At 39.2% G+C, this 110,044-nt stretch overlaps 1 protein-coding gene and 1 non-coding gene across 5 annotated transcripts; one reads left to right on the top strand and one right to left on the bottom strand.

Moving 5' to 3' along the window:
- Positions 1–25,535: 25,535 nt before the first annotated feature.
- Positions 25,536–91,129, bottom strand: cfap46 (cilia and flagella associated protein 46). Of its 4 annotated transcripts, none has more exons than XM_023155618.3 (59): positions 90,917–91,129; positions 90,722–90,843; positions 88,401–88,532; positions 88,018–88,082; positions 86,967–87,131; positions 84,469–84,592; positions 83,732–83,826; positions 82,730–82,885; positions 82,445–82,544; positions 81,132–81,230; positions 80,516–80,706; positions 78,538–78,763; positions 78,152–78,269; positions 76,183–76,312; positions 75,513–75,631; positions 75,193–75,308; positions 73,512–73,624; positions 69,657–69,869; positions 67,506–67,707; positions 65,290–65,442; positions 63,667–63,777; positions 62,755–62,936; positions 61,410–61,541; positions 61,106–61,268; positions 59,921–59,993; positions 59,076–59,211; positions 58,814–58,997; positions 58,365–58,518; positions 57,492–57,715; positions 57,254–57,376; positions 56,220–56,381; positions 55,617–55,765; positions 54,155–54,253; positions 54,019–54,079; positions 53,341–53,460; positions 51,290–51,490; positions 51,096–51,202; positions 50,229–50,411; positions 48,879–49,017; positions 47,261–47,458; positions 45,142–45,330; positions 44,680–44,796; positions 42,380–42,559; positions 42,053–42,226; positions 39,994–40,091; positions 39,615–39,682; positions 38,182–38,348; positions 37,858–37,958; positions 37,465–37,535; positions 36,663–36,830; positions 32,428–32,507; positions 31,984–32,044; positions 31,828–31,860; positions 31,536–31,632; positions 31,277–31,389; positions 27,634–27,715; positions 27,324–27,460; positions 26,996–27,100; positions 25,536–26,722 (listed from the first exon to the last, which is right to left on the bottom strand). In XM_023155618.3, exons 1-59 carry the CDS (start codon positions 90,963–90,965, stop codon positions 26,601–26,603), a joined length of 7,752 nt encoding a protein of 2,583 aa, XP_023011386.2. In that variant the 5' UTR covers positions 90,966–91,129; the 3' UTR covers positions 25,536–26,600. The 4 variants fall into 4 exon arrangements, 3 of the variants coding, with proteins under 3 accessions (XP_023011386.2, XP_014269850.2, XP_004554617.2); XM_014414364.3 differs by having other exon boundaries at positions 59,921–59,990; XM_004554560.3 differs by having other exon boundaries at positions 25,557–26,722; positions 27,023–27,100.
- trnai-uau (transfer RNA isoleucine (anticodon UAU)) lies at positions 51,739–51,832 on the top strand. Its single transcript has 2 exons — positions 51,739–51,776; positions 51,797–51,832. It is a non-coding gene; the product is annotated as a tRNA-Ile (tRNA).
- Positions 91,130–110,044: the final 18,915 nt, after the last annotated feature.

The raw sequence follows: 110,044 nt of genomic DNA, 5'->3' as shown, positions 1-110,044 counted from the left end.
GACATATTGAAATCGCGTTTGAATTTGGGCTTGTTTTTTGCTTTCACTTTGCAATCGCGGGAACTGTGTATAGAGAGCGACAGCACTGATTGGTGAGTGATGATAATTTGTGCACCAATTCCTCTGACATCGTCTTATCAATCGTTAGCTTACACTGCAAACATGACAAGTGAAATCTCCCGCAGCAAGCTTAAACATGTGAGAGGTTGATCGCGCAGAGAATCGCTGACCGTTATGTGTGTGTGTGTAAAAGCAGCAGGATATATATTTTAGTTCTGCTGAGCCAAATAAGACAGGTCAGGGTGAAGAAGTGACAGCCAAAGAAAAGCTTACCACAAAACGGAAAAGTTATGACAAATCAGACTATAAGGCAAAAAGAAAGTGCAGCTTTATGGTTTCATGGACAAAAGAATTTCTGTGGCTGCAATATGACGAGCTAAATAACCAGGGCTGCACACAAGTGGTCCGCAGGTGCGCATTCGCTGTCAAAAAAAAAAAAAAAAAACGCGCACAAGATATGAAGTTGCAACGCGTGTTTGCATACATAAGATTTTCTGGAGGAGGACAGACATTTGTTTAAAACTCACTCAAAAAAAAGTAACATATCACAGATTACTTGTTACTTTTTGTAAAAGTAACACAGTAGAAAATAATTTGTTACACTACTCACTAATTTACTTTCGTGTTGCTACACAAGGTTTACAATGTAAACCTTAGGCTGCAGTACCACACACTGACAAAAATCCATATCCTAATGGGGACAAACATACATCTTTTAGGGTTTATGTAATAACAGCGGGAAAGCCTGGTTTGAGACCAGGGGCTATTATAAGGGGGTGGGGGACCCCGTGTCTTTGACGTGATTGGTCTCTCTTGGACAGACTTGGTGCTAGTGGAGCTTCCATGACTGGTCCTCGCAGACAGTCGCACAGTGACATACCGTGTTAGGTTTAAAATAGAACCAACAACACAAGGCAAAGTTGAAAACTAGTCCAAAGAGACTTCAGAGTGATCGCCACAGTGATTCCATTGTAGAAACAACAAGCATCAACAGTTACAAAAGTATAAATTCATAAAACTAAATAAAGGCAATCTTGGACCGGTGGGTCTTTTTAAAGGTATCAAAAGTGTTCATAGATGTTGAATCTGATACGTCACGGAAGTGGGGAGGACTCAGGTGCAGACCGGGTTTCTCAGTTCAGTACAGGTTTTAGTTACAACAGGTGTAATATATATACACATGGTGGGGGGAAATCCAAAGATCCAAAAGGGAAATCTGGGAAAAGGGAAGGCTCTCTCATACTCGGCTCCACTTCACGATTCCACACACCAATTCACTCATTCACGAACTTGGGAACGCGCAGTTTTCTGTTGTCTTTAGCTTAGACGTGGCCTGATCTGCAGGTAATAAAAAACAACTCTGTACGAGATAGCCAGTATACTTATCAAAACTGAATGCACCCAATTTTCTCACTGTGGAGAGAACTGAAGATGAAATGGGTCCAAGACTTTCAATTACCAGGACAGATGAATTGCCTATACTCTGAGAGAAATGTACATTTGAGTATTATCTGTTAGAGAGAGTTAAAACCTCTGTAATCACGCTTCTTTAAATTTTAAGAAATCAAAGGCAATCAAGTTTGAAATTGGTCTAAAATTCTGAGGGAGGGAAAATTTGGCTTTTTTTTTTTTTTTTTTTTTTTTTACAAGAGGTTGGCAAACTAACTGCCTGTTTAAAATAGGAAGGGACAAAAGCCAGAAGTTCAAGACTTATTCTTTACAGCCCAGTAGTGCAAATGATCTTTTTGAACAGTGAGGTTGGTAAAATGTTGAAAACAATGCTACCATGCAAGCCTGACTGCTTATCACTGCATATACTTTTGAACATCTAAAATGAAGATAACACTGTAAATATTGTTTTTGTTTTTTTACCTTTATGCTTTGTGTGAACTAAAGTGTGTTGCTTATGAAATCCATGAAGTGCTACAGAGAAAATTACATTTTATTTATGTAATTAACACATTTTGAACTCTTAAAGAAATATAACAAAAGGAAAGACACCCAGTTGAACTAAAATGATCCAGCAAACAAAAACTGTTGTGAGCCGCCACCCTTATATCGCCTTATATCGGGCTTTTGGAGCCTTGATCGGACTTTTAAAAAACAACTGGAAAAAAAAGCACTATGCTGCTAAAAAATGAAAAATGGATATTTGCAAAATTCTGCCTAAATATGTATTTTACCTCGTTAATGTGTGTGGCGGGGCGTGGTCTGCAGTGCCGCTGTATGGGAGTCGGACGCACCTGAGCGGCACCCGCAATCACACCTCGCCGCCTTAAAGTCTGTGCTCTCTCTGCTGTTGTGTTGTCGGACTCGTCCGAATACGAGTCAGATAAAGATATTTATTTACAATGAACAATCTTACAGAAGAAGCCCCAGTCGTCTTCTGCTTCTTCTTCTACTTCTTCTTTTTATCTCCAGAAACCAGGACTGTGATTGTGTGGTTAGTTTGGAAAATCCCCTGAAACAACCTCTTGAAAAACAACCTCTTCTTCTTCTTAAAAAACTGGTGAGTAAGCCCATAGAGTACAAAGTTTTAGTTAGGTATCCGAGCAAGAGAGCTAAGGACCTTTTTTCATAAACTTCTATACAGCTGAAAGTCTTTCTGCAAGTACAGCCATTGTTACCTGTTACCAGAGGTGTAGTTCTTTGTGTTTAAGTATCTTAATTTTTTTTTTTACAACCATACAGTCTGTGTTTGCATGTTGGAATGACTAAACAAGGAGAAACACAGTGACCGTAATGATCAATCTGTAACAGAGCTCGGGGCCTGACTAATAAACCCTAAAGGGAGTAATATTGATAAACCCCTTTAATTATAAGACGTTGTTCTACAACAATACAGCCATGGCTCCAGTGCTCCTGTATTGTTACATCTATATTTGAGCCTTGTTGTAAATAATGACAGTGTATATTTCTCTTGAGATCTCAGAGCATGTGATTCAGAGTTTGTGAATGACAACTCTCTTACTCTCCATACTGACTCTGAGGAGTAGAAGTAACAGGCCTTCATGCTGTCTTATAATACTTGAATCGATCCTACCTTAGGTTTCAAGCATTCTGCTTTGCTTAAAAAGCAATAATGTAAATATGTTTAATGTTCTGGCTTATTAAACGCAAACATCTGTTGTAGTTTCTTTGTAATAAGCAGGAGAACAGAGCTGCAAAATGCAAATGAACTTTGTCACTGATTGGCCTCTAACCAGCCAAAGATTCAGCCTCTCCTGCAGTAAGTAGCACCAAGCAGCTCACTTGGATACAGAAGAATTCGAAGTTTGGAAAGAAGAACAATTTTAAAGCAAGCATGATGTAATTAGCACTTCTTTGAGCAACAATTCCACAGATCTGGACTGTTTTCACTTCCAAGAAAAAAAAAAAAAAAAAAAAAAAAAAAAAAGATCTGGACTGTTTTATAAAAAAAAACAAAAAAACCCACACCATTATAATTTGTTATACAGTAAAATTAATTCATCTTTTTTTATTTTTTTTATCCCAAAATAACATGTTGGAACATACTGGAATATTTAATGCCTATCATTAGAAATAAACCACTACAAAATTCCCTGGGGGTGGATACCTACATTCTGAGTACTTCAAACTAGGGGTGGGTTTTTATAATCGATTCATCGATTAAAATCGATTCTGGCTTGAATAATGTAAAATCGATTCATTAAAATCCTGAATCGATTTTTTTAATATAAATTTATTTTGCCCGAAATGCCAGAATCTCTGGTGACATCTCACAAAATTTCAAGAACCACCAAACAGTTAAGACAGTAAATGAGAGCAGGTACATGGATTCTGCACATAGACTTAAACACACAGCGCCCCGCGGATCAGAATCAGATGTCGCCTTTCTCACAGTCGGGGCTGAAAGCCGACAGCTCGCTGATTCTGATCTGTCGGCGGGTCCGCGCTTTGTGTTCACGCCCTTAATGAGCCGATTCTAAAGCTGTTAGTTTGATCTCTCTCCAAACAATATTGACCGAACCAGCAGCAGAAGAAGATCCAAACGCTTCACATAAACATCGTCATGAATTCCCTCTGACTTTTACTGTTTTGCTTCCACCGCGATGCACAGCTCTCTCTCTCTCTCTCTCTCTGTACTTCAAGAACAGTTTCCCTTTCTTCATTATTCGCTTGCTTGTTATGCACAAGTCTACTGTTGTTTACAGCGCTGTCAGCCGCTGTTTTTTTCCCTTTTACATTCTTCCGAAAAGAAAACCTCATTTCTGCTGCTGAACAAATTTAAACTTTTTAAAATTATTCAAAATGCAAAACGCTTAGCCGTGTCTCTAATAAAACCGCTGTAACGTCAGAGGTAATGTTCATATGTTGATTAATGGTTTTCTTTCGTTTTTGATGTACTGCAGAATATTTTTAAAAAATCCCAGGCCAGGAAAATCACCTTCATGTTTTTCTGTGTTTTATCTTCAGCTACTTTGACACAAAAGCATCTGCTGTGACGCTCACACCTTTGATAAAGTCTTGCGTGTGTCAGCTTCCTTTTTATTGATACAAAAATATGTAAATGTACTGATCTGAATTATAATATTTCTGACTGTCAAAATTTCCCAGATTTAAATCGAATTAAATCGAATTAAATCGAATCGTGGATCGAATCGATTCGGGACCTTGTGAATCGGAATTGAATCGATTCTAGAAATCAGTGACGATACCCAGCCCTACTTCAAACCTCTAACCAGCTCACCTACACTGTTGATACTGGACTGCTTAATTTTGTCGACTGTGTCAACACAGTGTTTTCAGTTTTGGACCTGTTGTCGTTGTTTAGTTTTCCCATATGTTTCCTGTTTTATTGTTTTAGTCTTTTGTACATGTGCACTAGATTTAGCTTAATTACTCTGTGTCATTACTTAGATTTATTCCAGCTGTGTTCTTACCTGTTTCCAATCCTCTTCACCATCCAGTCTGTTTAAGCCCTCAGTTTCTCTCAGTTTCTTGTCTCCTCCCTGTTTGTGTTTCCTGTCATTCAGTCATTTATGTTCAGCTCTCTCAGTTCAGTCCATCCAGTCTTTATAATAAACATAGCACACTTTCTCAGCTGTCCTGCATTTGGGTGACAATTTTTAGAGTGAATACTCTAAATAACATTAGCCACAATGTATCAGTATTACCTAAAAGTACAACTAATCACATCTAGTTCTCTATGCATTTGTACAATAATAATGGTCAGCTTATTTCAAGACAACCTTAGTTTTATGCAGTGTTATCTTTTAGTAGTACTTAAAGTTCTAAAGTTAGCTGCTGAGCTACTGTTAGCTACTCTGTCAGAAAACATCACTTTGTTACACTCCTTTTTCTGCCTTGTTACCCAACTCTTACCATTTTAATACACAGCTGCAATAGAAAGTGCGACCAAGAGTTCAAACTTTTATCAGGGCCTTAGACCCCATGTATGTTCTCCTTAGTAGTAGTAAATAAGTAAAAATAAAGCTTTTACACTGTAAAATCTAATTAGTTCCCATAACTTGAAAAAATTATCCAAACTCGTTGCATCAAAAAACGAATAAAGCTCACTTAAGAGAGGTAAGTTAGGGCAAGTTATTCATTCCGAAAATCCTAAATAAAAAATTGATTCCCAGCACACAAACTTCGTATTTGCTAAATTAGGCTAAGCTGGAAGGCTCTTCAAAGGGAGCGGAGCCAAAAGAGGTGAATCGTTGAAAAGAGTTGGACTTCCCATCACTAACACATAGTCAGTCCAGCAAACTGAGGAGAAGTGGTTTGAAAATGAAATCAACATTTAAAGGTGAATATTTATTTTCCCAGTGTTTCAGTTTTAAATGTAATTATTTACCAGTTTCTTTGATTACAAACAGAGCATTAGAAAAATCTGATGAGATGACTTAAAAGTAAAAAAAGGTTTTACTAGTCACTGCTGTAAAAAGATGCTGTCAAAAGAAGAAAACTTACAGTCTAAAAAAAATTAGATGTCAAACTCTGACAGTCTTAGCTGGGTGGCCACAGTGGGGGGGCGTGGCCTTTCTTCTGATGTAGGAGTCTTGGCTGAGGCTCCCTCCTTGTGTGGAATATACACCCGAAACCTTACTATGTTTGCGCTTCCTTCACTGCTGCCTTATAAAAGTCGAGCTGCACTGCGTGATGCAGGTAAATGTCTGTCAGACTTTCTTTATAAATCACAGTTAATTTGTATTTTTATGACCAGTCTAGCGTGCACCCTGCAGGTAAGCATCTGTAGAACATTACAGAAGGGAAAAAAAAAAGCCCTAATGCCACTCTGATGAATGGAAAGCAGCACAGAGATACACATGGCACATATGGTGTCTCATCAGCAAGAATATTCCTACAACCATTAAGATTTACACGCTTACACCAGCAATCAAGGGATCAAATGGATAAAAAGGGAGGGAGACACACAGTGGAGTACTGGAGTTGGTGGGGAATACTTAACAAAATGAGGAAGCAATCGTCCCACTGGGCGCAGAAGCCCACTTCCAGTAAATGAAATTCTTCTACTTGACTAAGTAGCTATTTTACTATGCTAATGAGAGTCCAGGACATTCTGTTAAACTCAGCCTTCTCAATCAGAAACATAATTTCCTAAACACAACCACAGTGAAGTGTGAAAACACAAGGTGAGCAATCAGAAGGTTGCTGATGGAAGCAATCAGACCACAGATGAACTTATCTAATGTGACTGCATGGGACGATAGCCCATAGCATACAGTATCAGATACGGGTCTGCAGAAAGAACATAAAGAAGTTTATGAATATAAAAGCTATGCCACAGTCTTTATTGCTAGATTGCATCTCTGTAGTATATAAAACCTCCCCTGTGCTCATGCATAGTAGGAACTGTTTCCAATTTTGTTTAATGTTTGATTGTGATTATAGACTGGAAATGCTCTTTTCCCATGAAATGAAATTCTCTGACTCACTTGTGTATGAGCACTCCTGACTCCTAACACTAATTCCAGGTCTTTCAAGTCTCCTGACTGCTTTAGACGGTTCTGGTTGAGACATGATAGATGTGACAGCGATAATGTGTTATGTTTCTCTCCTTGTTTGTCATTTTGCACTTTCCGACTTTAATTTGGCACCTGTGCGTAGATCAGGAACAAACAGCATGTAGAACAATTCCACCGGTCCTGCACAACAAAGATCAACTTTGCCACATAATCAGTGTCCCTACTAAGACATGAAAATGAGTGTGTGTGTGGTGAGCACCAACAGGAGGCATATTCTCTCACCTGCTCCAGCTCTGGCTGGCATCGGCTCATCCTCCCCATGGCTACAGTGCAACTACCCCCTCTTCATCAGGTCGTCAGCTACATTAGTGGTAAATAGTGCATGGTTCTGTGTGTTATTTGATTATTACACATGCACTTATCATACACCTCCTCTCTCATCTTAGATCACATCCGGTGTGTCCGCCTTCCTCCTTTCCAGCTATTCTCTGTTGAACATTCCCACTGGTCTGGAAAACTCCCCAGCAAAGATGCTCATGTCCCGACACCTCTGCCCTGTGCCTCCATTCACCTGCCCAACATATTCTTGGGTTTTGTAATAAACACCGTGAAATTTTCTTGCTTGCTCTCAAGATTAAAGCATCTGTCTCAGCAGTTCTGTTTCGGTCCACTATTTCTGGCGAAAATCATGAAACAGGGTGAGGTGCTGAATTATCAGCTAATGCACCAAGAAAGCTTGGTTAGAAATGTTATTATAAGCTGGTCAACAGTTTAACATTTTTGCATGGGGACACATGAGGATTTACTCACTTTTCAAACCAGCCTCAAGCGACCACTTGATAAATTACAGGGCAGTTCTTTTGCTCTTGTTGCACTGGCTTAATTTTTGAGTTTGTTTATTCTACCTAACACCCTGAAACTCTAAGTCATCATCACCAATGACTCTAACCCTAACCCTGTGCAATAAGAATATGCAATTCTTAGCAATCAGGAAACAAATTAAATGATAATTTTAATGGACACATATCAAAAACTAATCCCCAAAGACTCTGTTTTGCCTTTCTTCAAAGTGCAGAATTACACTGTGGTCAGGGTTATCACTTTTGATGACTGAGAACTCAGAGGATTAAAGAAGATTTCATTTGGAATAAAAGAGCAAAATGTATCACAAAAATGTGTGGTGGGGCTGAGGGAGTACAGTAAGCAGATGGCTGATGTAGACAGCCTGGGTGGACAGGAGATGGACAGCCTGGATAAGATGAAGATGTTGAGGAGGAGGGAAGCACGATGGGTGGCTTGAAAGTCACAGTGACAGATGATTATGAATTTAAAGGACAGGGGGTAGGGGCCTGATTGGTTCAGAGAACGTGGGAAGACAGATTATTGGATAAAAATAGTTACACTGACATTTTGAATGAGGTGAATTTGACAGCGAGGAAAAACAGAAGCGATGAAGAAAAACAGAGTGTTAATAATGGACCATTTCACTGAGAAGAACAGAAACCGAACATGAGAGATCTACCTTTATTGAACTCATAGAGAAACTTTAAATTAACTCATTTCCTTATGTTATAATATTACATAAATATTATACTTTTTAAAATGGAAAGCAGATGTATAATACAACAACATCGATGGTTAGCATTTTTAGAGGGTTAGGGTTACCCTCAGGTTTTGAATAAGAGCTAAATCTTGCCTAATTTTCCATAAAATTTAAAGGAGCATAAAGGTGAATAAATAAACCGATTACACTAGAAAATATAAAGGGTGGTTAGTACTGTTGCCTCCCAGCAAGAAGGTCCTGAGTTTGACTCCACCATCCGGTTTAGGGTCTTTCTGTGTGGAGTTTGCTCTGGGTTTGTTCTCTGGGTATCTGGATATTATCGTAGGGACATCACATGGAATTCAGAGATTTGCTGATTGTAAACTGTGTTAGCTGTGGTAAAAAACAGGCTTCTGCCATAACAAACACCCCACTCTCCTTTATTAATATTAAATGTGATGCTGTTTTATCACAATCTGCACCTAGCTCGTGAGCCACAATGCTAAACATTTTATGAAAGGGTTCAGATCCCTTTTGCATGATTCTCTTTGAACACAATTTTAGGAATGGAGCTTGAATCTTTATGAGTAATGTTGTAACCCTAACCTCTTTAAAAATAAACCATGCCATTTTAATGAGTACATAACCTATTTTTCAAAATATAGGGATGGAAACAATGGAGCTTGGCAACTTGGCAAAAATATGGATCTTTTGGTTACGTTATCATCACATGACACATCAATATTGCAAACAAGGGACTCTGTAAATATAGGACAGTCACCATGGCACAGCACATAGATGATAAAACTACCTGTGGCGAGGAGTGGAACAGCAAGTGAACTCCTTTTTGTTGTTTGGACATTGTTGCTTATTTAACCTTGAGCTCAAACTGGGCTCTGACAGCCTTGAAAGTATCAAAGAAGGCTATCAGTTGTTTCCTTGAATATTGAGTAAGACAACGCAGGGTCTTAGTCACATCGTCCATGAATCGACTTGCTCAGTGAAGTTAATTCACTTTATTATTTTTAGAATCACACTAGTGATTGGCTGAGATATGGAGCAGCAGTTGTTGATTAGTTATCAGACAGGCCTGTCAATGGAAATGTCAACAAATGTCTCCACAAAAAAGTGCAGATATTCAGGATGTCTAGAGGAGAGTTGGAGCATTAAAATGACATCTTAAATGACCTTTAGTGCAGCGGTCCCCAACCCCCGGGCCTCGGACCGGTACCGGTCCGTGAGTTGTTTGGTACCGGGCCGCGAGAGTTGAGGCTCAGGTGTGAAATGTATGGTTTTCAGGGTTTTTAATCGGTTTTCAGCGTTATTTTGTTATCGTTTTTATCATTAACTCTGTTTTCCTGGGTCTTTTCACGTGTGTTATGAATAAATCTTCTTTTTTTCGGTACGGGTACTAGTTTTATTTTGTTGTATTTATCCGCGACACCTTAAAGGCCGGTCCGTGAAAATATTGTCGGGCATGAACTGGTCCGTCGCGCAAAAAAGGTTGGGGACCGCTGCTTTAGTGTATTCAGTGGTCTAATCCCAACAGCTCCAGGATGTAGTTTGGAGGGTCACAAAGAAAAATAGATTTTATTATTATGCTGTGACAATAAAACAATGTCCCCCATAACTTTCAGCGCTGTTATGGAGAATGTAAATTCTGCACGTATTTAATTAATTTTTAGTATATTCAAAATGATAGTGTGTTTAATAAGGACAGTTAAAAAACTGGAAAAGGGAAGAGGAAGGTGAGATCAAAACGGGACAAAGGATACTAATATGAGAAAGAATAAGATCATTTCAGTAAGTATATACATTTTTCTTATCTTTAGCATCCAACCTTTTCTGCTCCCCCCTGTCTATCCTTTGAAAACAGCTAATATATCTCAGATGTGTTATAGCAGACTGCAGACAAAAGGTCAAAGAAAGTCAGGTCTGCTCTGCATGGCAGGAGCAATAAAAGACTGGAAAAATGGTGTAACTCTAAAGAAAAGCACCTGGTGGAACATCCTACATCTAATTAATTTAATTTACAACACGTCAGTAACTGACCGTGTATGAAAAGAGCCTCCCAGAGAGGCTGAGTCTTTCAGACATACTGATGTGGAGGGATTAACTACCAAAAATACTGAACTATTTACCCACTAAACCTTTTGCAAAGAACAAAAATATCACTAAAAGATTGAGAAATCTCTACATGCAAGGACACTGAAAGACTCACTACAAGGCTGCATGGGGTGAGGGTCATTTCAGAAACAAAACACTGTCATTTGTTTAAAGTCTAATGTGCAAATAGAAATATTCAAATGCAGGAATATCCTGTGGTCTGTCAAAATCTGATATTACTTCTAGAAATCATACAAAGGTAAAGAGGAAGGAGCCATCAGTACGGTGTACATTTTAGGACATCGTCAGGTCCCAAGAAAAAAGTTGTCAGGTATCAGACAAAAAATTGTCAGGTCTCAGTTCTCAAGAAAAAAGTTGTCAGGTATCAGACAAAAAAATGTCAGGTTGTCAGGTATCAGACAAAAAATTGTCAGGTCTCAGTTGTCAAGAAAAAAGTTGTCAGGTATCAGACAAAAAATTGTCAGGTCTCAGTTGTCAAGAAAAAAGTTGTCAGGTATCAGACAAAAAAATGTCAGGTCTCAGTTCTCAAGAAAAAAGTTGTCAGGTATCAGCCAAAAAATTGTCTGGTCACAGTTCTCAAGAAAAAAGTTGTCAGGTATCAGCCAAAAAATTGTCAGGTCTCAGTTCTCAAGAAAAAAGTTGTCAGTTATCAGCCAAAAAATTGTCAGGTCTCAGTTCTCAAGAAAAAAGTTGTCAGGTATCAGACAAAAAATCGTCAGGTCTCAGTTCTCAAGAAAAAAGTTGTCAGGTATCAGAGAAAAAAATGTCAGGTCTCAGTTCTCAAGAAAAAAGTTGTCAGGTATCAGACAAAAAATCGTCAGGTCTCAGTTCTCAAGAAAAAAGTTGTCAGGTATCAGACCAAAAAATTGTCTGGTCACAGTTCTCAAGAAAAAAGTTGTCAGGTATCAGAGAAAAAAATGTCAGGTCTCAGTTCTCAAGAAAAAAGTTGTCAGGTATCAGACAAAAAAATGTCAGGTCTCAGTTCTCAAGAAAAAAGTTGTCAGGTATCAGACAAAAAATGTCAGGTCTCAGTTGTCAAGAAAAAAGTTGTCAGGTATCAGACAAAAAAATGTCAGGTCTCAGTTGTCAAGAAAAAAGTTGTCAGGTATCAGACAAAAAAATGTCAGGTCTCAGTTGTCAGGTATCAGACAAAAAATGTCAGGTCTCAGTTGTCAGGAAAAAAGTTGTCAGGTATCAGACAAAAAAATGTCAGGTCTCAGTTGTCAGGAAAAAAGTTGTCAGGTATCAGACAAAAAATGTCAGGTCTCAGTTGTCAAGAAAAAAGTTGTCAGGTATCAGCCAAAAAATTGTCAGGTCTCAGTTCTCAAGAAAAAAGTTGTCAGTTATCAGACAAAAATTGTCTGGTCACAGTTCTCAAGAAAAAAGTTGTCAGGTATCAGCCAAAAAATTGTCAGGTCTCAGTTCTCAAGAAAAAAGTTGTCAGGTATCAGAACACAAGGTACCAGAGAGAAAATCTTCCTGCAGGTGGCGGTGTTGTCATGTCCCACCCTGTGTTGCCAACTTAGCGAATTTGTCGCTATATTTAGCGAGTTTTCAGACCACCTTAGCGACTTTTTTTCTGAAACGCGACTAGCGACAAATCTGGCGACTTTTTCTGGCGTTATTAGAGACTTATTTATGACGACTTTTTGACGTGAAAGCGCGTATCGCTCTTACTCTCAATAAGCAGCAGGTGCTGCGGTGGGCACCTCGCCCGTGCCAAAGCGCTCACAGGCGGAGGATAGTCCTCCCCCAGCTGCTATCGGGGCAGGGCTCCCGCACTGACTGTAACACAGTCAGTTCTTCTTTTACTGTTATGTTGTTTTGTGGACCACAAAGTTTAAAACTACACACACACACACACACACACACACACACACACACACACACAATAACTCCACCAGAGTGCCTGTTTCGGGTCGCTTTTGGCGGTCCAAGCCCGGATAAAGGAGCAGGGTTGGAATTGTGACATTAAAAAAAACAATAATTGCTAAAAGAAATTTAATTTGTAGTTCTAAATAAATTCTAAATGCATTTAAGACGTTTTTTACTGACTTTATGTCTCTTCCACGATGTTACATTACATTAGCATGACCAATTATGCAAATTAGGCGATGACATCATTTAGCGACTTCTAGCGACTTTTAGGACAACCAATAGCGATTTTCCTTACTGAGGAGTTGGCAACACTGGTCCCACCCGAATTGATTTCCAAATACGTCATCAACGTGTGACAGTGGGAGAGCGTAAGGTCATTGACCTCACCGGAGTTTTACTGCGGTTCAGGCTCCTAACGACACAAGGGCTGTATCCCAATTCAGGGTCTGCAGCCTTAAAGTGCGCAGCCTTAACGGTCCACAAGGGCCGCGTACTTAAAGGCCGGAGGTGAGAGGCTTGTGAAATGGGACGGTCTAGCCTCCGTCGCGCTGCCCTGGATGCCTATTAACCATGACACTAACAGCTGGAAACGTTTCATACAGCTTTGTTTGACAGAAATGAAGGAGAAAATCTTTTGTTCATTTGTTTGTTTGTTTGTTTGTACATGAGCTTTGATTTGATAAGTATCTGAGGCTGACTGTGAAATCATGATTATTGGGCTTCACTTCTGTACTGAACAGTCATTTAAGATTAGCTAGTAAATAACAATTAGCTAATGTTGTTCATGAGACTAAAGTCATCTCACTTTGGTAATGTAAATATAATATGGCCAATATTAAAGTTATAATTTCAATCATTATTAGTTACTTCAGCAGTGAATGAACTCTGTTTCAAATACTGAGCTTCAGTAAAGATTCAAGCTGCATTTATTTATATTATTTATATTTCCTGTCACCTTAAATCTTCACTCAAAGACAGGTTTCCTTGACACAGTATATATAACTGTGTTATATATATGAGAGACATACATTTGGTTGACATTTGGCCAACAGTAATGTTTTAATGTTCTTCGTTATTAAACATTCGCACATAAATAAGTAACATAATATTCAGTACTTACTTTTAAAAGTTTACTCTTCGGCCGCCCCTCTTTGGCCGTTTTTTTCCCCGGCAAAATTATCCAAACCCACCGCCGCGCTATGCATTCTGGGATATTTTGGGCCACGAAGTATACACCGCCACATCTTTAAAATTCAATGAAATGAAGGACGCATTTGAGGACCGCATTTCGAGCAGCCTTTGAATTGGGACAGCCTTCGTCGTGTCGCTGTGACGTAATTGGCCTTAAAATGCGACCTTTAAGGCTGCAGATGCTGAATTGGGATACAGCCAAGGTAAGTTTAACTTTGGTCGTCCCCTGAGCAAAGTGAGACTCATTTTTTAGGGTTCGTGGAGATGAGTGTGAAGATCCAAACAATCCCTGTCAGTGATGGAGAAGCTTTGATGAAAATATTTGGTAAAAAGTTCACCAGCATGAAGGAAATGAAGTTTCAAACTTTCCTTAGGAGGAGCCCAGCACGCCTGCTAAAAGAATAGTAAGTGTGGCGATGTGGATGCTTGCAGCGACTGCTGTATAGAGGCCATCCTGCTACACATGAAACACATCAGAGTCATAATTGTTATTTTAGTCACGTGTTTGTTTATTATTCTTATTGTTTGATCTGGGACTGTTTGCAGACATCTCAGAGAGAGGAGACACCAGCATCTGAACAGAGACTCAAACCAGCAACCTGCAGCTCCTTGCTTGGCTGCTCCAGTTTTCTCCTCACTCATGTTGCCCACCAGTGATTTCTAGCTGCCCACCCACACAGCAGGCTAGAATATGCGCTGAGCCTAAGCACCCGATACTTGGACGTGTTTTCTTTATTAAATAATGAACCAGACCCCAAAAAGTAAACAGCTGTTATTGCTAGGCAACGGGAGCAGCATTTGGCGATGTAGCACCTGACATTCCTGACCATGTGGGCGGAGCATGCATGAAATGGAATGTTTAGTAGAACTGTGCAACACAAGCACTTAGTTACAGCATGTTTCATTGTATCCAGACACAGCTAGAGACACATCTACAGCAGCATCTCTGTGCAGGACAAACGACAGTTGACGAAGAAAACATCGAAAACTTCACTTCACTCCTCTACAATGCGTTGGTTCCTTTGTTTAAAAGGCCAAAATGAATCGAGGGAGAACAAGAAGAGGATCGGCGAGTGCTTCACCATACAATTCAGTACAGCTGATTAACCTGCAAGAAGAATTTCAAATGATACAGGCTGAAAATGTCAAATTAAAAGAAGAGGCAGAAAAATCAAGAGGAGAAGCTAAAAATTCAAAGTTTGAAACTGAAGTAGTATTGCAGGAATTACTGCATGTGGGTCTCAAACTTAAAGGAGAGAAAATGGGAAAACAACAGGCAGAAAACGAGAATGAAAACATGAAGAAAGAACTGTTGGAAGCTCAAAAAGCATTGGAGGAAGAGAAAAGCACAACACAAGAAGCCAAAAATAAATATCAAACTGCAAAGAAGGAGGCAGGAAATGTGATACAGGAATTACAGGAGGTGCAGGAAGCTTTTGAAGAGGGAAAAAGGAAAATGCAGTTGGAAACACAAGAAGCTGCAAATGTAATGGCTGAAGCTGAAACACTAAGGAAGGAATTACTGTATGTAAAGCAACAACTTGAAGAAGAGAAAAAACGTAAACATGAGGCAGAAAATGAGATTGAAAATTTGAAGAAAGAATTGTTGGAAGCTCAAAAAGTGTTGGAGGAAGAGAAAATTAAAATACAGGAAGCAAAGAAAGAAATGGAAGATACAAAGAGTTACACTCAAAACATGAAGAAGGAACTGATGAAAGTGCAAGAAGAACTTGCAGAAGAGAAAATTGAGGTGAAGGTATTCAAGGAAGAAATGACGGTGACCACGAAAGACTGCAAAGACGCACTTAAAGAAATACGAAAGCACAAAAAGGAAGCTAAAGAGCTCCTCAAACAGAAAGTGAAACTGGCCAAACAGCAGCTAAAAGAAAAATTTAAAGATGCCGAGGAGCAGCTCAACAAAACCTTAAAAGAACTGAAGGCAAAAGAAAAAGAAAAGAAAGCCGAGGACAGGAGGGGATTCTGGAGCAGACTGCTGAGAAAGAACTGACCCAGCAGCATCAATAGTTTCTTCCTCCTTCCCCCTCTCTCCACCTTTCTTTCACCCCATCCTTCTTCTTGGGACGTTTGTTTGTTTTTTAAAAACTCTAATCTAAATACATGTACTGAAATACACAAATAAAATTGCCATAACTTGACCTCATGTTGCCTGCTTCTTTTCTTGTGTGTCTGTGGATGTCAAACAGTAACACACTTTCTGCTCTGTGTCTTTAATTGTAAATAAATGCAATATGTTTTCATTTTAAAATGCATTGCAAAAAACTTCTGCTCTAAATCTTTTTTTTTGGCAAAAAGCTTTTTTTTTTGCCTGTTGTGGACGTTTCCCATTTAAATAAAGCCTGCAGACGAGCGGTGAGCGGTAGCTAACATTCTTTAATCAAATTCAAATTCAAATTCAAATTCAAATTTTATTTGTCACACACACACAACCATACACAGTATGACATGGGGGTGAAATGCTTGTAGCTGTACAATGCCCGACCATTAAATGACAGAAGAAACGTTTTACAATATTTACAATTTACTACAAAAATTTACAAATTAATTTAGGAATTTACAGTAAAGAATGTGCAAATAGCAGAAGAGATTATAAAGATAAGGATTATAAATTATAGGAATTATAGGATTATAGGAAATGTGTGGTGGTGCGTGTGGTGACGTGTGTGAGAGTCCAGTCTTATAGTGACGTGTTTGGGAGAGTCCAGTCCTACACCTGGTTCAGGCCCCGAATAGCCTGGGGGAAGAAGCTCCTCTTCATTCTCTCTGTTTTGGTCTTAAGGGAGCGGAAGCGCTTCCCAGACCTCAACAGTGAGAAGAGTCCATTGTTGGGATGGGAGAGGTCCATCATAATCTTCCTAGCTTTGGACTTGCACCGCTTGGTGTAGATGGACAGCAGGTCAGGGAGCTCTGATTGAATGATGCGTTCTGCCGAGCGCACCACCCTTTGCAGATCTCGTCTGTCCTGCTTGGTGCTGTTCCCAAACCAGGTGCAGATGTTTGACATCAGGACGCTCTCGATGGTGCAGGAGTAGAAGTTCTTGAGCACCTTCAGTGGCAGATGGAAGTCTCTAAGTCTTCTGAGGAAGAAGAGACGCTGACGGGCTTTCTTAACCAGGGTGTTGATGTGACAGGACCATGACAGGTCCTGAGTGATGTGGACACCCAGGTATCGGAAACTGTCCACTCTCTCCACTGGCGTGCCACTGATGATGAGGGGTTTGTAATTCCTCGCCTGCTTTGTAGTGAAGTCCACGATCAGCTCCTTAGTCTTGCTGATGTTTAGGAGGAGGTTATTCTCCTGGCACCAGGTCTCCAGGTTCCTAACCTCGTCTCGATGTTGTCGGAGATCAGGCCCACAACAGCAGTGTCGTCAGCAAACTTGACAATGGAGGTGGTGTCGGATGTGGCTACACAGTCATAAGTGTACAGTGAGTACAGCAGGGGGCTTAAAACACAGCCCTGAGGCACTCCAGTGCTGAGTGAGATGGAGGGGGAGACTTGTTTTCCCACCCTCACTGATTGGGGTCTGTCTGTGAGGAAGTTGAGGATCCACTGACACAGTGATGAGCTGAGTCCTAGATCCGTCAACTTGGTGAAAAGCTTAGAGGGAATTATTGTGTTGAATGCTGAACTGTAGTCCACGAACAGCATCCTAACATAATTCCCTCTGCCAGTGTCCAGGTGACTCAGGGATGTGTGGAGCAGGTGAGATATGGCATCGTCTGTGGAACGATTAGTCCGGTAAGCAAACTGAAGTGAGTCGAAACACACAAAGAACAGACAACCAGGCTTGATGAAGTCCCTGCATGACCGCGGGACAGACGGTCAGCAGAGTCTCCCTGAGCCTAGCATGGCTCTCAGTTAAATACCTTCTCCAGGAACAAAAGGCAGTACACAGCTGTTTCACACCTTAACACTAGAATTACTGAGCCTTTTTTTCCCTGGTGCGAGTCCCTACTACTAGATTTACTAGCCCTGCGTAAATTTGCGTAAATTCCACTGGCACTACGTTGTCTTTACAGTCCCTGGCACAGCAGCTGCAGCAGCTTCAGCAGCCTGCGTCTGTGCTAATATTTCCTTGTGCTACATGAATCGGCAACGAAGTTCCTGAGCTAGAAGACTCAGAAACAATCTTCTTTTGCCTGTCCACCCTGTACATGCCTTGTACAAAATGTAGGCATTCACCGCCGCCAGGTCCAGCATATTGTAGAAAACCGCTACTGACCACCTGCGTGCTGCTGCTCTTATGGAATACATCCGCACAAGTTGAGTAAGTTCACGCCAGACTTTATTCACCGTGCCCCATAACGGCGTTTTGCGCTGCAGCAGTCTGTGCGACAGTGACAGTGAAGTAAAGAAATTGTCTGTTGTGACGTTTCTCCCATCATCCAAAAACGGCTCCATCAGTTTCATGACCACGTTCTCTGCCAGCCTCTCTCCCTTCTGACGACTGGGGTCTTTTCCCAAGTAAGGAGATGCACTGCAGACATATTTGGTGTCCAAGGCCGTGGCCATCCAGAACTTGATCCCAAATTTGTCTGGCTTGGTTGCGATATACTGTGTGAATGGACAACGAACCTCTGTAGGGAACAGCTGTTCATCTATGGTCATGTGTTCTCCTGGAGTGAAACTCTTAGCACAGTTCTTGTTGAAGCGTGTCCAGATGTCGGAGATCACCGCAAAATTGTTTTCACCCGTTCTGCCCGCGTGTCCTTGTCATCAAATCGAAGGTGTTGCATAATTGAAATGAATCTATCTCGGGGCATTGTCTCTTTGATTACTGGCACCAGAAATCTTTCTGACCAGCAATCCACAATGGCACCAACAGGACACATGATTGTTCTTACAAACAGGATTGAAATGAATGCCATCAGTTCATGAACTGACAAATTCCAGTCCAGCTCTGTTCTGTGGGCTTGATGGACCGTACACTCCCTGATGGTCTGCAGCATTCCCACGTCTAACAGGCAAAGGAAGCTTTGGAGCACACTTGTAATCTTACGCTGTCAGAAGATAAACAAATAGAGAATGGTAAATTTACATGGACCTCACTCTAAATGGGTTTATATAAATATCATATGTAATATGGCAGTGACAAACCTTAGCAGACTCTGTGGGTCCAGCTTGTGCAGTGAAGCACGAGCGATTTGCTACTGCACTGGGCATTCCAATGTCCAATGTTTTTTCTTGAGAACTGAGACCTGACAATTTTTTGTCTGATACCTGACAACTTTTTTCTTGAGAACTGAGACCTGACAATTTTTTGTCTGATACCTGACAACTTTTTTCTTGAGAACTGAGACCTGACAATTTTTTGTCTGATACCTGAAAATTTTTTTCTTGAGACCTGACAATGTCCTAAAATGTACACCGTACATCAGGCTTTTCAGTACCCTACCTCAAAAGCCAGCATTGTTTGCTAAAGCATATAGTTAGGGCTCGATCAGGTGACCCTGAATTCAATTCAATTTTATTTATATAGCGCCAAATCACAACAAAAGTCGCCTCAAGGCGCTTCATCCTCCCTTAGTTATGCTGCAAAAGGTTTAGGCTGCTGGAGGATTCCCATGATGCACTGAGTGTTTCTTCTTCACTCACCTTTGTCACTCACTATTTGTTTACACACCTCTCTGCATTGAATCAGTACTTAATATTAATCTCTGCTTTTGTCTTTTGTCCTGTCTTCCTCTCTTCACCCCAGCAGATGGCCCTTCCCTGAGCCTAGTTCTGCTGGAGGGTTCTTCCAGTTAAAAGGGAGTTTTTCTTTCCCACTGTCGCCAAAGTGCTCGTTCATAGGCGGCCATGTAATTGTTGGGGTTTTTTATTTTATTTTTGTATGGCCTTCGCCTTACAATATAAAGCGCCTTGAGGCAACTGTTGTTTGGTGTTGAAAATCAGTAAAATGTGAGCAAGAAAGTGAAAGTAATTCAGTAAGTAAATAGGTAGGTACTTCACTGGTCCCACATGTGTTACAGCAGGATAAAGAGTAAACATATTTCATGAAGCGCCTATCTATATATATATATATATATATATATATATATATATATATATATACATATATATATATATATATATATATACACATATATATATATATATATATATATATATATATATATATATACATAAATAAAAGAATAAAAATAGGAATAAGAACAAAAAAGAACTGAACTTTTGACCCCAATTGAGGTAAAAAGACCAAATGAGATGTTACACTGCAGCATGTCATACATGTCATGTCCCTGACATCCTGCTTGTCTTGCTGGCATCAAATTTAAAGTGAGGATATACATTTTTAAGCAAACAAACAAAAAATCTTAATAAAGGAATGTGGAAAACAGCTTAAATTGCAGTGTGCTTTTTTTTGCATTTCACACCCGACTCTTGCATTTAGTTTTGTGTTGAGTAAAGGTGTGCCATTTCCATGCTTATCATGCAATATGGAATATGGAATACTGCCTCAGCAGTTCTACTCATTCAAGGTGAAGATAATCTGAGAAAATGTCACAGAATAGAAAACTGTCACTGCTGCCAGGGCGTGCTCCCTTTTTCTCTCCATCTGCAAATCTGAATTATTTAAATACTGTCATCATATTCTACTTTATTATTTTAGTTACTGGAAACATGAGCTTTTAATTACAGCCTTACTTGACACCTTATAATGAAATCAATTACAATTATAACACATATTCTCTACAGTATGCATAACAGATAAATTATCTATACTATTATCATTTTCTACTTAAATTTGGCTTTCTCTTTCCATCTCACTTACATTTCATCAAGTCCCCGTGGATCTGCACTTTCTGAGGCGTGATATGAGGCTCGTCACGTAACCTTCTACTCACCCCCTCTTCAGATGCCAAGCTGTTATTGAATCCGTAGCACAGCAATGTCCTTGAAATGTAATCTCACACATAAAGAAGAAGAGCTTATTCAGCCACATCTGAAACTCGACCTACTGTGCACCGCATCTCAACATTAAACTGGTGGAACTCACAGAGAACACGAGTGCTCAGTGAGCAAGCTTCAATCCTGGCTTCCTTGATATGATTACAACATCTAATCACATTTTTTTTAGACAGGATAATATGATTATTTCTATGGAGCCAAATGTAGTGGGGGATTATTGGTAATAAAATGATGCTGGATTACCGGGTGCGTTTTGCCTCCCTGTTGAAATAGCAACAAATCTGCAGTCTCTTGTTCTGGATGGAATTTAGATAAAGAGCGCCTGAAAACTTCAAAGCCAAGATCAAACAAAAACTTTTACTTATGTGTTCCAAGGATCATAGAGAGGAACGGTCCACAATATTAAATTCTCTAAGGCTTACTTTGAGTCAGCAGGCAGGAAACCTTAGTGCTCAACTCCACAGGTTTCTGAGGCAGGGCCACTGAAGCTGTTTTGTTATGTGGAAAACTATAACTATGTAGCTATAGCACTAATGGTGGACTATTTGGATTAAACCCCCAAACTACCAGTGAGTCAGCTTTCTGAAGTTAGTTTTGAGATTTTAGTCCATAAAACTGTGTTAGACTTTTATGGTTATCACTCATTTTATTCTAGACCTGAGCACTGTATGCCTCTGTCCACATCCATGCTTTGGCTATGCCAGAGGCCATTAATGAAATGCAGATTCAAACTAGAATTAATTTACATCATGCAATTTGCCTCATTTCAGCCACCAAGCACTTTTGGAAAAACTTCCCAGAGAATGTCTGGGTTTTTTTTGGTTTTTTTGCAGTTCTGTGTCGAATCACAATACAATTTTGTCTTTATTTCGAAGGCAACTGCGTCTTTTTTTTTAAACATCTATGCATCTGCAAGCGAATGCAGCTTCTCTTTAAATGTGTTGGTATTGGTGTTTACAAGAGATGTGAGTCTGCTAACCTCGAAAGATGTCAGCTCACACTAAGAAAAAAAGACAAATTGATGGCAAATGTGAGTTTTGATCAGGAGATGGAGTTCTACATAAGTGTTGTTTACTGAAGTCACAGTTAAAGCTGCATTTATTTGTGGAGAGCAGATTTCTGTGTTCAATTTGAATCGCTATTACCAGACTAAACACATAGATAAATGCGCGGAAGAGAAGAACTTGACTGATACAGAGCAGTGACCAACATCTGATTCTCTGATGTGGATTTTAAAGAGTATTTGGTGCGCTAACATACCCTGAAAAAATGTCACAACATAACTGAGCTGTGATGTCCATGACCCAGCCCAATTACTCATCTTTGCACATGGGACAATTCAAGAGTGGGACAAACTGGTCGGCATTACAAATGTGACAGGGAAAAATGTTGGATTTCTGAAGTGGATGCAAGATAAAGTGCTACAGTATTTCTGAGTCTCAGTCAGCTCAAAATTGTGAGATGTACTGTAACTCAAAATAACTAATCTACAGATGCAGTCTGACTGAAGCGCCAAAAAAGATGAACAGAAACAGATAAATGATGCAGGAAGGACTGCAACCATCGGCAGTTCAAGCTTACTTGTTGATAAGTGGATGCCGTTTTACTCTCTGTCCATGACCTTGTACCAACTGCCAGACACAGAACATCTTTCAACTAGCCCACGGTTAAACAAACATGTGCACCTCATTCCTCCACATCTGTGCACCTTCCTCACATACAGTGGGGCAAGAACCTGGGAGGCAGCAGTTCACTTCTTGCTCTCACTTATTTTTAGAAAAGTTCTGAAGAAATTAAATAGCAAGTATATATACAGTTTTTCAGCAGCACCATTACTACTACTACTACTACTACTATTGCTGTAGGGATGGCAGTCATCCTTTTGTTTGATGTAAGGCTGGAAACACACAATGATAGTCCTTAGGGGATCATTCTTATGCATTTACAGCAGCCTTCATCAACCCTCACCTGCTGGTTTATGTTATTCTCTAATTAACCTGCAAAGCTTGTGTTATCCCTGCTCATCGAAGCTGTTCGGTCTATTTTATGCTAAGTTGCACATAATAAATATGCTAAAGCAAGATGCATATGGTAAACATCATAATGTTGGCATTTAACTAAAAGCATTACAGTGCCTATCATAAACAGATACAGATTTGACATTGTTGATGGGCTAAGTGTTGCGCTACGAGTTGATAAAAATATAAAAATTATTTCATAAGCATGTTGTGTTCTAAATGTTAATTTAGAAATACATTGACAGTTATTATTATAGATGGCAGATATGAGGTTTATTTTAATATAACAGCAGTGAGGACAGTGTTTAATGGATATAATGGTTATACACAGTTATATAACAATCCCAGCAGCTCCAGGGTGTACTAATTTTCATTTTCAATAAATTATATTTAAAATCATTAAGCATAATATCATGTCTTGGGTAAATATTGATATTGTGTGATAGCTTCTCCAAAACCAAGTGCTGTAAAATCTAATACTCTCCCTCCTGCCTGAAACATTAATTAAAGACTAAAATGCATTCATTAATATCAGAAAGGCTATTTACACATTTTAAATACAGCTGTAATTCAAACTTCAGCATAAACACATATAAGTGAATTGATCTGATTTTCTGACTATTTGGGAGCTACTTTATAGGTTTGAATGCTACCCGTAAATAGGTAAATGCAGCAGTTTATCTAAATAATTACATGTTTTTCTTTGATGTAATTGCTTTTGCCAAATCAAGAAATGCAACTACTGTTTGACTGAGTTTGGTTTCTCTATGGAGAGGTGAAGGCCATTTAAGGGCCTTATTTAACAGGACATATTTCATAAAATATTCAGAACCCTTCACTTCAGATCAAGGTTTAAATTGTATTCTTGCTGTTCAATCTACAGTCGACAACTGATAATGACTAATTTGTTAAACACAAACACGTCTGTAAATTACAAAAGCTTCGTTACAATTCCAGCTTTATCTGATTATGAGCATTCAACCTGACTGCAGTCTAGTCCAGTTTTGACAGGACGTTATTTTGAAAGACATAAATTTACAATATAAGGTCCTCCAATACACATTATATGGTAGGACAAAACAAAACGCCAAACAGAACACATTACAACACAAGTAACTGTAAATCTGCCGCCTCCTCTTACATACTCAGGAAAACCAAACTTCTTCCCCTTCATCAACCCTGATCCAGCCAGTTTTCACCCCAGCAGAGACTCACAGGGCAGCAGACACACTGCTCCCATTACAATTAGTAATGCAGCAGTACTTACAGCAGCGTGCTTTCTTCCCATCCTTGTATCTCGCCTCCCTCTATTGTGTTACAAATCCACTGCCCAGTGAAGACCTCTGTCTGACCTAGTTACATATATACAGCAAATAAAGGTCAAACGACAGACTTAGGAAGAGCATTTTCTGGCTGGTGTGTGTGTATATTCATAATGCTTAACTGGGTTAGAAATGAGTGTAAAGCTGTCTTCTTAAAGCTCTTAGAGATTGACATGTTAGTGTCCGTGTGTATATGCACATGTGCACTGAGGGAGACATCTGTTTTTCTGCCCTGAGGGGTGAAAACGAAAGAAAAAGGCAGCAGTGACAGACAGTAAGCAGTAGTTATTTATCAGAATGTGAGGAAGAAGAAAAGTCTAATCCTGGCAAATTACTCTGAATGTCATCAGCAAAATAACACGCTGTCTAGACTTTGGCAACACATGATCTGAAACAATAACTTCTTAAACGTTGTGTAAAAATCAGCATTTTGTTCTAACAGTATTGTGTTTATCACAACTCACACAGCACTACAATCCCGCTGTGTCTTCACAGAAGAAATGCTCTAATCTTATAATCGATATCTGATTGAGGACATCATGAAGCAACATTTGGGCTTGACACAAATCAGCTAAATCAGTCTGAATGCTGCTAAGGGCAAAGTGTCAGAGACTGGCCACATCTACATAAATTTGTCATCTGATAAGGCAGTGAGATAACACTTGGGCCCTTCACACTTTTCTTATTCAGTGTCTATGAAAGAAAGCTGTGGTTTTTTGCACAGTTGATCATTGCTCATGATCAATAAACAACAGAGAGGGAGAAACAGTTATGTGTACAAGGTAAGAAGAAATAATTCAGTCACAGAAATACCAAGAAAACAGATATATTTCTACTAAAGTCAGACCCAAAAGCTGTGTCCCGGCCTAGATATTTAATCATCTGAAAATGTTAAATGAGTACTGCTAGTGACAAGCAGAGATAGGCAGTAAAGCGTTACTATAATCTTTCACGGGAACGTGAAATTCACAGAGAAAACCCCGTATCCCCCCACTGACATGACCGCTGTGGCACCGCGCCTCCAACAGCCTCACTCCTGCTACACAGGTGAAAAAAGACTTAGTGGGAAAGGACTTAGTGCAGAGAAAACCAGCAAGACTCTGCCACAAAATAATCCACTTGTGTATCATCAGCACAAGGCTAACTTGACTGATTAAATTCTCTTCTCTATTGAATTCATACAAAAACAGACACATATGGCGTTATAAACGACTATTTCTTGGTAGAAATTCTCTTTTGTACGAAAACTTCGGCAACGGAGTAGCAAAATAAGGTGTCTTAATTAATAAGCTTTAGAAATGCTGAAAAGATGATTTTGTAACCTTGGTACATGTGCAGGTTAGGTGTTTTTTATCTGCATGTGAGGAGAAAGCTAAGACTTCTTTTCTCTTTGCTAATTTCAGCTTTGGCTGAGCTGAATCTCAGTCAGTTACAATAAAATAGAGTCACATTTAAACCTCTGAGTATAATGTTCTTACAGTGAGAATATGTTTTTTCTCAAGGCTTAAATTTAGGACATTTATTAAACTAAAATGTAGAGTACTGGAATGTCTGATAAAGACACTCTTTAAACTAAAATGAGTGTACGCATTTACAGTTATTTTATGCTTCACTGTATGCTTCTGTAAGAATCAAATAAACTGACAGCCTGACATGGGAAAACAAAAGAACTCTGGTAGATGCTGTGTAGAAGAGACTAAATCAGCATCGACTGGTTATACTGTATAGGTGAGATTCTGAGAAAAGGCAATAACAGAACTGTAGTGAAGCTACTTAACTACAGTCAAGACTAAGCCACACTATCAGCCACTGTTTTCAGGCTCCGTTCTCAAATTCATCTACCCATTTATTTTCTTAATCACTCATCCAGTTTAGGGTTGTAGGGGTGCTGGAGCTTATCCCAGCTTTCACAGGGAGAAAGGCAGACTATACCCTGGACAGTTCACCAGTCTACTGCAGGGCCATCACATAGTGAAAGACAATCATTCACAATTTAAAATGACCAATTAAGCTAATATTCACGCCTTTGGACCGTGAGAGGCAGCCACAGCACCTGGAGTGAACAGCCGTTACATTTGATCCAGGACCTTTTCTTGTTATGATGTAACAATATTAGCCACTACACCACCCAATCTCACATTAATATGCAGGTTCTGTATGCCATTGCAAAGACGAGGCAAAGACATTAATGATACTTTGGTAGTTTGCAACTGCTGCAAAAAATAAACTAAAGCTAGATGTAGCACAGTAAAACCTGTAACACCCACCTGCACACTTCGGGTACCTCTGCTAGAAACAGCGGATCATTCTTTCAAACTTCTAAATTTATTTTATTTCCGTGGTCCCACAGGTACAGACATCAATCATAAAGAGGATAAATCACTGGAAGGTATCAACTCCCCAAGCACTAAAAGCTTTTATTTTTTGTTTGCTGTGAAGTAACATTTTTATTTTATAGAGTTGGGCACTACCATGAGTAGTAAAATCACTACTGAGACCAAAAATGTCTAAGTAAGTGACGGATCAACAATCTTTTTCTTAAATAAAGAAGCTTCAGTTAAGGATATCCAGATTATCACATGACAATCAAGTTGGGAAGGCCATAAAGAACGCAGTTGAAGGCAGATGGTGGGAGAGCCATTTCATGCTGATCATCACCTTCCTTTCTGTCTTGTGAGACAGCGAGGAGCTCTTGATCTACAGAGAAAGCAGTTAGCTGTAAGTTTTATTGAATTTTGCTCCTTTTGTGCAGTATTACCAGTTCTATATTTAGTTATGTAACAATTCTGCTCAATATAGATCAAACAGAATTTATAGACAGTGATTTTTTGTACTCAAAGAGAAACATAAGCATGCAAATTGAATGCATTAATAATAAATAGAATGCAAAAGTGAAGCTACATATATGTATATATATATATATATATATATATATATATATATATATATATATATATATATTTATAGTACCATTTGATCCTTTGACCTTGTGAATACCTTGTGGTATCTCTGAACTGTCCCCTTTTCTGAGGGCATGTACGGCCTGGCCAGAGGTTTGTTGAATCCTTAGTATATCTGCAAGTGGTGGCACGCACACACACACACACACACACACACACACACACACACACACACACACACACACACACACACACACACACACACACACACACACACACACACAGTGCTAATGTAACGTCTAATAATACCCACAGGTGCAAAGTAAATATTTACACATACTAATTTACAATCTCAGCTTGCAGTAATGTAACGTTTTAAATACACGCCCAGAACCTACTGTCTAAAATAGCGGTCACATTATGTGTGTTCTGTTGAAAGCTGCTGTGCCACTGATTCAGGACTATACAGCCAGCACCACTCAAACTGAGCAGCAGAGCAGTCTCCACGGGATTCTGCAGGGCAAACGTTCCTGCACTGGAGAGAAGCAAAGTAAAGACACAAAGGGAGTAAATGTTGTCTACAAACCTTTACCAAGCAAACAGTCAAAAATACTGCCAAGAAAACAAAAACTTGGAAAATGCTTTAGGAAGGCAAAACAGAAATGGAAAATTTAGTTAGTATTTCATTCATTCTAACTTCTTTGATACCTCCTTTGCCTGCCAAGTTTGGACTGACGGAGAACACTGGCCTTGTTGTGAACCTGGTCAAAGAGCAGAGCCATGTGGCACTCTAAGGAAAAAAACATTATTGCCATCATTCAATACTTTGGGTAATTTTAAGAAAAGTCTCTTGCTAAACAAAAGGATAAGATATATGCTAAATGCATGGCATCTTTTTACTTTTATTTTAATTACGCTGTTAAGCACAATGAATGACCAAGGTTGTGCTTAAAATGTTTACATTTTTGAAATAAAGTTGAGGGGTGTATGATGTATTTGAGAGATAACTGATTAAAGCTGCTGTGAATAACAGAGGGACAGTGCGTGTTAATTAACTAAAACATGACATTTTAGCCTCGGACCCACATCTGACCAACTCTCAATCTGATTTACAAAAACAGAAACATGAGATGAAATATGGAAAAGTTATGACAGAAGGTTAGTTTAAGAGCCAAAGAGGCTTTTAGCAGGATTCTCCTGCACATGTTCGTTGGACACTCCATTTACGTAGAAGCACACAGGCACTCGACCTGTGGCTGTGAAAAACTGGTGCTTTTGTCTGCTACATTTACTCCAGCTGACAGAGACAGTAATGTTGGTTTCCAAACCCTTTGGCTTTGTAGCTGTTTCATTTTTAGTATGGCAGTAAATGCATTCAACTCTGAGGTTGTTGTCAAAGCAACATTAAAGTAGTTTTGTTCTTTAAAGAGTCTTATTTTGTATGAAGTACTGTTTTGTCAGGATGACTGCAGTCCAGGACATGTTGTTTCCGTGTGGAGTAAATTATATTTTGCCATATGAGCACACCTCCCTGACCTTTTCATAGGTAAAAATGGAAAGCCAAAGGTGGTGAGAGCAGAAGCAACCCTCATACAAAGGGTACACCCTCATAGATTTTATGGCAGCTTCTCAAGGCTGGCTCATTTAAGTTGGACATTCAAAATTGACAATTCTTTCTGAAAACCACGGATACAGTCACCACTGTATCAGCCTGTATCTGGTTTTAATCAGCATACAGTTCAAATGTCAGCATCCACATGCACACGGCACCTCCGCGAGGACCCCTCTTGATGCTCAGTTTTATGTAAAGCTACTGGAACAGCACACTGGGACTTCTAGAGAATGCCTTTTATAGAGAAGACCTTGCTTATTTAGATAGTAAATATTACAACAGCATAGCTCCGTGATTGCCAGTGATACCCCTCAGCCAGTGTTGGGAAGGTTACTTTTAAAATGTATTCCACTACAGATTACAGAATACATGCCCCAAAATGTATTTTGTAACGTATTCCGTTACGTTACTCAATGAGAGTAACGTATTCTGAATACTTTGGATTACTTAATATATTATCATGCTTTTTACAACTACATGAATGTACTATTGCTGTGTGATTTATTACTATTACTGAAGTTTATTCGACATAGCAATACCAACTAGATTTTTAAATCTTAATATAAAATGAGTAACAGTAGGGTGGACATTAGGTAAGGCAGCACTGTTTGCAACGATCTCGTATAGAAAACTATCCTGCGTGTATATAAAAAAGGTCTGCTGCTCCGAACCGTAGCAAAGGGACCTCTGGTTAATATGTCGGGTTCGTGTCGGGCTCGTAGCTGAAAACTAGCTTTACTTTGTTGTCTGGGTCAACTTTGCTAGCGAGAGACAGAGAGAGGCGTTGAAAGGCTGCTCCAACGGAACTTATTGTTTCGGAGGAAAACATGAACACAGTGTACAGTCGAGTCTTAATAGCTTACTTACAACTGGGCTACACTGCCCATGAGGCTACATTCCTTAGGGCTATGCCTGTAACACTCTGCCTATTGCCCTCATATTAAATAATTTTTTGAACAACAATTTAAAAAAATATTTCGTCACATCATTATGCGCAAGTAGAGGTGAAATGGGCCACGAGATTGAGACCCAGAAATTAGAGCCTCTTAATGCGTTTTGTTTGGGTTTCCACCAGCGTGGAATGACCAAAAATAGAGAGGGGACAGCCTAACATACGAAACAGGAAAAGACCGCTGTGTAATCCATTTATTTTAACAAAGTAACTGTATTCTGAATACCACCTTTTTAAATGGTAACTGTAACGGAATGACCACACACACACCGCCCGATAGAGTGATGAGAATACCCCGTCAGCCTTTTACAACTGAGGGATAAAAACATACAAGCAGCAGATGGTGCTACATGTCCTCAATGACACCACTTTCCCCGAAAAACATAAATTGAACAAAACCTAATCATATCATGTTGGCCAGTTAAGCAGTAACAATCGACTGTGTTGTGAAGTAACAGCTGCAATTCAGACCACTGTGTCATTCACACTATAGTTAGCAGCACTAATGTCGGTCTAGTGGGTGCCACATATGTCCGGCCTGGGGCAGGACATATGAGGCACACTGCCAATCACATCTCAGATTACCTTTGCTTGCTGGTGAAGGAGATGAAAGGGGACGTGAAGGTGAAGCACAGTTGTTTTTTAAAAAATATCTTTTGAAAGTGTAAAAAGCATTTTTAGTGCCAGTTATCATTTATTTAAAAACTGCTGAAAGGGAGGAGTGAAGAAACTTTCTATAATCACTCAGAATGTCTCCTCACAGTAAACAGATTACGACAGGCAAAAGTTCCTGGGATTAGACTACCCTTCTTCTACAGTTTCAACTTCTGAAGAAGAAAGTGTAAATGACCCTTGTTAAATTTATTTTTACAAAACATTATTTCCATACAGTCAATTAACAGCAGCCTTCCCAGTGAGCATGGCCCAGTATTAAAGTCAAAATCATTAATCCTCATTATGTTTTTGATATTACTTTATTTATTACAGGCACTCAGTGAAGTTGAGGAAATGTTATTCCAAGTATTAGCTAGTAAAACCTCATTGATTTCTCACTGCAGTGCAAGGATGTTTATATTTATACTCACTCAGGGAATGAAACATTGACAGAGTTAAGGAGATTAAGCCCACTGCTCCATTTACTGTTTACATAATCTACAAAGCTGCTTCAAATTTTAATCATTCATTCATTCGTTTGTTCATTCATTCCAGTATTTTGCCTGTTGTTTTCACCCCAGTCTAGCACCTAAAACACGTCAGGAAACTCAAAGCTTTGTGTGATTTCATGAACTGATACATATAAGAGAACAAATGACTGTTGTTTTCTGCCGTGTCTTTGTTGTTGGTATTCTCTTATTGCTCTCGAATCTCTTCCTCTTCCATGTGTCAACTTCACTCCTCTGTTCCTTCTCGTTTCCCAAACCCGTCATTGGTGCCTTATTAACACAGTATTACCTTATCAAACATCTTCCAAGTATGCCAACCATGTCACAAATTATTTAGGTTATCATTTCATGTATATAATTAAAATACCATTTTTCTTTGCTTTGTCTGTACTAAGAACAACCTTATGAAGTTCATGTCAGTGTGACAATGACATTGGCTGGTTCTGTGTCATTCCACTCATTACAGTCTTCGTATTTTTTAATGCTCACATGCAGTAGTAGCCATAACAAAGTGATGAATGTACTGTGAGTTATTAAATTATGAGATGGAAGCAGTAAATGCATTGTCTTTACATTCCTTTATAAATACTACAATCACAGACGGGAAAATGAGTGTAAACGTACCAGACAAATTGAGGGATGCTAGTTTGTCAGGTGGTATGTTTTCCATGAAGTGTTCCACCCCCAGGTAAATAAAGCCACTGCATCTGCACAACATTTGCTCCATTTCTGACAGGCTTAACAAATATGAAGATATGTTAGCAAAGCAGAAGTGACTGGTCGTGTGTTGAATATAACAGATACAGTTGGCTGTTGCTGTGCTCAAAGAGCCAAGAGGGAAAAAATGGTGTATAACTTTGATTTGCTGCACTCTAAGACTCACCTGGGTGTCTGTTTGCTGCCCATGAAGCCCTCCCACAGATGAGTTACATGCTGGGTTTCCAAAATCTCCTTCATCTTCATGCTCAAACTGGTCCCTTCTGTGTGATATAGTGTATATTATTCTAGACATCTTAAACACTTTATCTAACCTACAATGACCAGTTGCATGTCTTTGAATATATCCATCCATCCATCCATCCATCCATCCATCCATCCATCCATCCATCCATCCATCCATCCATCCATCCATCCATCCATCCATTCTCTTCCAATAATATTAACAAATTACTTACCAAAGTGGCCATCATTGTAAGGATCAACGAGATCTTTAAAAGGCATGTTAAGAAGTATAACGGACCTGAATTAAATGAACTGAATTAAATACCCAATCTTATATGTGAAATTACATATTTCTGTTTAACAAAAGTAATTCTGAAAACAAAAGATACATTTGAAGTTACGCATGTCCACTGGAAAGGTGTTAGAAGGCAGCACATGACTGGCAGGTACCTGGGTAAACAAATTTTAGTTTTTACAGCTCAAAGCAGCTAAAAATGTATACAAAGTGGAAATAAATAAATGACATATCACATAAATGTGCAAACATGCAAATATTATTTTGTACACACTTATATGTGCCAACTAATGTATATCACGACTGAGAAAACAGAAGCAGAAAAGAGGGTTTGATGAAAAAACAGAAGTGATGCACAACAGGGGATAAATACCCAGAAGCTTGAACTAGGATCTTTATGAAAACATTATGTAATTGATTGAAAACCACACTTAAAAGAGACGCGGGGAGCAACTTAAATAATTGCCAGTGCTGACAGGAGGTAAAAGGAATATTGCTTTCTGTATCTGGCAGGCCCAGATTAATTTACTGAACTCACCGCTTTGATGACTTGGCTTTGATCTCCCCTCGTTTTAGTTCCCTTGCCACCTTTGGTCTCCTTTTTGTTGTCACTTTCAACTGCCACAAACAGGAAGCAGAATTAATACATACACTTGTCTGCAGGGCAGACTACACAGCTTTTGGACTGGTAAATAATTTTTATTTTTTTAAAACAACTTTCTCAGAGACAGCAAAGTCATTGGCACTTATTGGTGACAGAAGAACCAAAGGTTTCCTCCTGGCTGCAACGCCTTTGCAAAGGAAAACACTTGCTATTAGCATGTGTTATCATTTTCAGTGCATTACTCAAAACTGATGCTTTATACGTTATAAATAAGGTAGAAAACATTAAGTTTATTTTTATTATTCTGTTGTTCCATTTTTAGTGTCAGGCCATTAGCAGGCTGTAGAAGAAGGCTCCATCTGTTGGCTGACCAGTCCAACACTATTCCAAAGTGAAATCTGTTCAAATGTTGCAAAGATACTGAATGCAACAATTCAACTAATTTGGCATATCCCAAACTTCCATTTTATCTTTTAGGAAAAAACAATTTTGAGTAAAATAACAAAGAGAATAAAAAATAAAACCGTAACATCTCTTAAAACGAAAGTAGTTAAACTACCTATGAACATCCATTCTGATATACGCATTTTAATAACCCAACCGCCTTGATAACAAATGTCCTACTATAGCATGTACTCAAACATGTCATTAAAGTCAGATCTTTGCATAATGCACATCTCAGAAAAACGCAAAGTTACTTTTCATTTTTTTTAACGATTATAAACATGCATCCTCATCAGGTTACGCCCTTTAACCCGAACATCATTTACTAAAACTTATTTATTTAATCTATTCATAAATATCCAAAACTAGTTCATGCATTATAGTCCTTACAATCCTTTATTATCAGGCTAAGGCTCCATGAAGAGCCATCAGCTGAACCGAAAAGCCAAAATAAGAGTATTAAGAGAGACTAACAGAGAGACATATTTCTCCCATATCAGCTTGTCTCCAATCCTGAATGTAGAATTCTTCTTTTTACATACAATGTCCTGAATAATCAGGCTCTGTCGTCTCTTAAAGAACTCTTAATAGCTCATAATAATCATTCCGATAAGCTCTTGTGTCATTTATGGTCCCTTGAGTTTCCAAAAGTAGACAGTATTGGTTCCCCCTCATGTGGAACATGGACAGGATCTGCCGTTTAAAAGTTTGCTTCAAACTTTTCTTTTTGATAAACCTTGTACAGTGGTCCCTCGTTTATTGTGGGTGTTACATTCCAAAAATAACCCACGATAGGTGAAATCCACGAAGTAGCCAACTTTATTTTTTACAATTAATATAGATGTTTTAAGGCTGTAAACCCTTAACTTACACACTTTATACACTTTTCTCAGACAGGCATCAACATTTTCACACGTTTCTCTCTTGTTTAAACACTCTCAAAGTTCAAACCTTCGTAGAAAAATAAGTCCAGTATTATAGAATGAACCAAAGATCAAACCCTGTTTTCAGGTCCAGAACATGGGAATAGAGCAGCTGCCAGAGAATCAATGGTACAGACGTAGAGGAAGCAAGAAGAATGAGTAGAGTAAAGTTTGACTAATCTGACTGTTTGGTTTCACCTTCTAATCCTTTGACATTGACACTGTTATGCTTGTTGTCTTCTGCTAGCGAAGATCTATGTAGATTTGACAAGCTGAACGCATTCTGTACTGTACAGGAGGCACGACACGAGATTGATTGAAAATGGTCTACAGCTGATCAGGATGCAAACCACAATGTAAAAAAAACCAAACAAAAAAACCATGCAAAACTGCACCCCCCCCCAAAATATCCGCAAAATAGTGAGGCTGTGAAAAGTGAACCGTGATATAGTGAGGGACCACTGTAGTTAGGAATGAATAACATGATCCTGAACCTTAGTTATACTGTTGTGGGCTCTGGCGTGTTGGTCATTATGCACTGGAGAATTTTTAAGCACTCACTCTTTTCACTTTTGTATTTACAATCTATTGCATGTCATTACATTTTCTTTTCTCTTTCTACGGTTCATCGTTTCTTGGCCTTGTTGTTTGTTGTTGCCTCTCCTCTTTTCTCCCATTTCTTTATTCTCACCCTCCCAAGGATTGAAAGTAGATGTAGTAGCACTTTATCAACCCCACAATAGTAGTAGTAGCTGTCTCTCCCTGACCCTGGTTCTGCCCCAGGTCTTGTCCTGTTAGAAGGAAGTCCTTCCTTCCTAACATCACCAAGTACCTGCACATAGGAGACCATTGCCTTAACACAACTGCACCTCATCTTATAATTACTTCAGTATGATTGAATAAAAATGCCTTTACTCTGTTTCAAATGTTATGTTAATATTTTGACTGCATACCTTTCATATCAGGATGTTTTTAAAGATCACACAGCATCACTGACTACATGCTATCAGTATGTTCTACCTTAATCTAGACCACCCACCGCAGTTTGCTGTGACTCCCATAGTTAATTATAAATCTTTCTGGCAATAAAAAATAATTCTAATATAGAAAACTGCTTAGCACCATGGTTTTTTTCCTAAGTGAAAATTAAATGTAAAATCTGACTGTACAGTTAAAATCACACAACCTGATCACTCAGTAACACACACACAGTAAAATCTGAAGAAGCAGTAAGAACAGACACGCGTGCAAAAGCATGTGTTTACCCCCCTGAGGGCAATCTTTTTATAGTTTGTGCTAATTTGTCCTGTGTGTACTTCATGCAAAGTGGTTTCAGGCGCTACATCTTCTTGACACAATGGTAAACTGTAGATGTCAAAATTATGGTAATCATGGTCTGGGGGAAAAAAAGCAAACACTAATTTTTTCTGTGGTCTGATCGTCACCCGTGTGTTTGATCCAGACATCAAAAGATGTATTAAGAAAAGCTTGTTGTAATATTTTCCCATCTGTGGCATACAAGTCTCAAGGGATACACAGACACACACATACATAAATAGTAGTTTAACAGTAACCTTTGAACAGTGACTCAAACGATGCAAATGATTCAACCTTTAAAAAGGTACAGATGTCTGCAGGATCCCATTCAGTGCTCTTTTTACCTCCTTTCTATTCACCTATTCCTTTCCAAAATAGTAAAGCACTGAAACACCATCAACCCCCCAAAAAAGAGAAAGGAAACAACTGGACCGGGCACGATATGTGTAATAAAGTTGATTAAAATGATGCTCATTTGTTTCTGTTTTTACTGTATCAAAAATAAAAACACAATGTGAATACTGTCCTAGGCTTCATTTATTTGCCTTATAGCTTTGCAGCCATGTTGGTTGATTTATCTGAAACAAAAACCTATCCTTAATAAATGTGGATACAATTTCGAAGGGCGAAAGAGAAAAAAACGACAGTGTGTCAGTTTCGGTTAAGGTTCTTTCTTTTTTCTGCCTCTAAACCCTGCAATCAGTTCATCTTCTGGCACGCTGAGCAAGTCAAGACAGTAAGTGTGCAACAGTTTACGAAAAACTTGACGTGGTGCCTTTTTGCGGACCATTGTGGACCATTGACTGTGTCTGCTGATTACAAGCAGGAGACACAGTTAATGGACATCTATTTAAAAAAAGAAAAAAAAAAAGGTTGTGGTGTTCACTTCACAGACGTCTTCATGAAATTCTGCATGACAGCAAGATGTGAAATGACCTTTCTCTCCTGAACAGATTTCTATGGATGGCTGCTTGCAGTCTACATCCTGATGTCAAGATACCTCTGCAAATGTAAGCTATTTTTCACTCAGATAACGAGGAATTATGTGATGTGAGGCAAAGGTCCGATCGTACACCTATGTATGGGTGGGTTTAGGCAACCCAGAAAGGGCTTCCTTCATTTATAGACCTCCGCTTCAAATATATATGAATGTGTGTGTGCGTGAGTGTGTTTGAGTGTGTGTGTGGGGTGTTTGTGTCCTCGACTATAACAAAGTCAAACTTAGGACCTTTTTAATAGTCCATTAATTTAAATTAAGGTCCATGGTTTAGCAATGCCTCACAGTCACATTGAATGGCTGGAGTATTGCAAATATTTAGCTGTAGTCTATAAATGTCAGATATAAATTCTTTATTGGGCTACATATAAATACAATCAATTTTCACATGGCTACTGGTCTTAAAGTTGCAGGTCCCTTGGAAAGGGTAAGAGATTTAGTTCGTGCTTACAAATATTTTAGAGTATATACATGTGTGAATGTATTACCTTTTTCTTTTCTCTTTAGGCGACTGTAAAAAAGCTGAAGGGAAAAGTCCCGAGTCACAGAACTCAGGCTATCTTCTTTCAGGATAGACATGGATTCCAGAGGCAGCTCCAGCAACCTCTTGTCTGCCAGTACCACCACATACTCCCCTGGTTCAGTTGGCATTTTAACTGTATATATCATATACATAAAAGTACAAGTTTCACATGCATCACATATTTTGTGACAGTGTAAATGTCATAGAGCAATATACTCCCAACTGTACAGACATTATAAGGCATCAACCTGTACAGTTTTTAACCATATGTGCAGAACTAAAAGTATTTAAAAAGAAAACTGTAGATGGCTTGATAATTCCAACAATGTGCAGTAGAAAAATCCCACCAAATTTTGGAATAATGGTTCATATGATACAGAGGAATCATGCCTTCAACAAACAGCACAGTTTGCAGGCTGGCTAGTAAGGCTGCATTCCTCTTTCTTTCCTAATCATCGGGATTCCCATGAGTGTACTGCAACCTAGCCACATTAATAGCCTTAAACAATATGGATCTTTATGCTTTTAAAAAAGGCATAGGCTTCAGTCACTTTGCATACTCTAAATGTGCAGAGGAGGTAAAATTGGTGTCATGCTTTGAATATTCTTCCTATGACATGACTAAAGGTAATTACAACCCATTCAATCTGGATTTATGACAATTTAATGCTTTTTAAAATCCTTATTCGATGCAAAAATAACCATAACAACCTTAGGCTGTCAGAGACACAGGCAAGCGTATGTTCAACAGCTCACTGCTCCTTTACCTGAGCTCTCTTTCTCTTCTTTATCTTTGGTTTTGGCCATTTCAGGGGTTGGCAGAGATGCAGCATCTGGCCTGAAGATAAGACCAGGTGAGGATCAGCAAAACTACACTTATGTAGAGGCATTTAAAGTATAAACCATTCATATTATCAGAATTGGTCAGACATTTGTTCCATAACTAAAACCCTGTGTACATAAACCATGGCATAAACAATACAAAAGATTCACATACACTTGAATTGTACACCATTCAAACACTCCATTCAATAGCTCCTTTTATAATTGAGTTCAGATTTCTGAGCATTAAAAAAGTGTTAAAGCCTCCTTCCCTGGGTTAAAAAAAAACATGTAGGGAATATGTAGTTGTTAGGAATTAAAGTGTCTGACATATTCACCTTAAGCAAGAGAAGTCAAACTGTTTGAGGAGTGGATTTAAATATTCTTCCATGTCTTTTACAAGTTCTCTGAAACGACATGCTAACTCTCCTGATAGTTTCTGTATAGAGAAACAAGAGAGAAAGCAGGGTGAGGGGTTTTAGACCACTGATCAGTTTCACACGTACATTTCTTTCAGTTAGATGTTGCTTGGGAATAAAAGTTTTCCCAGTAAGTAAGAAATAGACATGACGTAAAATTAAGTGCAGCGTAGTGAGTGCATTCGTCGAGTAATAGAGTGAAAGGCAAGTCGTGGCTTTAACAGGACAGACATGGAGAAAAACCTGATACTCCTCAGAGGCCTCCAGCCTGTCCTCAACGCTGCGCAAAGAGTCTTTATTGAGGAGGGCATGTCTTGTCTCCTGGCAAAAAGCCCGAGTCTGTTCCCTCAGTGCCAGTAGAGCCTGCGGGCAGACTGAAACCTTGGCCATCCCAGAGCACGTCAAGCTACCTGGAACCACAGAATGACACACAATCAGACATGCATACTCACAGACGCTGAGTACTTACTGGCTTTGTAATTGGTCCCCGTGAGCATCTCCCACACCCTCCTCTTCTTGGTCTTTTCATCTATCCTTTTCTTTTCCTCACTGCTTGTTGTTTAATGAATTTTCTCACATTCTCAGGCAGTGCATCCAGCCCTTTGCACCACTCTTACCACTTCTTATGTCAATCAAATCCAAGAAAAGGTCATGAGTAAAGTAAGTAAAGCTATATGCTAATATCACGACTTATGAACTTATTATGACTTATGAAAGCTGGTGTTTCATGCCCCCCCCCCACCACCACCACCACCACCACACACACACACACACACACTCTTCTTGATTTTATCCCCTCTTTTTGTTCTCATTGAATCTGAACTTTTCATTTGCCTTTCAGACAAATGTTACGTGGGAATATTAAATTCGCCTTGTTATGTATAAATGCAGACAACAATGATGCATGTGTGAGATAAAGACCACATTCCTCAGATGCAGATGCAAATCAGATGCAGTGTAAAGATACAGAGAAAAAGAAAGTACACATTCTTTCATTTCTAAGTTTTTATATATTAGGGTGTAATAAAATATCATCTGTTTCCCATAGCAGCTCATAAAATTTGGTTAATGCAACCTTAGGCCAACAACAACATATGAAATGTCACAAAAAAGTAAAGCAAAATGCAGAAGCAATGTGTGAAAAACTAAATACACCATTCTAGCTTCTAGAACCATGTAATTGCTTTCTGTATAATTATCATGCTCTCACATTATTGTGGAGAAAGTCTGAGGCTCTTCTTTGTGACATTCCTTCAGTTCATTGATGTTTGTGGGGATTCCTTTATGCACAACTGCCTTAAGGTCCCGCTACATCATTTTAGCCATGTCAAAATCTGAATTTGACAGAACCATTACAACACACTGGTTCTTTTCTTTTTCAGCCATCCTGTTGTAGATTTGCTGCTGTACTTGGGATCATGTCCTGTTGCTTGACCCAATGTGGGTCAAGCTCTGGTTCTCGAATAGATTGCCTCATATTTGACTCTAGAATCAACAGCATTTGATTAGCAGTACCTAGCTGTTACTTACCGTCTAAATTCATATGGAAGCAGTGAATGTATTTAAATTTGTTTTTTATACACTGCTTCTGCATTTTGGCTTAGTTTTTTGGCTTAGACACAGTGCCCACCTAAAGATCTATCTCAACAGTATTAGTTTAAAAATATGTATCACACCTGTAACTTGTGGTGTCCTTCCCTTCTGAGCTTTAGTTGCCTCATAGAAACCACCATAGAGTTGTGACCTAAAAAAAAACAACACAAAAAGGAAAATAATTTCTACTCTTTAACTATAAACCCTTAAAATATGTGGTGCATCACCTTTACTTAGAACATACTTAATTGAAAAGAACATAGAATTCTCTAGTCACGTTAAATGCTACTCTCAACATGAATCATTGGGCTCATTCAGCTCCTCCAAACAGGACTACAACTAGTGTGACTTGTGACCTGTGATTATTCACTCAGTTGCTTTAATACTATTGAGATAGGGGACAAAAGTTACACAAAAGAGACAACAAAGATATAAAATGGAAAATGAAAAAACATAAAGTACCAATCTTCAGAGTGCTGAAGCAGCAAGATCTTAAGAGTGGGGGGGAGTTCTCCCAGAATGCTCGGGTGGTTGGGGATGATTGTCAGGTGGCTGAAGGTCTGCAAATCAGATAGTAAAGATCACAAATGTATATATAGTCATAGCAACTGCTTTTTGTTTCTCTCTCTCAAATGAAAGATCTTACTGAGCAAAATTCTCATTTGAATTCCACAACCCCAATCCCAAAAAAGTTGGAACACTGTAACATTTAGATATCAAAATGTCCAAACTGAGACATTTTAAGATTGTGTTAAAAATCATAGTTCATTTTGAATGTGATGACAGCAATACATCTGACAACTCGGGAGAGGGGCAACAAAAAGCTGCAAAAGTGAATGACACAAAAAAGAAACAGCTGGAGGCACATTTTATAAATAATTAGGTTAGAATTCTGAGATTAAAGTCAGAATTCTGAGAAAAAAATAATTCTGATGAAAAAGTCAGAATTCTGAGAAAAAAGTCAGAATTGTGACTTAAATCTCAGAATTGTGACTTTAATCACAGAATTCTGACTTTTTTCTCAGAATTCTGAGATAAAGTCACAATTCTGAGAAAAACGTCAGAATTGTGACTTTATCTCAGAATTCCGACTTTAATCTCAGAATTTTGAAAAAGAAGAAAAAAAAAGACGTGCCCACTTTTTTTCCCCCAGTGGCCCTAATCCTCTTCCATACATTTAAAATGGATTAAGCTGTTTAAGCCTTTTTTGGAAAACATGAACGCCATGTGCTCTGGACTAAAGAATTGAGAACTTGTTTTCAGGTCTCTGTTTAAAAGCCTGCGTCTCTGATGGTATGGATGTACATCAGTGCCTTCCTTGGAATGGCAATGGTTGGGGAAGATGTAATAAAATGATAAAATACAAATAGAAATGCACAATGTATTGCCAACTGCTGCACCTGTAAGAAAAACAAACTTACAACACTGGGAACATAAACATTCGAAAATGCACAGGTACATAAATCAATCTTCTTGTGGTTTGAGTGTGAGAGAGAGAATGAGAGAGACCGTTGGGGCGCACATGGTCATCTGGGACTCTATTGGGTGGGAGTCCCAGATGACCAGGGGCGATGGGCAGCCAACCCCACTAGAGGCTGGTGCGAGCCGGGATCAGCATCCCAGGGCTCCAGGGACCCAAGAATAACCCAGTACCTGGGAGAGCCTTAATATCAAAATTGAGGGGCAGATAGCAGTGAAGGGGTGAATGGGGCCAATACAGCAGCCCCACCCACCAACTGCTGGTTAGCCCACCTGTCCCCCAAAGCCCTATGTGTTTGATGATGTTGTGAACCTTAATGACTATAGTGTAGAGGGGCAGGTCGCTGCGCAGTACAGCGAGCAGAGCCAGATGAATGGCTCTACCCGCTGTGACCTACGAGACCCACAACCCTCCATCAAGACTCTACCCTAGAGGCTACCCCTGGAAGGATACAGCCGGGAAACAACTGGTTCAGTAGGCAAATTGGTATGTTCTGAAAACAACATCTTTCTCTGACATTACAAATGACAGAAATTACAAATTCTCTCATTCCTATTACCGTTTCCTAAATATTCTTCTCGTCCATAAATGCTGATTTAAATATTCTCCTTTAATATTCTCCTTTATTCTCCTTTGTGTCAATGCCTGTCTGTCATCAGTTTTTCAATGCATATGTTTAGGAGGTCTCAGCAGCAGTTTTCTAAAGCTATAAACAGCTGTTTAACTCTTTCATTTCATTTTATAGCCAATATCAAAACATTGAACTGTTTCTGATAAAATTTGTTGGCTGCCCAGAATGCTCACAGGGCTGCAAATACTACAGAGACGTCAGACACTGGACTTGCTGCTTTGACATAAAACCCTTTAAAGCCCCAAAAAATGTTTCCAGCTCCACTGCTCTGTGTGACTTTGGAACCCTACAGTGCAATTGAAGCAAAGGGCATAACAGCACCACTATTATGCTCCCCATCAAGGGAATTTACTGAGCTGGGTATGACAGAATCCATAAATCATGAGCATGGGTGTTTGGTGACCTGCTACCTTGGAGAGGCTGCTAAGGGAGTCCTCCACTTCCCTTATCATGCTGCTGGGTCTCTCCTCGAGAGAAAGAAGCAGATTCCTGCGGATGCTGAGCAGAGCTGAGAGCTGGGATGCACTGGTGTCGGCACAAGCAGAATTTAGGACCTCAGCCATCACAGCAACAGTGCGGCAGCTCTGGGAATAAAGGAGACGGGTGGACGAAAGAGCGGTTAATCTTAAGAAATTACCATAAGTGTTCTTAAAGAACATCATAAGCAAGCAAAGACAAAATCTGAGCACACACACATCATCTTTGCAAAACACAATAGGAATGTGTTTTGCATGTACCTGAAGCAGGGCAAGATATTGACCTGCCACTGCAGGGTCAGACTGGCCATGACACTCCAACATGTTCAGAGATGCACCGGCCAAGATGGAGGAGGATAAATTGTGTTGGAGACATAGGCTGATGGACTCAGCCAGTGCTTTGCTGGCTTGTGCCAACAGTTGCTGAGCTTTCTGGCTTTTCTGTAGCAGAATAAAGAAACATAAGAAGCACACATGTACACATCATGGTCATGCAGTTGTAAATATATGTTTACATGCATGTTAAAATAGGACTTCTGGAGCCAAAGTAACAAAAATGTATACTTCTCTTTAATGAAAGTTACCCCTGCATATGGCTTAAAATCAAATTCTACAACTGTGATTGTATACATATGCAAATTAGTCTCTGCCTCACCCCTCTGTTGCTTGTCTACATAGCATCCCTGTAGTTGCTCTGTATCAGTGAACCCCATACACTCACAGTTAAGTTCTTGCTATATGGTGTAAGTGTTTTAGACGAGATATGAAAATCCAGTGAGTAATATGTAAATCTAAAGGTCCTGTCACACAGAGAAGGAGGCTGTTCCAGCACGTCAAGGGAGCGATAAAGTCACAGAAACAATGAAAAAATACACTGTGTCCAGAGCACACTGGAACATACCTATGTGCTAGCAGTTAAAACTAAACACAACTGTCAAAGCTTTTTTGCACATGCAGTATTTAAGTTAGAGTAACTTAACATGTTGTTGTCAACTAAGGTAATGCAATCTTCACTGTACCTCACTTGTGTCTGCTCAAGTTCGCTTCATGTGTGTCTGTTTTCACCGTGAAAAACACACAACAGAGAACAGGAGGAGAACGAGGAGACGCACACACACCTGATGTTTTCAGCCAGCTAAAAATGATACACCAAGTTGCCAGCTCTGACAGCCTCACCCCACGTTACAAGTTTCTTGCCTTTGGAAACTTTTTTTGGCTTCACAGACAATATATGTTTTATGTAAAAAGGTATTTTCCTAGGGTTATAATGCTATATCACAGGTGTGTAGAAATGTGTAACTACATTGGCAACAGTGTAAGTGTGATTTGTTAAAGCGAGCACTTTTTCCAAAACAGTGGTTGTGGAGCAAAACGAGCTCAAGGCTTTTTACGTCAAGGGTTCGACCGCTTTTTTCCTTAGAACACAGACAGTGGAATGCAATTTGTCAGAAATTTCAAATCATAGTTTTTCCTGTCAGCATGTGGAGCATAATCCATTTGAATATGATGTGCAGGTATTTCTGTATTTATACTACATTGGAGGTGACGTTTATCAGGTAAACAGTTATCTAGATGCCAAAAATACTGTTGACATCTAAAGTAAAAAGCAAATCATTGCAGAGAATAAAGAGTTCAACATTTTTACAATAAGTGTAAACAGATTTGGTGTTAAATGTATTTTCTGCCCCCCAAGAACTCAGCAATATTAAGGGTTTAATTATGAATAATAATATTTAAGGATGCGCTTTAAAATCTGGTCTATAAAATAGTTTGCAAGTGGTTTCTCCGATGGCTCATTTTAAAGATATTATGTAAATAATAAATACTTTCTACATGCTTACATGCTCTTACATGTTCCAGTTTCACTGTACAAAGCATACGTACAGCAACAATAACAGCATCTTGATCTATCTTTACATAGGGTGTGGAGCATGTAGACCACGATGATCACTTCTGTGAACACTACTTATTTCATAAGGTTTCAGTTAATAGATAACAGTCCTAAATGGTGCTTTAATTCCTCATATTTCTTTAACTACAAGTGTTATTAAGTAAACTTAAGCAAGTCAAAAGAAGGAACAACAACAACAACAACAAAAAACCTCATCTTACCCCACCATGCTCTCTAACAGAGAATTAGCTTAACAGGCAAAGCACAGTCCCCAACCTCCCCAAATAAAACTGCATAATAGAGAAACTGGTTAAAGCTGTCTGTGCAGGTGATTATCTCATTTTGATAAAATTCAAATGGCGCCGGGATTTTAGGAATAATACATTTCGTGACAATATCATTAATCTCAAAGCAGACAGGCACGTCAAAACCGAATCTTACTTAACATTCCAAAATGTTGCCACATAAATAATACACTTCCTCTCCTTTTTTCTTCTGCAAGTTTGATGTTTACAGGAGATCTTTCTGTGCTCACTTTCAATATGAGAACTATGCAGGATGCCTGGAAAGTTCCCTCCGAGGGATTTGAGAAGTGGGGAAAACCTTAATATAAAACCACAGATTAGAGATGAGTCTAGGGTGCAGGGATCACTTGTCAGAGGGTATGTACCTGCAGCTCAGAACTTTTGGCAGAGGTCGTTCGCAGCTTTTTTCTGCTCGATCCTCTGTCTTTCTGTGAATCCCCTTCCTCTGTGGAAACGGCTTTAGAACCGGCCCAGGCTTCCTTCTGCACAAAGTTGTTTCAAGATCATGATTAGTATAAAATCGCATCATGATCACAAACCTTGAAGTTCTAAGCTTCTCTGTCTTAAATTATGTAAAAGAATATCCATCTCTCTAATCACTATAAGCTTGTAACCCCGTGTTAGGTCATCTGTGCACCGGTGCATGCATGTGTGTATCTGGGCCTGCATCCAAAAAGGCCTGATTGTTCTCCAAGATTTCTGACTTCCACAGATAAAGAGAAATTATATGAATGATAAAGTTTCTACAGTTTTCCTTTCTATGGCCCATAGGGCTGCAGACATATACATTACCTGTAAAGCTATAGCTGAACTTTTGGGTTATGCACCTGCTTATGTGTGTCCCACAGAGAACACAGATAAATGGGATCCTCCTGCACAGCCAGCAGTCTCATGTACTTTCCCAATAGGCTCATGCAGTGAGCTCTGGTCTCCATACTGTCCAGGGACTGAGAGCTGACTGCAGCCAGCTGGCCTAGAGCAATCTGCCCCAAGGTTGTTCCCACACTCATCCATTCCTGGACAAGACACAACAAAATTAAGGTCAGATGAGGAGATGGATCACAAACAAAGTGCTTACTTGCACTGACAAACAACTAGCTGAATTCACAGACTCTAAATTTGATTGGATACATTCATTCATTGATGTTTGGGAGTTGGCTGTAGAGAAATTTGCTTTGGAAGCAAATGCAAGCCCAGGTTTGATCTGTTTTTAGCTGATCAAATTTGAGTTGATCTGCTTTTCTCTTGTAATGGGAAAAGATTTTATGAAAGCCGCTAAGAAGAGGCAGAATCGGCCTGTGTGGAGGCAACATGAAGTACTCTAGCTACAAAATGTGTGTATTTCTCAAAAAATAATTTCCTATATGTGGAGAAAGTGATGAAGAGAAAAGCAAAAGAAGATAAGACAGAAAGATCGGAAACAAAGAACTGGGATTTTACAAAAATAACACACACTGTCTGATAGAAGGGCAAAGATTGATAGTATTTGTCATGCTAGTAGAACTGCGAGCTCTCAGACTCATAATTTAAATGATCGATATTAAATTAATAATTTCCACTTCAGACTTCTGGATGATGCAGTTGCTAACGTCTTATTGGACTTTCCAAGCATGCATCAACTGTCAGACAGGACACTGAGAATGGATACAACTCTAAAGTAGTTGTCAACAGAGTTGAGGCTAAGAGCAGCCTTTGTAAATGTGGATCTTAACAGAAGAAATACATGCTAGTACTGAGTGCAATATGAGGCTCTCTCTCACCTGAGGAGCATTCTACAGCAGAGAGGAGTAAGTGCATACCAGCCCATGAACGCTGGCAGCTATTCAAACATCTCTTGCACATTGCATTACTAGAAATCCCACAGACGACTCTCATAACAGTGCACACACGATGGCTCCTAGTACTTTGCATGTTAGCACCCCCAAGTGGCAGCTAACCTGCACACACCTCTGAACTAAATTTTAAGGAAACATTAGGAAAAAATGGATCTTGGACATAATCAACTGTCTTAAAAACTGTACATAGGAAACATGACAAATGAACTAAGGGTTTATAGGAGGATGGGGTGTTTTTCATTTATTTAATAGCTGGTTTATTTTCTATCCTTAAAATATGTTTTAGATTCTAAGAGTATTTTCTTAGAAAAGATCATTTCAGCTAAACTGCAGTATGGTGGCAAAGTTTTAAGTCAAGCCTTGTTTTGTTGTGCTTTGTTACAGATACATGCAAACATACATGGAAATCCTGTAATGAGCTTGTGAATATTTGGTATGACCACCTTCATTTTTAAACTTAGCCTGAAATCTCTTTGGCAGCGTTCCTGTCATTTCTTTAAATAGTCTTAAGCAATAGTTCTCCAGGCTTCCTGAAGGACATTCAAAGCTCTTCTTTGGATGTTGTCTGCTTCTTGTTCTGTTCTCTGTCGAGATAATCCCACACTGCTTCAAAAATAATTTTGAAGTCTGGGCTCTGGGGAGGCCAATCAACTGACTGATAATGTTCCACTGGGCATGGAAAGTATTTGTGCCCAAATACTTTTAGATTAAATAACATTGAAAGAATACACATTTAAATAAATAAAAATCTACAGGAAATGTTTCCAGTTGTTATCTTTGTTAGTTTGTAAAAAAAAGTTTTAACATAACCATCCTGTAAAGGTTTATTATTATAACTGAGGCTAAGATTCCTACATGACTGTGAGTCTACTGTTTTGTATTATTATATTGTAAAAAAAAAAAAAAAAAAAAGAAGGAATAAAATAAAGCTATAATAATAATTCAAATGTGTAGAATGCAGAACGCCGGTGTATAGCAGAATCTAAAAATGTATCATATCAACTCATGTCAAATGAGGGGTCTGTGTTGTGCTAGGCATGATCGACTACATCTGAATCCAACAAAAAGATCTCACATTTGTACCACGATGTCAAAGTGTTTGCAGTCTAACCTCTTCTTTGGAGTTAGGCTCAGGTGTGCAGCGTGAATATTCCTCCAGTGCTATTTCAGCTAAGGTCATCTTCTCGCAGGCCAAAGCCTGCAGCGTCTCCTCGGCACAGCGCTCCTCTAGCATGGACAGGCAGAATTCAACCAGGGCCAGCCGCAGGCCAAGCAGCCTCCGCGCGGCTGCCAGTGACAGTCCATGTCTCTGGCAGGGATGAAAACAGCACCAGTGTAAATACACATGATACAAATACAAGAAGCAGATTATAACAGAACTCTAACATACACAAACATATTCTTCATATGTTGTTGTGTATGAGGCAGAACTCAAGAAATGTTATACTTCAAGAAAGTGTTATAGTAAGCGTAAGTGGGCAGTCTATGGTTTTTAAGATAAAACTCCAAACAACCTAGTGACATCACATGCTGTGTTCACACAAGAACACTAACTTCTTAAATCCAGCTTGACAGACAGTGTTAAATAGATGACAGCTTTTTAGAGAAGGGCTCCATGATGTAAATTAGCCTTAATGCAATTAGTGTTTCATTTCCACGTATCAGCTGACAAATATTCTCTCTGGTCTGTTTGGGTATACGAGTGGGCTGTGCTGATGAGTTCAGAGAAGATCCTAGATACAAAGTTGGATCAGATATTCTGAGATGTGGATATCAAGAAACTCGGGCAGCAGTTTGAAGGTGAAAACCCAGATTTAAATAGCACAGAATTAAAAAACGGGTGTACCCAGATTATAAATATGAATAAATGAGCATGACTTCAGAGGTTACAACTATTTTCAATGTAGGGTGGCAAAACTCATCCAGTATTGGGCAGCAGCACCACCTACTGAAAGCACAGTGCTACGGCATAGCTTTCAGCCTCCAACAGCTAAGTCAAACATCCATAGCAGATTTAATCAAAAAACGAATTGAACAAGGATTTGTGGCAGGTGTGGGAACTGTTGGATCGATCTCTCTTTTGTGATTCTATCAGAGCTGCATCCATCGTTATGCCAGTTCATCTCTGCCCCTGAAGCCCTCATATAACTTCATCTGTATGAGAGTGTGAGGGCTACACTGAGGCCCAGTAGCAGGTTAAAAAATGATTATGTTTAACTGTGAACTACTTAAGAAGATTTACATGAATGAATATGGAGGTATATAAAGAAAACATAGATACACTAATAATTAGCTATCATACAACAAGGAAGCCCAGAATATGACAGTGACACAGTAATACAAGCTTTATTGTGATTCGGTCAAGCAAAGAGCACAAACAAAGCCTGTTACTTAGATGTTCCAGAGTAAATTCCCTTCCTCATTCCAAATAAGCTCAAAACTTCTCTAAATAAAAACAAAAATTGAAAGAACTTCACCATCTGCACAACAATCTCAGCCAGAGTGCTTGGCTGTTAAACTCTGACTGTTATAACCAAACAAATGTACTATCACAGCTGCTCAAAGTCCTTTTTCAGCCTTATTTTCTGCTGCTTCAAACATGAGCAGACTTTCTGTGACTGGCTGAAAGCACAGATAGGAAAAGAAGTTTCTAAGAACATGTAAGAGATTAAAAAGCTCACAATGTTTTTTGCAGAAAACATCATGACAATGACAGATGACAGATTTACCTCTTCCTGTGGGGGGAGCAGACTCTCAGCATTCTGTACTGCATGTTCCTGCACCGTGACAGCAAGCTGCAGCTGAGAGAGCCCATTCATCAGGAAGCTCTGTTTCGACTCTCTTTCCGTAGTATGATTGGCTAGGATTCTGTAATAGTTGTAATAGGATAAAAAACGAATGATAGTAGAAGATAAAAAGCACACCAAGACAGAAAAAAAAGGTGTAATTCCAATCTGTCCCCTACATCCTCCCACTCGGTAATGAGTCTAACTCTGTGTGGGATCACACTTGCAGCTCCTGAAGGGCTTCTTAAATAAAACAAATTCGGGTGTATGCTTTTTTCAACATAAACTTTAACTACCAATCAGCAGCTGCAGCATTGTACACTCTAATGGATGGAAAATGCACCTACAGTTAGAGCATTTCATTTGTTGAATAAAGACAGTTTTTGTTTAGCCTCTGTTTGTTGGTTTGTATTTAATACTTGGATGAAAATACTTGGATGAAGTCAGTGACTGAAGTCTAGAACCCACAAGCATTACTTGAATTAAAGCTGAAAGTCCCCATTTCAATCACATCTTTGTAGTTTGATTTAAAATACACTGCAGCAGTGTACAGAGGCAAAACTACAAAAAATGGTCCAACAATAATGGGCCTCACGTGATTCCATTTTATGATACACTTCTTATGATTATTTTCTTCTTTATTGTTTGTTATTCTTATAACCTTCAAAACTATAAATATTTTTTATCAAAAATTTAAAACATTAAAGTCCATCCATCCACTTATCAGGGTCGTGGAGGGGGGGAGCTGGAGCCTATCCCAGTTATTACAGGGCAAGAGGTAAGGTACACCCTGGACAAGTCACCAGTCTGTCATAGGGCTGAAATTCACATAGGCAATTTTGAATCATCACTTAACCACATGTCTTTGGACATGTAGGAAGAAGCTAGAGTACCCAGAGAAAACATGCAAACTCCAAATCAGACTTGATGGTGGAGCTGAACTCAGAACCTTCTTGATTGTTAGTCACAGTGCTAACGATTACACCACTGTACTGCATTGTCACCACCAAATTCTTTTCTTTTGTTTTGGATTTTTAGAAAGACAAAGTTTTGAACAGTACCCAAGTAGAAAACTATTTGAGTGTGCGCAGGGAGAGAGTGTACCAGCTGGATTTGGGCAAAAGTTTGTCTGTGTGAGAAAACAAGACTGAATGAAAACAAGCACGGGGAAACAGAGTTACACTTTAATTTGCTGTAGTGAAAACTGCACTTCCATACTGCACATAGCATGGTTTAAAACTGTTCCAATTTTAAATACTGTTCAATTTAGGCCTGGTGTAACTGTTGACTAACCTCAAACCATGCGCACATTCTCCATGTGCCTCTGCTGCCTGTTGTCTATAGCCGAGTTTAGTAAAGCCACTGGCGCTCTCTCTGAGTGTATCACAGGCAGTCATTAGCCTCTGGAAAGCCTCAGTGTGGAGTGTCTCCATAGGTTCCCCACTACCAATGGCACGTATACATTCCAAGGCTCCTCTGAAAAGCAACACATCACACTGAGTTAGATAAAGATTACATCAAATACATAATTGATGTAGACATTGCTACATAATCAGTGTTGTCAGTTTCTTTAAACATTTATAACATAATTTGAAACAGATGTTCAAATGAATTACACTGAATGCACATCATGTAAAGCAACTAGAATAGTTTCCAACATGCAAAGTAGATCTTATTTCTTAAAGTTTAAGCCAAAGTCTGTAGTGAAGGCACATTGCGACATTCTGTAAATGGCTTAAACAGTACTTAAAAATACAATATATATTATACAGCTAAATAAACCTTAGACTTAAAACAATACAATAGTTGTTTGGGACAAAGCATCAGTGTGTTCCAGATATATCTGCAAATGGTAGATAAATGGTAAATAAACTGTTAATTATATAGTGCTTTTCTACTCTGAGTACTCAAATCACTTCTTTAATGCTTAGCACTATTCAAATCTGTATAAGATATTTATAAAAATATTCAACTGTGGTTAAATATAAAATTGATCTAAAATATTCATTGAGTGTGAGTGTTTCATTTTCACTTAAGATCAAAAGTAAAGTTCAGAAATGAAAACAAATCTTAAGAAAACAACAAACATTTATAATATAGTCAGCTTAACTAAGAAAAACCAAACACTATTAACATCTAAGTAGAAAGCTTCATGTTTACCTCATCTCTAATGAGGTGATCAAGAATGTGAGCGCTGGGGCTTGGTTTACCCGCTGCTCAAGTACTAGCTTCAGAGCTCTACAGCCTTGTTTTATAGTCTGATCAACCTATAAAAGAAAAAAAAAAGCCTTGAGGGAAAATTTCTACAAACACAACACTGTGCAAAGACTTATCAGAAGGTTGTAATTCGATACCTTTGTTTGAAAATCGTTGTCTCTCTGGCCTACCACAGCTGTGACTTTGGTAAGGGTAAGCTGGTACCAGAAGTCCTCATCCCCACCCAGGGTTTGGGCTTTGTCCAGCAGAGTCAGAGCCTGGGCATAGTTCTGCTCTTTACAAGCCAAACTGGCCAGATAGATCAAACTTCTTGATATAACACTTTGGTCTCCAAGCACCTCAACAGAAACAGTTTGAATCAGAAATTAAATCAATTATAGAAGAGTCAAAGCAACCAAATGCAATTTGGCTCTGAAGTAATTCTAGTCTAGACATCATCATAATTTTTGTAATTCAGTTTGTATAGTGTTAAAGACCACATATCATTTCCAAACTGTAATCAGAATACATCTTTCTGCAGCAAATTTCAGTAATCTTATTACGTGTTACACAATTAAGATGATACTTGAATTGCAACATAGCACAGGCTCCAGTGGCGCAATCGGTTAGCGCGCGGTACTTATATGACAGTACGCTGTAGAGCAATGCCGAGGTTGTGAGTTCGAGCCTCACCTGGAGCACCCTTTTAAATTCCTGTTGTCAACCATACAAAGCAACAGAGGGTGAAGTAGAGAGATGATAGCACCGGAAAAAAGAAGAAGTGAAAGATCCTAAGCCTTTAGTTAACATGCAGCGACCAGGCAAGGCGGAATTAGAAGATGATGGAGCCACCAGGGAAGAGGAAGGACGACATGCTGAGGGTTAGTGTGACAGACAAAGATGCCAGGGATAGGGTGAGATTGAGTCCACTGTAGTGACTCCTAAATTGAGCAACTCAAAGAAGTAGAACATTCACGTTGCCATCAGCTGCCTTCAGTTTCTGAGGCAAGAGGGGAAAAACAGTGAAGCAGTCTATAACTATAACTATGAGGGGACAAATATCTAATGATAAAGTTAGAAGCCCACTGCTTCTAACAAGGGATCGACTCTTTCAAAGACAGGATTAAAAGATAGAGACAGCAGTGAAGAATCCCGGTCGATGTGATATTAGAGATAAATGTCAGGCAGCCAAAGGTAATGTACAACAGGCCATAACCAGGTGTTACAGTGGGATTTAGAAGGTTGGGGAAACCTAATGTCCAAACCTAAAATCACTTTGAAATAAAACTTGTGAAAATATGTATCGTGAGCTCCAGTAAATTTGTCTTCTTTGAGTTATCAGTTGATCTTTACTGCTGCTGCTCTAAACATTAGAGATGCAGCAGTTTTTTAACTGAATTTAACAAAATAAAAGGAGACAGAGCTGTTTAAACTGATGACTGCTACTCTTGATGTAACCCAACACTGACCATGAACACCACAGTCTGCCCTGCACTAGTCCAGCATAGTGCATTACTGTGAACTTCATCAGAAGATTGAAAACTATCCAGTTTAGCCTGCACTCATCTGCCAAGCATTCTTATGCAACCTCTAACTAATACAAACTATTATACTTTAATTGGGTTTTCAAGTCTTTCACAATGAGAAAAAACATAACCTCTGAAGATGAAAATCTGTGATCAGCGAATTTTTTAAACTTATATATAACTTATTATTAAAAGCTATTATTAAATGCTTCAGCATTGTTCCAGATTGCTGTGGCCCATGCTAACCCCTGGCAGTACAGCAGAATTGCTGCGTCAATATCATTTTTCTGTGAAGTGTTATTTAGCCTGGTTTCCAAAAACACTGCTATCAACTTCAATACTAAAAGAAAATCCTCTCTATGTCCTCCTTAGTAGTTTATGGATTTGTGCCAGCATGTTAGCATGTAGCCTGTAGTTTTATTGTTGTGCCAGTGCATATTAGGCTATGCTGCAGGGTAATGGGTAGTGAAATACTTTACTTAGAATATCCTGGATGTAAAGTAACTTCATAGCTTGAATACTGTGTCTCGTGTTAGTTGAGGGTATTTTCTTGTCATAGTTGAGTCTATTAGAATAAATGTTCTTTCTGATAGTGGCGACAAAGAGTAGATCAGCAATATGTTTGTTAGAATGATAAATAAAGCTTAGGGTAATATTTTCAAATATTTCCTTCCTAACCTTACCATAGACACCATGTGGGCCTCAGCCAGGAGTTGTCTGGCTGACTCATAGAGTCCCACACTGAGACAAACCTCAGCTTTGTCCAGCCAAATGTCCGGCGCACTCTCACCCATCTCTCCTTTCTGCCAAAGTATTCACCAAAGTATAAGACGATAACGTTTTTTTTAATAAACTGAATCAAACTCTTTCTCAAGCTTTCAGTTGACAACATGTTGCATACACATGAGATATCAAGAAGAAAATTACACATTACACATAGCACATCAAGTGTATGTGTAATATTTAATGTGGATGTAACATTACGTAACTAAATGTATGTAACATGTAAAAATCATTACATGTCCTGCTGGGATCAGAGTCTTATAGTGTTTATCAGCTGTGATTACATAATCAACATTATTAACAAGCTGAGATTATAGAGAATAACAGAGTTGGAAGAATGGGAAAAAAGTGATAACTATTTATAATTCTAGCCACAAAAATCATCATCTTAAACATCCAATATTAATCTGCCATAACTCTGTGCTATATTATAAAAGTACTAATTTAAATACCACAACTACTGGGGCTGTTGTCAATCATCCTCTGAAAAGCAATACAATGAATGCTAATTAAAGTATAATTTCTTTAACATGTAAACCATAAGCACAGATGCATCTGTTTTGTGAGAAGAAGCTGACCTGGTTGCGAGCTTTGCGGAGGCTGCTCCTCTCCTGCGAAAGCACTACGGCTCTGCGGCACCTGCAGTCATGAATATGATATCATAGGTTATTAAAGATGCACAAACATTAAATCTTTATAGCCCAGTTCACGTACCCCATTTGTTCTCGTTCTGGGACTGCACTCAGAGGCAGAAGCTTCTTCTGATATGGTGAGTGTGCCTCCAAACCCAGCTCAACACAGGTTCTGGCAATTCTAATAAGGTGAAAACAGGAAGAGGAACATGACATTCAATGATGGAGTAACTTATGGGACCGCAGGCTGACGCTCCTCAGTCAGTCAGTTAAGTCAAGTAATTATTTTACTCTGGGACACAATTTAAATGAGATGAAACGTGTGCTGGAAACAGCCACACTTACTGTATACAAAACTGACATAATATTTATTAATATTTGGAAACAGTAAGTATTCACTGATTGAGCCACACACAATTTTATCACTGCGTATCTTCAAGCTATGATCCAAAAGTTTTGGGAACAAGCCTAATAGGTAAAATGAAAACGCTCACCGGATTTAAATTTATCCAGTTTTTCATTCAAGATCTCTCAGTAGAAGTCTGTCGTGAGTGAAGAAAAGTGGGGAAAGTGGAAAACTTGGCAAGCAGGAAATGAACAAAAAACTGTGTGTATTTGCTTTTTAAGAAGATGATAAAATTTATAAGAGAAACTGATATTTATTATATTGAATTTCTTTCTCACTGGAGAAACTGCTCCACAGTGATAGTGGTCAGAATGGGCCTTTTGAGAAGTCATCTGAAAACAAAAACTGCACTGGAAGCCTTTTCAACAAATCTCATCAGATTTTAGCAGGAGATTTATTGACCAGTTCCCTGAACTTTTCAATCACACCTTGTACCTTAACAGTGATACAAGTGGTTAGAGAAGGTGGCGTGCAGCGCTTTTAAACATAGATCAGGATAAAGTAAGCTCCCCTGTAGCTGAGTCCATCCTACATGTTCTGACCCAATCAATTCTGTTTCATGAGCCCTGAGACATCACACAGCGCCTCCTTTAGCCATAAAGCTTTATACAACTTTTTTAAAATATATAGCATTACCTGAATACCTGTAAACTGACAGAATGTTGAAAAATTGATAGGCACACTAAACATGATGTAAATCGTAGCTTTATAGATAAAGTCAAAGGTTTATTTATTCAAATATTTAATTATTAGGAAAAAATGCTTGGTGTAAACTTGCTCTATACCAATAAAGTAAATCTGATGTAACCCGATTCCAGTAAACTATCAATTTAATTTGAACAAATGAAATTTGATGTTTTACATTGCACTCATGTAGCAAAAATTCCACGGAAAATTTACATGTTATCCAGTGATTTAAAGTCAGCAATTTGGGCGTAAATATTTTTTGAGTGCAGCTTTTTTTTTTTTTTACCAAGAGAATATTATCTTGTATTTAGTGAATAAAGTTCATCACTGAGCAAGTTATCTGATTTTTGTACCACCCTCTGAACCTCAAACGCTTTAAACAACATTCTTCTCATATACAGTAGGACTACCTAAGACCTGAGTGTGAGGTGTAGGTCACCCTGGTTTTTACCTAAGCCTGTAGAGGTCAGAGAGGCTTGTCATATCCAAAAGCTCATGAGCAATGGTCTCAGCTAGATGCACTGCAGGAAGGGTCAGGTGGCCGAGTGACAGTGAGTTCAGTTCTCTTTCCAGCAGGTTGAGATAAAACAGGCTTTGTTTCTACAGCCAAACACAAAGAGAAACATAAAGGTTTAAAGACTTTCACTAACAAGTATACATCAAGACTTTTCAGTGTTTTATCAGAATAGAAAATGGCTCTTTGCTCCTTTTTCTAACCAATTAGATGAAGTCTTGTTACATATTGCCATCCCACTGAGGCTGTAGATCCATGAATGGATCACAGTACATGTTTCATTTAGAATACCAGGGCTTTATCGTCTTCTGACAGCTTAACTTGATCCCCAAAGATCAGTAAGTGTGCTTTCTTGTCAACAAAACTTTGCAGCAACACTGACTTTAAGTTACCGCTTCGCTTTTATATAGCCAAGTCTTTGATTCTATATAGCTGGGAGATACAACCTCTGCTAAATAAAAAGTGAAGTCTGAGACAATACCACAGATGGTACACCTTATAATGCAGAGAGAAATGTATGAGAGAAGTTTGTAGTCTTGCCTGCTTTGTAATGCTGTGAGTGTTGATACAGTGGGGGTTGCTGCTGGTTCTGAATATCTGCCTGGCCTGGTCGGGACAGACAAAGGAGGCCCAGTCCCTCGTGGTGGAAGGAGGTGTCTGATCCAAGACAACAGCTTTAGGTCTTTCATCAGCAGATGTAGGCTGGTCAAACAGATGAGACACAGTACTGACTTTTGTTAGGTTTTGTATTGTTGATTGTCATTTATGCTTAGAAATATTTAACCATATATGCTTAGAGGTGTATAATCAATTGTGTAGTGATAGGATGTGTGATCTTTAGCAGGCTGCAAAGGCTTGGTGTGTATTCCACACTGGAATGCACACCTACATCCTGGGAGCATGGGAAGTGGTCGTACCTTGTCTTATTGTCTTATGGTAGGATAAACGTATCTATATCTGTTTTAGGCTAAGTGCCTTTTGTTTAGATGAACTGTTGGACTTCCAGACCAGCAGGTTTAGGGAAGTCATTTATGGGGTCACACTCTGACCCCACACACACACACACACACACACACACACACACACACACACACACACACACACACACACACACACACACACACACACACACACACACACACTCAGTATTCTTTGTTCACATGTATACCTATGTAAGATGTTATGTGTTAATGACCCTATGCATATTCATGTAACCACAATAAAAGGAGTGCTATGGGGAACCTGGCTGAGAGTCTGACGGAGGTCAAGTGGTGGAACGACACTTGACTCCAGGCAGGCCTCCCTTATGCATGAGTAACACGAAGAACTTTGCCTACTTGGTGTTCAATGCTTTTGCTGTGTAATTATATTGTCTTCAACGTTCCAGCGAATAGGTTCAAGCTACAAACCTATCAACTTTTTGTTTTTAACACCGGTGTGCAGTCAACACGTAACTTGTGAAACGTGAAATCAAACAGGCAGAGTGGATGAACATAACTGGCATAACTTTACATTAAGTCAAGTAACTGAGTTAAATTTCAAAGCAAGCAAAGGCACAAATATGAGAAACTTACCTGTTTGGCTTTTTTGTCTTTGCCCTTGTCTTTGCCTTTTTTGGATTCAGCAGAGGCAGGAGGTTGGAGTGCCTCACTCTTTGCCGTCTCCCTGGAAATCTCACACGCTGCTGCCATAGAAACCTGTAGTGAAATACGGTGCACACGTCATGGCACATACTGCACTCAGCTTGAGCCCAATTTGCATCTGAAGCCGCTGTCAAAGTTGTCAAGAGCAGTGGAGTTGAAGATGCACTACCTGCCATATCTGGAGCACAAAAGTGTAGGCTCTGAGCAGGTTAAGTTGGTGCTCAGGCGAAGTCTTGTCCTCCATGATGGCAAGCAGAGTGTGTGCTTGTATCAAGTAGTCCAGACGACGCACTTCCTTTAGACCGGACACATTTTGTGTAAATGACAACCCCTGGACTCCGAGCACGTACTCACTTTTCACAGGGCCCAAATCCCTCTCTACAGATTCATCCTCTGGAGAAAAAAGAGACATAAAAGATGTTAAACGAGAAACATATCTAGGATAATCTATCAGAATGACTGAAACACAGTTACAACTTAAGAGAATAATAAAGAGGTTTTATTGAAGAGGGCAGTTTATCTCTGAGGGAATATTAATGGTACTCGCAGCAGGAGGCTATAAAGACTTCTTACAACTCTCTTTAAAGCGGTGCTATCTTATTCTCAGTGGGTACCCACGTGGGATCTTGACAAATCTGTTTCCTCGAGTGGTCAGTTTGTTTTCCTCTGATCCAGTCTGGGTTTTTTTTGTTTTGTTTGCACAGGGGAACACATGACTTTAATGTTGAAGCAATTACACATAAGCAGTGGCAATGCTCATTTTAGGATCAGACTGATCAGATGTTAACCTAACACAGTGTAAAACATCAGGGATGGTTAAAAAAAAAAGCATGTAGACACATGTGCTAATGTGTAATCGCACACATGCAGACTTAATCCAAGTGGAAAAGCACTCCTGAGATGTGAACCTCAGGGGAATTCTCAGAATGTGTTACCTTCCCCCCCAGAGATTTTCAGAGTGCACAGTAGCAGAACTGGCAAAACTAGTCAGTGACACTTGTTTGACATAATACAATGAGCGAGACGAGACAGGGAGTCCTACCTACTCCATCTGCCTTCCCAGGTTCCATGTGTAGAAGGATATCTATTACCCATTGAACCTGAAGTTTGGCATCCTCTTTGGGGAAGTTGTGATTGTACAGCCACTGTCCAAAACTTAACAGAATGCTGACTTTCTGCCATTTAGTCTCTGCGCTCTGTTCAGAGATGACATTAAAAACACAAAAGTTAAAAAAAAAAATCATAAACATGAAAAATTCAAGCCCGATCATATGGAACTCTTCACACCATATAAAAGGTATTTGAAGTGGGTTGTAATGGCACGTCAGCACCACATGATGGTACTAAAACCATTGCTACAAATATTGCACTACCTCCATGCACAGTCAAAACACAGGGATTAATATTATGCACTTTATGACAGTTTTTTTTAATATGAAAAGTTTATAAATCATCCGCATGCATTATGTTTTCCATTTCGAGGTATATTACTGTGAGAGAGACGATGGCTTTCTGGTGGCAAGTCAGTTGTTTGGCTACCGTGTCAGCACACAGTGCCACCTGATGCCACATGAACGAATGGCACTGCTCCCCTTCATCTTCTAATTTCTGCATGTCTGGCACTATGTTCTCTCCCAGCCGTGCTTTCACCAGCACACCATATTTGAGCAGAGACCTGGGTTAACACAACAAAGAGTCAAATGTCTATGTTTTTAAGCTCCTCTCATCTCTTCATGTTCATGATTTCACTCACAACCGGTGTCTACTGCGAGGCATGTCTCTCATAGCTTTGGCCAGCAGCTGCAGGGCGCTTTCAAAGTCTTCCTCATCGATGTAGATTTGGAGCAACAAACGGTAAATAGCTGCTCTCAGGGTTAGGACCTCTTCTTCTTTCAAAGACGCAAATATACAGACACAGAAACATATAGAGTTTAAATGTTCGCCTCTAATGGAAAAGCAAACAAGTGTGTGTTCACCATTTTGTTATCAATTTGTTATCGGTAGCCAGCAAAAGCCACTAATGCTAACATAGCATGCATGTATTTAGACTGTGGGAGGAAAGCAAAGCATCCAGAAAAAAACACAGCCAAGCACAGGAAAACAGAGGTTTGAACCCAGAGCCAAACCATACCACCAATATACAAAACAGATACAGAATAAAACTCATTGCAGTTTTGGGAGAAAGTTCTATATGTGTTTCATTTAAATACATGGAGTGGACTGGTATTTATCTATTTATTAACACTGGATCTCAAAGCACTGTAAACTCAGCTGGACAGTAGGAAGAAGCCAAAGTACGGATGTACAGGGAGAAGATGCAAACTTCACACAGAAAGGCTCCAGCCAGGGTATGAACCTGAATCTGTGAGGCGAGACAGTAAACCACTGCACTACTGTGCATCACCGTCATGAGGACAACCAAGAGTAATTATGATTTATGATTTTATGACTTTCACTGCTTGGGAATTCACAGGTATGTTATTGTCCATCAAAAAGGAGCACATAGCTATACTGAGGTCAAATAATTAGCTGTAGGGTACATTTGTGTAGATTGTATCAAAGTATGTATTATATTTTGAGGCTCTTTTTGGTGCTTACTTGTTGCTCTGTGTTTTGATCTCCTTAGAGGCTGTGCTGCCAAGGTCAGCGGCCTTTTCACTTTGCTCTGCTGCTGAAATACAACAGGAAAAGGATTAATGCTTTATTTTAACTCTCTTGGGAAATCGAGCATTTGCCGTAGGTAGTCGGTCATAGTTAGAGCTCACTGATAACACATAGGAGCAAAGGCTGTGTGACCTTTCCTTATATATATCCCTGTCTCAATATCTGTAAATTCTCTTCCAGACTCACTGGTTAGCAATTTGGGAATACTATACAAAAAAAGTCCATCATCTGTATATAAGCTAGATCATGTTTACCCCCACTTACAACATGTTGCTTAAGAACAGTGTTGAGAAGAGAAGAGCACGACAGATAAACATCATTCTGAATTCTCACATAAGTGCTCTTTAATTATAGATTTTGCAGTTGAACTGCTGTTTATCCCCGTGGCTGGATTGCTGTTCACAGGCAGAGATGGGCAGATGTTTTGCACAATTGCCACACCCACAAGCTTTTCCCCTTTAGGACCAAAAGAAAAAAAAACTGCACTGATTTTCAGAGGATGTTAAGACACCTTAGTCACCTTGATAGCAACAAAAATCAAGCGTTCAAAAAGATATAATTAAAAAATGGCATGAAAGAAATAGAGATTTTTTTTATTTTTAATGCTTTGCTCATTAGTGGCTCTTTTTGTTGTTGACTTTTTAGGCTGACGTTTTGTCTTTTCGGCTGTTGATATAGCAGAAAATGTTATAAATGATCCGGGAGAGGCTGTCTGTCTGTGTCTAAACCATTTCCCATAACATGGAGGCTCAGTGTCTGTTTTCGTTACTGCTGAGCTCTGTGTTAGTGCTGTACCACCACATTGTTAAACATCACAGAAATCTAGCATTGTAGTTGTGGAAAAAATGTCTTCCCACATATGTATTTTGGCCAGGTGCAGACAAAGAACAGTAGGGAATACCTGCAGTCTGGAGATTGTCTACATATGGGAAATACTTCTATGTTAAGATATTTAATTTATATGTGCAATGTATCTATTTCTACTAAAGCTGGATAACGAATTATTTTGATTTACGTAGATATGGAGGGTCATCTATGTAAAATTCTTGCTCTGAATCGTTGGATAAATTGATATGGATGAATATGAGAATAGCTCATTAAATAACAAACGATTTATACATTTTCTTGTTTAGTGGTATGAACCAGGGCATTCAGGATCATCTTTAGGTTCTCCCGGAGCTGCTGCCTTTCCTCAGTGCTCCCTGTCAGAGGTAGACAAGTATTCCAGTAATGCCCGGCAGCAGTGACACACAATGTTGGACTGACAGCTTTCTCTGCGAAACTATGGACGAGAGAAAGGAGAACTCTGATTTAAGGGCAGAAATTTAAAATGCCTGAAAGTGCAGACTTAGAGACTAAAAAAAAAAAAAAACATTTTCAGCCTAAAGCATTAATCAATAAATCAGTTTACTCTAAACAGTACCTAACACTTGACAGGAGCACTTCCATTGCCTCCCTATAAGAGTGTAGATCTCCCCTGGACTCATGGACTAAGCTCAAACCTCTCAGGCAGGTTGCGATGCTCAGCATTTCATTCACTGCAGTTGGGCCATACCTACACATGTGAGATCATCTATCAGGCATTATCAATCAACAAACCAAACTGTAAAAGTGAAATATGTTAGCAACCTATGGGCTGAACATGTTTGCTAGGTTAATTGGTAATTCTAAATTGGCTGTCGGTGTTGAGTGTGAATGGTTGTCTGTCTTTAAGTGTTATTCCTGCGAGAGGTTGGAGACCTGTCAAGGGTGTGAAGTAGCTGTTAGGTGGACAGCATTTACCCGCTATTTGTGTGAATGTACCTGATCAGAAAGTGGCTGCACACAGTAAGCAGATTTGGTGTTGTAGCTTTAACGCTAGTGAATGCACTCACATAGACAGCCAAACAAGAACGCCTGGGTGAGTGAAGAGCACTGGAAAACTAAACTGACAAACATATCTCACAGTCTGTTAAACCTAATAACTTAGAGGAGAAATAAGAGAACATTTTGCAGTATCTGTCAGTCCTGAAGGCCTGAATTTCTATTGAAAAAAACAAAAATAAAACAAACAAACCCCAAGACATGTTTTTTTGACTTTTTATAACTTGCTATATTTGTGTATAGTTTTGATTCAAAAACGAACTAAATGCTGTGCAAAAAGACTTTTTTAGACTAATTTGTGTAACTGTAACTTTAAGATCTTCACAGTACAGAACTGCATCTCTACATGTAACAGATATTAGACATTTAAAAACCGTACTGTCTATTTGAATAACGAATCATTAAGGGTGGCAATCATAAGTGGTGCGCCCTCTGTTGGAATCAAACACTCATTTAAGTTAGTCACCTTAAGATTCATTAATACAGTTTTCTTTTTTTTTCAGAGGCAGGATTCACATGGTTCACAGGCTGGTTCTGGCCCTCAGGCCATACTCTGCCCATGTAAGCTCTAGGTGAAATACTGGTAACACAGAACAAAAATATATGAGAATATCTCAATCAAACGAGATCAAACTTGGCACCGGACTTACTCGGGACGAAAGCAATACATCTGCCAAATCTGAAGCGGACTGGCTGCATAGTTGTCAAAGCCAAACAGAGCAGGCAAATAGACAGGTAGCTTAATACGCATCGATTTCTTGAATTATCAGTGGGTTATGGACAAGATGTCAACTGAGCCTCAAAGTCTTAACTACTTTGCCTGAAATGCTTTCTATAAGGAATCCCCATTTTTAAAAATGACCCTGGTACTTATTTTACAGTTGAAATAAACCAACCACACTTACAAAACACACGGCATGGTGTTGAGACTTTTTGTGGCTGCTTCCTCCAGCAGCAGAGCCCTCTTGGTGCAGCTGCACACTAAGCTGTAGTCCTTGACATCGTGGCAGAAGGCAGCCAGCTGGCACCACACCTGCAACTCCACCACGGCGTCGGACCATCTGCATTCCGACGCCATGCTCACCAGCTTTAGGTGAAGAGTGAAGAGAGGGGAGGGAATGAAAATGATGGTGGTGGCAGTGGTGGTCAGGGAAGAGGAAATGATGAGAGGGTTGTGGGAATACAAGGAAGGAGGACTGGAATTTGGAAGGGAACAAAATTAAGGGAAGGTAGGGGCAGACAGGGGAGGGTTGGGGCAGGGCCAGAAAAGTGATTGAATGGAGGCAGAAAAAGAAAGGTGAGAAATAAGGAAAGGAGTGGTGAGTGAAAAGGCAAGAGAAGAAAGTGAATGCATGGGTGTAAAGGATGAAGCAGGAGGAAGAAAAAGAAGGACAAGGACCGAAAAGAATGAATGGACATATGCAGACAAGAAAAAAATGGCAGAAAAAGCAGGAGCGGGATCGTAAAAAGTGAATGGAAAAAGCAGAAACATTGAGGATCTGTCTTTACTGATAAAAGAATAAGAGGAAGAGTGAAAGCAGATAGAGGGGTGGAATAAAGCCAAACTGTCTAAATGAGCAATTTTCAATAGGAAACTAAAATAAAATAAATGCACACGTGCTAATCATATCAGAGGAGTGACAACCATAATCCTAGTAAAGCTGGATGATCAAGGTTGGCACAGTACTTTTTTCATTTACTGACACTACTGACAAATGATGAGATGCAGACAGGCTGCAAGGGCTCAATGGGTCATGTTGACATCTGTTGTTGCAATCTGGGCATCAGCTACTGTAGGAAAACAGAGAAATACATACTGTGGAGAGACTGGGAACAGAGAACTCCATATGCCTCGGGTTCCTATTGCACTGGAGCATCTCCACTCCAACCAGCACACACGCCATCACAGACATGTCCTCATTCTCACTCTGCAAACACAGTGGAAAACAACTCATACTCAGCTGAAATCTACTCAATATATACATACAGTTTAATTAACTGAAACTCATATACATATACATTTGTGTATAAATTACACATAAAGATGTAGTATAATTAAGATATCGCATGTGTTCCAAATGCTGCGGAGATGCTCTTGTTGATAATGTATGACTTCCCATTGTGTGGAAAATGAGTCGATGAATGATTTATTGATTGCAATTAGAGATGAGCCGCTGTTATATTAACAGTGCAATTCCTAATTTGCATGGCAAGAAGCGAACCTCATCTAGCTGTGAGTCAAAAACACATCAGGCCAAAGGAACTAATGTAGGGCAGGAGATTCTCGGCTGAGGAGATTACAGTGACTAATTGAACGGTCTGCTCGAATGACAAATCACACTTGTGTTTTCCCCGTGTTTTTGTCCCCCTCTGAAGCCGCACAATCATACGACACCTGGAGACAAACAAATACACTAGCAGATACAAAGCTTGAATATGAAAAGGGCGGATGCAACACCTACAGCATCACAGAGCATATCAGCAGTCATCACAGTATCATAAGCACATTAATACTTTATAATAATGACATTATTATGTTATGACACTGAGCCACACAGATGACTCAGCAACAATCCATCCTATGTTACATTTGACGTATTTTGTCATGTAACAAGAGGCTTCCAAAATGACTGTTTTAGGCTTATCATAAACTATAGAAGGAGCATTAGTCTTAAAGTGACCCTCAAAGTGAAAATTAAAATAATGCATGCACAGGAGGGTAGAAAAATAGCTTTGTTCTTCTTAATCATTCTTGTCACATGAGGAAAATTGAATTGCTTGAGGGCTTACATCACTGAAGTTTACTTTTTTATTTCTTTATTTTTTTATCCACTTATGTCAACTCCATTGGAAAACTGCAAACGCGGCGAAATATAAAAAACACAACCTCCGAAGCATTAACCTAACCTAATTTGATTCTGTCAGGATTAATTTAGTCAAAACAGACTTGTTATTCCGTCCTGGCTCTGTTCTAGGACCAACCCTTCTGTACATATGTATATGCGCAAAGTCTAAAATGAGGAAAGCCTACATCTCTGTCCCCTTCATGTCTATACTTGAGAAGCCAGTGAGAACAGTGGCGGGAGCTGATTGAATCAGAAATAGCACGACATGGAAGCGCTGCAGGAGAGGTGGGTATGCAAGCAGCTTGCAGATGTAGAGAAAGGTCAAACATAAATGGACACAGAGCTGGTTTAAGTTATGTTGCCACAAACACTATTTATACCCAGTGACTCCTAGTTTAACAGTTGTTTGTCTGAACTTGTATTTGATATAGTGTTGTAATAAATCTTCGAGACTGTAAATTACACAAACTCTAAATTAACTCTAAAATGCTAACTAATTTTCAATGGTGATACTTGGTTTCGTGTGAATGATTAGGCCCTAGACATGAACTAGCACCCTTAAATGAACCTAAAGAGAACTGCTAAGAATAGTACCTCTTCTTTCAGCATATTCATCTTTGAACCCGTTTGCTGTTGCAAGAGCCCATGGATCTGCACCCATGTAGCCAACACCCGTTTTCTTGCTGAGATGGGGACAGTCTCCCCTGGGATGGTAGCATTTGATATGCGAAGGGCGTGCTCGCATAGCTAGGAGGAGAAGCAGAAAACAATAATGAGCTATCTGAGACACTTAACAGGTGTCAGTCAGTTATTATACATCATGATGCATAATTATACTTCCCTAATGCAAGCTACAAAGGAGTCAAAATTCAGTAAGACTTTGTTCAAGTTGGACACTGGATCTGACCCTGCTATACCATTAATAAAACATACACAGCAAAGGATAGTTTTTTCTTCTTTTCTTTAAAATGGAAATAGACACAATGAAATTTAGTGAATAATTCACTGATAACGTGTCTTTTATCTGAAGTTACAGCTGGATTTCATGGCTGACCATCAGAATACATCAGGAGAAAGGAAACAAGGTTTAATTGTCAGGCGAGAGAACAAAGAAATCAGTCTTCAACAAAGACGTAGTCTTGAAAGCAACATGTGATCGTGTCCGCACGTGTGTGCGTGCGAGTGTGTGTATAAATGGGTGGATGTGCAGAATAAGAAAATACATTTCCTGTTTTAAGAGTTGTGTGATGCTTCATCATATGTCATATATATCCAATAGAGAAAGATCTGATATTCCCCTGTTGGTGGTCACACTATCTGTGTTTGTCCAGTTATTGCCCTGAATTTTTTTGCATTCGGTGAGCGGTTGCAATTGTAATAGATGCAGTGACCGGCTGTTTCTTGAGCGGTTGAGCATGTAGTCCCCTTGTCCTGTAGGCGACTTGAAGTGACTGCAATCACTGTTAGACAGGGAAGGTTTACAAATAATTGCCACATAGTTAATAAATGCAGACAGAATGCCTTTATGCTGCAATAAATCTGAGTCAGTCTGCGCTGGTTAGGACAACTCATCTTTTTGCAATCAGGGACTTGACCCAAATGTGTTGCCAGCTCGTTTTTTCTCATTAAATTTGCCTATATAAGCAAGGCTGCCAAACACCTTATATCATTTTGCTGTTATGTTACTGTCCTGCAGCAACTACACTGCTATTTAGGGAGGTTCTGACTTGACTTTGAATGTGGATGGCAACAAATTTACAATTGTCACCAATTTATTTCAGCTAATTGCCAAACTATTACAAGCAGATATAATGGACAACTTGACCCCCGCCAATCACAAACTAATATCAGATTGACTCCATCTATGTCCCCTTTTATTGCTGTCTTGAACAACCAAAGGGCAAGTGACTGAGCAGTCACAGACCACTAAAAAAGCACCCATTTTAAAGCTGAGAAAGCTGAACTACAATTCAGTGCTCAGTGGCCAAATCAAGAGAGCATGAAGGCTGCTCTCTATACAAACAGACCATTGTTTGCATAAAGTAGAATCATATATACAGCTGGGGAGCATTTCAAAGGTTTCTAGTAAGTCCTGATGGTTTAGACTCTGATTTGGAAAGTGACAATTTAGATTTGAAAGTCTAAAACTTTTTTTTCTTTTTAAAGATGTCAGTCTGTAAATGTTAAATTCACACTGTTAGCTGTGTAATATCTGCACAAAGAGATTAACGCTTGACTTTCTGAACACGTCTTGCAAACATTCAGCAAACTGCATTCAGAGATTGTACACACTGTGCGCTAAACTCTTTTCACAGATTCCAATCAGTTCTTAAGCTTTCAGCGCTGGGATTTTAGACATTGTTTTCACAGTGAAAAGATAAAAACTGAACAAAAACAAACTCAAAACACTCCAATCAGTCAGACACAAGGAAGATTCTGTGTTCTTCCACAACATCCATCCAAGAAGTTAGCAGGTTTCTAACTAAATATGCTTTGGTTAGTTAGAATGTACCATACATATACACCCTGTTAGTCATAATTACATGTTACATAACCTTTCTGAACACGTCCCTGTAGAGACAGTGGTCTAATTATATCTTATCGTCTCCACAAGTATCAGCCAAAATCAGCTCCAATCATCAGTGGCCCTGGAGATAGCTTTGCTTTAAAGAAATCCCAAGATAAACATATTTAATCTTGATGAAAATATCTCTATGACCTAACAAACTGCTTCAGAAAATCCTAGGTCAGGAAGTTTTAATATAACTTGTGTGATATAAAGAAAAGCACAGCCACATTAAGAGACTCACCTCTAATGCCTTGTGGACATCCTGGAGGCCAGCAGGATCTAAGAAACCCCCACAGGTGCTGGCAGCCTTTGCTATGCCCTTCTCAGCTCTTTTTTTGCCCTTGTCTTCTGCTGGAGCTGGCACAACGCTGTCTGGCCCAAACAGAGGCTGAATCAACCCTTGGGCCACAGCATCACACAGCAGCACAAAAAGAACATGGTTCCTGAGAAACACAAACAAATAATGTTCCCCTCACCACAGATTTGGCTACGAAAAAACTAAGTGTTCCTTGGGTCACATGTCACATGAGAATGCCAGTGTATTCTAACATTTGCACAATTATTGTTATGCCCAAGGAGAGTTTGGTCTGTTCTCATGAACGCTTCACTGCTTCTTTCTATAGCCAAAAATAAGAGCAGTGCTTAAATGGTCTCCTCTGCTGTCAGGAGCAACAAAAGAAATAAGCTTCAGATACGTTTCTGAGGATGAACGCACATTTTGTAAGTTTTACTTGAACTGAAGGACTTTGTATTCACTTTATTCCACAGAGAGTAGATAAAGAAATGTCTGGCCTGATGAAAGTCTTTCAGAACGCACAGAATAAGATAAAATGTGTGTGATCATCAGTCTAAAAACATTTTCATTTCTAAGAAATGCGGAACAATGTACTGATGAATAGAGACAGTGTATCACCAAAAACAAAGAAACACACACAAATGCAGAAAACTATTAATTAATTGTTGGTTAAGCAGCTCTAACATATAAAACAAATAAAAACAAGAAGCACTCCATCAAGGCAGCTCATTCTCTGGGCAGTATTTACTTTTAAGGGAAAGGTATTGTATGTTATAGACATACAATAGCTCCATAATCATATAGCTCTCTATGTATCAACCTATTGAGCTTGAATAAGTGGTCAGAGGTTTTAAATTGCTACATGTTATTTCCTATGTGTTGACAATACACACCACACATGTAAGAATCAGAGTTTATACGTTATAAGGCTTTTTTTTTTTTTGCCAATTTTAGACCAATAAGTCGTTAAGCTGACCTTAGTGGATGTAAAACAAATTTTAATGGATTGTTAACAAGAACTGAATCTGCACCAAGTTTCATTCAAAATGTTTCAAGCTATTGTATTTACAGACAGAACAATACACATTCAAAGGCTACCAAAAAAACATAACCACCTTGGGGGAGGTAGAGAATAATCAAAATAAAATGTAAATAATAATGTAAATAAAATGGATGAAAACCAAAATGTGTTTTGTCATTTAGAGGTTGCTCTTATTTGCTCAACACACAATGTATTTACAAAACATATTTATGTGATTTCATCTAACTTTTTTAGTTACACCAGCAAGACATAATATCCTGTGTAATTTTCTCTGTTTCAGCTAAACTACAAAGTGCGAGGAGCTGCAGGTGTCATGCTGATGAGGAAAGATCCAAAGCAGACAGAAAACTAGCTTGGGCTTGCAGGGACTCAAAAGGCACTATAATAACCAACTAAAAAAAAGAGTGCTGCATAATGATAGCATTTCAAAAGGGTAAAAAATAAGAACACAGACTGGTATGAAATGAAAACAACCTCACACAGACAGAGACAAAGACACAGACTAAGAAGAAACATATGAACTTAATCAGAATCTAAGGGAGCATCGAATAACTCATTTTTGCAACCACTTATCCTTGACCTTAGTGGAAAATGTCATGAAGTCGAGGAAAGGTGAGAAGAAGAATTTATAAGACCACAGAAAATGCATTATGCTCTGAGAATCCAGCTGAACATAGAATATACTCACTAAATTAACAATGTGATGTCTCCTGGATGTCTGCTGTGTTGAAACTACCAAATACATATCTTGGAGCCTATCCCAGCTGCCCTGAAGCAAAAACTAATTTAATGATAATCCTAAGTGCTGGCAAAAACAACAACGGGTATAACTAACGTAGCTCATGACCTTGATTTAGAGAAGTAATGAGTAAGAACTTAACAACTTGATAAGAGGCAGATTTCATCTAGAATGTCATGGATTTTGTTTCATAATGAGTTTTTCTGTGGTGCTTTTACAGTTCAGATTCTCAGGGTGTGTTTTAATTATCTTTATGTTAGATTAGTGAAGCTGTGACACCGCAGGTAAGGTATAATTTTCTAAAAAAAAAGCCTACCCAGTGTACCCCGTCTTCTGGAGCATGTCCACAAGACTCTGGAAGGTGGGAAGCAGGCGTGTGTATTCCCTAGCTGCCAGCAAGTGGCTATTGTAATTCCACAGGTAAATGGCTGCATTAGCTACCACCCACGACTCTCCGATCTCTGCTCCGAGCTCCCCTGCCCGCAAGAAGTTGGAGGTGGTGTAGGCACATAGAGCCTGGATCCAGTCCCTGGGTGAGAGAAGCACAGAAATATAGAAGAGAGTGAAAAAAGGATAGAAAAAGTACTCTTTGTGCGTGTTTGTGTGCAGTACAATATTTTCAATTTCATCTTTAAACTTGTTTTAGCATGAACACGTTCATCTACTGAAGGAAAATTACTCAATCAAGTTTTTACAGAATTTGCAAATTCTACTTAAGAAGGTATTCATCTTATTTCACAGTAACAGCTCGCAGCCCTTGTAATTCTACAATATGCCAGAAATAGATTTCAGGCAGGTCTCAGGCACAGCACATCAGTACAGTGATTTCAATGGTGAATGCCATGTGTCAAGTCTTGTCAAGTCAATAAAGAAAATAGGCTGCTGTTTTATCTAATACAACGATGGCTGGAATCCAAGAAAGAAGACAAGATGGAAAACACTCTGGAAAAATAGAAAATAAAAAATATCAGATTCTGGATGCACATGTCCATTTATCCAGTTTGCCCATTTTCCAGTCCCAAAATATATTAAACAAATGATAAATAATAATATACTATAGTGACCCTGACCACCATAATGCTGATCTCACTATAACAAGCAATGAGGAGTATCTGATCCTTACCCTTTAACTACATTACACAAGATATCTGAACCCTTCTTCCATAACATCTGATTGCTTTAGAAATGTTCCCAGATCAGGTTTGAACTCTTAGTTTGACAAATAAGGAAATTAAGCTCATTTAATTAGTAGGTGCAAAGCAGAGTACTCGATTACTGTTTAATTGTAAGAGTTAATGTAACTGTTTAGTTTCAATTAATCAGGTATTTAGATGCTTTTTCAAAGAAGCAAACAATTTCTGGTAAATATGACGGTATTTCTCTGTTACTTTTATTTTGATGGAAGAAAAAGAACAAGACAAAAACTCATGACCTTCCCAATGTTTGTGTCTCCCCCCCCAACTCTTTGGCACACAGATGTGTACAAGTGGAATGTACAGTGGGGCAAAAAAGTATTTAGTCAGCCACCGATTGTGCAAGTTCCCCCACCTAAAATGATGACAGAGGTCAGTAATTTGCACCAGAGGTACACTTCAACTGTGAGAGACAGAATGTGAAAAAAAATCCATGAATCCACATGGTAGGATTTGTAAAGAATTTATTCGTAAATCAGGGTGGAAAATAAGTATTTGGTCAATAACAAAAATACAACTCAATACTTTGTAACATAACCTTTGTTGGCAATAACAGAGGTCAAACGTTTACTATAGGTCTTTACCAGGTTTGCACACACAGTAGCTGGTATTTTGGCCCATTCCTCCATGCAGATCTTCTCGAGAGCAGTGATGTTTTGGGGCTGTCGCCGAGCAACACGGACTTTCAACTCCCGCCACAGATTTTCTATGGGGTTGAGGTCTGGAGACTGGCTAGGCCACTCCAGGACTTTCAAATGCTTCTTACGGAGCCACTCCTTTGTTGCCCGGGCGGTGTGTTTTGGATCATTGTCATGTTGGAAGACCCAGCCTCGTTTCATCTTCAAAGTTCTCACTGATGGAAGGAGGTTTTGGCTCAAAATCTCACGATACATGGCCCCATTCATTCTGTCCTTAACACGGATCAGTCGTCCTGTCCCCTTGGCAGAAAAACAGCCCCATAGCATGATGTTTCCATCCCCATGCTTCACAGTAGGTATGGTGTTCTTGGGATGCAACTCAGTATTCTTCTTCCTCCAAACACGACGAGTTGAGTTTATACCAAAAAGTTCTACTTTGGTTTCATCTGACCACATGACATTCTCCCAATCCTCTGCTGTATCATCCATGTGCTCTCTGGCAAACTTCAGACGGGCCTGGACATGCACTGGCTTCAGCAGCGGAACACGTCTGGCACTGCGGGATTTGATTCCCTGCCGTTGTAGTGCGTTACTGATGGTGACCTTTGTTACTTTGGTCCCAGCTCTCTGCAGGTCATTCACCAGGTCCCCCCGTGTGGTTCTGGGATCTTTGCTCACCGTTCTCATGATCATTTTGACCCCACGGGATGAGATCTTGCGTGGAGCCCCAGATCGAGGGAGATTATCAGTGGTCTTGTATGTCTTCCATTTTCTGATGATTGCTCCCACAGTTGATTTTTTCACACCAAGCTGCTTGCCTATTGTAGATTCACTCTTCCCAGTCTGGTGCAGGTCTACAATACTTTTCCTGGTGTCCTTCGAAAGCTCTTTGGTCTTGGCCATGGCGGAGTTTGGAGTCTGACTGTTTGAGGCTGTGGACAGGTGTCTTTTATACAGATGATGATTTCAAACAGGTGCCATTCATACAGGTAACGAGTGGGGGACAGAAAAGCTTCTTACAGAGGACGTTACAGGTCTGTGAGAGCCAGAGATTTTCCTTGTCTGAGGTGACCAAATACTTATTTTCCACCCTGATTTACGAATAAATTCTTTACAAATCCTACCATGTGGATTCATGGATTTTTTTTCACATTCTGTCTCTCACAGTTGAAGTGTACCTCTGGTGCAAATTACTGACCTCTGTCATCATTTTAAGTGGGGGAACTTGCACAATCGGTGGCTGACTAAATACTTTTTTTTCCCACTGTATCCAATACTAGGTCCATGCCAGTGCACATATTAACCTTGGGCTTCAGTCACACAGGCCTAGAGGCCGGTGAGTGGTGGCCTGGCAATCGCATTATAGAAGAAACTGGAACCCTTATTTTGTACCAGGGTCAACCAGGAAACTGAGGAATACTTCCTGGTTTCCTGGTTGTGAGAGGTTGCTGGAATGTGATGTGAAATCAACTCTTTAGCCACAGCCACAGCCCAAGAGCAGTCAGTGATCCCCTGATAACCAGCTAGGGAAAATGTTTATTCCCCAGCTGGTTGGTTAATGGTTGTGGAAGGCATGCTGTCACTAAGTGAAAGTGGTTATGAGGTATATTGTAAAACCTTGCCAATACTTTAGCCGCGAGCAGACTTCTGCAGTCTCTTCTAATTTGCATGGAAAATGCCAAGTAGTTACCAAACACTTTCCAACTGCTCACTAAGTATTTGTGAAACTGTGATGGAAACTGGAAAAGTTGCCCCTTTTGAAATGTGTTGGTTTTAGTGGAAAGTCACAACTTTTTCTTAGAATGCAAATGATCTATCATCTGTGTCTCCCTGTTGTGTAGCACTTTTTCGGCATAAATTTGCAGACAAGTCTTCCAAGCATGTCTCTAGACCTTAGCTAGCAAGATGGTGGATCGAATGGCTTACAATGTGGAAGTATACTTTGTGCCAGGATCACATTTTGAAGAAGCGCCTGCATGCTCAGTACAGCTCCACAACACCGCAACAGTGGTGAGCCCCACTGAAGTGGAGAACAATGTCGGTGCTGCAGCTATGCCATCGCTAACTTGTAATTTTAGCTAAAGTTGTCACTATGATGGAACTTAGTTCCACTGTTGCTACAGAATAGAGTGCACACCCTTGGGACAACATAACCACTGTGTGCAACCTAAATGCAAAGACTGCTTTTTCGGTACTCTAACCTTTGTTTTAAAAAAGTAAAAAATGTTGTTTCAAATTACTTTCATATTCAAGTTATAAAAAACAAGGTACAGTAAACAGCAAAGACACACAAAATCAAAATATCTGGTGTCCTGATACAGGTGTATATTGTGTTTTCACCTGTAAATAACCCACTGTGGATCCTCTTCTGACACGCAAAACTGTTTATCCTGTGGGGGGACAGCAGGGCTATTTAGCTGTACCCCCTCTTCAAGTAGCTTTTGGATAGTGGCCTGAACAAGAAAGAATACATTAATTTCACAAACTATAATATTAAAGATGACTTCCTGTTTTGACAACTTTATAATAAAAAAGAGAAAAACCTCCTGCTATGGGGATGACAGATTCTTTAAAGGTATTAAAGCTCAGATATACAGATCAAAGACAAAAAGAAATGACTGGTGAACATTTTATCCAGAGGTGGACAACTCGGTTAAGACAAGAGGAACCAGTCGTCATCATCAGACTGAGAAGAATGTAGCTTTTGAATTAATGAAATCTAATCAAATTTTCAGAAAACATATCCCTGTGTCATAGAACAAAGGTATAAGAAAAGAGGCTACAGCGTGTGTCAGTTTTGGCAAGGTTGTGCCATGGGTGTGGATAGTTCTCTTCATTTTCTTTAAAGTGCTGTCAAGTTAACGTCTCTATAGACTTAATAAAGACTTGGACACATTTGATGGGAAGCACGTATGCAGAATAAGACAAACTCATGAGACAAGCACAGCAGTCTCTGACTCCAACCACTCACCAACAACTTCACAGGCTTGTTAAAACTCCCATAATGCACGTCAACTGCTGCAAGCAGTCTTTGTTTCTAATGGTGTATTTCAAAAGGATGGCGCAGCCTAAAAGAAACCGCTTGATCTAAGATCATCCACAAAATGAACATGAACACCTTATAACAAAAACATCTGAATTCAAATAAAGTTTCATTCAGAAGCTGGTGGCTAACAAACCAGGTATGGAGCCTTTAGAACCAGACAACTTTCAGTATGAAGAGTTTCTGTCTGATCTGCATAAGAACATATTCAATAATAAATCTACTGTCTTTAATTATCAAAAACAGAAGGAATATGAGCCCATTGATGTTACATCAGTCACTGTTCTGAATATACATTACAGTAGGAACATGAAAACCTTCAACTTCAGTTATTACTATATCATTCAAAATACTCTTTCAGATCATGCTGGAACATTACATTTTAAGAGAAACCAAGAAACTTCTCAGTGTGTTTACGATACTCATAAAAAAAAATAATATGGCACAGAACAGCTATCCTGCACTCACCAGACACTTGAGTAGTTACACCTTGCTAGTACCTGACTGAAGCCCCTTTGGCTTTCAAAACTGCCTTAATTAATTTTTAATTCTCAAGATGGTTGTTTGGGAAAATCCGAGCATATGAGCATTTCCTGAAATACTCAGAACACTGACACCATTACACATTCAAGTCACTTACATTACCGTTCTACCCCATTCTGTTGCTCAGTTTGGACCGCTCAAAATTTGCATTAAGCAGCAGTTGAACAGGTGTACCTAACAAAGTGGACAGTGCATTTCGCTGTGTTTGTTTAATCACAACATTCTTCAGTCTCCTCTCGTTCTGTTGACCATTGTGCAAGAAGCTTTTGCTCCACATTTTTTTTATAGTTCTATAATACTTGCCTGTAATGACTAATCAAAAGGGCCAACCTTATAATACTGGAGTTATAAGAAACCTGTTGGAGTGTGTTGGTTCCATCTGTAGGAACACAGGAGCTGAAGAGTGGCTGTGTGTATTAGTTAGTAAGAACAAACCTCAGCACTAATGAAGCGAATTTCAGCTAAAAGGCGCAGCAGGTGCACAAAGCTTTGACTTTCACTGGAACCGTGAAGACACTGTACACAGCTTTCCCCCTCTGAGTAGTTGCGCGCTGGAGAGAATTAGCAAAATATGTTATGTGAATAATCAGTGACAGATCTCCTGCTCTTTTTGTATTTAGCAATAGCACAAAAACCTAAACTATAGCCATAGGAGTATAAGCCTGACTTCTCATTACTATTCTGTATTCTGAAACTCAGTATTAGAAATATTTCTGTTATTTTAGTGTTACTCTTAAGATCATTCATCATCTTACTGTCAGTCTTCTTCCATCTCCCGTCATCATAAAGCAAACAGAATCCACAAGCAGCTCGGCACACATCCCAAACTTCATGCTTCCTGGCTGTCTTTGCTAATGTTGCCCACAGCCTCACTCTGAAACAGCCACGAAATAAAGATAAATTACAGATAAGTACTTTTTGAAAAGGTTAAGGTTGGGACAAGGGTACAGCTACGTGTTGTATATGATCGAATATTGTTTGTTTGCAGGGTCATGAATAATAAAAATCTGCTCTCAAGTTGTGATGGTTCTGCTGTCTCCTGAGTATTAAGTCTGCCATTAGTGACGTGCACATCTCTTTAACGGTAATGACATGGGCAGACATGAGGAAATCAGCTATGCACTTTGAATAGGGATATTAAATGGAAGGGTGCAGAGTTATAGTCGCACAACAACTTTAACAGCAGAGAGGACCAATAGATCAAACATTCATTAGTATCTAATATTCGGTAAAAGCAAGAAGTAATAAATTCAACAAGCCATAAAAGTCTGATTATATAGGCAATTTTCCAACTGGGTTTCTGGGAGGTGTGACAACTAAAACTAACCGCTGAGAAAACTTTACACTGGTAGGATCATTTTGCTTACATTCATACATCAAAAGCACATGCGCAAAATTAATAGACTTGCATTTGCAAACACGCACATCTCTGTATGATCTGTATCGCTGCCCTGTTTGTCCAGGTGTCCTTCCACCCTCTGTATGGATGTAGAGTGATGCTGAGCCTTTGCAGCGAGCTGAGTCACTGGTCCAGATCCAAGACCGCCTGCGGGAACTAGACAAATGTTGAAACACTGCATAAGTCGAACCTGATTAATACCGGAAAAGCTTTTCTATCCCCCCCCCCCCCCCCCCCCCCCCCCCCTTTTATTAGTAATGAAAATTATAGGTATGAATAAAAGGCATATTTATTCTAATGTACAAATTCTCAGGCTTACATGGCTTCAGAAGATCAGCATAGAAATTGTGACAAAGCTGCACAACTATCTGTTTTATGCAACATCCATGTAAGCAAAAGGAAACACAACTTAGGGCACTGAAGAGAAAACGGCCTATTTCCATTGCTAACTCTTTCAAACAGGAGCGCTGCTGAGCCCAATGTAATCAGATTAGATGGCAGCATATTCCAAATTTTTACTGAAAAGCATCTGCACCAACACAAATATGGGACTGAATTATGAATACACTGACTGTGTGTAGAGCGGCAAAATACGCAAGTGCCGGTGTGCTCACTTTGAAAGTTCAAACACACACACACACACACACACACACACACACACACACACACACACACACACACACACACACACACACACTTCTCACTGATGAACATCTTAGGAACTATAAAAAAAATTGTGGCACCATGGTGCACTTAATTAATTCTTGTAGACCCAAGGGTTACTTTACGTGCTGGCTTTGAAGCTCACAACACAATGATTAAGTGGCTTCAACTAGGGCATGCTTAAGGTTCATGGACAAAAACAAGAGGTGCCTCTAGGGACCAAAGCTTTTAACCCGTGCCTGCAGTAGGAGCCCTTTGACAAGCTGTCAGTTTTTCCCCGGGTCATTAGGACTGCTGAATGTTCATTTGATGCTATGAAGCAAGGAGCCTTGAACAAGTGCGAGATCAAAGGCTCCCCCCAAGCTCTGGCCCTTCTGCTCCGTGATTCATCGCACACTGTCGATGTGGCTTTCACTGTTAGCAAAACTAGAACACACTCTCGAAGCAGTTTTTTTTCTGAGAAATTGCACACCACTGAGCAACAAAAGCTCAATGTGACCCCGGGAAGTATCTCTGAAGATTGTGGGTTAAATTTAAATGCAACACATCAGTGCACATCAGTGTAGGTCTGTGACATCCAATCAGCCTGCATGCAACAACTGCCAACTTTACTTATGACTAAACAATTGCGGCATGAGTTTGCATTCCAGGTGTGTTCTACAAATGTAGGAGGGCTCTGTCAGCACAAATCAGTGGGGTTTATCTAAGATCAAGTTGCTCACAAAGACATTCTGCTATGAAGCATTAGTACATATGTATGTTACAGTTCCAGATATGATTATACAATAATTTATATGGTCTCCTGGTCCTAGGCCATATGACTCACTAACAGAAGTAAGATTGCCACAGTGAACCCTTACCATGCATCCATGGCCAATTTAGAATCGCCCGCCCATGTTAAACCATGTTAAGTTTAATCTGGATGTTTTGAGAAATAGTACCTGACGCTCACACAGGCACAGGTAGAAAATGCAAACTCCACACAAAAAGCCTGGAGCCATCTTGCTGTGAGATGACATCACTAGCCACTGTCACCTTACTGTACATCACTGTCACATTTCTATGACAGAATAAATAGCAAAGATAGTAGCAGAACTGTAACTTCCAGGTGAAAAAGAAATACTGTCTAATTTCGGTTTCATTTATGCTCCAAAATAACTGTCCCAAAGGTATAGCTGAACAATATAACTTGCTTCTTCTTCTAGGCTAACCTGTCCTTCAAGCATGTATGCTGTCATTTTATGAAGTATTAACAACGTGCGTTAATCCAACATAAGAAAAAGTCTTAGTTTGGCTTTGTGAAAAGTGAAAGTAAGAAAGAGAATTCTGTACTTTTTGAAGTGTCATCTGCATCCAGGACCATCTGAAAATCATCAGGGGCCAAAAGAAGGCCCACAGCGACCAGGACGGGTCGAAAGTCTGTCTTATCTTGGGGCGGCATGTCTCTTGCCTGAGAAAGACATGGAAGAAGGGAATTAACTTGTAGACTAGACAGACTCTTAAAGCCCTTCAGCAACCACATTCAAGCAAAGCATATATTTTAAAAGTGAACTTATTTGAGCATATTATTAAAGCTCTAACACACCATACCCCGAAAGGTCAGGTATGTTTTAACTCAAAGTTCTTTAGCTTAACTAAAAACTCTTGTTTTCAGCAGCCTACTCTAAATGCGTTTTTGTTTGGTGTGTAATGTTACACAGTACAGATGGACAAGAAACCTGCTGCATAAGCATAGCAGCTTTATCCTCAATGCGGGAAGGGGTTTGGTAGAGGGTCTGCCTAAGCTGCAGGAGGCGGAAAGCTGAAGACAGGCGTTCTTGTTGTGTCCCATTGTCCAGCAGCATGGCTTTCTGAAAGTGAGTCAAAGAAGCCTCAAGGCGCCCCTCCTCCTCTTCAGTCACTGCCAGCTCTGAGTGGACTTGACAGCGCAGCTCCAACAACATACTGGAATAGTAACACACAATTAGTATGACTTAATACAGTCATGTAAAAAAGCAAAAGTAAACCCTTTCTAAATTCTGAGGTTCTACATATCAGAATGTAATAAAGTGGCTCTCAGCAGATTTTAAAATATGGAAAATACAGGTTCAGATGCACAACAACAACACATGATATGTTACATTGTGTCATTTTCTTTTAACACTAATGAATGAAGATAAAAATTAAGAAGCAGTTTGTAAAAAAACTCAGTACTGCCTTACTCTTTCCTTTCCAAGAATTAAGAGGGTGAGTAGCAGCTAGGTGCTGCTAATCAAATGCACTTGATTAATAAACCATCAGCAAGTGTGAGCACCTTACTAAAAGCAGAAGTTTTATCATTTTGTATGTCTGGAACATTCAGGTTTGTGCTAACAAAATGCCAAAGAGGAAAGGTATCAGGAATGATCTTAAAGCAGCAATTTTTCAGGGTGGGACGACTTATGAGGCCATTTCTAAACAACTCAAAGTCCATCATTCTACACGAAGCAGCTCACAGCAGCATGGTGATGAGAGGCCATGGGAAGTCCAATGAGAGTGCAGCATGCCAGTGAATGACTTTTGACAGGGTACTAAATATATTAGAGTTACCTAGGCAACTGTAGCCAGGAATTTCCACTAGTGATCAAATGGTAAATGGCCTGTATTTATATAGTGCTTTACTAGTCCCTAAGGACCCCAAAGCACTTTACATATCCAATCATCCACCCATTCACACACTGGTGATGGCAAGCTACATTGTAGCCACAGCCACCCTGGGGCGCACTGACAGAGGCGAGGCTGCCGGACACTGACGTCACCGGGCCCTCTGACCACCACCAGTAGGCAACGGGTGGAGTGTCTTGCCCAAGGACACAACGACCGAGACTGTCCAAGCTGGGGCTCGAACCGGCAACCTTCCGATTACAAAGCGAACTCCCAACTCTTGAGCCACGATCTCCCCATCAACCACCAGGTCACTAATGTTGTGCAACAGGCGAATTGCTTCCTGCGCGCACATAGCTTCAGCTCGAAGTTGATCTCACCAGAGATGTCTGGTGATTATGCACAGTGCCACAGCTGATGAAAATCAAACAGAGCATATCAGAGCAATCACCTCAAACCTCACAACCTTTAAGCACAGTGGAGGAGGGGTGACAATTTATGCTTCTTTTGTAGTCCCATAACCTGGGCACTTTGGAGTCCCTGAGTCTACCATGTAGAGGGAGGGTCAAATGTGACACCATCTGTCCAGTAACTAAAGCTTAGACCACACTAGGTCATGCAACAGGACAGTGATCCTAAGCACACCAACTACCCAACAGAATGACTGAAAAAGAAAAGAATAAAGGTGCTGCAACGACTCAGTCATGACCCAATTCCAGAGCTCAACCCAAATGAAATACTGTGGCAGGACCTTAAGAGAGGTGTGCATTTATTTGTAATTTAAGGCCTTTTTATTATTATGTAATCTTAGAACTGACGGATTATGTACTTTTTTATCACCAGTATATATTGTGGAAGTAAGGAAATGTATAGGTCTGTGTAAACTCTGTGTGATTATTATTCTGAGCAAATAATGACTTTCTCATATCAAATCATGGCTAGACTGGAAGTTTCTAAGAGGGCAACACTCAGCTAAACATATTCAGTGAAACATGAGTACAATAACGAAAAGCAGCCCGAAAAGCTCCAGGACATGCACACAAGGCCATGATGATTATGTAAAAAGATGAAAACCTTTGTGTCTCTTCCAGTGCCTGAGCGACCCTGAGCAGAGGTGTCTTGATGCATTTTCTGAGGTTGTGCTGCAAGAGGGGCAGGCACAAGTTCCACTGTGTAGCGCACACTGCCTGCACAGCCTGAGGGCCCCCCTCCCTCGCTGCAGTCTGCAGCCACTGATCCAGCTTGCCTATCTCTTTCAGCCGGGCCTGTGGGATAACAACTACAGATTGAGAATCTCTCCTGTCGCAACGACGGCACAACACTTCCATCACTTGGCAAGCAAATTTGGATTAAAGTGGGCTGAATATGTTGTATGTGCCAGTTCTTAAATGTGACAGTTTTCACAGTAGTGTATAATGAGATTACATGATCCTACTTTCCAACATCGTTTTTTCTCATTACAGGGGAAAAAACTGCAGAACTTATATTAGGATGATTATAATTCAAAATCTTGACTTGTAGTTAGTCAGAGATACCTATTCAAGTCAGATCTCTGAATTTAATGACAATAAGCAAGCCATTTTACTGTAAAAAAAATTATTAAATGAAGCATCTGCTAATGGATCTGCTGCTTTCACTCTAACATGAGGGTAAAACATATGGATGATAATTCAAACATATGGCCAAGCACCTCTACACTAGCTTTGGAATAGTCATTCATCTTCATTTCTTTCTTCAGGAGGTTGATTTCACCTTGGACACATTCCATTACTAAGCGTTGGCTAACACTCTAGAAAGACAAAAATAACACATGTGAGGTCAGGAATCAGAGGATGGGCTGAAAAATGTACAAATTTGTATCACCAGATTTTATACGGCAGAAGATCCTCCATATGCAGCATCATTAATTATGTTGTCATTCCACATAATTCACTCATACATACAAAACATACAAAGCATAAAAAAGAGATTGTATAAGTGAAATGTAGGGTCTATAAAAAATCATCTGATTTCAAAAGGTTAGAATTTTTAAACTTAAAAAAAAATTATCATTTTGAATGAACACAGAAGCTTGTGGTAAATCCTAAAAGATATGGGTAAAGGTAAAGTTTCACATACAAAACTTGTACAGTGCTCACAAATGCTCAGTGTGTCTTACTTTTGCACGAATCTGCTCTTTCTGACAGTAGGAATCTCAGTCGCTGCTGGTGAACGGCTGCGGATTTAAATACACCCTGATACACCCTGTATGTTCTATATTGCTCAAAGAAAAATGCAGCATCTCTGTAACTTTTATTAATAAGCCAGATATTCCCAAAGTCTGGGCGTGGCCTCCTGGTATATCAGAAAAAGTTTACAGCCTTGCGAACACGGGTTCAGATTTGGGCAAAAGAAAAAGTTCACATTTCTAAATAGGCAGTGACAGACTTACAGTAACTTTGAGAATGCTAAGTTACTGTAAGTCAAACGCAATTAATCTCACGTATTGTCAAGGGCCTGTTTTTATTATTAACCTTTACTAGAATAGCTTTGCATGATTCACAGCTCAAAATAATCCTTATTTATTCTGTGCTTTCCCATCAATTTGTCCACTGTCTGAAACAAACTGCTTTAGTTCCCATCCTCCCTTATTTCTTCTGATTGGCGGCTCCTTATAAACAGAAGGTTTAAACAGTTTGGGGGTACTGCTTCTGTGGTCACAAAAATTAGGGATATGTGCTCTCACTGACATCACAGGGAGCCAAGAGTAGAAACAGCAGAGCAGTGAGAGCAGTCTAAAGCCTGAGTCCCGGTTTAAAGTGATTAACTGTACGTATGCTAACCTCATTATTTAAACGTTACATAAGAGCACTCACCATTGTACCTATGACAAAAAATAAGGAAAGGCATAATAGGTCACAGTTAATGTCAAACCCATGCATACATTTGCATATTTGTAAACTGTGTGCAGTTACATCTTCTGCCCCTACTGCCCGAGGTTTTAAGAGAATATCGGACACTCACAGCTTCTCCCGACGACTTTAGCTCTTTCAGACAGTCGGCAGCTACTTTCTGATGCTTCACTTGCAAGGCCAGCAGAGCCAACTCCAGGAGGAAGGCAACTCTGCAAATCCCAGATAAAACATAATTTATACAATTCACAATCCTTCAGTACAGTAATCTGAGACATGTACTGCCCCTGGGATAGCCATGTGTGGGTTTATGGTAGAGAGAGGTTTAGGAAGAGAACAGGGAGCAATAAAAGGTAATCTCGCAGGAGATTTGATCAGGACACTTTAGGTCACAGACCTGTCAGATGGCTGGATGGGTGTTGAGCTCTGAAGAGGACTGGAGTTCAGAGGTGTAGCAGGCTCTTTGCTACAGTCCACCAAGAGATGGAAAATCTCCTCAAGCCTAGTAGAATTCTCTTTTGTCAGCATGTCCTTGTTAAGTCCTCCCAACCTGCTACAACATCAGGAAAACTCTCTTTACATTAATGTACATGCATGTGAGCATCCAGAATTAAACTGATACTTTCATTTGCCCTTTAACAGACTCACACAAAACAGTGCATAAACCTTAGGCTAAATAACCTATATGGTGCTGACGACGGCCGAGTCTGACTTAGTCATGCTGTCACACTGAAATGAGGAGCCATAAGGAGCTGTGACATGTCGAGTACATGCCTGCAGAAATGGGCTGGGGGATGGGACTGTACAAGAATACGCCACACCAGCAGACATGGTACTGTACTACAAATGTGTTCAGGCCAGCAGAAAAACATGGCTGCCACAGGATGCGCTGAGAGCCAATGGATGATGGACCCGCTGACCTTTGTCTCCCAGTTTTTAAATGTATCTGGAGGCATAAAAATTTTAATATAAAAAAACCCCACAATAAAATCCTCACTCTAAGCGCTACATCTTAAGATAACATTGCAAAGAATAAAATAAAGACATACGCAGGTTAGAAACACGGAATACTAGATTTAAAATTTTTAGACCTTTAAACAAGATCATAACTGATCAGGTTTAGGACTCAACCTGCCTCTATTGTTAGAAGCATTGTAAAAACAATAAACATGCAGTCAATCAGAAAAGCCTGCTTTCAAACAGTTTAAGTTCCAAAGCAAGCATTTCTGGAGCAGATCAAGTGCTTCTTTTTGGTGACACCGTACATCTTGTTTTTCCTAGCGACAGATAAAAATGCAAACGACTTTCATCCTGACAGCACAAAAACGACACTTTCAGCAAAACAAACCCTCCAGCAAAAAAAAGCAAACATTTATATGAATGTAACTCAGAAACTTACTTTTTTAATTCCTGCATTTTGTAAATGACTGCTAACGTAGTGCATTCCCTGCTTGTTTCCAGGAGGACATCACTGTCTGACAGCTGGTGTCGCACCTAAGAAGAGTGAAGTCGGAAGTTATGCTTTATTATCAGGTTATGACAGGGTTGAATTTTATGATTAATGTCAAGATCAAGGAGTTTAGCGAGCTATTGTTATGCATGTAGTGCAAATAAGACTCCTGAAGACATCTGAATGGTGTATTTTCATATTATAAGACTTGTATAAAGATACAATTAAAGTTTAAATAGCATTCGTTCTGAGGTCTGATACATGGCAATCTTAATGCCCCCAAGGGTGAATCAGAAGCTCAACCATGAAACATGAGCCAATCATGTTGCTGTGTTGAGTAGGTATCAACACGCTTATTGTTTTTTTTTTGTGTTACTGCATCTATAATGTCTACTCTAATTAATGCTTTGTTAACTGCTCTGTCGGGACAAGCCAGAGATCTGGACACGTGTTGAATTGGACACGGACAGGAGAAGTACAGCTCTAAACTTTATTTGGGGCAATGTCACAAACCTTTAAGGTAGTTTTACAGAACTTTAATAAATTTATTAGACCACTTCTGTGTAGATATATCAATATCTACTTAAAAAGTATCCACCTAAAAAGTAGATATTGAGGATATATTTAGTTATTACTGAATGTATAAGCAACCAAAAACTGCCATGAAAGCAACATGCTGTGTTTACCAATAAAGTAAAGAGTCCTGGGTAAAGTTTTGGAGTATGCGACTTGATGAATTCTTCTGTAACTTTTGCAAAACTTGTTGCATCCTCAACCTTCTTTGAGTCCACAAGACATTTGATCAGGTGCCTGAGCAGAAACAGAGACAGAGAGCAAACATGTGGGCATGTGTCAGTGCTATTAGCCAAGTGCTCAGTTTTTCTATGCTACTGAACATTCAATGTAATTAATATGCCAACAATCAAATAACAGCCTTTCTTTTCTGAAGCTTGTCATGTTCACACTTGTGTGGCATGAGCTATCTGATATTACTGTGCTGGTGTTGTTACTACAACATAAGTCATGTTATTCAAGGACTATCTTAGGGAAAAAGACAGCAGTGGGTGAAGGTGCCTTTAGGGCGTTCTGGCAGAAAAGCTTTCTGACAAAAACACTCTAAAGTAGAAAGGCTTTCAGAAGTCAGGGCTACAAAGTTAATGTGAGGAGCAGGTTGGTGGTGGATGTATGGATCCGCTTCACCTGACAGACTGAGTAGTTTGTTCTGTGTAAAACCAAAAGTCAATGTTCACTTTTATTTTCTTGTACTCAGTTCAAGAATATTTCTATTATTTCAGTTTAAGTTTGGTTTGGTTTAGGAAAGGACTGTGGTCTGGGTTGAAACTGTGCTCGTCTGTGGATGCACACAAAACACTAGTCACAACTACAATGTGACATTGATTGTCCTGAGGCAACATATATAAATATATATATATGTATATATTTATCCCACCACAGGGATATCAGACAATGCTTGCCTCCATGGTCAATATGTAGCTTGGGTTTTAGACTTCCTGTCATACTAATACTAATACTAATATTAATGTACATAATATAGCAACATAATGAGCCAAATTTACTAAAGGGAGCAAAATAGCATGCAAGTGCAATCACCAAATAGGCCAAATTATGGGTGTGGTTAGTTTTATGGGTGATTTTTAAACACAGACACAGTCAGTTCATTTTTGAGAATTAAATTTTAGTGCAATTGTCAGTAAATTGTGTGGCAGACATTTGTCAATCAGTTTGCATGCTTGATTTAAATGTTCTTCTTCCTAATGTTTTACCTGAAGAAACAAATTTCCAAGAATACAAACTGTTATGGAAATGTTAACAATAACCTGCAACACACCCAGTGAGCTTGATTTGAAGTGGGTTTAATTAACACATTGCAATGTGGAGAGAGCATCCCAGTGAAACACCAGGATCATCTCTGAATTTTGGCCACCGCCCTTACATCTTATATGCAGAGACACAGACAAAGAACATTCCACAAATGTGGAGGGGGGCTATACCTTCTCCCTCACAGAGAGAATTATGACCTTGTTTTCTGCTTGGCCATCACCTAAGGATTTACATCCCTGATAAGCAGAAGGAGTCCCACTATCTGTTTAACGTCTCCCATCACAATGGCCTCACTGTGTTAACATTCTACATGCATGCAAACTAGTGACAGGGGTACTCTTAATATAGTAAAGTGAGAAAGTGATATTACTATAACTAATGTGATATGATTAAATATGTGATTAATACATGAGAGAAGAAATTTGCCTCCACAAAGCACAACAGGATTAGTTACAAAAATCTCTGAGTTCCCACCTCACACGCAGTCTGGTCATCATGCTCCCTTTGTAAGTGCCAACAGTACTTTTTTTCCACACCAAACCCCAGTTTGCACTGGTGCAACGCATTAGTAAATCTGGACTAATGAGTCTTTAACTTATACAAATCAACCCATATATGGGTAAATGCAATGCATACAGCTGTGATGGAACATTTCACAACCAATGGTAAACTGGACATATTTTTCGTATTCTTATAATAGATGTAATGTAGCACGCCATGCTAATCTCATTATATTTATCATTGGGGCGACCGTGGCTCAGGGGGTTGGGAAGCGCATCTGTAACCAGAAGGTCGCCGTTCGATTCCCGGGCTCTCTGTCCTGGTCGTTGTGTCCTTGGGCAAGACACTTTACCCTCCCGCCTACTGGTGTTGGCCAGAGGGGCCGATGGCGCGATATGGCAGCCTCGCTTCTGTCAGTCTGCCCCAGGGCAGCTGTGGCTACAACTGTAGCTTGCCTCCACCACTGTGTGAATGTGAGTGTGATTGAATAGTGGCATTGTAAAGCGCTTTGGGTGCCTTGAAAAGTGCTATATAAATCCAATCCATTATTATTATATCTGTCACTGACCCAACATTATATATATGAATGATACATTTTTGTCCTCTGATCAAAGATAAAACTAATATTTTTTTGAAAAATGATTAAACAGCTTGGAATAAAACAGATACTTGACTCTATAGAAGAAAAAAAGCAGCCCATTAACTGAGGCTAGATGAAGCTGTGGTCATAAATAAACTGCTGGTTAATAAGCTCAGTTCATTATCTCTATGAATTTTCAATGAGTATGAACCAAAATCACAACTGGACATATTAATGAGGTCTAAGTAAGAGAGCACTTGCATCATGAGTTCAGCCCTCCAGCTGTGGTCGTGGTCTGCCACCTCCTCCAGACTCTGCACCACCTGCCTGAGAGAGGGCACCAGGTGGAGGCTCCGCCCCGGCTGCAGAAGAGGTTGCACTGTCTGGAAGTACAGCACCGAGGCATTGAACACCATAAAGTGAAGTCTGTAAGGCACAAATCAAATGCAGAAGAAAGTAAACACCGAGCAATGAATTATTTATGTGATACACTTGCAAGCCATTTTATCTCTTAGTACGACTCAATTCAAACCAAGTGTCAGCTCTCTATGAGGAAGTCCTGTGAATTCCAAATGTGTGTGGATTAACAATCGACCAATGAGCCACAGGAGAGCGGCCCGCTGAATCTTTTCGATGTGAAATAAGTGGAATTTATGAATTTAAGCTACAGTTTTAAAGAAAACTCTGTGAAGAGACTGTTTGAGCGCTCCTAATTTATTCACCAGAGTGTGCTGTCCATTAGTGTGGGCTGCTTGAATTAGATATGTATTCCTTTGGTGTTAATTGGAATTCCTCATTGAGCCTTTTTATTGACAGGTTATGAGTTCATTAGCAAAGAAAACCAGTGCTCATTGCTTACAAAGGCTAACCGAGTACCTCCAAACGCATCCATCAAAGCAAATAACAAGGGAACGCATCTGTCACAATTTCTATTACTGCATCGATATGTGCATCACCTGTTTCACCCTGCTCACAGATGCATCCAGTCAGCTGTTAAAATTGAGATGAAAACACATTGAAAATGTTCCGCTTGTGAATAAGGGGTCGGGGTGAAGCATGAAAAATCGTGTTATATTTGATTCTTCTTCGTAGCATATTTCTGCGCATCAGACAGAGCCTAACCTATCACAGCTAAACAACATTCCCTGGTGAGAATGTCTGGCTTTCATTACGTGTTTTACCAGCGCACCTTACCGCTGTGGCAGCAACTGCCAAATAATATCAGAGATGATCAACTGTACGCAACAGAAAATGGTCATCCATCTTTCTCGACACTGTAACAACAAAGCCGAGCATACTCGAGGTTGCATACCTTGGTTCTTGCTTTGAAATCTCAATTGCTTTCAGAAAATACACCACAGCCTCCTCAAAGTCCTCCTAAAATAGAAAATGATGCAAAAAGGGGACATGAGAACCTGTCAGAACATAGAAGCATAAAAACAATGACAAACAGTTTAGCAAAAAAAAAAAATTTAAGCTGCACTCAAATGTAGCAAAGGCCAATATTTGTTTGAGACCGAAGAAGCATGGTAAAACCGCTGGAGTTTGTTTGCAAATCTGCTGCATGTTTTTAGTGCAAATGAGTACAGTATGCCGCTACAGTAATTGCATGTGTATATATCTCTGGGGCGCAGAAACACACACACACACACACACAACGCCCTTGAGGGTATGTGTCCAATTTACTGTCCTCACCACACTCCCAGTGGCCGGCGGAGACTTCAGCTGGCCCTGGCAGAGGTAGGCTTGACACAGAAATTGATTAGCCGGCGGATTCCCTTCAAAGTACATCTTTAGACACGCTGTGCTTATCTCCAAACAGCCCATCTGAAAATACAGAGACAGAGCGGCACAAAGGCCAGAGAGAAAAAGAAAAAAAATTCAGCCTCATCTGCAGTTAGATCGTGTAACCGGCAATTTTCCCTGTATGATGCATTATTAAAAACTATTGCGAAAGGGCTTAATGTATGGGGAGGTGCACATTTATTTTTTGCACGACAAATTAATTCCATGCTGTTTTACAAACTGCCTCCTCTTAATTGTAAAATTAATTCAAACTCAGCAGCTTTATACTCAGTGATGTGCAGCACTATCGTGGAAGATGATCATGCAGCAGAAATTTTTGTTCTGCAAGCTTTTATATGTGTTGTGAAGAACAATAAGTCAGGCTGGAAGATCACTGAATAAGTAAAACCTGACAGTAATGAGCAATGGATTAGTATGTTAGCAAATGTCTTAATACAACAAGAATATTTATGCTTCTCTGGAAAATTGAAGAACGGAACTGTACTGCGGATGAAGACTAATTCAGCATTCACTGACACTTAAGTCTTCAGGCTAAGCTGCATTTTCACAGAAAACTTGCTGCGTGATATAAAGGAGAGAGAACAAATCACATTATGGAATATCCCAGTGTTTCATTATACAAATATGTTTCCCTTGCCTTAGGACAGCTCAGCCTGTATTAGTGAATATTCATTGCTATTCCCTACTGGGAAAATAGCTCGATTAGAAGAACTAAAGTTACTGCACGAAAACAGTGACATAATGAAACGAGTCCTCCAGCAGGGAGGTCCTGCCGGCTTTTTTATTACCTTGATTTTTCTATATCAATACCTGTAGATACCATCAGCAACAAAGCACTGATGTTAATCAACAAACAACCCATCCAAATGTCTAGGACCTGCTTTATTTTGAAGCTTTAATAATTCAGGAGCTTTCACAGATGTAGCAGGCATTTACTTATAAAATGTAAGCTCCACATCTTCACAGTCAGATGCCAACCTTTTGTTCTAGGAGGCTGCTTGAAGCACCATGTCTTATGCCACAACTCAGCAGTCAGGAGCTTCTCACATCATAAAAAACGCTTCTCACAGCAGTTGAAAAGCAAGGTTGCAGGCACCTTCAGAGAATGTGTGTTCTCATTATAGTCTTTCATACAAAGAAATTCAGCCTGTCTGATTCTGATGCTGACTGTAGGTTAATACGCACACATCTAAATTTGATGTATTCACTGATCTACCAACATAAACCTGGTGAGATTTTAAGTGATATGTGCGTGCGAACAACCTGACATAGTAGTGGTGGATAAGGCCGAATGATAGATGTGGCTATACCAGGTGATAGAAACATCAGGAAGAAATAAAATGAGAAGCTCAAGAGGGATGAGAGAAGCTAGAGAAGATGTGGAAGGTTAATGCACCAGTTGTCCTTGTGGCAATTGGCGCACTTGGTACAGTGACTCCCCCAAAACTGGGTGAGAGGCTCCAACAGATACCAGCAGCGAGAACTGAGATTTCTGTCCAGAAGAGTGCAGTCCTAGGAACAGCAAAGATAATGCACTGGACCTTCAAGCTATAAGACTCTGGTACAGGACCTGTGCTTGAAGGATAGAAGACCATTATATATTAGTAGTAATAATAGTATTTTGTATTTTGATTCAACTTGATAACCCAAAATACTTTTTTTTATTTTGAGAGAGGAACAAGAATGGAAACACATACAATGGAAACAAACAACAATGGCACAAAACATTTTTTGTTATGTTATGTGTTATGTTTTCATCACATTTAGAAGAAGTAATGGTAGTCTGCAAAGTCATTTTAAGGTAATTTTGCCCCCTCCTGTAGCTTTTAGCCTTTCATCCAAAAATACAGATGTGTGTGCAGAAAGTACAGGGATTCATAAATTAAAATAAATACACCTATCTACAATATACGCTACGAACAATAGCTACAAACATAGCCTGTTATGAGACATAATCTAATCAACTTGGTACTCTCTGATTCTCCAGTTACGAAATAAACAAGAAGAGTAATATAATTCAGACTAATTTAGCATACACTAAAGCATAAACATGTAATACTCAATACCTAATTGATAAAATAAGATTAGCACTGCAACCATTTTTTTTCTTTTGTTTATTTCCAACTCATCACCTCGACCCTGGTGGCAAAACGATCATCAAGTGAATTCTTCATCAACAGCTTCGACAGTAACTCCTCATCCTCTCTCACCTGTAGCCCAGCTTCGGCGCACAGGACGCACCACTCCGGATCAATGCGTGGAGTTCGTCCGCCGGTTTCAACTACTGCTGCCCCCTTGATTAAATCGTAGGCTGACTGCAGAGCTCCACAGTCTGCATGTACGAAATAAACACAGTAAGCTTGTTTTCACAACTCTTCATTTACTTAACTGACTGCGCGACAAACCTTTGTTCTCTTTAGCCTTGGCTAGATGCTGGCGAATATCTAAGTCCATTTCAAAGCGTTACTTAGCTAACGTTAAAGTAATGACAATTTACTTCTTTTTATTTCATGTCCCATTTAGCTGCTACTTTCTTGAATACAGAGCAACCCATCGAAAATAGCAAATACTTTCTTGAATTGTAGTAGCCAACAGTCAGTGCTTTTAGTTTGGGAGTGTTACTAAGCAACCGGGCTTGAACTACGGTGTACGGATAGGACAAAAAGGCTGGCTTTTGGTCGCGATCATTAACACGCCACCTCAGTTAGCAGCACTAACGTGACTTTCACTGGATTCTGTGAGTGAAATACAGAACTGGCAGCCTACAAAATATAAAGCAAACACTCTCAGTTAACTGGACTTCTCCACCAGTGGTATTGATGCTTTTTGAAGCACTTTAATGACATCACCTAATAAAAAGCCGAAGAATGTGCTGTAGTTTTAGTGACTACAACCCCCCCCCCCCTCTATGGATAGTTTAGGTCTCACCTTTGGTGACTGGAGCCAATGAAGATGTAACACAGTCTGTGCTGTTGGTGTTTTATGGAGCATTTGATGCAATTATCTGACTATTATATGGCACAACCCATTCACAATTCTTTTATTAATACTAAAGCATGTGCTTCAGTAATCTAGTATTTCACGAGTCTGTTATTTGGTACTAGTTATCACATATTTGTCTGTGTGCATTGTACTAGTGTAGCTTGTAGATGCAGTTTGGTAGGGGTAGTGTTAGATTATAATATTATTTTATGCCATGTTATACCCCTAATTAAAGATTGTGAATTATTATGTAGTTTTAGTTTGCATTATTCTCCTGAATTAGAAGAAGCTGATAACTATTGCATTAGTTAAACTGATTTGCATTACATTAAACTGCTGACTTGTTGTGAATGAATGATATTGTTTTATGATGCATTATACTGCTGAGTTATAAGAAATCTAATTTGTCTGAGTAGAAGAGAACAGAGTGTGCTGGAGTTTTCTGCCCCATTTCAGCAGGAGCAGATAAACAGGGAGCCAAGGTCGTAGCTTAGGCGCTGTGTGAGAGAAAGCATGTGAATGTTTAGGCTTTGTATGATAAGGTGGAGGCACCAGAGGCTATAAAAGTTTGAGCAATGCTCCACCATTTTGAGATTTTGAGGCTGTCTGCATCAGTGTCCATCTCCCACGCGTGTGATCATTAAAATCATCGTTTGACTCAACCCGGTGTTGTTATTGTGGTTTTTCTCTTGTTTCCATCCCCAATATTTTGAACCTTAACAGTAGCAACCTAGCACCTTATGCTTCCATCTAAAATGGTCATGTAGGACTCCAAAAATCCAAAATGTCAGTGGCCAAAATATCAGTATTGAAGCTTTAAAATAACTGCAAAACCAGTGGTGGATTTCATGATTACAGTGGTCCATCTTTTATACTGCCTATGGTTACAGCACGACTTCTATAGTACATTTTCTACTCTGACTGAGCACTTTTGTGTTTTGGCATGTTAGCCAAGCAACTCTAAAAAGAGAGCTTTTTAACCTGAATGAGATTTCTTTTTGGCTAATTCCTAAAATTATCTATATCTGTGCAGTGCACTTTGCTAACCAAGCTTGCTAACATTAGACAATTGTAATAAGTAAGACCTCCACATTCTTGTCCAAATATGGGTATTTATAGCTACAAAAAACCCCAACAAACAAAAGAAAAAAACTAAATATGTCACAATCCTTATATTACTAATATTATGGTAAAATATTATGATGAGTGTGAGCTCACGAACCAATGCCTATATCCATCTTTTATTTACAGCTTGGTAAAAACCTTAGCCTGTAGGCTTTACTGGCACGATGCATATTTTCACAATACATTTTTATTACTTCAAAAGGTATGAATAAAAATGAAAAGATGGTACATAACAAAAGCAAAATAACATCTCTCCCTCCCGCCGTTATGAACACACACACATACACACACACACACACACACACACACACAGGGGTACAAAAAGCCCTTCTTTACTTCAAAGTGCATCATTATAGAAATCAGGTTGCTTAGTGTGCAAATGTAATTTACTTGGTCAAACCACATACTGCAGCAGATGTGACAGGGGACAAAGTCGAGAGGGAAGGCAAACGGCTGTGGCTGTACTTTCAGTACATACTTAGGATTCCAGGTTTGAGGTTTAATTGACAGAAGTATGTATTACCTGCCAGCAGTTCAAAGCAGCGTAGATAGCTCCTTGGTGGCCCTCAAGCAAATTTGTTAAGCAGTTCATCGTGGGGATCTGTCTTAAAATACACACAAAGCTTCTGGAATGGCTTTAAGTGTGAAATATATAATTATTTTCTGGAAGAGATTTTTCCTCTGTCACTTGACCTACTTAATGGTTTGAGTTGGCACTTCTATTTGTTACTTAAAATTTCACAACTGTCATGCCACAGTTCTGTTGCTTGTGACTTTATGTTTTATACTTTTGGTCTATGACTGAGTGGCAGAGAGAGAATTATCTATAGACTGGACACTTCAGAGGTGAAAATGGAGAAGAGATGAAAATCTCTGGGTCTCATAAAGACTTGGTACTTAAATGTAAGAATTTTTATGCAATAACTTTATATTACGTCACCAAATGCAAATATCAGTTAGACAACCATCATTTTTTTCATGACAGCTGTACTACAAGTAGGTTTTTAAAACTGAATTAAAAATGTATTACTAATTTTATACATTCCTTTATTTTACGTCATATACACACTGTTAAAGTGGTGGGTATTTATTTTCATCATGGTTAAAGTTTGAAACAATGAGGTCAGATTATGTACAGTAGAGGAAGAAATTATTTGATCCCCTGCAGTTTATTGTTAAGTTTATTGTTAAGTTTATTGTTATTTATAAGAAATTATTGGTAGTTTCATCTTATGGAGAGAGACACAATATAAGCCAAAATATATCCAGCTTGTAAATTAAGCAGGGGATCAAATAATTAGTTCTTCGACCGTAAAAGTCTGTAAACCAAAGTCTCAGGCTCCTGACTGCCCATTTGAAGCAATTTATTTCTATGCTTTCCACTGGATGATGTCATTGAGTGCAGATAGCACAATCATTTTGTGCCGAAAACAGGAGGACACTTATTGTTCAGACAGCCAATCAGTAGAAGGTTTGTGTAAAAGGAAAGGAGCTTGTTCCAGAGGACTGTGTTAGAGGATGAACTGAGGGCTCTACCAAGAGTTGAACAATAAAAATATGAATTCAATTCAATTCAATTTTATTTATATAGCACCAAATTACAACATAAGTCGCCTCAAGGCGCTTCATAGATACAGAGAAAAACCCAACAATCATATGATCCCTATGAGCAAGCACTTTGGCAACAGTGGGAAGGAAAAACTCCCTTTTAACAGGAAGAAACCTCCGGCAGAACCAGGCTCAGGGAGGGGCGACCATCTGCTGCGACCGGTTGGGGTGAGAGAAGGAAGACAGGATAAAAGACATGCTGTGGAAGAGAGACAGAGGTTAATAACAGATATGATTCAATGCAGAGAGGTCTGTTAACACATAGTGAGTGAGAAAGGTGACTGGAAAGGAAAAACTCAATGCATCATGGGAATCCCCCGGCAGCCTATGTCTATTGCAGCATAACCAAGGGAGGATTCAGGGTCACCTGGTCCAGCCCTAACTATATGCTTTAGCAAAAAGGAAAGTTTTAAGCCTAATCTTAAAAGTAGAGATAGTGTCTGTCTCCCGAATCCAAACTGGAAGCTGGTTCCACAGAAGAGGGGCCTGAAAACTGAAGGCTCTCCCTCCCATTCTACTTTTAAATACTCTAGGAACAACAAGTAGGCCTGCAGAGCGAGAGCGAAGTGCTCTAATAGGGTGATATGGTACAAGGTCATTAAGATAAGATGGGGCCTGATTATTTAAGACCTTGTATGTGAGGAGCAGGATTTTGAATTCAATTCTGGATTTAACAGGAAGCCAATGAAGGGAAGCCAAAACAGGAGAAATATGCTCTCTCTTTCTAGTCCCTGTCAGGACTCTTGCTGCAGCATTTTGGATTAGCTGAAGGCTTTTCAGTGAGTTTTTTGGACATCCTGATAATAATGAATTACAGTCGTCCAGCCTGGAAGTAATAAATGCATGAACTAGTTTTTCAGCGTCACTCTGAGACAGGATATTTCTAATTTTAGAGATGTTGCGCAAATGGAAGAACGCAGTCTTACATATTTGTTTAATATGTGCGTTGAAGGACATGTCCTGGTCAAAAATGACTCCAAGGTTCCTCACAGCGTTACTGGAGGCCAAGGTAATGCCATCCAGAGTAAGAATCTGGTTAGATACCATATTTCTAGGCTTTTCAGGGCCGAGTACAATAACCTCAGTTTTATCTGAATTAAGAAGCAGAAAGTTAGCGGCCATCCAGGTCTTTATGTCTTTAAGACATTCCTGCAGTTTAACTAATTGGTGTGTGTTATCTGGCTTCATGGACAGATAGAGCTGGGTGTCATCTGCATAGCAGTGTAAATGTATGCTATGTCTTCTAATGATGCTGCCTAAGGGAAGCATGTATAATGTAAACAGAATTGGTCCTAGCACTGAACCCTGTGGAACTCCATAATTAACCTCAGTGTGTGAAGAGGACTCTCCATTTACATGCACAAACTGGAGTCTATTAGATAGATATGATACAAACCACTGCAGTGCAGTACCTGTAATACCTACAGCATGTTCTAATCGCTCTAATAGGATATTATGGTCGACAGTATCGAATGCTGCACTAAGGTCTAGCAGGACAAGCACAGAGATGAGTCCACTGTCAGAGGCCATAAGAAGATCATTTGTAACCTTCACTAAAGCTGTTTCTGTGCTGTGATGAGCTCTGAAACCTGACTGAAACTCTTCAAATAAACCATTCCTCTGCAGATGATCTGTTAGCTGTTTGACAACTACTCTTTCAAGGATTTTTGATATGAAAGGAAGGTTGGAGATTGGCCTATAATTAGCTAAGACTGCTGGGTCTAGAGATGGCTTTTTGAGTAAAGGTTTAACTACAGCTAGCTTGAAGGCCTGTGGTACATAGCCGATCATTAGAGATAGGTTGATCATATTTAAGATCGAAGAATTAATTAATTAATGAAGTTTTAAGTGGATATAGTAGGGCTGCCTTTAAAAGAATGCATTCGTTTTGTGTAAGTGATATTTTCAGTTCCTGTACACCGGCAGTAACAAGGCAATCTGGCCAACACAGTTGTTGCTTTATGGTGATGAATAGACTCAAATAATGCAAAATGTGTGAGCATTCAATCCACAATGCAGCTACAATACACCTGTCCTGCTGTACACATAGTTAACAAATACAAGATATTGTCGTTGTAATCATTTAACACTGAGCCAACATACGTCTGGGTGGGGGGAACCCCTAATAAAAGTCCAGAAACTTGGAACAAGGCCTCAGTATTTAATGTCATTGCAGAAAATGGAAATAACCTACCCCTAACCGACCCCCGAGAGCTTTTTAAAACAAGAGTAATATAACAGTTTAAAAAAATGAACGTGCCAATATTCTGGGGAAAAAAACAACCAGGGCATTTTCACAGTGAACGCAATATCTGGCTTTAATTTACTGTCATTGAGGCTGCTTTAGGAATTGTTCATATTCACAAAGAACCATCTTGGACTACATAAAAAGAAAAGCCTGGACTTTTTTCTAAGCAAAATTTAATTTAAGCCATGGAAGAGCGAGTTGAAATCCAATCCAGCAAATAAACGAAAAGCTCCAGTCAGGGTTCAGTAGCTGATTTTACTTCCATTCAGCTTCTGTTTACACCCCATCATGAATATTATTTTGCCAAAGCACGGCATGTTTGCATCGCGGTCTCTTGTAAACTGAGAAAGGAAATTGAAATGCCATTAAGAGATGATCCACGAGCAGCGAGTTATCTTTGGACTGGTGCACAGACACCAGCCACATTTAATGAGGATATAACCACATGACACAATCTTGTCAGCTGCACTGATGCACACCAAGGTGGAGAACAAAGATAAACGATGAAGCACCAGTAGAGAAATTAATCGCCGGCATTTCTCAAACATGAATAGGAGGGGAAAAATATGGGCTCAAAATGTGGTCATAAATATTTTGTACTTGTAAAAAAGATTTGTATGTGTAAAAAAGATTTGTGTGTGCGTAAAAAAGATTTGTATGTGTAAAAAAGATTTGTGTGTGCGTAAAAAAGATTTGTATGTGTAAAAAAGATTTGTGTGTGCGTAAAAAAGATTTGTATGTGTAAAAAGAATTTGTGTGTGCGTAAAAAAGATTTGTATGTGTAAAAAAGATTTGTGTGTGCGTAAAAAAGATTTGTATGTGTAAAAAAGATTTGTATGTGTAAAAAAGATTTGTGTGTGGACTTAGAAAAAAAACCCCTGCAAGTTACAAGTACGGATTTTTGACCCTATTTTTCTACCCTTCATCTGATTGGTCAATGTCATGTCAATCACACATGTAACAATCCAATCAGAGAACAGATGGGTTAGGCTGTCAGAGGGGCGCTTTTTTGAACTGCAGGTCCTTGAAGGGTGATACCGTTTGAAGCTGGAGGATCGCTATATAAATATCCGATAGCAGCTAGGTCCCCTAACTTTCAGTAGCTGTTGAAAGGAAAAAGTTGTGGTATATCAGTGGTTAGAAATAACATTATTACTTTAGGATTAGTTTAACACAAAGTCAGGGCTGACCCAGGACCATTGCTGTGAGTCACAGTGCGCAGCATAAAAGTCCTTTGTTTTTTTTGCTAGTTCTTCAAATGTTCAATAAAAACATGTATGCTAATTCATAACGAAGAAAGCTTTGTAATGAAGACTGTCATTTCCAAAACACTGCCCGCCCCCACCCCGCGGTCCGCAGCGCTGTTGAAAAGGCTGTGGAAGTCCCTGTATTAAACACGTAGACCTGTGACATAAAAATCACCAAACTCGGACAACCACAGACTGTTTTCCTTCGGGGTGATGAAGGAAAATGCTGGGTTGGCATGTAAAAGGGCATTTATTCCCTTCAAAGACCTGCAGTTCAAAAAAAGCGCCCCTCGACAGCCAAACCCATCTGTTCTCTGACTGGATTGTTACATTTGTGATTGACATGACATTGACCAATCAGATGAAGGGAAGAAAAATAGGGTCAAAAATCCATACTTGTAACTTGCAGGGGGTTTTTTTTCTAAGTCCACACACAAATCTTTTTTACACATACAAATCTTTTTTACGCACACGCAAATTCTTTTTACACACACAAATCTTTTTTACACATACAAATCTTTATTACACATACAAATCTTTTTTACAACACTAGCACACACAAATCTTTTTTACACATACAAATCTTTTTTACAAGTACAAAATATTTATGACCACATTTTGAGCCCATAGAAAAAAACAAACAAACCAACAGAAAAGGCTGTAGCTCCTAGTTTTCACACCAGGAGGCTCATTGTAAGCATGAATTCAGATAAACAAGATGAGTCAAAAGTGATTTGTTAGCTGTTTATAATTTATTATTTCATTTTAAATGCTTGGAAGTTATAATGAGGAAAGCAAGGGGGGAAAAGAGCACACCAGTGAGGTCCATCCAGGTTCACAGCTGCTAGCTGATATCTCACACTCCAAAGAAAACTCTACTCTGCTCAGTGTTTTGACAGAATACATTTAGCTTGACATACTTTAATCAAAGCTTAAACCTCTAAGAGTGGGTGTGTTTTTATTAGCAAGCATTTACATATGAAATCTTCCATAAACACACCGGTTGCCATGAAGATGCACACAAGACACGTGCGGCTCATCTTGCTCATTCAAAATAAATCAAAGACATTGTGTGCAGTGCCCTTCTTTGCATTATGTAGACCCCCCCGGATGGGTTAACTTTGAATATCTCTGAAAATCTCCCACAACACTAGCATATCCTTAAGATGTTTAATCAGCGGGATCCAATAAAATATTGATCAAGTCTCAAATTATTATCAATAATTAAACATTCTGCACATGTGAAACCCACATGCGCAAGAGTAGTAGCAGCCACACAGCATTTACATCACGGCAAGTTATAGTGTACAGGCTGCATGTTTCTCCAAGTCCTGCTTTACTTTACTGTTTGGATTCATATAGAAGTTAAATAATGCCTTAGAATTAATGTAAGATGGTAAAAAGAGATGCTTCTAACTGCATGCTAAAGCAAGGCTGGAGCAAAGCATACTGCAATAGAGCGCAATACTTCCAAAAGATGTCTTTATTAAAAATATTTCACACAATCACACGAGAAACAACTTTGTTGTGAATTCCTTCAATATTTAATCAGCGAGATGTGTCTTTGATTTGTGTATTAAAATCATCTGCAACTTTTGCTAAAATTTATATTGGTTCCAACTGAAACTGTTGCCGTGGTCCGTGTACTGTTGCCCTGCAAAAAAACACTTGACAAATTCAAACCAGAGTTAAACACAACAGTGCTTCGAGCAAGACACAGTAATGACGACCACTGTTTATTATATTCAGCGTCGTGGTTCAGTGCGTTAGAATGTTGACATTTGCTAAATGCTGTTTATAGAACGATGTATGTACATAACCTTGGGAGCTACATTTCTACTGCTGTTATGTTGCAGCAGGGTTCTAGCTATCCGAAGTATTAGTGTTGTGCAGTTTGTGCGTGAACTGAGCAGCAGGCAAAAGCATTTCACAGGGAGGAAATGGTTTCTGAAACAGCAGTTCGGAGACAGGCTGGATGAAAACTGTCTTGTTGCTTTGCAAGGTTCTGAATGTGAGGTTAGTGAGAGAGTAGTAATAATGTTGAGCATGATTGGAGGAAAAGTGTTTTTTGATATCTAACAGGTGATGCTTTGGTTTTTATAAAAGGCACATTTTATTTGTCGAGGGTTGTGTTATGTTACAAAACTACAAAACTGGTTTATGTGAATGTGAAACTGGTTACAACTTTACACGGCTCAGAGAAACTCCGAATTGCAAAGCATGTCAAAATGGGGATTTTTGAACTTCAGCAGCTGTTCATTATTGCTTTTTGTTAAAAAATGAACTAAATGATGTAATGAAAGCAACTGTGTTAGGTTTTATTGTCTTACTGTTTCTATGGAAACTGAGCGATAGAGCGAGTATGTTGGTACAAAGGCCTGCAATCAATTTGAATCAATTCAATTTGAATTAAATTAATGTGTCCATTACCAGTTTTTTAAGCTTTGAATCAGACCTGTTTTAACATCCAGAAATGGATAAGGAGCATCACGGCAGCATATCTGGATCCGTAATAAGTGCACTTGGGCATTTATCTGCATGTTAGCATTTGTGATTAGTAGCGAGCATTAAGTGCTTCAGAGGCTGATGGGATTTATTTTAGATCTCTGTGGTCATTTATTTCATATCGGCTCATGCAGCTGGTTCAAAATTTTACTCACAAATGTGTTTCCATCTCTGTAGGAAACCTTGGGCATTATTCTCTCGAAAGTAGGCATATTGTTTAATGGGAATTCATCCAGTAGTTATCAAGATATTTTACTAAGAGCAAAAAAAGTTAACCTGCTGAGCACTCAGTCAGAGGATGATCAAAGTCAGCTGGCTTTATCTGTGGACAGCAAATATTTGTACTGAATTCATGACAGTCTAATACATGTTGGAATGAGTGAATGTTGACTAAAATGCTGGTTTTGACAAACCAACAGATTCTAATCTGGCTAAAACATACACAAGCCTTCATCCTGCACATGTATATCCACAGACTGATACCCACAAGTCTTTTCTGCTGCAGTGAGTTGTCTGCAAATAATCAGCAAGACCTCCTACATGTAAGATATAACTCAATGTGCACAGAATTTTAAGCAGACGTAGGTGTAATTTAAACGAATGCATCCAAAATTCTCTGTGTATTCGCTGAGCAAGCCCACAGTGATCTGGGTATAATTACTTTCTTATGCACCAAAGCCTTCTTTTTTTAATGCATACAGTAGGAAGAATCATAGATTGAATAATAACCCCCGGGATAATTTCTAAACACTTCTCAAGTGCCCATTTGAAAGCTGTTCTGGCAGTTAATCAATTGGTTATTAATGTAAACTCAAGTGGTGTCCAAACAAAAATGTATTTAACGACTACATTATGTTCTTTTGATGTCTCGTGTCAATTAGTGTTCATTTCACGTTCGCAGTGAGGTTTTCTATTAGACAGGGGTAATTAGCTGCGTGAATCATGCCGTGGAAGCATTCGCATCCATTTGTTACACCTCAGAGGAGTTTTGGCGCAGAATACGAGTCTGCTCCGGTAGTACTGAGTCACGATGAGCAATAAATCATTTACAGGTTCTTTGTTTTAACATTTGATCCCCTCAACAGATTAGTATTTTTTAGTATCTTCTCTAAATATATACGCAGGAGATTGTCTGTACTGTACTCTTCGAATGTCCTAGTTTATGCATAAAAGACATACACACTTTTAGGATGACTTCCCGATCTGCTAGCTTAAACAGTTTAACATTTGAAAATAATCTGGCCTGTCAGAGCCGGACTGTTTCTTATCTACATGAGCATGTGTTCTAACAGCTAATGAGGGTATTGACTCAGTGCTCACACTCTCATTGGAGATGACGGATGTCGCTGATTTGTTTAAACATCATCAGTGTGGGGATTGGATTTGATGGCACCCTGGATGCATGCTTGGCAGTAACTGACACGAAGCCCAATCCCTCATAACGTGTATTTGCTGATTTGGTAGCACTCCATAGAGGCATTTATATCTAGTTGAACAGACACAATTGGCATTGCTCTCCTGCATATATTTTGCACGTATGCTGTAAGTAGTATTTTAAGGCAGAATAAATACGTGCATTTACATTTGTGATACATGAAGTACATGCATTTTTGCAATTTGCTGATGTGCGTAGGATTCCATATTTCACAAAAGTATTGCAACATACTAATCTTACTGTTTATGATGCTGTTATTTTGTAGGTATTGCAGAAATAAAAATGTTCTCTCTGACAAGGCATTCCTGAGGATTTTTAAATGTGTTTAATTTGATTGCAGTTGCTCAAGAGACTGATTAAAAAGCCCTAATGTAGCCTATCTGATGGAGGTTTGGGATCCATTGAGAAGTGATTAATCAGTGAAGTCCATGGAAGAAAAATTATACTGTTCATTCACCAGATATAATTTTAGTCACAGATGAGGTGTGATTCTCAGGATTGGTGGATGGCTGGTCTGTCAGTCTTATGAATTAGCTATCAATACTGGAAAAATATTAAATAGACTGTCACCAAATTTGGTTGATTCATAATCCCCCAAGGATGAATTGTACAAATTGAAAAAGGGCAGTCTAAATTTGCTTTTGATAATTGGAACATTCTGTCATCAATGACACCATGGTAACTGTTAGGCCTGTTACCATTAAACGCTTAAGTCAACTATGTTTGCATTGAGTACGACACTGAATCAGGTTTTGACAGTTCCATACTTTAACACTTTCATAAAAGAAATAAAGAAAACATAAAACTGTGTCAAATGTATAACCTAAATTCCAAAATGTTGCGTCACTGTGCAAAATGTAAATAAAAACAGAATGCAATCATTTGCAAATCTCATAAACCCATATTTTTTTTAACAATGGAACATAGAGAACAATTTACATTTTGCTATTTCATGAAAGTTGTTATGAACATGACAGGAACAACACGTCTCAAACAAGGTCGGACGGAGCAAAAAAAGGTTGGAAAAGTAAGTGCTACTAAAGAAAATAGCAGGAGGAACATTGCTTATCTAACTTAACTGGCAGTAGGTCGGTAGGATGATGGATTCTCAGATGTAAAGATGGGCAGAATTCACCAATATGCAAAAAACTGCATCTGCAAACTATGGAACAAATTTGAAATTATGTACCTCAACATAGAAATTGTGAAGCTTTTTAAGATCTTATTGTCTGTAGTACATAATTTCATCAAAAGATTCTGAGAATTTACAGAAATCACAGAAAATTGGGGATTTCAGGAAGTAACTTAGTTGAAAGATTCAAAGAAGTTATGTTAAAGAAATGGTAACACTTTCACAATAGTGTAGCAAATCATGAAAAAAAAAAACCATTCTCAGACTCAGAGTTCCTGTCTGCGTCCACAAATTTATGTTACAACTCAGTAATGACAAAGAGTGGATGGACCATATAGCTTGTTTTTGTTGCATACAGTACTTCGAAATGCAATATGAGGTGCTTTAGAAGACATACAAAAGTAAGTACACTGTAAATGGATTGCTGTAAATTTTACAGTAGCTTACCAGTATTTGCAGGATCCATTTGCTCCCACTTCAACTGAATGGTTAAAATTTACATTTTTTAAAAGAAGATAGTTCTTATTCCAACAAGCCAAAGCACAATCTAAACATATTACTGAAGTATGGCGTTGGTGCTAAACGTGCCCGCCTGCATTCCTGACCTGTTATCCAGTACATGGTGCATTATGGTGTGAAAATAACAATAAAGGAGACGCCTAACTGTCAAAGGGGAAAACATTTTGCTTTTAAAATTACAGCAATTGATCTCTTCAGTTTCTAAACACTTATTGAGTGTTGTTAACTGAAGAGGTAATTGTGGTGGATTGTGAAACAAGAAGTACAACAGAAGAGGCCCCTAACTGTTAAGCAGCTAGAGTCCTACATCGAGCATGAATGAGAAAAACATTTTGATTTTTTGAGTCTCTTTAGATCCCAAACACTTACAGTGTTGTTAAATAAAGAGGCAGCGCTTTTTGAAATGACAAAAATACAGCAGAGGCCCATGGCTGTTGAACAGCTGAGGTCTATATCGGACATGAATGGAAAACACTTTGCTTTAAACCACAGCAATTTGCCTCTTCTGTTTCCAGATACACTCAGAGTGTTGTCAAATAAAGAGGCGATGCAATACAGTTTGTTGATTTGAGAATAGTATAAATTTCACTGTGCGATGGCAAGAAATGGTACCATTTAATGTTTTGATGATTGTACAGTTACAAATAGGTAAACAGTTGATATTTTGGAGAAGATCCAAAGATGAGCTGAGAATACTATAAATGTCACTGTGCAATACAAGCAGCATCTGCTGCAAATACATGCTCCAAACCAAATTTTCTTTTTTCTCTAAATGACATCAGAAACAGCAGTATGCGACATTACGTGATGGCAGAGCTTCAGTTCATCCTTTGTAATTTTTTTTTTTTTTCTTTTTTTTAATAAATAGGACAGGGGGAATGAATGAGAGAAAGAGGGGGAGAGAAAGAAAGAAAACCAAAGGGGAGAAGAGACGGTGAGAGGGGGGGGGGAAGAGAGAGAAAAAAAAAAAAAGAACTCCTGGGTCACCTGTATGGAGAAAAAAAAAACAAACAAAAAAAACAAACAGAGGAGACAGCAAACAACAAAGAGCAACATAATAATAGAGAAAACAAAGCACCATCACAATAAACTAGCTAGTCATAGATATCAATATTTACTAAATAATAAACGATATTGTGCAGCACGCAAGATAGACAGCGCACAGTGTGCTTTGAGGCAGCAGCCAAGAAAGCTTTAGTCCGCGTCTGTGAATACCCATGTGTGCATACCTGTGTGGATCAGCATTCTTGCATTCCAAAGGTTTCTCCATGTAATGAACCAAATTTTCTAATGTAGTGTTCTCCACAGCCTTACAAAGATACAGCATGTACCCCTTCAGTCAGTTTACAAGACATAGATTAAGACTACTCCTATATTAAAAAAACAAATAAATAAATCATTGATCAAATCTAGGTCTCTAGTATAAAATTGGCTTTAGTCAAGATCAAGGCTCAATCCATGTCTGGAAAACTGAGCCCTAAAGTCTAAAGAAGGCTCGATCTCTTAAGTTCCTATACCGGTACGTGAAAGCCACCTTCTTGTTGACTGACAGCCAACAATAAAACACTTAAAGACACACACTGGTTGAGCTTCTGTCTCCCAGCTTCAGGATCTTGACTGAAATATAAACCATATCTCTACAATAACAGGCAGAATGCATATATTTTGTGTTCATTTACAGCCTAGAGGGGAAAAAAAACCCTCTCCTTGTCACGATTTAGCATTTCACAACAGTTGCGCTTGACATTTTAATTGCTGGGTAAGATGAGTGGTCTGGTGAAAGGACCTGCAGTGATTATCCTTAGATTTCATGGTTAAATGACATAGCGGTGTTAAAATGGTAAAGGTTAATACGATTTAGGGACTTCCCCTAAGGGCATCCAAACCATTGAACTGAATACTGATGTTTAAAGCTCCCCTTGTTCTATTTAGAAGCTCACACCTCCAGTGTGAGAGTGTGGAGCAAGTTGCTCATAATAGATTTTTCCATAAATCCATGCAAAGGGAGCACTGAGCTAATTGGAGAGAGAATCATCCCCATCTTGACTATACAGAAGGACAACTAATAGCCAATCAAAAAGGGCTATTTCTAAACTGCCTGCTATGGTATAAAACTGACCAAATCACCCCCCCCCCCCCCCCCCATGTCTTTCAGAAATGTGATGTTTGCAGGTAGATTCAGCTTTCCTATCATTTTTCCTATATTAGCTCCTGTTATTTAAAATCAATAATCAGATTAAAAGTCCCTTTTACATTCTTGAATCGTCTTGAATAATCAGGCCCAATCTTGTCTGAAAGACCTCGTAGTGCCATTTCCCCCCAATATCACTTTGCTCTCACAGGCTCACAGGCAGTTCATAGGGTACTGAAAGGTAGAATGGGAAGCAAAGCCTTCAGCTTTCAGGCTCCAGCTTGCAGCTTGGGTTTTGTTACAGACGCCCTCTCTACTTATACTTAATAAAATGCTCTTTTTGATAAAGCATATAGTTAGGGCTGGATCAGGTGACCCTGAATCCTCCAGTAGTTACACTGCAATAAGCCTAGGCTGCTCCTGTTCGTCTTCCCCCACTTTTTTCACTCTCTGTATGGTTATACACCACTCTGCATTTAATCACTAGTTATTATCATTAGCTCTCTTCTACAAAATGTCTTTTGTCCTGTCTTCCTGCCACCTCTAACAGCTGCTTAGTTTTGCTGGAGGTTTCTTCCTGTTAAAAGGGAGTTTTTCTTTCCCACTGTTGCCTAGTGCATGCTCATAGGGGATTTTCTGATTGTTGGGGTTTTCTCTGTATAACTGTAGGCTCTTTACCTTAAAATATACAGCACCTTAAGGATTTTGTGTAATGTAATTAAAATTCAACTGTATTGAATTGATAGCTGTAAAGACAAAGAGCTACTGTTAGCAGTGTCACCTGAATGACACATCAGATTATTCCAGATACTGTTTCATGTTAGAATTTAATGTTGTCCCATTGAATGCTTTTAAATATTAATGACGATGAAAGCAGTGTCATTTGATAGTACATCTGTTACACTACTGTCTGGTGAAGTTAAAAAATAGGTAATCTTGGAGGGGGGAAGCGCATCCAGTATATAGTCAGTTGTGGTAATTTGTCCAGAGGGAGCGGTACTATCGTGTATTTGAGGGGGAAAAACCCAGTACTCAACGAAACCTTCAATGTATGACGATGATGACTTCTAGGCTGTCTATTGGCCATTGCCACGTGTTTAGAAAAGTCAATTTTTATGAAGTGCATCTAAGCACATAAAAATAAAACCATAATAACCACCACAGACTGGCTGTTACTTTAGGGGGGGGAAATAAAAATGCTATTATAAATATAATAAAAAAAGTCTTATAAAAATATTATAAACCTAACAAAAAATTCATATCTGACAGCTCTGAAGGAGCTTACACTCTGAAGACAGCCTTTGCCTATCAAATAACTTAAGTGTAAAACTGTGAGTGAATGACCACTCAGCTGTCTGAGGTGCTCCTGACTCTGTCACAGCAAATTGATAATTATGAATAATAAATGACATTATTGTTGTTTTGCCACCAGCGTAAATACGCGCAGCTCTACAATGCAAGTTTCCAACCCTGAGCACGCTGAATTATTCAAAACAAAACAAAAATGTTCTCTTATCTGCAGGTCCTGTGGCATCAAGCTTTTTAAAGTGCAAGATAGACTTAAAGGTTGTCTTTCATCTTGTAAGGTTAAAGGAAACCCTTGATGCTACAGTGTAGCACACCAGGATCCAATAGCAGGTAAGGAAAAATAGAATTTTTTGTAATGATGTGTTAATAATAAACTACTCGATCGACATCCAGTTGATAAAAGAGGTTTTGTCTTCTCGGACCTCGCACCCTTCCGTTCCTCTTGGCTTTAGGTGTCGCTGTTGAGGCATTAAAATCAAAACTTCAATATTAAATTCTTTCCAAAAACAAGAAAGGAAAACTATTTTATGAGCGATAAAGAGATTTGGTAATGATTTATTTCAAACAATTATTCTTTTTATTAAGAGGGTGGCTGTGCCTCAGGAGGTAGAGCAGATCATCTTCTAATTGGAAGGCTGGTGGTCTGATATTTTCCTGCTTGAGTCTAATCCTTGGGCAAGATACTGAACTCCGAGCTGCTCCTGGAGCATTTATCAGAGTGCTAATGTTAGGTCGAAAACACTTAGACACTTAAAAAAGTGCTTGTATGAATGGCTGAATGAGACATGTCATATGAAGGGCTTTCAGTGCTCAGGTAGAGTGGAAAAGTGCTAATCTCTTTCTTTCTAAATAAAATCTATAACAGTAGAGCAGCCTTCTCTGGTTCTATTGACCAGCCTCTTCTGTTTTTATATGATTCAAAGTGCCTTTATTTAAACTGGATGAACACGGCATGCTTTCATGTCACCTTTACATATTTAGTGGTGTCACTTCTGCTGGTATTCCAAGAGCGACAGATCCTTCTTGCTTACAAATTCCTCACAGTTGGAAATGTCAAACACATTCCTTGGTCTTTTTTTAAAGTATGGCAGGTAATGTTTTATATATTGTAAGCAACAAACGCATGTGGCTTTATGCACAGTGTGACATCTCCAAATTCCACAGATGTCTGCCATCAACTGGGATAAAATCTGACACCACCCCTTCAAGAAGAGATGAAAATAATACAGTTCATGAATATTTCAGGAGGAACTTGTCAATCGCAGAATAGCACATCTGCCTAATGAGAATCTGTATTTCGTCATCTATTCTATGTTAAGTGCTGTATCCGTTATATGTTAGTGAGTCTGCTCTGCTCTCAGGTGGCTCGTGTGTCTCTCCAGCCAGGTGTCAGTCCTGCCAGCATGTGGAGGAGGAACAGCCTGCGTCTGGAAGAGCTGGATCAAAAGCAAAAGGACCCTCAGTGATATTTAATACTTCTGCAACATTGCCAAGCTCAGGTACCATGGTAACCAGCCAGAACCTAACTCCATGTTATCTCCCTTTCCTCTGTTCCCATCCATTAAAAATTGGGGTTCTCTGTAAAGATGCATAAGCATAAGTAGCAGGTATATCATGCACATCACACTGAATTTACAGTGTACGCATTTACCACAGAACTGTTGACATGTTAGACTGATGACAAAGTTCACATCGCGGTCGCGCTATGAAAGCAATTTCTGCGGAAGCTCCTGCTCCCTCCCCTTCTTGCTCGTCACTCTTCCTCCCTCCTTTTTCTTTGATGATAAGCTAAAGTAACATGTGCTTGGAAAAAAAAGTCACACACACACACACTTCCATGCTGTCACAATAAGATAGAAAAAGAACTCAAATGTGTCACAAAAAAAACCAAACGATGAGCCTAATTTGGGTCACACACAAATTATAGATCCACGCTTTGCACGAGACTGTGGGGACATTTTTTATGCATTTTATTTTTCTAAATATGTAATTCTTAATATAACCCGCTGCTCTGTCTCTTCTCAGTTGCTCCTTGGCCACTTGCCCATCAGATTGCTCCCAGCCTCAGGGCACACACCAAAATAAAGCATCCCACTGGTCCTCATTTCATGGATTATTCAAAATAGAGCAACTCACAATTTAATAACAAGAAAACTGATGTAAGTCCTAATAAACGTAAGCCTCGCCACTATTCAGAGCTTTTTCTTTAAAATTCCCTTTTTATTCCTTAACTGAAGAGTGCACAGAGTCTTTCTGTGGTGCTAATTTAGCAAACACTGACTTCATGAGTTCTCTATAATGATTTTAGAAGCTGTTTCCAGGCTCTGCTAAAAGAGTAATTGGGCTGAACTTTTGCTCCAGTATGTTGCCAGATGACATTACGCTGCATAGGTCAGTCAAATACATGTCTATTTTGAGCTGGTGTCTAGTATTTTTTTAATCATTGAAATGCATAAATAATGCCAATAATAACTTTATTTTTATTCCATCTTACACTAGGACCAAAACTAAAGCATGCTAAAATTAATGTTTAAACATAACAGAGCAACGCAACAATGCAAAGTTAATATATAATATTAATAGAATAAAGCTACTGTAACCGTGGAAACAATACACAAGCCATAAGCAGATGACACAGTGGTTTACATGCTCTCGCTGTGCCTGCGTGGGTTTCCTCCAGCTTCCACATGTACAGTTAATTGGTGACTGTAAATTGGTCGTAGGTGTGGATGTGAGTTAATTGAAGCGCTGCAGAATAAAGTGCTGCCTGAAAATGTGTAAGATATGTAAATGTGGCTTGTAGTGCAAAGTGCTTTGCGGGGTCAGTAAGACTAATGCTGTATAAATGCCAGGCTATTCAATTTCATTCCATAAGAGCAAACAGCAACACTGCGACCAGGAACCAAGTCAATGACATTCAGCTTCACACAAACACGGGCCAAATAATTGCTGGTGACACAAAGTGGGTGTGTTAAAAGTTATTTATAGTTATAGTTATACTTTTTTTTGAAGCAGGTCATAATTATGACAGGATCATAAATATGACCAACCATTACCCACAAAGCAAGTTGTGAGCAAAAGTCTTCCTGTGTTTTAAGAAGGGATTTGAAAGAAGTCATCTTGAAGTGATTCTTCAAGATAACACCGTGTTTCAAAGCGGAGTGTCTCATTAAAGAAGAAAAGCCACCTTCTGACCTAAATCTCGACTCTTCTGGACACAATGATCTAGGACTTTGAAATGCTCATAAGAGTTCAGCATTTCTGCTATGGGATCAAAAGTACCAGTGTAATCT

Source organism: Maylandia zebra, linkage group LG13, assembly GCF_041146795.1.
Source record: "Maylandia zebra isolate NMK-2024a linkage group LG13, Mzebra_GT3a, whole genome shotgun sequence".
Taxonomy (NCBI): Eukaryota; Metazoa; Chordata; class Actinopteri; order Cichliformes; family Cichlidae; genus Maylandia; species Maylandia zebra.
Note: the sequence above shows the minus strand (reverse complement) of the source record. Positions and strands in the feature narration are given on the sequence as shown.

Coding starts and splice junctions, on each gene's coding strand:
- cfap46 (XM_023155618.3), bottom strand. CDS start 90,965: ATGGACTTAGATATTCGCCAGCATCTAGCCAAGGCTAAAGAGAACAAA. Junction 82,545..82,729: donor CCCATCCAGCCATCTGACAG/GTCTGTGACCTA, acceptor TGGGATTTGCAG/AGTTGCCTTCCTCCTGGAGT. Junction 58,519..58,813: donor AAGCCATCGTCTCTCTCACA/GTAATATACCTC, acceptor ATCTCTGAACAG/AGCGCAGAGACTAAATGGCA.